The following is a 130545-nucleotide window of genomic DNA, read 5'->3' as shown; positions in this document are numbered from 1 at the left end:
CTTTTAACAGCCAAGACATTGTTTGGAGACACCTCTGCTTTATACGTCGAACCAAAGCCACCGTGACCGATACAGTTGGAGTTAGAGAAGTAACCAGTGGCTCTAACGATGCTCTCGTAAGTCAAAGGGAGACCAATGTCAACAAACACTTTGATCTCCTTTGTCTCTGCTACTTGAATCTGAGAGTTTCGTTTCCATTTCCTCGTGTAGAAGAACAAGACGACGAGGACAAGAAGCACGAAGACTATGACCGAAGCCGACACAATCGAAGCGATCTCAATCGGGTATAACCCGGTTTTACCTGGAGATTCGTCTGAGTTCGGAGTCACTCCGTCTTCTTCTTCGTTGAAACTCATGAGCTTCCTAAGCTCGATTCCACGAACAGCATTGCCTGAGAAACTTGAAAACCTAGAAACCTTCAACGACTTTCCGAAATTAGCAAGAAACCTCTGAATCCAAAGCTTAGGCTTTTCATCAACTGGATTCAAATCCTTCGAGATGCGATTAAGCCCTTGATTCAAAACCCTGTTTCCATGAGATTCACCAGTAAAGGTGTTACCTTGAAGATCAAGTACCTCTAATTTCTCCAATCCCCAAATCTCCTCTGGTATTTGACCTCCAAGATCGTTAAAAGCAAGAGACAAAACCCTAATTTCAGAGAGATTTCCCACCACCGGAGAGATTTCGCCACCGAGTCTACTTGAACAAGAAGATGAATCTGGGAGATGAAGACTACCTTGAGGTTCATCGCAGCCTCTGAGAATGAGAGAGACGACTCGAGAATCGAAGTTGCAGGAAACACCGAACCAAGAACAGTGGTTAGAGCTGTTCGGATCCCAGCTAGAGAGAACACCATTTGGATCAGAGAAACTACTCTTCAACTCCAGAAGAACGGTTTCATCGTGAAAAGCATTCTCGGAGAAAAGTTTCCGAGAAAACGAAAACGCAAATAAATTAAGCAGCAAGAACAAAGCCAAGAGATTTCTTTTCATTTTTCTCCTCCACAAGAGAGATTGAGAGAGAGAGAGAAGACGACGGCAAAACGCAGAAGGAAAATCAAAACCCTAATTTTTTTTTTATGTTTTTCCCCTTTCTCGCAAACCCAAATATCAAAAAAAAATTGAAGTCTTTTCTAAAATTTTGATCTCCCTCTCTTCTCTTTCTCTCGAAATTCAAGTCGCAAAAGAAGAAAGTTTCTTTACCCAAAGAGAAAACGACATTAAAGTAAAACAAAAATTTCTTGGTTCAATAACCAATTCAAAAAAAAAAAGTTCTTAACGTATTGGAACCAGTCAAACAAGTATGAATTTCGAGGAAAAGAGGAGAAAAGAAAAGAGAAAAAAAAAACTAAAATCTCTCTTTCTCCGTCATAAACTATTTTAAATTCGTTTTGAGGAAAATATTTCAAAACACACTACTTACTTTATTACTCTTTTAAGAAGTTAAGATCTAAAGTTTGTCTGTATTCATCAGTGATAGTAAATAAATGAAGAAAAATGTAAAACTTTAATCATCTTTTTTTGTGAGATTAGATAGATAGATAGTGTTTCACTCTCAGCCGCGTCTCTCTCGGTTCTGTCGTTAAACTTTTTTTTGTCGTTGTCTTTACAGACTTTTGAGAGGATGGGACCCACGCCAAGTCAATGTCTGAAAAGTAATTTATTTATATTTTATAAGTATATAGAGAGAGAGGTCTCCACATGGCTGCTTCTTGTTTGACCAGCCCGGCTAAGTGTGGGACCTACTTTTATTAATTGGTCCATGATTAGATTCCGAAATCGTTTCATCAATTTTTTTTTTTCCTAAGTTAAATAACGATCATGTCACGGTTTTTATGTAGACGTGTATTCCTCTGTCGATCTACGTCATCATGACGTTAAATTTTGCGTCAGCCGTCAGAGATATGATTGGCCCAAACTGTTTTAGTTTGCGCTTCTTCTAGTCCAATGTATTTGAGCTTCAAAGTTCACAATAAACATGGCATGTCGTATATGAATTATAACAAAAAATAGTTGATATATCCTTTTGACAAATTAAGCTGATTAATAGCTAAAATGTCGACGTTCAATGTAAGATACATCAACATCAAAGGATAATCTATGTTGATTTTGTTAGATAATTACACAAGATATGTGAGTATGTGACCTCATACCTAATCTTCTTAAATCTTATGTTGCGTAATAATATGATATTCCTACTTCATCTGACTTGATTATAACAGAAAACCAAATTGTTGTTCATCCTCTCTTTTTTTTTTCGGGTAACTGTCCCCAAAAAGCAAGAAACATTTACATTCGTAAAATCTAATAGTTTTTATCTCTTTATCTAAAGAAAAAAAAAACAGAGTTTGGTAAGAATCTAATGTAAAGATTATGAACAGAAGGAAGAACAAGAAGGAAAACAACAAAACCATTTATGAGGTGTTTTGGACTCGGGTTTTTGCAGTTTTTGCTCTTCACTTCCTCTAGTCATCTCATCATCTATTACTTTCTTCAAAGAACTGTAGCAAACACAGAAAACTTTGTTGTAAACCTTTTCGATTGAGACAAAATAACAGATTAAATAATGTGGGAATATGGAAGTAGCAATGCACCTGGAACAGCAGCTCCAACAGCTCCAATGGCAGCAGAGGAGCCAACCACAAGAAGAGCAGCCGCATTTGGGCCATCTGCAGCAGCACGAGCAACACTTTATACGTTTGCAGCAAGAGAAGTCGTAATCACAACTTGGCCATCTGCAGCACGAGAAACATGATCCAGTGTTCTTACAACACAACCAAGAACATCTCTTCTTCTGCTTCTGCTGTTGTTGATGCTGCATCGCCTTCTTCTTTTTTGCCTTCTTTTTCTTCTTGTTCTTTTTCGTTCTGCATTGAAAACAGCAAATCATCAACAACAAAAAACAAAGTTCTCGTTTCACACAATCAAAAGACTACTTATAACGAGATGATGTATAAAGTTAAAAAAACACTCACATTGGATATGAAACTGACTGCGTGCTGGATGGTGCTTCGTCCGAGTTATTGCATTCTCCAATGTTCCTCCATGACACATTTGAGTTTGATGACTTATCCTCACTGTCGGTTTGCAATGTGCCACTCACTTTTTCCTCCATATCGAAGCTCTTTCCCATATCATAAGAATCCACCGGAACATGAACAGAAGGGGAGAATGATAACAGCTCACCTGATTTCAAAACTTCTCCAGCCTTGAAATCACGGTAACTAAACAGCTCATCTCTCGCTATGGCGTTTTCGCCTATGCTGAGACTAAACAGAGACTCATTCGAAACTGTGCTCAAGTTTTTCTCCAAGGTCGGTAACGAGTTTGTCTGAGACTCGTCAGATCCTTCTCTATCCATCGTTTGAACAGAAGGCGACAAAAGGGCAGGCTCCACTGAAGCATGAGTCACACCAGAGACTTGTGACCTTGGTGTGTCTGATGAGCCTTGTAACTCGCATAATTTCAAAGAAAGGCTTAAGAGCTCCTTATTATGTGCGCTACTATCAAACGATAAGCTAAATTTCCTTCCTTTCGCATTGACCTCGACTATTTTCCCTGAAGAGGTTGGAGATGATGAAGACATGGAAGGAGATGGAGATCTGCTGGTGGTGATCTCTGGATCTGCCTTGAGAGGAACATCACTGACCACCCCGTAACTAGCAATGCTCCCCAATTGGAATAAAACCGGCTTCTCATCAGTCTCTTCTCTGTTCGTTGGTCTTGGATCAAAACTCCTACTATCATCCGCTTTTCTATGCTTCTTTAGATGAAAAGCTTTTCTATTGTGCCCCTTCTTCTGATTCGTTTCCATGGCTGAAAAAGCAAAAACAAAAACTTAGTCATCTACTTCACAATATCCTTATCCTTGAAACAATCTATATCCGTCAAGATTTCTAAGAAATCCAATACTTTGTGATACAAATATTCTGATGGACAACAAGACCTATCATTAAGTCGTTAAAGTTCGATGTAAAGCAGCATAAAGACGAGTTATAGAAAAGTAAAAACAGAGGAATTACTTATACCTACGAATATCCATGTAAATTTCCAATGAACCCTTGCTTTCTCAACCTTCTACTTTACCCGCAATGGCTCTCTTCGTTAGTAATCCTCTCCTCGTGATTCTTCTCTGTCTATATAATTCAAATGGAAAATGGGCAAAAGAATAGAAGAACAAACAACAATATAGGATGATGAACTCGAGAAAGTTTGACCTCAAATAAATGCACGAACCTCTGATACATAAAACTGTAAACTTTATTCTTGAGGCTGGAATCGGTTAATCTTTTAAAAACAGAACGAACACACAGAAAAGGATAATCCTTTGAAAATTTTGAGAGTAAAAGGGGAAAAACGTTGAACAAATTGAAAGAATTAATCCATTTGGCCTTTCTTTTTTTTTTCTTCTGTAGATTTTTTTAAACCAAAGGTATTCCTACAATTTAGGGATTAGCTAGTCTTAATCAAACCTTGACTTCTTTTGGCGCCATCTTTTTTTAACTAAAATCTCTAATCCAATGCTCCCCATATTAGCAATGCCACGTGTCACAACACCATCTAGAGACAATATCTTAGGCTTCTGTCCTTTCATGTGCTAAGACCAGCCCAGTTCTTGAAGGCAACAAGGGATTCCATTTTCTTGTAGTTCCTCTTCCTCAATTTTGGCAATCTGAGCTTCTTGTGAGTCTCCATGAATGCTTGCTTATACCTCCACTTATCCACAAATATCATCATCTCCCGAGATTTCTCCACCACTTGCATCGCCGCGTCAAAGAACCCTCCTTTGACCAACGCATACAAGAACGCATCGACTAGAGCATGGTCTAGCTTTGACCTCGTCTCTGCATCTATCGACGACATCTTACCTTTAACCTCATTCCACAAGAGCAGAACATTGAAGTACTTTTCGCCGCTCACATATCCATTGATCAATGATAAGTACGTCTGGTTATTCGGCTCATACCTGAGGAAAACCATCCTTCTGAAAGTCCTCCTCGCATCTTCTAGGCGTCCAGATTTACAAAAAGCATGAATAATCGAATTCCAATCATGTGAATTCACTTCAACACGAGGGTCTTCGACAACTTCATCAAGAAACGCTGCCATTAACTCAGGTCTCTGATTCTCAAGGAGACCTGTCATTATCGTTAAGTAGCTCCCTTTCAAATCCGCCACTCTTGTGTCTCTCATGTCCCTAAACAATGTAAACGCAGATATGAAATCTTGGTTCGTCATGGACGCTTCAATCAACGCGTTATATATCTCGACGTCTAGTTGAAGACCAGAATTGCTGATCTCTGTAACCAGCTGTGTAGCTTCAGCTGTTTTGTATTCTTTGCTATAAGCTTTCAAGATTGGTAAATACACTCCAAGCCCCACCGATACTTCCCCGTGAGCAATCATTTCCTCGAGAATGCTATGTGCTTTATCTGAGAATCCAAGATTGACACAAGCGTTAATGATTCCAAACCCAACTGATCTGTCGATGTCAATGTCAATGGACCTAGACTCCAATTTCTGAGCTTCGATTATCAGTTTTGCTAAACTCTTTATCCCTTTGCTCTCGATAAAACCTTTCACCAATTCACAGTACGTTTCCTCAACGAGACTAGAGTCTTCTTCTCCATCTCTTTTAAGACTATGCAGTATCACATCAGAAACACTATCTAGATCACCCATCTTAACATACCCACTGATCATATTGGAATAAAGGACTCTTCTACTTTCAAACCCAAAACCATCCATCAAATTCTCAAGCTCACTTATCTTCTCTTTAAGCCCTTTTCTAGCATACAAATAAGCAAGAAACCCAAAGCTAGACTCGTCAGGCTTCACACCCAAAATAGCCATAGATTCAATCACATTCTCAGCATCAGCTAGAGATTCCATCTGCCGGCAACACGCTTCAAGAGCAGCATTACTCGCAACCAAATCCGGTTTCATGAAATCGAGCTTCTCATCGACTGCAATTCTACAACTTTCTCTAAACACCTTAAGAAACGCAGCCAAGGTGCCATTTTCTCGGCAGCTATCGATGATCAAATGCCCCCAGAGATCAAAAGGAACGAAATACCTGTTCTGGAACATACACTTCACCAAGGCCAACGCAGGCGCGGCTGCTTTGGCCACTTTCATGGACTCCATAAGCGTACGGACAGTCTCGAACTCAAGCAAAATCGGATCTTTCTCGATGACGTAAGCAGCGGAAGCAAAGGCACGCTTGAGTCTGTGCGAGCTGTTTTCACCATCTCCGCAAGAACCGGACAGATGGGTGATAAGGGAATTGACGAGACGCTTCTCCGGGAGAGAAGAAGCGGCGGTGAGAGATCGAAAGGCCTTCCATGCTTCATCTGTGTTGTGGGAAGCTAGGGAATCATGGAGGGCAGATTCGATGGAGGATCTTTGGTCTTGGGATAGGGTTTTGGGGGTTTGAGGCGGCGAGAGAGAGGGCGTGAGGGTGTTTGGCTTGTGGGAGAAGAGAGAAGGTTTGAGGAAAGAGTAAAGTGATGGACTTTCAGGAGAAGACGAAGAGAAGTGTCTTCGTTGGATTGAAGTTAGAATTTTTCTGAACATTCTATGAAGCATGGATCAATCCATTTCTGTCTGAGAGAAAGACCATATTCAATTTGCTTCCCATTTATAAAAATATAAGTATAAATATTAATATAACTAATGTATGCAAGAAAGCTGGAATAGCTCAGTTGGTTAGAGCGTGTGGCTGTTAACCACAAGGTCGGAGGTTCGACCCCTCCTTCTAGCGCATTTTTTTTTTTTGTTAGTTTGAGGGAATTACTCTCACAAAGCCCAAACAAGTTGAGATAAAGACCACACATGAACTAATCCTACCAAGCCCACACAGCCATATTCTCTCAATTCAAATAAATGGAAGATTTTTGGCAAATTCATTCTATGATGTTAAGCGTGTCATAATCTTCCTAACAAGAGTCTTATTAAGTAAAACATGAACAGCCTCGTTCTTACTAGATTACGGTTTTTCTGTTTCAGCTTGAATCCAATCATATTAGATCAACATTAAACTCAGATAATGTGAAATCATTATTCTATATTTGTTATATAATGTTTTACTTGAACTATATGCAAAAGAAGTTTCTATCTGCAATCTGTGAATATCTCTTTACGAAATGCTGAATCTGACTAGATGGCACTATGGCAGTATTGAACCCAAATTAGAGAATCTTGGATTTGTTACAACAAATAAGAAATGTTATGTACTTGTGTGTTTTGAGAGCCACCTAAATTACTAAAAGTAAATAAATCATTAGCTTAGTTGGTATTTGGTAAGAAGCTTGTCTATATGATTAGAAATAGAAAAGAAGGAGATGCAAAAATGTTCTGTAGCTAAATAATCAAAGGAACTTTAAGAATCAGCTTGAAAACGGAGGGGTGAGAGAAAGCAGCTTTGCGTAGAGATGGGGTATCAGATTCTTGACCACTACTAGCCGCACCCGATTCCAAACTAGTCCCCAAAAACAAATTCTCAAACAAAAGAATCAAAAATTGTAAAAAGTGCTCAGTTTTCTCCAAGTCTTCACATTTTATATAGTATTAGGAGCAATCTTTGTGAGACCAAAATTTTATTAACTCAACCACCGTTTTCTGTATGAAACTAAATCCAACGTTGTACGATCATGCATCTAGAAATCCAACGTTGTTACTTGTTTAGCATAGTGGAAAAAACAGAACCCACAACGAAAGAGACGGTCTTTTTGGTCTTTAGCTGATAAAGTGCTTCCTCGATTGTTTAGTTTGATGAGTTTGTCAGTGAAAACGACCAACGAATTTCTCCACTCCTTGATTAGATTTAAGTCACAAACCTATGAACTCCTCGCAAAATTCACTTTGTGTTTAAAGTAGCATTAGTTTTATTCGTCATTGTAAGTTGTATCCCGAGTATATATGCTATGTAATAATACGGAGACATTATCGTAAGAATTCAAAGATAGAAATATCCTCCAGTCCAAGGAGGTAAAAAGATGAAGAAAAAAAACAATCGAAACAAGAGAGCATATAATCATCATCCGGATTTACAAAACAAAGAAAAGAGCTCTTGATTAAGTTGTACATCCCAAAATAACTAGCTACTAAAGCAGAGCATGTCTCTCTCTCTTGGCCAACCTAATAAGGAATCCTACAAAGACAAAGGAGAACAAAAAAAAGAAAAGGATATGGCTTTATCGGATTTGCACAACCCATAAGCTAGTTGGCAAAATCTCAGCCCATCCATTGCAAACAACCGTGTGTGAGATGTCTCTTCTAAAACCCTTCATATGAAAAGCATAGCTACACCGGTTAGTAAGAAAACCACCGTGTTAGTTCGGACCAACAGCTTCTCTCCAGCGTTTGGATCGCCTAGTCCACCGCTCCCAGTCGGTCCAAGAGTCGTGCCGGGGAAAACCGAAGACGAGGACGAAGTTGGCATTCCGTTTGTGGGTGTGCCGGAATTTGGCATACCATTTGAAGTGGAAGGGTTCCCGGAGCTTGGCATTCCCGTAGAAGGTGTCCCGGTGGTCGGAGTTCCGGTGGATGGGAAGCCACTGGTTGGATTTCCGGTGGTTGGGGTCCCGGTGCTCGGGGTTCCGGTGGATGGGGTTCCGGTGGATGGGGTTCCGGTGGATGGGGTCCCACTAGAGCTGCAAAGTAGTCAAAAAAAAATTATCAGTGAGCAAAGATTGTTAAAGGACTAATCTTGAGATAATGCTCATCTGGATCATGTGTGAAATGATGAACTGTTTTTTTTGTTATGTCTTTTTAGTAAAGGTGAAATGATACATCTTCATCAAGATTCCTTGTCTTTTCGTTTGGTCTTAAATCACTATCATTGTGTCTCCCCAAAAATTAAAATTTAAACACGGGATTAAAGATAAAATCAAATGGTTCTTTTAGTCGGTGGTAAAGAAACAGTAGCATATCTAATTATCTACCCAGAAAGCACAAACAAAATTAGGCTATTTTTTTTTTTTACTAAACTCTTCCAAAGACAACACTAAACAACGAACAAGAATGAATAAAAAAGACAAATTTATTTTTTTTTAAATAAAAATTTGGATAAAAGACAAACAAAAAATACCTGGAACCAGATAAACAGCTTGAAGACGCTGCAAGATTCAGAGAAAAAAGAAGAAAAGAGGTAAATAAATCAGTAACAAACAATGGAGATTTGATCCCAAAAATAAAAGTGGAGGAATTGAAGAAGAAGAAGATGAGTACTTGACGGAGGGGAGTTAGTGATGGTGGCGGCGCCACCGAAGTCACAGGTGGCGCCGGAGGAAGCTTTCTTCTGGTAGTAGCTGTTAACGGCGACGTCACAGTGGTTCTTGACGGTGTTAGGTTGGTAACAAGCTCCGTTAGTCTGGATCTGAGAACAGTCAGCTCCTGCTCCACAAGCGTAGTCTATTGCTTTCTGCAGCGCTTGCTCGTTCCCGTCTTTGCACACACAATACGCCGCATCTTTTCAAAAGTTTGAAAAAAAAAACTCAGATCATTAGAACTTTACTTAACCCAGAAAAAAAAAATCAGAATTTTAAAAAGGGTTTGGTTTTACTATTCCAAGACAAAAATATGAGAGATCTAATACAAAATTTTCTGAAATTTCGTATCAGCAAATAGATGTATTTGATCTCACTTCTCAGAACTGACACAAGGAGAATATAGGGAAACAGTATGGTGAAGAAATAAAAATGCGAAATTTCAATGAAAATCTAAACATTTTTGCAGATAAAAGACAGAGGAAATAAGGCTTACTTGAATAGGTAATCATGGAGAGAATCAGACACAGAGGAAGTATAACCGACATGACTGTGTGTGATTCAAAGATCTCTTGCGGGAGAGAAAGAGAATCTAAAAAGCTCAGATCAAAGTTGAGAGATTTGAGACGGTGGTTCTTTGGAGAACAAGAGAGAGAGAGTTCTAGACAATAACGGCAAATGTGACAATGTTTACATATAAGTATAGACGACCAATGTCCAGCACTTTCTCTTTTTGCGGCTTTTTTTAAGATTTACTTTCTTAAACCCGATTAGGCGATTACTAACTAAACAACCATCATTACTAACCAAAACTTTAATTTATAAAAAGAAGCAAGTGCAAGGTAAAATTTGAGTGAATAGTTGGTAAAAAGTAAAAAAAATAAAAACTACAAGAACCCAATGTGGTTTTTTGCAGAGAATTAAATTTAAAAGCAATTTTGTTTTTGTAGTGTTGTGCTGTGAAAAGTGAAAACTATTCGGCGCACCGAAAGATTATAAGTAAAAAGGGGACCAGATTTCTTCTTTATTTACCAATTTTGCCACCTCGATTTACGTATCTCAGATGAGTTCTTTTAAAACACCTGTCCTTGTAATAAACTCATTTATTTTAGCAACGGTCAAAAATTACGCCCTTAAAGATGTGATTAGCGAGAATGCAGAACGACAATATCACAATTAGAACCGACTCTCTATTTTTTAAGCATATATAATATAGTTTCTATACTAACTTGATTTATACTATTTCCTCTACGAAACTACACGTACATATTCAATTCATCCACTCCTCCCAGAATTCAGACTGGATTGTCTTGAAGAATACATTTTGATGAAGAAAAAAAATAATTTTATTCAAGAATCAAGACGAGACCTAACGGTAACAATAAAGAAAAGAGAATGAAAGAAGGAAAAAAACTGAGAGAATGGGGGATTTTATTGAGGACTGAGCCATGTGCTCAAGACAACCTTTGCCGTCATGCTACGACACGTGTGATGTGCCACACACAACACACATTTACACACCAAAGTAGTACAGTTTTTTTAATTTTTTTTCCTGGATTTTAAGTAGTTTTCTATATATTTGTGTGGACATTCTTGAAAGCAGAGCTGTTGTAAGTCGGTGCCTAGCTTTTCTATGAAACAATATTTATCAAAACAAAATTCACTTTCAAACATTTTCGAACGTTGCTTGTTTTTGGGTTGTCTTGTACTCCCAACTCCCAAGCCCATAGAAACTTTGTTGGGCCCTAACTTTTATAATGATTTTACTGTGTAATGGAGAGACATTGTTCTATTTAAGCATTGGAAGCATTTTGGATATGTGTAAGCTCTATTGCGTGGTTGATAACAATTTAATGCATTCATATCATATTTGAAGTTTGATAATCAACATATGCATATTTTTGTTTGCAGTGATGAATGCAAACTTATATATTCTTTTTATAAAAGAGAACTATATATATGGTCTAAAATGGATTCAAGGTGATGCCTGGCTTCAACGTTTTGTTAAAGCTATGGATTGTCCAATATGTATGCCAATGAATTTGGTTTTTTCTTTTTTCCCCTTTGGTTATATATAGGTTCTGTTCAAAAACTCGGCCGCCTAACCGCCTAGTCGGCTGCCTAGGCGCTAGGCGATGGGTGACCGCCCCGACTTGGTGCTAGGCGGCAGCTCTAGGTAGTTCTCCGATTTTTCACCGTCTAAGACCGCTTAGGACCACCTAAAACCTTCTAAACTCGCTTAAAACCGCCTAAGTCCGATTAAAAAACAAAATTGTCGCCTAATTTTTGAAAATCAACCCAAAAAAACTCAAAAAAATGAAATTAGCCCAGTTTTATTAATAAAATTTCCATATTTTTTTTGAAATCGGCATAAAATCAGCCCAATTATAGTTCTTTCCCAATTAAAAACGACATCACATTCAATACTTAACCAATTAACGATTTTGACGACCTATTCCCTAATTAACAATTTTAATTCAATTAAATTACAATGAAATCATATCAAAATCAAATATAAGCGAGTTTAAGTTCCAAAATCATCTAAAAAAGATTAATATAAATAACTAAAAATTAAATATAATATAAATTAATCAAAAAATTAATCACTGATTAATCACCGATTTTTGACCTAGGCGCTAGTCGGAGCCCGTCCGCCCGCCTATCGCTTAGCGATTTTTTGAGCACTGTATATAGGTGCTTTGGTTGTTTATGTGTTAGTTTTTGGATCTTTCACAGCCCATTTAGATAGTAACTAGTAAGCCAACTGAAGACATGTTTGTAGAACTTTCCGTATATGAACTAATTATTCAAGGCATTGTGTTTGTCTACAGGCAATTATATATTATTGTTGATTCTGTTTCTTTTCTTTTCTATGTAACAAAATTATTGCACTGTCTGAATTAAAATCTTTGTTGCATTCTTTTAACACCAAACGTCATATAATAATAAAGCTTTTCTAAGGCATTTAGACAGAGTTTTATAAAGAGTCTTAGCAATTAAAATAAAGAATAAAATTAAAAAAAATAAGAGAGAATGTTCTAAAAATTCTTATTTCAGAACCCCATTATGTAGAATATCTACATGTGTCTCTTTCACATTGGTTAATTTTTAAATTTAAAATTAAAATTTAATTATATAATTATATTATATTAAAATATTAATATTTATTTGTTTACATACCCAAAATGAATATTCTATATACCCAAAATGAATATTCTATCGTTGGAGGTGCTCTTAGGCGGCTTTACATATCGCCACAAGTTTCGACTTTTACAAACGAACAAAACATATCGCATCCAGTTCGTACGTCGTTCAATTGGGTGCAGTTGCCCACTTGCCCTTATAGAGTTTTACATGTTGATGTTACTTTGTACAGGACACTAATGATGTTCCCATTCACTTCCCCTTTTCTGCTCACTATTTTTCATTTTACATGTTTGAAACAGAACATTAACATTAAAGCTCACAAGTTATACTTTACAAGGCTATTGTTTGCTATAAGTTTACATACTTTACTTTTCTACATAGGTAGTTTCTATAATTTTTAGTTTCTTTCCAATTTAATTTTAATGCAACTATACTCTTTCAATATTTTGTTGGCGTCATTTTTTGTCATTTACTAAAATCTCATATTTATTTTGGTAGCAGTTTATTTGTTTTTTCAAAATCTTCTTCAACATTTAGAAAATGAATTTTGTTTCATTTCTAACAAGTAATTATATTGAATAATATCCAATAAAATTAATATAATAATTGTATTTCATCTTTAATAATATTTATATTTTAATATATAATCTTATACATATAGGTATTTATAAGTTTTTGTCTCCTATAAAAAATTGTTGTAGATCCGTCCCAATGGTATCATATTGTCACTATATTCGAAATGACTTCGAAGTAGCATTAGAAGATATTACTGATCAATATAGCTCGAAATATCACTAGAAGATATTTTACCAAAGCATTAAGATGTCAAACAAGAATTCATTATCTTCTTTCTATATACATTTGCGAATTCTGTTCACCGATTTAAATTGTGATATGCAAGATATAAGCTGCAATCTGTAAAGTTCATAAAGGTAAAGTAAAATACAGTAAATATCACCCTGCTTAAAATCTTTCAAAGATAAAAGTTTAAAATAATCGTAAAAATGATATTTAAAAAAATATATATATATCTCCGGAAATCCTCCACGTTTTTTCTTTCTTTCTAAAGTGCACATACATATGGATCTAAATGCGGGATGGATGATGAATCCACTTATCCACATAAGTCAGTAGATGAACATCAAAATTATACTACAGACATAAATACAGACATATATACGTCTATAAACCTTAAGAAATTGCAACCACCGGTACTGAGACGCCTTTGACGATTGATCAGCGACGAAATTAATATATATAGATCTCTGCTTACAACCCGTTGCCGCCATATCGCTTTCCGGTCTGCAATATCTTCTATAATGAGTTAGCACCTCCTTAGCTATTGTTACCAAGGTTATGATGATGACTTTCAGATGGTACCTGGGAGATTATATCAAACAAGTCAGACACTTTTATATGTCACTTTTCATCTTTTAAAAAACATGCAAGCACACTGTATTTGTCCTTGATTGATATTATTATCATGTCATAGATATATACATATCATGTTAATGTGAATGTATTTTATATAGCCCTTTTCATCTATCTTCTTATAACAAATGTTTCCAAGACTCTCTCTCTAATCTCTATATATATATATATACATATATATACATGTAATATACAAATGTACGTAATAAAGGGTTTTACTCGTGGAGCTAAGATGCTCATATATCTCTTCTTATTCATTTTCTCCCCCTTTTTCTTTCTTGGCTGTCTTTAGCTAAAACAGAAAGCATTTATTCCTGTGACCTAACATATTACCCTCAGAACTTAAACCGCATGCCTCATGCTGTCATGCATGTATCTCATGTATTAGTGTATACATGCACATATAACACAGGTTAACCAGGATACATAGTCATTACTCATGCACACATGAAATTTTGTTAATGTGAATACACACAAAAAGGGTTATATATATATATATATATATATATATATGGAAAAGGAGAGATTTAGCATCATAGTGACATTGAGTGGGAGTAGTTGAGCTTTGTTATTAATATTTGTTGACAATTCTTTTATCTTTCCGACCCATTTCGGGCTCATCTCTACCTTACATAAGTAAGCCTATATATATGCCTTGTAGCAATACGAGTAAGACAAAAGGCATTATACACCAGTGCTTATTCCTCATTCAGTCACTAGCATAGAAATATATATATATATATATATATATGTATATATAAATAGAGAGAAAGAGAGAGAGAGATCTAGTAGCAATCATCCACTTATTATAATATATGCATCATCCAACTTTTATATGTTTCATGCAAAAATGAATGCTAAAAATGGCACTGGCCGACATATCTATCAAGTGATCTAAATTGTTCCACAAGAGAGATGGTGGGTTGCATCAATGATTAGACTAACACGATATATATTGATCCTCATATATATTCATAAGGACATGCATCTACATCAGATAGACTCGTTTCTATCAGAGCATGAGAATTTTCTCCCACTTAAGATATCTCTTGATTTGGGTTTTGAGTTTCGGACTTAAAAAGTAACTCTTTATGCATCTGTGGTACTTTTAAAGTTAAAACCCTTGCAAACCGAAAATAAATAAATAAAGCTCAGAATTCACTACTATGACTATATAGACAAATATTAACAAATAGACATATATATAGGAGCTCAAGATTTTTAATATATATCAATATATGTAAGAAGTTACCTCAAGGATTGCGCATGGTTTGTACAATATCACCAAGTAAGCCTTCTTCTGATGGATTAGACACTGCAGGTGCATCTCCAGTGGTAGGTTGGGGTAATCGCGTAGAAGAAGTATTGTCTCTGTGAAGTTGATGAAGGAGTTCTTGGTAGTAATAAGGATTTGGCAATGGAGGAGGAAGATGGTGGTGAGATGTGAAATTACGAGGGTCATGAGCTGTGAGGATTCCACCTCGAGGGAATCCAATATTTTGATGGCAATGTTGTCCTTCGTATGTTGTGATCACTACCGATGGATCTTCCGATGATCGTTCGACTCTCTTCTTCACCGTGCATCTACTGTTCGTGCATCTATAGTAGCTCCTAAAAACAACATTAACAAATGAACAATGTGTAATATATTATAGCTAATACATGTTGTGAACACTATCGATGGATCTTCTGATATAATTCCATAGTTTAATCAAGAAAACGAATGAGAAGAAACTAATGATTGTAGGAGACCTTGGGAAGGGGCTATTCTTGACAGCTTTCTGTCCATATTTACGCCATCGATATCCATCTTCAAGATTATCCACATCACTCTTGGTCATGAATGCGAATCTCGGTTGCCTAATTCGCTTTTGAGCCTTCTTCTTCTCCTTCTTTCTACACAAAAGTTCAAAAGATGAGTACATCACACACTAAGCATCAGAAATCACATGCAGAGTAACCATTTTGAGCAGCTAAATTTGAAGATCTTACAAAACATAGATTCTCATGCTAATATTGTCTTTTTTGGGGAGTTAAATCTTAACAAAGTTAAGCCAAATAAAAATATATAAAATGTAACACGAATGGCATCGATCTAGCTAATGATACTAATAAATCACAGTCAAACAACAACGAAGAAGAGCTTCAATAATACATCATTAACTTGAACATGTAACAAAAAAACGCTTCTTGAGTTAAAAACGGAGACTCGTAAAAAAATCCTCCATTAATTCTACATTGCTATAAGGATGCAAATCATACTCAGGAGGACTCATTTTCATGGATCGTGGACTCAGAAACCCTACATATATATATATATAAAAAGATGAGCAAGCGTGTATGATATATTTTACGATTTACGAGACAGAATTTAATGATTTAAGGATATTTATAACTATTGACATAACACTAATTATGCTATACTAAAGCTAAACATCATTAAAACGTGAAACACTTTTGACCTAAGAATAGTTTATAATAAAAGCAAGAAAAAAGAGACGAGGAGAGGAAGAAAAAAAAGGGAGAGAGATGTTGTAGAGTGCACGCTAATATCACAGCCGCAATAGCGGCGCTCTGTGTGTGTGTGAGTGTGTGTTCATCATTATTTTCTCCTCTCTAAAACTGCCACCGACGAAATTCATCACTATAAAATTACTAAATTCTCCCTCCCACGACACTGACTCTGCTAAATAAACCATTTTGTACGGACGGATCGATTCTCCATTTCTTGAGAAGAAAAACTCAAGAAAAAAATGGATTTATATTCGCTTATGGCTTTGGCCCCAAGTTTAAAACCCTCCCCACCACCACCACCACCACCACCACAAAGATGATGAGTAAATGACGATCGGACCCCTGTCAACAAAAAAAAAAGAAAAAAGAAAAAAAGACACGTGTTTCTCGTCTCATCTCTTTTTGTCGGAATAAAAACTCACGGTGTGTCCGGTGTTTTCGCGGCGGTTGAGTTCTCGGCTGGATCCTCGCTTGAACTGGAAGTAGCTGAGGGATTATTAGAGGTTGAAACCTCTATAACGGCTAAAGATGAGGAACAGGAAGAAGTTGATGAGTGTAGATTCGTCGTGACCGGAGATCGGACTCCGGCGGTTGGGGTTACACCGGAATCGAGCCGATGATGATCGGAAGAAGAGTGGTGGAGGTTCCAGGAGAAGTCAGAAAGGATATTGGAAGTGTCTCTGTCAAAGAAGTCGTCGGAATCTGGAGCTGTGAGTTGTCTCCAAGCTGACTCGTTGCTCAGATCGGGATTTTCAGGATCGTTCATGATTAAGAAGGTAGAGAAAGAGAGAGATAATAGGTAGAGAGAGAAAACTAGGGTTTCTTTGTGATTGGAAGAGAAGAAGAAATTAAAAGAGCAGAAAATTAAAAAAAAAAAACTTTGAAGAAGCAACGTTAAAGTGTTGTGTCTCGTCAAGGACCGATCAGACTCTGTCTCTCTCTCTCTCCACTCCCGAAAGATTTTTTTATTTTTTTTTGTAAAGAACGATTGTGAAATTTCGGAAATTAATAATAATAATTCATGAGAAGAAAAAAGATAATTAAAAAAGAAGAAACAACGTCAACGTCAACGTCAAGGTCAAGTAAAAAAGAACGGAACGGGAGGATGTTATTTAAACGGGGAGGTGGGGCCTACATCTACTTTTACCTCCTAGATCGACTCCTATTTTAGGAGTCGGATTTGCATTTACTCTTTTTACTTTACCTACCCCTTTTCCAAAGGATTTTTTCCCTTCTTCTTCTTTTTCTCCTCGTTATTTCAATTCCAAAAAGATGAATCTTTATTTATTTATTTATCCTACTTTGTATATACTACATGCATGGGAGTTGTTTGCAGTTATTTTCAAAGTTATATACGATTTACAGGTTCCTTTTTATATCGATGAGACGAGCAGATAAATAAAGAAATTAAAGGCTTCGTTTTGATTTTTCTTAAGCAAAAAGAAGCATGTTTAAGAAACAGGAATAAAAGTATATTATATTTAATTTTTGATTGAAAATAATCTAGTTAGAAAGTAATCAATTCTTGGTTCGTGTTGTCCGTGTTGGATATGACAAGAATCTAGCGGATGTAATCCACAAACAATTACCAGCCACGTGGAACTTGTTGATCCTCATGATTATCTTATAACTACATTCACTGTTATTGCAATCCTTCAAATAAACGTTCATGGTCGCACTCAAGAAAAAACATATAACTTCGCGAATCATGTAAACTTTCCCCAGTGGAAAAATTGAATTAACATCCAAATTATTAATAGGAAGTCTAGAAAATCAGCAGATGAATCGATTTTTGAAAATTAAATGGATTAAAATCAGACACATGTCGAAGTGATGTCTAACCATTGTTAAAATATTGTTGAAAACATGCAACATATGTACCACACGCTAGTACGCTAACAACATATATAAATACAGCTGTAACAAACGGTCTACGTGTGTTTGGATTGATGATTAAATATACAAATTTAACCTTGTCCATATATATAATCAAAGAATCAAGTGTTAATATACACATATAGATAGCAATATTTTTCTTTGCCATTTATGGGGCTGGGTCTATCGCTCTCCGTGGGGCTAGAACGCTAGCATCTACGTCGAGAATCATTTGTGCGTACACGCAAGAGTGACACCTACTAGTATTCCCACAATTTATCTTTAGTCTCGTAGGCCCTCTTTTATTTAGTTATTCGATATACAATATCCTCGCCTAATTCATCAACTGTGAATAGAAAGTATCAATAATGCGTATGCGGATTTCGAATCATGGTATAATATTGTAAATAAAATCAACAGTAGAGTTTGTAATCATTTGTATTGATTTAAACGCAAACGCTAGCTGTTATATGCAGTATTTGCACTTTTCCTCGTACCAATATTCACAAATTTCAAACGCAAATGAAAACTCAAATGTAAGCGCTTTATTCTTCGTCGGTTAGTAAGTATTTCACATTTTCTTGTTTTAGAATTAAAACACTAAAGACTATGTTTTCTCTAGCATAATTTTAATCCTTTTTCATAATGAGATGGAAAATAATCCACTTTTTCTTGAAAATTATTTGTATAATAACAATTTGTGAAATTAGTGATCATGTATCATGAACTGTGCACGAGAGCGTGTTTTCAGATTAGCATACTAGCTAGCTATCAGAACAAAACTTACATGCTATTCGTAAGACATCACGCGCGATACACTTGCTAACTTTAGGATCAGAGGGTACTAACCAAAATATTGTTTACTTATGAAAAAATGGTAAAAGTCATTTACTTAATTTATGAGAGATGTAGGTTAATAAAATCAATGTCAATTAGAATGCCCAAAAGTAAGGGTGACTGTGTGATAATTATATTATGATTTTAATTTAAGAATATAGTATCTTATTTGAATACCTGAAATGGTTACATGAGTAAAAATGACATGCACAAATTCGAAGTTATAATTTGATAATCCTGATAATTAACATTATGATACATGTTCATATAAGTTTAAATTCAGAAGAAATATCCTTAATATTGATCATGAAGTAGAAAAATATTAAAATATTAAACAATTATCACATTTAAACCTCTTCAAAAATAAATGTAGATGGATCGATCAAGCAGACAACACTAAATTTTTTTAATGCAATAAGTAAATTATAAATGTCTCCAACTAGATTTTAACTTTAAGAAAACAAATAACATTGTAGTCACATTTTAATACATTCTCTTAGCTATGTGTATATTTATAATTTTACCGGAGCCATATAATTAAGCAGAATTTTCTAAAAGCTATCTTATTATACTGTTCTGTTAGTTTTTAGACTGATACAAAGTTGGTACCATCAAATATTTTTACTTTATATTTCATTTATTTATCTAGTATTAAATTTTTAGAGGTTTCACGTTAATTTTGAAGTGTTTAAATTTGTAATTAACAAATTCCTTTGATACGAAATGTTTAAGATGATAAGTCTATAGAATAGGTAAAATACAAACACAGACAAATAATACCACCTTAACCACTTATAGAGTTATAGAATCAAACTACTATATAGATGACTATACGCTAATATATAATTAATAAGATCAGTCAGCGTCGACAAAAGTGGGGGCCATGGTGCGAGATCGAGTCATAAAGTGACATAAGTCATGTGGCATCTGCATTCAGATGCGATGCACCTTGAACTTGGAATTTGATCATACGATTTTCACGGAATATAACGTAACATTTTTCTTAATTTAACATATGATCATCATTACTTTAACATTATAAAGATCAAAATCATCGTCTATACAAACAAAAAAAAATCATAATTGTAATAACAAATAATGAAAGAGATCTAGAGAGAGAGAATTTGCGAATCCATCATTTTAATATGACCACGTTTGCTCCCTTCTCGAAAATGACTCTCACGTTCACGATTCAATTAACTAATTAATCAATAAACCAATCTTTTAGAACAGGAAAACAATTAACATGTTTCAGAAATGCAGTATGTTAGTTTTTTTTTTTTTTTTTTGATCATTTATTCGTAAAACATGAATGTTGATGCTTAGCCGTGTCTATCTATAGACTATAGTCGCAGAAGGCCCATGTCGAGTTAAAGAAATTACGGAGAAATATTTACGAAGGTAAAGCCATATCTATATTGGTTCGGTTAATACTTGTATAGGTATTTTAAATTTATATCCGAACGGTTATTTAGCATAACCAAAATCGAACTATCTCATTCTATTTCGGTTCGGTTTACCCTTGCCTAACTCGTTATATTTGGGCTGAATCTATAATATAACAATGGCCCGTACTAACAATTATGGGTCCAATAAATGCACGTTCTTTGACTTAGAACTTCTGAGTTCTGGCAATTATTCTCAGAGACTGAAAGAAAATGTCAGAGTAAGCCATTTTCCCTTAAATAATTTAGCTTTCTGCTTGTTTCTTGTACTTCTCTAACGTTCCAATCTCGTTTTTCTCTTCCCTATTCGTTTGGTAACTTAATGATTTCAGGGCCCATAGTTGAAATTTAGTTTGTTGGTTTAATTTGATCATTATATTGGTGTCATCAATATATAGGGGATACATAATAAAAAAGTAGAAGACCCTGGAATTAGGGTTTATCTTAGCTTTAAATCTTGATATTGGATTCCTTGTGAGTTTGGCTGTGCACAAACAGCGTTAGAGTCAAGTTGGATTGATTTTGAACACTTTGCTTTATGATTCTTGCATCTTGCTAGTCAAGAAAGCTTCCAAGCAGTCTTTTTGAAATGTTCTCTAAGGAGTCTAAGGCTCTAAGCTGTGAAAGCCAAAAAGGACATAAGATATTTCGCAGGATCTAAGATCACTCGTGACTCATTTTCCTCCTCCTTCTCGATCCTGCACTATGATTTTTTTGAGATATTTGATCTGTGATCCATAAGTTCCTCTTTGGCACATAAGTAATCCGAAAAAAGAAACCGCAAAGAACAGAGAGAGAGTATATATTTTGGGTCTGGCAAAACTCCTCCAGAGAGACACATTGCATAAATTAGAGTTTAGTGACACACACTGTTTAAGGGTTTAATTTTGTTCTTCTTGTTCTTGGTTGGACAACATCTGATATTGTTTAAAGATTTGGACACCGAGTAGAGATGTCTAATCAAAACAAGGGTCATGGCTGTGCAACATTCTTCCTTGCTGACTTCTCAAGTTTGAATTGTAGATCATGACTAGTGTTATATAATCAGTGTTGTAAGTAAATTTAACAAACAATGTGGAGGCAAAACAGAGCTCTTAACTGAAGGAAGAAAAGAAGAGATTCTGCACAACACTGAGGATAAGCTTGAGGTCCACGAAACCACCCAATATAAGCTACCATTCAACTTCTTGTCTATTTCTTGGCTTTAAATTTTTGAAATTTTACATATCTAGTACTGTAAAAAAGTAATCATACAAACATTTTTTTTGGGGCCTTTTGGCTAAGACAATCTATGTTTATTTATTACATTTTACTATATGCATATAAAATATTTGTCCCTCATTTATACTTTTTACTTTCCTGTGTGAGATTGAGAAAAAGAGAACCTTCGCTTGTATAAGAAACTCAAATCTTTTTCATTAATTGCAATAACTCAGACTATAATTTTTTTTTTTTTTTTTTTGCAATAAACTTAGTGATACTAATACACAGATTTTGTTATTCAAGACGACATATATTGAACATTGTTATTCTAACCAATTAAGCTTATTTTAATATATTGAACAAATCAAAATACAGAAAAGTAAAATTTATGGTTCGTAATGTACAAGGTCACGGATTGACATTTATGGATTGGAAAACGTAAATATAAAAGTATATAAAGACCCATCTTTTAACATTTTTACCTCAAAATTTTATCATAATCATACACATCCTCTGATGCAGCATTAAACTCTCAGTTTCGCAATTCACCAATATCTCCCCCTCTCTCTCTCTCTCTCTCTCTCTCAACTTTCTTTCTCCAAGAATCTCTCTTTCTCTCTTCCTCTATTGGACAACGCAAGCCAATCTCAGAGTTCTCTCTCTCTCTCTTGATCGGCAACAATGCCGATTAACCGCAACCGTCCGATCAATATCATCCTTTTCCTCATCGTCTTCTTCCTTTTAACGACCGAAACAACAGCAGGAAAGTGGAGTAATCAAACCCGCCGAGCCAACAAGAGGGTTCAACACGCGTACTACTCTTATCCTCACCGTTCATGCGAATCTTTCTCACGTCCTTACGCACGCTCTATGTGCATTGAGCTCGAAAGAATCCATAGAAGCAGTCGACAACCGCTTTTCTCTCCTCCGCCTCCTCCTCCAGAGATCGACCAAAGGTACGGCGTCGACAAAAGACTCGTCCCCTCCGGCCCAAACCCACTTCACAACTGAAAATTAAAAACCCTTTCTTGTGAGTCACGGCCAATTTTATACTGTATAGAGAAGAAAAACGACATTGCTTTGGGTGAAGAAACAGAGCAAGCTAGGGTTCCGTCGAGATTTTCTTCTCAGTTTTCTTGTAAATCTTTCTCTTTCTTTTTTAGTTATTTTCTTGATGTTTCTTTTTGTACTGCGCACTACTATATATTATGAAGCAAAACTATATTTGCTATTTCCATGCTTGTTTTTGGGCTTATCGATTTATGATGGAAATAAGGCAGAAACAAGCTTGGAAATACATATTATTTTCCAAGGATCTTGCTCTTTTTACTTCCTTGTTTTTACTGCATCCATATCCATCGGTGTGATTGAGACAAGAGGTTTATGATCAAGAGAAACACATGAGTTCCATTAATTTGAGAGCTGTATCTCTCTCTAAAGTCTCCGATTGCTTTGTATATAAACAAGGATGGGCTTTTATGATGTTTATGGGCCTTCTCAATTAGTAGTATTGTGCCGTAACTGACTCTGATGGTCTATAAAATAAACCTTCCTCCTCGGCCGAATCTTTTATACACAGAGGTAAAGTCACGTTTGGTCTAAATGCTCTGTTCGGTAGGAAGAAATGGAAAACAGAGGAAGGACTCTGGATTGGAGAATAGAACGCGATGAACTCATACGATCTGATGAAACGAGCTTTGCTCATGTGGAGTATCGGGCGAGAGTGGAAGTGAAACAATACGCACAAGACATGAAGAAGCTGAAGAGAGTGGTGCAGAAGCTGTATCCGAATGAGACCACTCAGCCTAAGGTTTTAGGACCAGCTGGTTTCTACGATGAGAAATGGTTCAATGAGTTTCTTCTTCACTCTGGTCGTGACGTCGTTGATGGACTCACGCACCATATCTATAACTTAGGCGCATGTGTTGACAAGACGCTGATCGACAAGATTCAAGATCCGTTTTTCTTGAGCCAAGTAGCCTAAGTTGGTAGACTCATCGACGCCGATACATATTAAGCAAGATTCCACAGTGTTTAATTTGTCTCTCTTAAAGACTTCAACGCTCCGGCTTGTGCTTGAAGAAGGCTTTGCTAGTGTTGGCTCTGTGTTAGGTTTGGTTATGGTGTTCTTATAATAAAGAAAATTAATTTGAAATGTTACGTAGGAAAATCCCATAAACTAACATGAATTGCTAAACAAATCTCACTTAAAGCAGAGAAAGAAGAAAAGGGTTACATAAGAGGGAACTTCTCTTCTGGAACAAGGAATCTATTAAAGTGGATAATCTCTTTTGAATTGGACTTGCTAATTAAAAGAGAATTGTTTTTTAGAAACCCTTTGCGAGACCTCAATTTATGGCTTCATTCAAAGGAAAGGTATCGCTTAAGCAGCCTTTCACAAACTACACCTTCCTTGCCTCCTAATGCGAGATATATCTATATATATATATATATGTCTGTTTTTTCGTAGAGTTTAATAACCGTGCTCTGATTTAGACAATTTCTGAAGGTAACGTTATACTCTATATATATTAGTTTATGGCACTATCCAAACGTTAAGATTCGATTCTGACAAACTATTGTGTTATGAATTTAACCAGGAGCAGCGAACCTGCACCTATGGGACCTGCGTTGGATCTATGGAAGGAAACAGAGATAGGCAAAACGAGAAAGAAGTGTGTGTTAATGTTTTCTTTCTCGGTTGTTCTGTTTAGATACAATTTGCTTCCAAGGCACCTAAAATGGGTTTGTGATTTGCAGGTACGAGAAGCTAAGTGAGAAGATTGTGTTATGGGAAGACAAGAGGAAGAAAAAGGCAAAGAGAAAGCTTCATCGAACAGAGGTGCCTCTTCCTTTTTTCTCTTTTCCACGGTTCCAAAAACTGATTCTTTCCGTAATAACTAAGAGTAATTCGATGTGATGAGTATGCAGAGAGGTGTAGAGAAGACAAAGATGAAGGCGATGCAGAGGTTCAGGGACGAAAATGAAAGCATAGAGATGATTGTCGCGAGTGCAAGAGCACATGCATATGAGAGTCGAGTAAAGGAAGAGTTGAAGGTTAAGGAGAAAGCAAACCTCATGAGAACAACTGGACGGAGTCCCTCTACTACATGCCTCTGAAATTCTGCAAGTTGCAGGAAATGTAACGCTGAACATACTTAACTGCTGATAATTATTGTCCAACATGTTAAATCCAGACACAATTAAGGTTTATTTCTAGAGTATTAGATAGATAACACACATGATCAATTACGTAACAAATCTGCAAACCAAAACTTCAGAAAGTTGCACAACAGTACTAGAACTCAAAATCACAAATACAATGCCCAATCTTGCAATAAACAATATTTTAAAAAGGTGCAAAACTACCACATATCATGAAAGCTTCAAACTTTATGCGCTCAGTATCATTCTCACGATGTTATTTCATTAACCAACCTTTCCAGAATAGGGTACGCAAAATATAGTACCATACCAGATGGAATTGCTAGAAGAACTGTGAGGAGGAAGTAAAGGGCAAGAATGATGAGGCTACTCGGTATAGCAAAGAATACGATCAGTAGGAAAATTATCACAAACGGAAGCTTGGAGGTGAAGGAGATGAAGAAATCAAGAGACTTATGAAAAGAAAAGTGTTGTCTGCTTGGTTGGCTACTATGGTGGTCATCATCATCATGATGTGACAAAAGTTGTGGAGCCTGGTTACGCCTTACAATCAGATTGCTGTTGCAGCAGTGGTTTCCCAGTGACATACTACACCTGGGAGACAAAACCGATTGCTGGTTATCACTGACCAATGAACCATGGCTTGTCCTGTCACCATTCAGACTCTCAACCATCCAGAGAAGGAAGAAATTCTTCCGAGGGAACTTCAGATTACCGTTGTATACAATCCTGAACGAAAGCAACTGACACCATGGGCAAGAGATGAAGAATGGGATCCTGATATCTTGGCTTGAGAGTCTTAAAACAGCAGATTGGAGACCAAACACACAGTTCTGGCAAAGAGTATGACCGCACCATAAGACATAAGGAACATTCTCGACGATGTTGAAAGATTCCCAACATATAGGGCATTCTAGTCCTTCATCATCCCTGCTAACATTTGAAACCTCGTCGTCTGAGCAATGTGAAGAGGCTTGAGCTTGATCTTTAGGGAACTTCTTCCCGATACTTCCAATGACATTCGATGCAAAGCTCCACATTTGATCAAACTTAGCCTGAGAATGGTCACCACAGTTTATAAACCCTGAGCCACTGTACCAACATTAACCAGTAACCCTTCCAGTTCCAGATTTAAAAGAGCTTCTTTGACAACAAGCCATCAGTTTTACAAACCTGGAATCCATTGTTATGTTAGCAATCAATATATATGAGAAAGTTCACACAAAAAGACCACCTTTTCAGAATATAATTGAACAGATAAGCATAAACTTGTGACATTAGAAGAAATGAAGGTACCTGAATTCTAAAAACTATTGGGGACATGTTCATGATTCAGATCAGAAGAATGGCGAACAAAAAAGAACAACGTATTTGCCTTTGAAAGCTCAATGTACGATACAGGGTAAATGCCAATAAAAAACAAATTCTTTAATTATCCTAATTTCGACCTTCAATATACTCATAAATTCACATTTAGATGCAGAAGACGAAATTGATCAAAAGAGCAACCTAGGTGTAAAAAGGTTCCGTAGCAGAATGAAAAATCACGGCGATTGAGATTTACTTACCGTTAAAACCTTCAATAATGGGTACAATGATTCTTCGAAGCGGAGATCGAGACGGGGAAGAGAAGAAGAGGAAGAAGAAGAAGAAAACGAAAGCCTCTCTCTCTCTCTCTCCCTCGTTGATCCGCCGTGATGCTTTTTTTGTTTTTTTGTTGTTGTTTTTAATGGCCAAAAAAAAAACCCAAAACGACGTCGCTTAGTTGGTAGATGAATTAACTAGCCAAACGAGTATTGACCAATGTGCACGTGCCAATGACAACTCCGTGACGGTTAAATTATCAATTTTGCAGAACCGACGGTTTTAACGGCTCTGACTTGGGAAATTTTGTTTTTTTTTTCGCGCGGTTGACTGTCAACACCTTCTGAATGAGTCAGAGGGTTTGGGCTGAGGTATATTCGCTTAAACGACAAAGTACAAACCCAATTTTGTATTTTTGTAATTTTCTCTCTCTGATTTTATTGTCTGAGGAGCTGTTTGATGTTTTGGCTACCTCATCGATCCATCTATCATCACAGTTGTAGAAAAATGTTCTCTCTCTAAGCTTCCCTTCGTTGGCACATGAAGTAGAATTTCAGATTTGGGAATTGTTTTGTGATCGAATTTCAGGTAAAGGCTCGTGCTTTGAATCGACGACTTCTCGTGTCTTCTCTTTATTTCTTCTGTTCGATTTTCCTGAAAATCTCAACGATTTGGATTCTAATTTCCGTCATCTCGCTGTTTCTCAATATTTGAAGTTTTCGTCTTTTCTTCTGATGTTGTTGTTGTACACTTTCTGGCAGTTTCGTTTTCTCGGGATGTGATTGATTTCATATTTTTGACTATGATTGATTTGGAATTATTAGGTTTTTTGTAATGCAATAGTTGTCTAATTTTGATGATTCGTTAATGGTAGTTGGGAATTTCATAACTTGTTGACTGAATTTCTGTTTTTTTTTCTTCATGTAAATGACCGTTCTTGTTACTTTCTTTTGTCTCCCATTTCCAGTGAATAAGCTTTTGGCAGGAACATACAAAGACTTGGCACTATCTTCTGCTACAATACTTGAATTTCCCAAGAAAAAATCCCTCTTTTCGAGGAGGAGGGGGAGAAGGTGGTTCTGGTTTGATCTGCAATGATGTATCAGGCCGTTCCCACGGCCACAACCACTCGTGGTGGCACTCCAACAGAGAGTGGCGATTACGTAGTGACCTTGGATCAAGTTCCAAGATGGAGTGATGTTGAGCAGAGGTCATCTCTGGAGGGTGAAACAGGAGATCAAGCACATTCTAATCCACGCTACGCAAACCCTTTGGCTTCTTCTTCTGAAGCAGGAAGCAGCGGCAATGGGATGGTGTCTAAGTTTCCTGTTGATCACGAGATTAACTCCAAGATATACCTCTGGAGAGGGGAACCGTGGAACCTTGAGGTTGATGCTGTTGTGAATTCGACAAATGAGGTAAGCTGGTGTCAGGGAGTTATATCTGCTTGCGAGTAAGTAAGTTGCTCTTCGTGTGCTGTCTTTTGATTTGGTTGATTTTTCTTGGTATTGGAGGACAGAACTTGGATGAGGCGCATAGCAGTCCTGGTTTACATGTTGCTGCTGGACCTGGCCTTGCAGAACAATGTGCTACACTGGTATAAACACTTACCTTCACTATTGCTTATAGTTTTTAGAGACTTTTTTTTATTGAAAAAGGGATTATATTAGATGGTTGGGTGAATAGGATTCTCTCGCTTATTCCTTCTTTCTTGGCAGGGTGGATGCCGGACAGGGATGGCGAAAGTAACAAATGCTTATGATCTACCAGCGAGGTAATTGGTGATGTAAAAGACAGTCTAAGATTCATTGTTTACTTAAGAGGGCTCAAAAAGAATGAAATTGTACTCCTTGAGTTCACTCTCTGCTATGTTTGTCAATTATCCTTGTCCCTATGCTAGAGCTGCTCCATTTTTGACTGTGTACAGTTTTTTCATGCTATGTGAGTGCTACGTCTTGTGATATCTGGGGACTTTTCAAAATTAAGGTGGATAGGCATGTTATCTCTTAAATAGCAAACATTCCGTTTTGACTGTGGAATAGGTTTGTCAATCTCTTAATCCGCAACTCCAAGAAATGATTTTTGGTTTCTTGTTCAGGAGGGTTATCCATACAGTAGGACCCAAGTATGCAGTAAAGTATCATACCGCAGCTGAGAATGCTCTAAGTCACTGCTATAGATCTTGTCTGGAGCTTCTTATAGACAATGGGCTTCAAAGGTGTGTGTAAAGAAATTCTTCAGTTTCTTTTTCTTTGCAACAATCAGATTCTTGAGTTCTGTTGTTGGTGTGAATTTCAAGAACTTACTTTTGGTTTACATACAATATTGCAGTATCGCTATGGGCTGTATATACACAGAGGCCAAAAATTATCCGCGAGAACCAGCTGCTCATGTTGCCATAAGTAGGATTTCTTGAACGGTCTCTTTGCTTTCGACAAATGACTTTCTTGTTTCCAACTCATGTTGTTGTGTGGTTTTCAGGAACTGTACGCCGCTTTCTGGAGAAGCAAAAAGATAAAATTAATGCTGTCGTTTTTTGTACCACCACATCCTCTGATACGGAGATTTACAAAAGGTATCTTGTATTCGATGCAGCTGGTTTGTGAGAACCTGTACCTATTTTGTGTTATCCCAATAGTCTATTTGCCCACTTATTGTTAACCGTAGCTTTCAGAATTATTCACATAAAGACTAAAGCATGTAACCGTTTCTAACTGAATATAAGTCGCACATACCTTAATTGCTTATAGTTATGTGATGCAGAAGCAATGTCGATCATTGCTAAAAGTTTGACTCTCTTAATATAGATTACTTCCACTTTACTTTCCTCGAGACGAGCACGAGGAAGAGGTTGCCATCTCAAAGCTCCCTGCTGATGTGGGGGATGAAAATGGTGAGACGGTTATAGACGAACGTAAAATCAGAATACAGGCATTGCCAAATAAACCTCCAGCGAGATCTTTTCCAGCCATGGTCGAGCGACCTGCCACTGATCTTGCTTTGGTACGAAGGTTGGTGAACTCTGACTGCTTCAGTTTTTTCAGTTTATTGTCCCCCTCTCTTTGCACTTTGTTGATACCTATATGATTTCAGGAACTCGAATCATCTTGATTCATATTTGGATCCCGCCTTCATGTCTTTGATTAAAGATCCAGATGAAAGGCGCAAAGAACAATGGGAGAAGACTGCACAAGCACAGAGTGGATTCAATTTTGTTAAATTGTTAGGATTTGGTGATCTGGGGGGACCCCCTCTCTCTGCTGCAGAGGAATACTCGCTTCATTCGCGATACCTAGCAAAAGCCAATTCTCTCAACCTTGCGGAAATTGCAGAGATGAAAATTGTGTATGACTTCTATGTCCTTGATTTCTTTCTCTCTCAGCCTTTGCCTCTTGAGAGCCACATGACTAATGACTACACGGACATTAATAAAGCCCGTTCTGTTTTCTTTCTTCAGGTACCGTGGTGGTGTTGACACCGAGGGTCATCCTGTAATGGTTGTTGTAGGAGCTCACTTTTTGCTGCGATGTCTTGATCTGGAGCGTTTTGTGCTTTATGTTATAAAGGTTAGTACACAATCATACGTCCTGATGATTCTCCAACTCACTGTAATACACCAGTTCTGTCTTTTAAATACTACCTTGTATTGATGCTCTTTGACTTGATCTGGTACAAATTTACAGGAATTTGAACCTTTGATACAAAAGCCTTACTCGATTGTCTATTTCCATTCTGCAGCATCTTTACAAGTGTAAGTGGATTCTTACTCTTGTTTAGTGGAAAATAAAAGACACTTTTTTTCTTTATAAACTGCAATAACATTTTTTGCTTTTACTGGTTCGATTTCGCCTTGTGCATAAACAGCCAACCAGATTTGGGATGGATGAAAAGATTACAACAGATACTTGGTCGCAAACACCAGCGTAACCTTCAGGTATGAAATCACACCTACTCAGTCTTCTTGGAGAGGAAAGTTCCTCCTTGTCCTAATCTTGATTATCTCTGCTTCGTCCAGGCCATCTATGTTCTTCATCCAACTTTCCACTTGAAGGCTACAGTCTTAGCTATGCAATTGTTTGTGGATAATGTGGTAAAGTCCTTAAAGTCCCAACCTTTTCCCCCAAGACTTAAACCATTCTAAAGAAGTCTAATTTGCGTCGTCTTTTCTTTCCTTGTTGCACCCAATAAAGGTTTGGAAGAAAGTTGTATATGCTGACCGACTTCTGCAGCTGTTCAAATATGTTCCTCGTGAGCAACTGACAATCCCAGACTTTGTTTTCCAGTTGAGTTTACTACTTCTCTTTTCACTCTCTGAAGTGTTCTTCAGTTGCTGGATTTGTTTGTAAATTACTGAGTGTTGTGTGAAAATTGACAGGCATGATCTTGAAGTTAATGGAGGAAAAGGTCTAATCGTTGACCCAAGAACAAAATACGTCTATCAACGGCCATGAACAAATCAAAGACAGTTACTTTATCCAGTCAATTTGTATGTGTTGCTGTTTTTTTTGTGCAAAAATTGTTTAATTCTTTCATGTTTGTCTCAGATTTTAGCTACCCTTTCGTGTTGATCCTGGGAGCAAAATAAAAACCTTCTCTTAGCTTTTAATGTAATCTATGTTTGAATCTTGTTAATAGTTTATAGCCAAAAATTTCTTCTTTTTCTCTCTCTCTCTCTACTGTTAATGTTCTTGATCAGCTGAAGATGACGCAGTACATGCCATTGTTTAGATCATGCTCGAACTTACGATCAGTAACCCAGCTCCATGCTCACCTCCTCGTCACCGGCCGTCTCCGTAGTGACCCTCTTCCTGTGACGAAGCTCATCGAATCCTACGCTTTCATGGGTTCTCCTGACTCGTCGAGGCTCGTCTTCGAAGCCTTTCCTTACCCTGATTCCTTCATGTACGGCGTTCTCATCAAATGCAACGTCTGGTCCCACTTACTCGACACGGCCATTGATCTCTACCACAGGTTGGTTTCAGAGAAGACCCAGATCAGCAAGTTCGTGTTTCCATCTGTTTTGAGGGCTTGTGCTGGCTCGAGGGATCATCTGGGTGTTGGTAAGAAAGTCCACGGGAGGATTATCAAGAGCGGTGTAGACGATGACGCTGTGATAGAGACGTCTCTGTTGTGTATGTATGGCCAAACGGGGAATTTAAGTGATGCGGAGAAGGTGTTCGACGGAATGCCTGTGAGAGACCTTGTGGCTTGGAGTACTCTTGTTTCTAGCTGTTTAGAGAATGGTGAGGTGGTGGAAGCATTGAGGATATTTAAGTGCATGGTGGATGATGGTGTCGAGCCTGATGCTGTGACGATGATCAGCGTGGTCGAAGGATGTGCTGAGCTTGGATGCTTGAGGATCGCCAAGTCAGTCCATGGCCATATAACGAGGAGAATGTTTGATTTCGATGAAACACTCTGCAATTCTCTGCTTACAATGTATAGTAAGTGCGGTGACTTGTTTAGCTCGGAGAGAATCTTTGAAAAGATGGTTAAGAAGAATGCTGTTTCGTGGACTGCTATGATCTCTAGTTACAATCGTGGCGGGTTCTTTGAAAAGGCACTGAGAAGTTTCAGTGTGATGTTGAAGTCTGGAATGGAGCCGAATTTGGTTACCCTTTATAGCGTTTTAAGCTCTTGTGGATTGGTAGGGTTAATTAGAGAAGGCAAGTCAGTCCATGGTTTTGCAGTTAGACGAGAGATGGATCCGAAGTACGAGTCCCTTTCTCCGGCCTTAGTCGAGCTGTACGCTGAATCCGGAAGACTAAGCGACTCTGAGACGGTTCTACGTGTAGTTGCTGATGGAAACATTGTGTCATGGAACTCTCTTATATCTCTATATGTACATAAAGGTATGAAAATTGAGGCATTGTGCTTGTTTAGACAGATGGTGACACGGCGAATAATACCTGACACATTCACTTTGGCGAGCTCAATCTCAGCATGCGAGAATGCAGTCCGGCTAGGGAAACAGATTCACGGACATGTTATAAGGACAGATGTTTCAGACGAGTTTGTGCAAAACTCGATGATCGACATGTACTCTAAGAGCGGGCTTGTGGATTTAGCGTGTGTGGTGTTTGATCAAATCAAGCATAGGAGCGTCGTGACATGGAACTCAATGCTCTGTGGGTTTGCTCAGAATGGTAACTCCTTAGAGGCGATTAACCTCTTTGACTATATGTATTGTAACTCTCTCGAGATGAACGAAGTTACATTTTTGGCGGTTATCCAAGCGTGCTCAAGCATAGGTTCACTGGAGAAAGGGAAATGGGTTCACCACAAGCTCATTCTTTGCGGTTTAAACGATCTTTACACTGATACAGCTCTAATCGACATGTATGCAAAATGTGGAGATCTCAACTCAGCTGAAACTGTCTTCAAGGCCATTTCGAGTAAGAGCATTGTGTCGTGGAGTAGTATGATCAACGCCTATGGAATGCACGGAAGGATAGGATCCGCCATATCTACATTCAATCAAATGGTGGAATCAGGAATGAAACCTAATGAAGTTGTCTTCATGAACATTCTCTCTGCTTGTGGTCACTCTGGTTCTGTCGAAGAAGGTAAATTCTACTTTAACTTGATGAAAAGTTTTGGCGTCTTACCAAACTCAGAGCATTTCGCCTGTTTCATCGACCTTTTGAGCCGTTCTGGTGATCTCAAAGAAGCATATAGAACCATCAAAGAGATGCCTTTTCTAGCTGATGCTAGCGTTTGGGGTTCTCTGGTCAATGGTTGCAGAATCCATCAAAGAATGGATATGGTCAAAGCCATAAAAGAAGATCTTTCGGATATTGTTACTGACGATACAGGATATTATACTCTCTTGTCCAATATATATGCTGAAGAAGGCGAATGGGAAGAATTTAGGAGAATGAGATCGGCTATGAAGAGTTCGAGTCTCAAGAAAGTTCCTGGGTACAGCGTGATCGAGATCGATCAAAAAGTTTTCAGATTCGGAGCTGGGGAAGAATCCTGTTTCGAAACAGAGGAAATCTACAGGTTTCTTGGGAATCTCCAGAATCTAACGCTTGAAGTAGATTATTTACAGATTAATGTGTGAAGAACATATCATAGATTCTTAACAGCATTGGTTAGTTAGAGCTCTACATGTAGGAATATATATTCTTGTGAGGCAATTGAAAACAGGGACGCAGATTTTGTAATAACCAACCAGGCTAATATAAAAACAATCATGTTTTTCTCTTTTCTTTGGCCCTTCTTTAGAGAGGACAAGATATACAAAAGGGCAACCAACACCCACAAACATGGAGTGATTGAGAATAATAAAACATCGATCTGTTTTGTCCACATTACTTTCTCTAGTTTTTTGTTTCCCTCTATAATGTTCCTCAAATCGTGAAAAACGGATTTCTTTACGAAAAACTTTATGTTAAGATCACTGTTGGGGGAGTACCTGCAGGGCATCTTTGTCGCCTTGGTCTTCTTGTTGCGTTCCCCCATCCCGTAAGGCTCCTATCTTCCAGTCCCACCATTTGTACACTGTTTCCATTTATTGGCTGCTCGAAAGACGAGCAAACCGGAGCTCTGTCAATGTTGCTGACCAGTCGTTTCCTTCCTCGACTAGACCCACCCCGGTTCGAGCTTCTTCGGGCCACTCCTGAGTTCCAATTGTAGCCTGTGGCTTTCACAAGTCCCCCAAACATTTGAAGATCTTCAGTTACTTCAAGCCTAGACAGAGAAGCAAGCCCAGGGAGAATATCCCTTTGGAAATCTCGCCTTGGTCTTCCTCTTCTTGCTTGTCCTCTTCTTGGTCGGTTAGCTGTGATGCCCATAGATTCCGTCCCATCGAAATTCAGATACTCCGGGACTAAAGGCGTTGGCATGTAGTCTTCTTCTTTGGTCTGGGGTAAGTTCAGAGTCATTGCCTCGAAGTAATCAAACTCCCCTGAGGAACATTCTTCACGGCAGACGCCTTCACAGTCTTTGGCTTCTAAACAAGTATCAAGCTTCTTCTCTAAATCATTGCCCCAAGAGGCTAATGTGTTCACAAACCAAGAGAGCGGGTCCTTAGCAACTGCATCGGTCGAAGACGAAGCAGCTTCATCAATATTACTGCAGTGGTGAGATAGTGAGATTGTGACTATAGCTTCTGCTGCTGACTTGATGAGTTCATCCACAGAGTCTCCAGCTTCAACTTTCTCTGCCAATTCCTGACCTTCTTCTTCACTCTCAATAGTCGGGGGAGCTTCCAGATCTATCAACGTAGTTGCTTTTGTTTCCACTCTTGGATTAGAACACACGCCGGAATCTTCACCCTCGCTAGCACATAAATTCAAATCAATGTAGTGCCTGTCCGTGGCAGCTTTTCTATCTTCTTTCTTATCCAGAACGACGGCTTCATAAACCGAGGCTTCACATGGCAAGTTGATATCGAGGTTTCTCTTCACGAATGTGCTTACTTCCTTGCGTTGATCAGTGATACACACAGAAGAAGGGATAAGGGAAGGGTGCTCCTCGTAATTAGAATGCTTCTGAGAGATTGAGAATCCAAGCATCTTTCTATTACTTTGTGAACCGGCCATTTCAACCTGTCCCAAGTTGGCATCATTAGAACATGAAAAAGACCTCAAACCGTTGTGAGGAGATAGATTATTCGAGCCGTCACCCGCTTCACTTCCATCCATGAATTGATTTGCAGAAGCATTCAAATCAAAACCACCATTGATTAGTCCATTTTTGTTAGGGGGCTTAGGTTTTATCCAGGGCAACCCAGCAGAGCAGTCCTGCATTTTTGGTCTTTGAAGGTTCCCATGCTTCAAAGCCTCACTCAAAGAACCATTTGTAACAGCTCCTTTTGTGCCGTTGTTAAGATGGTTAAATTTTCCGGATGGAAAATTAAAGGCAGATTCCTTCGACCCTGAAGAGAGTCCTTGGTAAAGCCCGCTTCTCATCTCAGAACTGGAATCTGCTCTTGCTTGTGTATTAAATTTCAAGAATGGATTCGTTTGAAGTGGCAAGGATTTCTGAACTGAGCTGCTGCTTTGGTTCTCCCATGATGAAATCCAATGGCTCCAGGGTCTGGCAGTTTCAGGGCGGTAGCCATGATACAAGCTTGGAGCATTAGATGCCACGCTTGATTCCACATAGCTATCATATGAAACTTCAGGATTCCTTTGACGAGCTTCCCATTCGCCCGATAACTTCCTCTGATCAGTTGAAGGATAGCCCAGAGGTTGAAATGCATTGTTAGAAAGAACTTGTACCGAATGGGAAGGCAGACATAACTTGTCCCTTGAAGTGCTTTTTCCGTGCCCTGTAAGCACGCAGCCACAGAAAAACATCAGAAGATAAGCAAAAATTGCTACACATTAGAAGCTACTGTATCACGGAGATGAAACTAAATGGAGCAGAAGGACGCAAAAACAAAAGTTAGAGAAACCAAATGAAAGTGAAGAACATGTGACTCGCCACATGATGAAAATTCTCACCTGCTTCTAGAACCATCCATCCATTTTGACTTGTACACTGGCCTTGCACATGTGCAACGTTTCTTCCATGAAGAGAATACATATCCCTGAAAGAAGGGACAGGTACTGATTGTTGGCATTGGACTGGCTCGTTCAAGTCAGTTAAACCATTTGAGTTCTTCATAACCAAAGAAGATCCAGAAGAAGCTTTGCCTCTTTCAAGGAACAGCTTTTCACCAACATCATTTCCTGCTTTTGACTGCTCGTAGGGTGGACAACTCGTGTTTTCACAATCCGTATCGAGATACTCGTCTGCTGGGAGCTGAAGATCAATCATTTTTCTCCTGACCTTCACAGGTCTAACCTCTACCACCTCCTCGCCCTTTGAACTAATCCCATTTTGCATAGGAACATTGCAAGCTTGAGAGCTGCTTCCTTCACCATTTCCCAAGAGAAATCCAGGCAGGTCACGTTTAATTGCACTTTCCGGTGTACGTTCAGACTGGTTCATATGGTCAACAAAGTTCTTTCCCTTTACTTCATCCATCAAGCTCTTCTGTGTTCTATACAAACGATGAAGCTCATAAACCTACACATAAACTCAAACAAGAAAAAGGTCAATGGTAAAACACATAAAGCAAACCCATTTGTGAGCAAAAGATGAAACCCATTAGATACCTGGTTCTTAAATACGGCCTCGTGCTCAAGCATTGTTTGTTTCAGGAGATCTCTCTCGTATCCAGAGTAAGATTCCGCTGCAGCTCTCACCGAGAAACCATTCTGATATTGCCCATATGGCAAATTCTTATCTCCACAGTACATTGACCAGCTACAACTGTTTGAATCTTCACTGTGATCCCTCATCGAGGGCAAGAAGCTTTCACAGTGAACCATTTCTCCCATTCCTCACAAAAAAAAAAACAATCTACGAAGTTTTAGCGAGAGATTTACAATGCCAGAAAGTCACCGACGATTATCATATCTGACTTATCAAGCTCAATAAATGAATGATCCGAGTAAGATTCTGCACAAAACGAAGCTAAAATTTAGCTCTAAAGAAAAAATTAGATAAACAAGTAGAAAAGGCAAATGTAGAAATTTTTTCCCGAGAAAATGGGAGTCTACGAAATCTACAATAAAATAAACAGAGAAGTCGCCATTACTGGTGAAGCTGAATCAAAGCGATGATCCATTGAGAAATCGATTTCTCGCAAACCGAAAAACTATAAAATAAAAAAAATAAAAAACTTGTTAAAAGAGAGAAAAAAAGAATCTGACAAAATTCACCGTACGATGAACAGTATGCAGAGGACAGAAGCTGAGATCGATTCAGTCAAAAATGCCTAACCTAATTCATCAATCAAAAAACAACATCACACAAAAATCCTTAGAAATATATTTGATCAGAGACAGATATGGAAAATCAGCTAGATTAAAATTTTTTTTTTTAAGTAGCAGAAATAATATAAACCACTTTGGAAAAAATGAAAATAAAGAAAAAAAATCGGAGGTAGAGACTTTTACCTCAGACCCACATCCTCTCTAATCGCTTCTTTGAACAGAGAAAAATCTTTAGCAGCGTAGATTATTGAAAACACTCACTCCCAAATCGGCGACAAAAATTATACAAATGAACAATATAGAAATAAAAGCCAAATTTATATTAAAAAAAAGTTTTGCGGAGATAATACTAAAAATAAGAAAGCGAATTTTTCCCAGAGAGAGAGAGAGAAAATCTAAGGAATAGTTAAAAACGAAGAGGAGACAAAGTGCGAAATAATGGAAACTCCATGGGAGAAGGAAAGGCAGCTCAGATCGTCATCGTCGTCGATCTCCCTGGGCTAACTCTAATCTCTCTCTCTCTAGAGCTATCTCTCTATCTGTCTCTCTCTCTCTTTCTCTCTGATTCTTAAAACGAAGAAAGCAAATAATAAAAAAGAATAAGAGCTTTTTATATTCTTTTTATTAATTTTCTCGGATTTGGTGTTTTCTCTTTCCATATAGAGTGAAGAGAGAGAAGTTCGGTGAAGTGAGAGAAAGAGAGAGATCCCGTAAAAAATTAAAATAAATAAATAAAATAGGGAGAAAATTATATGAAACGAACGACCCTTCTAACAACAGAGACGCGATATATTTGTCAACATCTAGTCTCTTTTTTTTTTCTTTTTGCTCTTTTGCTTCTCATCATTTTACATTTTTCCAGTATTTTTTTTTTTTCCACGACCCAATTATTACATCACATTTGGCCCGTTAAGAAATTGGTCCAAAAATCATCCTCAGTTGGCTCGTTATAAATGATTTGGGAGAAAATTTCGTCTCTTGCTCGAGCTCCTTTTGCAAAACTATCTGCTCGGACATTTGAACTTCTGGGGATATGTGATAGGTTGAAATCCAAAAAGTTTTCCAGAAGAATACGAAGGGCTTCCAGCTCTGATGAAAAAGATGGCCAATCCGATGGAGATTCATACATGCTTACCAAATCCGAACAATCGGTCTGAAAGTGAACGGATAAGATTTGTCTCTCTATCACACAAGACATAGCCCATAACAGACTCTCCAATTCGGCATGAAGGGCCGATAGGCTTCTGCGGCAGCCCTGTAGGCCAAAGATCTCACCACCCCTCTCATCCTTTAGACTCCATCCGAGCCCACTTACCAGGCCGTTACTTATCCAGGAAGCATCGACCTGACACAGCGGTAACCTCTCGACATCGGGTAGAGGACTCCGGAGCAAAGTAGTGAGTGGCGCCTCATCTGGTTCGTCCTCTACTTCTTCTGGTTGGTTTGCAATCTTCTAACTTTCTGCTTCAACCTTGGCGTGGATCAAGGTATCTACTGGGGAAATTTCTTTTCCGTTATAGATTTTGTTGTTCCTCGCTTTCCAAATATACCACAAGATCCAAGGATAAAAATCCTTTTGAGGATCTGTCATGCCTAACTCTTTTGTTTTCCAAAAGAGAAAGCTCATATTTTAGTAAATAGAAGTACTTAGGAAGAGACCCGGAAAGGACGGAAAGTCCGATAACGTCCAGTATTTTTCTTACGCTGAGAATTTAAAGTGGCTTTTCTCATGTTTTTCAATTTGAATTGCAATTGATTTCTAAATTTAATGGTTCCCTAATTTTCATTAGATCGTATAGTAAGTGTACTTTATTAGTTATTGTTTGGGTTGAGTTATCACAAGTTAAAAAATTACTTAAATTTTGAAATAAATGGAAAGTTTTGTATCTAAATTCTATTTTTTCCGTCGTCTGTTACATCTTCTTAAGAAATAATTGTTTGTTAAGTCGTGCTACTGTAAACATTAGATCAGCATTAAATTCTCTTTACAACAGTATTTTTCTTCTTTTTTAATAAAAATTATAGTATTTTCTTATTCCTATTTTCTATATAGCAACTAGCAAGGATGGTCGGATGTTTCACCTTTGACGTAATAAACGTCAAATAGTATCAGCTAATCAAATAGGAAGCTGGAGTATAATAAGTCTGTGTAAATGCGTGGTTTTGTTTAGTTTACTATTTTATTGGACTGTTCTTATTTTATTAAAAATAGTATGTCGTGGATTTTTCTCATAGTTGATGTTAAAATTTCTATTATTTATTATCTCATAGTTAATATTTTGAATAATAAATGAGTTGCAATTGACCATTTAAAACCAACTAAATTTAAGATAAGTTATAAACTAATATATTTAGAAAATTGATGATGAGGTGGCATTTTAGATGGTATGACTCACATACATATATATATATATATATTTCAGAAAAATTACTTTCTTTATTTCATATTAAAAAATACCTAAAATAATTAGTTTAAAAGCTTCGATTATTGTATAGACACTCAAACATAGAGAAATAACATTTGTCCTTAAGACATTTAATGGTTTTTGTGTTGGTATACTATTGTGTCAAACACCTATATTCTAAATTTAGATATTCGAATTTGTTGACAGAATTTTTTTTTAATCAGAAAAAATATTCCCTTTGTTCAGAATTATATGATGTTTTAATTAGAAGGTTTTTTTTATTCAGAATTATTTGATGTTCTTACTTTTCAATGTAAAATTTAATGAATTTTTATAGTTTTTGACCTTTTATATTCTGCAAATTGTTTTGTTATTGGCTGAATGATATTTAAATGGATTATAAATAATATTTTTAGTATAAAAAAATAAAAATTAAATGAATCTTTAAACTGTGTGCAAAAACCTTAAATATCAAATAATTTTGAACAGACGAAGTATTGTGTAATTCGTTATATCCTGGAACGTTAATTTCAAAATGGAAAAAAGGTACACAATCAAATGATAATTTTTTAGTCATTTTTACCTTTAGTCTTTAGACAAACATTTACGTTTTTTTGCTTACTTTAAGACTGTGATTGGTTGATTATAATACAGTAACATTTTTCTCTAAATCTGAAGTTACTCTAGGTTCAGCTAAAAAGCTACCAATTAGGTAGAATATTTTAATTCTCATTTTCGGTATTTGGGCAAATTTGTACTAGTTAATAATGAAATGGAGATAATACACACTAACTTTTACCCTAAAATTTATAAGAGTAAACTGAAATTACGCTTAGTCTAATGATAACCATTCAGACCAAAAAAAAAAAGTTTTTGGCAGCATGATATTGCCCATGATTTGGTCAATAAAAAGAGTGATACTTCCTCGCTTAAATACATTTTACAAGTAAAGAAGACAAATATATTTCCTGCAAGAACCCCTTTTTGTTTCATGAAATGCCAAAAACGCACAGTTTATAGTTAATTAATTTCCCTTTAATCCTGTAAATTTTGCTTTATTATTAAATTTAAGCGAGTTCAAATCTCCATTTGTTTGCTAAACACGCGTAGATTCATTAACTGAGGAAATATTATCTTTCTCTATATGTGCTTTGACTGCAAAAATAAATAATTATAATTATAATGTCATTAATGTTCAAATTTTATCCAGAAATTTGAAAACATGTTCGATCTTAACAAGTTCTTGGGAAACTACAACGAATTGTGTTAAACTAGTGATGAAACGGCCGTGAAAAAAAAATAGTGATGAATCTGATGATACTATCAAACAAGAAATAGGGTCCACTTTATATTCTTTGTTTTTATTGCGTGCTTTACAATATTGATCATAAGTCATAACATAGTAAATATTGCAGAAGAGTAAGTAACCATTTGGCCTTATGGTCTTTCTTTCTTTCTTCTTCTTTTTTTGACCAATGGTCTTAACATCTTTTTTTTTTTTTTCAAAAAGGGTCTCATGATCTTGACAAAATGATTTCCATTCATCGACTATATACAACTATATAAAAATTAAAAACTTTCTAACTACTAGATCATCTATAAGATTTTTTTTTTTTTCCTAAGAATGTTAATATCATTATAAATGAAGAGAAATGAATACAAACATGCAGACCTAAACAAAGCTTCCTTGGCAAAAAAGAATAAAAAACAAGGAGAGCACTACTTAAAATTATGAAACATGTACAATAGAATCCAGATCATCGGATCCAGAGCACCATTAAGTCCGAGAAAGCACGCCTGTGTCTTCTCGCCGTGATTATGTTTTTAACCATTCGATCAATTATCTTGAAGATGGCCATCGGTGATATTGTTTGCTGATTGTGCAGGACATTATTTCTTTGCCTCCAAATGTGGTATATCGTTGCATGAGTTGTTAGCTTTCTGAGAGTAGATGGAGCTTGGGGAGATCTCGTACTCATCCATGAGAGAAGCTCGGCCCACGAGAAGAACATCGGTTGATTGCGATCCAGTCTTGCGAGCACCATCTTCCAAATCTCAGCACTGAACCGACAAGTGAGGAGGAGGTGATCTCTGTTTTCTACATCCCTTGCACAGAGGCAACAGTCCAGAGAGATGTTGACTCCCCAAGAAGCAATTCTGGCTTTGGTCGGGATTCTATTCAGATTTGCAATCCACATGTTAAAAGCATGCCTTGGAATACAGCCTTTGAACCAAATAATCTTGGCCCAGTGTTTTTTTCCTTCGCGAGGTCTAAGATCTTCCCAAGTCATCGAAGAAGAGAAAGACCTGCAAAGCTTTCCATTGGCTAACCAGAAACACTCATCCTCATCAGTAGAACTCATCGGTAAGCTGATCGTTGTGAGGTGAATATGGACATTTAGCTGAGGCTCCGATCTCGGGGATGGCACTCTCCACCCTGCAGAGGTGCAGGCATCAGCAACCGACGCTAAGATGGGTATTCTTAAATCACGCGGTCCGTCGTCTCCCAGGTAGTTAATAAGCGGACCAAGCGGCGTCCAATGATCTAGCCAGAAGCTCGTGGTCTGACCATTCCTCACAGTTTTCCTCAAGAAGTTTCTTGCGAGATGACGCAAATCCAGAATGGATTTCCACGTCCAAGGGTCTGCAGGTGAAACTTGAACCTGCCAGAAACTTTGGTTTCTCAAGTGATGATAACGTTGCCACACCGCCCATAGAGAATCACTTCCCGAGCAAAGGAGCCAGATGAAACGCAGGCATAGTGTTTTATTCCACTCCGAGAACCGTCTGAGGCCCAAACCTCCTTCTGATTTAGGCAAACACACTTTAGGCCAAGCAACTTTAGCACCCCTTTCGCTGTCAATATTACCTGACCACAAAAACCTTGCACAAAGAGATTCAATTTTCCTGATACATCCTTTGGGTAGCATGAAGGTAGAGATCCAGAAGTTGACTGTTCCTGAAATCACAGAAGCAATAAGCTGAGCTCTACCCGCAAAAGAAAGGGATTTGACTACCCATGCTCTGAACCTGTCCGCTATTTTCTCAAGGAGAGGCTCGTACTCAGATATCCTTAGTTTACGGTGCATTAGAGGGAGGCCTAAATACCGGATTGGCAGTGTACCGATCATGAATCCAAAGCTTGACATAGCTACTGATTCAGTATGGTTCACGCCAGCTTGAAACAGCTGAGTTTTTTCCCTGTTCATTCGCAAGCCTGACCAAGAAGCAAAATCATCTAATGCTTCCCTTATTCCATGAAGAGACGAACTCCCACCGTCGAAGAAGATCATGACGTCGTCCGCAAACATTAAGTGAGAGATGTTTAGGTCCTCTGTTTTTGGGTGGTAGTGAATATAACCAGACTGAAAGCGAGAGTGGAGAAGTTTGGAGAATACTTCCATGGCAAGGACAAAAAGATATGGAGAAAGCGGGTCGCCTTGTCTCAGACCTTTCGAGCTGGAGAAGTAGCCGCCAGTGCACCCGTTAACAGAAACCGTAAAAGAAGGAGTGGAGATGCACTGGTTGATCCAGTTTACAAAGGTTTCTGGTATCCCAATAGCTTTCAGAGCCGAGAGAATAAAATCCCATCTCAGGGAGTCGAAGGCTTTCTTTAAATCAACTTTGAGCATTGCCCTTGAGTCAATGTTGCTCCTGTTGTAACCATGGACAATTTTGGTGGCCAACAATACATTCTCAGCTAGAATTCTGCTAGGCATAAAAGCCGATTGAGAAGAAGAGATGACCTGAGTGAGAATGCTCTGAAGTCTGGATGCCAAAAGCTTGGATATGACCTTATAAACTGTGTTGAGACACGATATGGGTCTGAAATCAGAGGTGGACGTGGCGTTTGTGATCTATAAGATGGGATATGATCATAAGAAATATCAGCAAGAGAAATATAACTGACCAACATGATCTTCTCTTTTTCTCAAATGAACTACACGTTATTGGATAAATTCCAGCAAACAAAAAAAAAAATTTGAACACCTATGAGAAAAAAATGGAATATAACTTAGACAGTATGAGACTCGTAATAAGATTTCTCCAATCATAAGTTAAATCATTTTTAATTTTAAAATTTATCTATTAAAAATAGAATTTTAAAACGTCTTAATACATATTGAACAGTGCAATTTTCAAAAACATATTTTTTCAAAATTTAAAATTTCTCAATTATTTCTTAAAATTTCGATTTTTCCTTATCTGAAAAACAGTCTCTATATTAAAAATCCAGCAGTGCTGTGCATTGAGCAAACTACAAGAAATGGTGAGATGTCTGAATCTTTTTTCACCAACTTTTACAGAGTTTTCAACATTGCAAATGAACAGCCGTTAGCGACTGATGGTGTGAAAGTTGTACCATGGATCATGTGGAGATTATGGAAAAATCGAAATGATCTTCTCTTTAATGGGAAGGAACTTGGAGCTCAGGATCTAGTGAAAAAGGCTTTGGATGATGCTGAAGAATGGCATTCAAGATTAGAGGTTGAAGATGAGAGACCAAAGACAACTGCCCGAACCATACTTCATCCAAAATGGACTCCACCACCGCCAAACTGGGTTAAGTGTAATGTTGATGGAGGTTGAATGGTGATCGGTGTGGTATTGGTTGGGCCTTAAGAGATTGTCATGGAAATGCGGTTTGGATAGGGGGAAAAACTCTACACCAGATGGGATCGGTTCTTGAAACTGAGGCTGAAGCACTTAGATGGGTGATACTTATGGTTTGCAATCTTAATTACTCAAAGGTTATCTTTGAAACTGATTCCAAAAGCCTAGTGGATGCTTTACAGGATGGAAATTTATGGCCTTGTCTAAGTATGTTTCAGCAGGACATTAAAGCTCTTCTCTCAAAGTTTCAAGATCATCATCTTGTCTTTTCCCCTAGAGATAGTAATAGAGTGGCTCATAGAATAGCTCATGAGACTTCTTCTTTTATGATTAATGTCCTTAAGCTGTATTTTATTATGCCTTGTTGGATAAATTCTTTTATTGAGAATGATAAGAAAGCTTTGTAAAAACACTTGAGGTTTGAAGTTTAATGAATGAGATTTTGAGAAAAAAAAAAGCAAACTACAAGTATACCCTCCATTGATTTTCTCATATTTTAATAAAAGTCCTCCGGTTTGCATATGAAACATTATATTCAAACTTTTTTTTTTTTTTTGCGCTAAAAGACTATATTCAAACTGTTGCAAGCCCATTCATAATTTACGATATATGATTTTGTCAGAAGATGGAGTTTGAAAAAATCTTTTGCTTTATTTGGAACAAAGTTACATATATATCTAAATAATAAATAATAATTAGCGTAAATGATCAGAAAGTATATGTGATACATGTGGTCTCTATTCTCGTCTCATGCACACTAAAACAAGACTGGAAATCTTGGTCACTCTCTCTCTTAATTGGAATGAGAAAAGATGATTAAAGGAAAAATTAACTTAATAATTAATATCAACATAAAAACTTGTTACCAAAAAAAAAAATCCAACATAAAAACGAATTTCAAGGACATGTTAAAAGCTAAGACACTTGATGAGTCCAAAAAGTTACCCTAATTTACAAGTTTGATGATAACACTACTTAATTTCTAAATGAAGCATCAATAGATTATAGGTTAAAAAAGCCTAAGGGTCCCACTGTCGAGGCGATTTTGAGGTTTTCAGTTTGAAGGTGGAGTCAGATTTAAACGGCCCTAACTTTGAAGATAATTACGGTTTTGGGATTGGTTTTGGATGCTTTTGTAGTTTTGTTTTTTCTGTTCGTCCCTGATTGGTTGATCTTCTACTTAAACAAAACATCTCCTTTAAAAAAGGCTTAATTGTGGAGATTATTACATAAATACCATTCTTCCGAGGAAGCATATTTCTTTCGAATTAGCTACGTGTCATATTTTTGATGGACATGAAGATATTATTCAATTTAGTTGTTATATTTGTTACTATGTAAATTTTTTAAATTCATCGACCGATATAAGTCAACGTGGAATGTTTATAATTATTTAAACCGGTGGTGGGTGCCAAACAAAAGTATAAAACATATAATAATTTATTACTATATTACTATATGTTTTCTTTTGTTGATAGTTGATACTTGATACATACACTCACATTAACGGTAACGTGTTTATGCATTATTAACACGTTAGAAACCGTATTGATTTTAATATTTGATCTCTTCTGTAAAATAATCACAAGGACATACTCTTTCTCAGTGGAAAATTATATTATGATAAACAAAAAAGAAGATTAGCTACATCTAAAAGTGGAGAAAAGGTAAAGTAAAGAGGTAAAAATTTCGAGTACGTCTTATATATTATTGTAAACCACAAGTACATAATCAGGTCTTGGTCGAGAGGGTTCACCGAATCTATTGAAACTGCTGACGCAGTATCTGATTATTTTCCAGTGGCTTTGATAGTTAACAAAAATGATGGTGTCAGAATTCGTTTCGAGCAGATTTACTTTCTCTATCGTCAAATTAAGCACTCGTAATCCAATACGATCCTTTTCACATCCTCCAGTCGTTTTTATCAATATATACATTTTATAAAAAAAATATCATATGGTAAAATATCATATGGTCTCCTCGCAATGTTTTATTTATCATGTTCTACAATGAACTTATAGCACATAAATATATTTTATTATTTATTATGTATCTTGGTTTAGTGTCAAAATAAACAAGTAGATTAATATCTGAAATTTTGAGATGAACATTTTAGTTGAATGGATTAAAAAAAAATCTCTTCTAAATTTTTTGAAGATAATTCTTAACTATTTTTGGCTGGCTGAAGATAACATAAAGTGGAATTTTTCTCCTATCATTCGTTTTTTCATATATTATACATTCATCAACATGTGTCAATCGACCTCATATAATGATACAATAAACAAAAAAATTTATCCCTTGTTACAAAAAAAGAAGCAAATTTTGCAAATGAATTACCAACTGTGAGAGTATCATAATCCTATTCAATAGTGTGAAAATGTCATAGTTTTTGCAAACAAAAAATTACATGTTTTAGTTCAACTGATTAAAAAGGTTCGAAATCATCCTATAAAAGTATAAAACACATATCCTTTTTTTTTCCTAGCAAAAAATGATAGAAAGAGTTTTTGTGACAAAAGAAAAATAAAATCGAAGAAACATTAAACACGTGATTCCATCCTTGTCCGGATAAAATTTGTAACGAATTGGAGAAGTATTCTGATTTTCGTCTCTTTACTGCTTTTACTAACCAGACACCGAAAATCTCTCCTCTGTCCTTTTCTCCCTTTCCTCTCCTGAAAATATATTGTCTTTGCTTCTCTTTTTCCTTGTGATTCTCCGGTCACCACACCTGCAGATTTAACACCGACAAGGTTTATCGCCGATGGAGGCTAAGCTACTCAGACCCACGTTTTACGATTCGCAAACCTTCAATCTCGCGAATTCTTCTAGACCCGTCTCGTATCATTTAGCCTGTAAATCGAGATTTGGAATAGCTGGGTCTCTCTCCCTTCGACTCTCCGCAGCTTCACCGATCCGGTAAATGAATTTGTTTCTTATTTGGTTCAACGGGAAAGAGCATTTGTGCACGCCATGTGTTCGGTTTATTTACAGTTGTCTGTCTTTTTCCGCCATTGATTTACAGAATTATAACTCTTGTTTCTACCGGAGATAAAAATAAATTAATAAAATTGCTTTGTCTTGCTATGCTCGTTTTGTGTCTATCGTTTATTGATGGGTTAAAGCTGATTTGCTGTTTTGTTGCAGACATGGTACTTGCCTGAGCTGTACGGTAAAATAAAGTTGTGTACTTGTAACGTGTTGGCAGATTGATGTGTACATTGTGGGTTTGATGAAGCTTTTAATCATCAATTTCTTTTCGACCTTCAGAGAATTAACACATTTTCTTAGCAGAGCCTAGAAGTTTTTGAGATTATCTTGTTGTGACAAATCTTTGCCTGTCTTTTTCTTATGTAGTAAAATGATATATACAATCTGTCAACTCCTTGATGCATAGTGTTTTTAGCTGAAGTTGATCAAGTTTTTGGGTACTCTTAAGATAAGGCATTGATGTGATTTGGCTATTTCTTTAACAGATACTCAAGGGGGCTACGAGTCGATGAGAGTGAGAGCTTGACGCTTGACAGCATACGACACTCTTTGATTCGTCAAGAGGACAGCATTATCTTCAATCTTCTTGAGCGAGCTCAGTATCGCTACAACGCTGATACATATGACGAAGATGCTTTTGCTATGGAAGGGTTTCAAGGATCTTTGGTCGAGTTTATGGTCAGAGAAACTGAACAGCTCCATGCTAAGGTCGAAAAAATCAATCAAGCTTAGCTTTCAAAGTTGGTTTATGGTTTCGGAAATCTTCTCTTTCTTGCTGATTTTATTGCTTGAAATTAGGTGGACAGGTACAAGAGTCCCGATGAGCATCCCTTTTTCCCACAATGCTTGCCGGAGCCAATTCTTCCCCCGATTCAATACCCACAGGTGAAGTTTAGCCTTGAAAGGTTTTGCATTTTATCAGATAAATATACAAATACATATAAAAGTACAAAGTTAATGAGTAAGATAATACTCAAGATTCTGATGGCGTGATGCTAATTATTATATACGACCCAAGTAGAAGGATGATGAACCTCTTGTCTTAAGTTTTCTCTTCTCTGTTGGGAATAATTTAGGTTCTGCATCATTGCGCTGATTCGATAAACATCAACAAGAAGGTGTGGAACATGTATTTCAGACACCTTCTTCCCAGATTGGTCAAGCCAGGGGACGATGGTAATTGTGGTTCAGCTGCTCTCTGTGACACAATGTGTTTGCAGGCAAGAAAACTTGGCATGGATTATTACAATTGAGCTCAATGAGAGACTTGAAACTGAGAAACTTTCATTTGGCTCTGTTTGCAGATACTTTCAAAGAGAATTCACTATGGTAAATTCGTTGCTGAGGCCAAGTTTCGTGAAAACCCCTCTGTCTATGAAACAGCCATCCGAGAACAAGTACTCCCATTTTTGTTCATGCTAAATGCCCTCTCTTTATTCATTTATATGCATCTTCTTGTGTTGTTAAAACTGGGTGAGCTCTCCAGGACCGGACACAGCTGTTGCGGCTTTTGACGTATGAAGCGGTTGAAGAAGTAATCAAGAAAAGAGTTGAGATTAAAGCCAGAATTTTTGGCCAAGACATAACGATCAACGATCCAGAGACTGGAGCTGATCCTTCCTACAAAATTAACCCTAGCTTAGTGGCAAAACTCTATGGAGAAAGGATCATGCCCCTCACAAAGGAAGTCCAAATTGAGTACTTGCTTAGAAGGCTGGATTGATGTTGTCAAAGTAGGAACCATAACATTTGTATTTGATCTTAGTTTCCGAAACCGTAATTTGACATAAGCAGCGTTAACTAGCTAGTTCAAGTTGATTTTATTACAGATGTAAACTGAGAATCAAAACAAATGAACTACACTTGAGAGTAATAAAGAATTCCTTTTTGAGTACTCTACAATGATTTGTAGCATCAGAGTGAAGCTCCTGTGGATTCTCGAACAATCTCGTAAATAGATAAAGAGTTTTCAAGGGTCAGTAAGAAGATAATGCACCATTCTAAAAGATCTGATCGTCGGTTCTGCATCACCTCTTGGAGGAAATGAATGTTGTGCTGCACATGAAAACAGAGAATCACATAAGAAAAAACCAAAAACATGAATACCGATTATCGATAACAAAAGTCGACCGAGTAGTATAATGATAATACCTCTACAAACTTCAGCTTAAAGTCTAGATTCCCGAATCTCTGAGTGACCTCGTACTCTTCTCTAAGGTACTCATATATCTGAGCATATCTAGCCTCTCTCCAAGCAATCTCGGATCTATGAGAACAAAACGGAACATATGAGTCTCATTTATGTACACACATTGTTTCCACGAGACTGTTCAAGATTGAGCATATTTCCAAGATCAAGATCTTGAAGTTTTGTATATGAGTAAAAGCATATATAGAGATCAAACAAAACAATATTAGAATATGAAAATGTTGTCAACACAAATAGAATACCTATCAAACAAACCAACTCTGAGAATCACGTCAGCTAAATTAGAATTAGCCTTCCCTACAAGTTGGAAGAGCTTTTTCCTGTGCATGGTGAAAGTTCCGGTTTTCTCCATTGCGCGGTTTATACCAGCAAACTCTTCTACCAACTTATCAACCTGAGAGAATAATAAATCTCAAACTTCCATCATTTAACAGTTTCCTACAGTGCTCAACACCATCTCTCACTCAGTGTGAAACAGATATATAATTGTATTGGTTAAGGACATTGAGAAGGAAAAAGTTACCTGAGAAACAAAGTAATCCAATGCAATACTTTGCCCGAGAACGCTCCCAATAATACGGATGCTATCAGTATCCAAAGTTTTGAGAACAATGTAGTCAGGGCCACCTCGCATTTCCTCAGTCAACAAAGGCTTCTCCTTCACAGCATAATCTAACATAACAAAATCCACAAAATGCAGTTCATTTGCAAAACTAGACAATTATTGAAGTAAAGCTTTGATTTTCTAAGTAGTAAGAAGCAGCGGAATGGTTACAGGACACTGACCATCTTTCCTCATTTCTGTAAGCAACCCAGAAGCATGTCTACGAACAATGTCGAGATAAGACTCAACGTCATCGTCATCAACATTGAAAAGAACAGCAGAACCGTATTGAAAGACAACCATGAACCGGCAGCTGCTTACACTCTCCCTCTCGTCTAGCGCCTGTGAAGAAGAGAACACAACATAAATCTTGACTTCCTTTTGGGTTTCGTAACCACAATTAAAGCCATAACGCAAATCAAAGCCATGGTATAATGGCATACAACTGAGTATCAGTAAAATGAACAAGAGATAAGGCAAGTCTTCAAGTATCAGTAAACTTATAACAGTGATTTCACTTTTCAGGGTTCACCACATTCAAACATCATTGCATAAATAGAATACCAAACTTGAATATAACTGTCGAAACAGCAGAGTAATCTTACAGGGATTCGAGAAGAAGAATCAGAAAATTTGAGGGCAATAGAATTAGTAGACCGTGAGGTAGGAGGAACAACATTGCATAAGTTGTCAGCTTGCATTCCCTTCAAATCAATACTGCCAAAACCATAAATCTGAGAAACCAAATCATAAAAAGAAAAAAAAACACACAACTAATCACTATATCTGGCGGTAAAGCATTCCAAGCATAAGGATTCCAAGGTTGAAACTTTAACACTGAGAAGTCAGAACCCATCATTTAGTGTGAAGAAAGACGTGATATTACACCACAGAGTCTCCAGAGATTCTATGCAATTCGATAAGCAAAAACATACCTAGTACTGAGAAAATAGGCTTTGATAGGTATCTTCCCTCTGTCTTCCTCTTCCTTGGTTCCAAATTCGTAGTTTTGGTATACATCACCCGACCCAGAATCAGAGTCATTGTTGTAAATCGAAATCGGAGAAGGGAAAGCTGAAAAGTGTCGGAAATCAAGCAAACGAGAAGCTTGGCTTCGATGGGAACCAAGCGCCGGGTGTCTCCAAACACATGGAAAAGGCTTTGAAGAATTGACTATTTGATTACGAAGAAGAAGAGCAGCAACTGCTCTCCATCTACCCATTCACAACAATCAAAATTGAATTTTTATTTTTGCTCGTTCGTTTAGCTCTCTTCCAAAATCCCTCGACTTGATTCGATTTGTAGTGGAGATTGTCTTGATTCCACCAAAGATATGGGTTGCGAAGAAGAAGCCTCGCTTCTCGCCGGCGACACTTTTATTACTTCCATAACGATAGTTAACCTCGCGTTTTTAGCTTCTCTACGACAACAATACGACCACGTTTATAACTTGCAATCAAAACGACACCGTTTTGCTGCTTCCGCACTTCAATAATACGACGACGCTTTGATTTGTATTCAAACGACAGCGTTTCTTGAGTTGGCTGGGTAGCCTTTTACTCGTATCAGTCGTGTGAGTCGTAATCCCTTTTCTCTTTAACTGAAACGAAGAAAGATTCGCTTCTCAGGCGAAGAATTCAACTTCTCGGAAATGGCAGTGTCTGGGAATCTGAGGATCTCTGCGAGCTTAGTATCTCCTTATCATAACCATCCTAAACGCCTCTCGTTACCTTCTTCCAAGGTCCGATTTCCTGTCTTCTTTACTCTACGATTCGAAATTTCTCCTCAGCGCGAATTTTGGGATCTGGGTATTGTGAAATTGGTGTCCCGATTTCGTTTATTTTCAGAAGAAGTATTATTACCAACGTTGATCTTTCGCTTCTAGGGTCTATGTTTGTTAGTAAGAATCTGAATTCGTCTTTTCGCGGAAAACAAGGGATACAGGTCTTTAGCTCTAGAATTGCTTGCTCATCGCTTGAATTTTTCGAGCAGTGTAAAGTTTATTATCTCTGTTTCTGTTTGTTTCATAAGCACCTGGAAGTAAATACCAGTAAAGGCCATTGAGATGTGTTTGGTGGTTTTTGGGAAAAGCAACTGACTCCATCTTCATTGTTCAGCCTCGTGTTTGTACCTTGATATGTTTTTTGAGCTACAAGATTATCATTGGTTTCTCATCTTTCTCCTACATAGATGGACCATGTAGCTCATACTTAGTCTCGTGCAATTTTGTTACAAACCATGCCATTAGGTTTAGATAAGCTTGATGTTACAGTTTCTTTACCTATAGATGTACTACAATAATTGAGCTTTCAGATGCATCTAGTTTGATCTTTTGTTCTCTTTTGGATGTTACTCTTTATGTAAATTTGCAGGTTGATTTCACGGGCTTCATAAGCAATGGCGGAAACAGTTTGGAAACCCAGAAATGTCCTGGAGTGTCGATCAGCCGCGAGAACACACGTGGTCAGACAAAGGTATTTGCAAGGAACACAGGAGACTACGAACTATCACCAAGCCCAGCCGAGCAAGAGATAGAGAGCTTTCTCTTGAATGCAATCAACATGAGTTTCTTTGACCGGTTAAACATAGCGTGGAAGATAATTTTCCCATCTCACGCGTCGAGAAGAAGCTCCAACGCAAGAATCGCAAAGCAGAGGCTCAAGATGATCCTCTTCTCAGACAGGTGTGCGGTCAGCGACGACGCTAAAAGGAAAATAGTCAACAACATTATCCACGCACTGTCGGATTTTGTGGAGATAGAATCAGAGGAAAAAGTTGAGCTGAATGTCTCCACGGACGGTGACCTCGGGACCATTTACTCGGTGACGGTGCCTGTTAGGAGGGTGAAACCAGAGTACCAAGACGTGGACGAGGCTGGATCAATAACCAACGTGGAATACAAAGATACGCTTGATGGCTCTGTGGATGTCAGGTTCGATTTTTATGTTCCAGAGTGATTAAGAAGGCATGGTCTTTAGAGTTGTTTCTTGGAACAGTGACTTTGTCTGTTTGTTTTTTTTCGTGTTGCTGTTCTTGGAGTTTAGTATGGAGGGAACAAAGACTGTTTCTTGACACTGCCCATTGTATATATATATGCAACTTCTCTCTTCAAAGTTTGTTAACTATGTTTTTGGCCTAGACTTCTTCTTCTTCTTCTTCCTCAATCCTCACGGCATGTTTTTAAACATGTCATCGAACTCTGAATCAGCCTCGCTGGAGCATTTTTTTTTTTTTTTTTGCACTGGTACGAAACAACATAACTCTCTTGGTTGCGCCTTATACACACATGTTATTAAGAAATTGTGTTGTGCATATAATTCGAATTTTATACTATAGTTTCTTACAAATTCGACTTTTTATAATATATTTAAACTAAAACATATTTAATAAATCAGAAACCAATCGTTATATATCGAGTGAACAAAAAAGACACTATTTTGACGGTTGCTATTCCTACCTACTTGCTCTTTTCTATGTCACTGTCATCGTTCTCTGCACGGCCGTTCCTCGTAAGTTTCTAGATTTTCGTCTCTATTCTTATTTTTGACCCTCGTATGATCTTCCCTGGCGTCTTTTTTTTGGCTAGAGAGAAGTTGATTTCTTCAGTATTTCATCGCCATTTCTTACTTTCTTCGAACAAAACTGCTTTCTTAAGGTAATCTCTTTCTCTCTCTATTCCACCTGAACTGCATTCTAGGGTTTGATTCTCTCAAAACTTAGTAGTGATTTGTCTCTAAGCGTTCGTTCCTGAAACTAATGGGCCTGGTGTTTTTTTGTTTGTTTGTTTGTTGTTCTCCGTTATCACTCGAGGCTTCAGAAACCCACAGGATGAATAACAGTTCTGATGAAGAGTCAGAGATCAGTGAGTCTGAGATTGATGTCTATTGTGATGAATATCCTTACAAGCTACTCAAGAAAGGGGACTACAAGGTTAAGCTGAAGGAAGACACATTCAGGTGCCCTTTTTGCTCAGGGAAGAAGAAGCAACACTACAAGTACAAGGATCTGCTTGCTCATGCCACTGGTCTCGCCATAGGATCCGCGAGTAGAAGTGCTAAGCAGAAAGCAAACCACCTCGCTCTCAGAAAGTACATGGAGAATGAGCTTGCTGGTGGTGATGCTCATCAAGTCCCACGCCTACAAATAATTACCTCGTCCTCGTCGAAGCAGTCTAGTGACATTTATGTCTGGCCTTGGATGGGGATTGTCATCAACCCACTCAGAAGAAATGATGACAAGAACTTGCTCCTTGATTCAGCTTACTGGTTGAAAAAGCTCGCTAGATTCAACCCTCTTGAGGTGAAAACCCTTTGGGTTGAGCAGGATTCCGTAGTTGCCGTCATCTCCAAGTTTAACAGTGGTATGAGTGGGTTCAAGAGTGCCACAGAGCTTGAGAGAGAATATGAGATTAACCGCTGCGGGAAAAAGGACTGGAGTGTTAAAACAGGAGACTGGAGGTTCAAGGAATATGGTTGGTGTGCACGTGCAGATGACTACAACTCTCAAGGGTCGATAGCCGAGTACCTATCAACAGTAGGGAAACTGAGAAGTTTCTCTGATATTTCTAAGGAGGAAATGCTGAATACGAATATTGTGGTTGATGATCTAGCAGATAAAATTGCTATGACGAATGAGGATCTGAACAAGGTCCAGTACAAGTGCAACGAGAAGGCGGTTTCTCTGCGCAAAGTTCTCAGAGAGAAAGAGGAGCTGGACCAAGCTTATAAAGAAGGTTTTGTACCGAATACTGATTGCTTATGTATCTACTCGGCTGCATCTAGGTTTAGTTTTCTGACTCTTGTTTCGGTAATATTTTTTGTCAAGAAACGAAAAGAATGCAGGAATTTTCGCGGCTCAACGTCGTCAGGATCTTAGAAGACAAAGAAAAGCTGAGAAATAAACTGAAGAATCTGAGTGATTGGTCCAAAGAATTGGACAAGAAGGAAGCACTAACGGAACTGGAGAGACAAAGGCTTGATGAAGACAAGAAGAAGGTAACATTTGTTCAGTTTTAGTAAACTTTTATGCGTTTATACATGTATTCCAGGGTCCTGATGGTCTTTTTGTTTTCTCTTGTTATGGCAGAGCGATGCCCTCCAGAAAGAGACTGATGATCGCTTGGTGAGACTTGTGGAAGAACACAAGGTGTGTTTTCAGTAAATGATTCAAACTAGATATATGTGTGTACATGCCGAGTTTCAAAGTGTTTAATGATTGGAACTCTATTCTTTCTGAACTCAGAGGCAAAAAGAAGAGACTTTGAAAGAGATTCTTCAGCTTGAGAAGGAATTAGCTAGCAAGCAGAAACTTCAAATGGAAATTCAAGAGCTGAAAGGAAAGCTGCAAGTCATGAGGCATGTGGAAGATGAAGATGACGAGGACGTTAAGGAGAAAATGAAGAAAATGAATGAAGAACTGGAGGAGAAGTCTTCTACGTTAGAATATCTACAGGATACTAACACTGCCCTCACGATAAAAGATCGCCAAGGCATTGATGAGATACAAGAAGCCCGTGATGAATTGATTACGGTTATATATTTTATATATGCTTCCATGTTCTTTTAGTGCTGGTATAATGTAGGCGAGTGAAATGTTAGTGACTAATTGTTCTACATTCATTGTTTTTTTTTTCAGGGATTGAGAGAAATGTTGAGTGATCGAACCAACATCAGAATTAAGAGGATGGGAGAAATCGATGGAAAGCCTTTGATGAAAGCTTGCAAAGAGAGATTCACTGGGGAAGAAGCTGGTGTGCAACACGCCATGCTTTGCTCGAAATGGCAGGAAAACCTCAAGAATGTTCCATCATGGCATCCATTCAAATTCGTAGGGACAGGAGACAAAATGCAGGTTTGTTTATGTCTCTTTGTTCCATCGAGATTCTTTCCCATTTTATGATTCTGCATTCTGGTAAACTAGTAGTAATGGTGCAGGAAGTGGATGAGCAACTTAGGAGTCTGAGAGAAGAGTGGGGAGAAGATGTGAAGAACGCGGTTAAGACAGCACTGGAGGAGCGCAACGAGTGTAATTCAAGTGGTGGGGCTTCAGTCCAGGCACTGTGGAATTTCAAAGAAAAAAAGAAAAGCCACACTGAAAGAAGTGATTGAGTACATGACGTTGCAGATCAAAAGTCTCAAACGCAAACGAACGTGCTAGGTACACTCACAAAGAATCTTAAGCTTGACATATGTTTGCTTATGCCATAACGTGGCAAATGAATCATTCTCGGTTAATGACATAAAGTAGGGTCTCTACTTGGCCTCGATAACTGGATTTTCAGCTTGGTGTTCTTGTGTTGCGCAGGAAGCAGCTGCTAATTGCTAGAGGAAGAAGAAAAATATGGTCGTTGGTTTTTAAGTTGTAACCGTTCTATAAGGGTATATATTGACATATATGTTTTGTAAGCTTTTCGACATGTCTGCAATCTGCTAAAGTTTTTATAGTTTAACCACGGTTTATTAAATATCATATCGGTTAATTTTATTAATCTACTATTAATATTTCTAGGACTCGATTGACTTTCCTTTCAACACATCATCTTCCACAGCATTCTACTGAGACTGAGAGGCTCAACGAATATAGAGTACAGAGTGGTTAAAAGCAAAAACAATATCGGAGTAGGCCCATTAAGAGTATGGACTGATATATGTAGGCCTATAAGAAGCCCATTAACCCGTTTGGGAGCGGGATCCGAATTTTGAATTTCCTCAGTGTTTTTTTTTGTCTCATTTTCCTTTGGTGTTTAATCAATCAATCGCTCTATAATTTTGAAATCTCCAATTTTGGAATTCGAATTCGGGGTCTTCTTCTTCGTTTATAGTGACGTTTGAGATTCTATCTGCTCCCAATTCCTTGGAGAGTTTCTTGAGGATTGAAGAAACATGAGCGGTAATCAACTGGAATTTGAAAACCCAATAGAGGATTCGATTTCGAGGCTCAGGTTCTCCCCCGAGTCAAACAATCTCCTTGTTTCCTCTTGGGATTCTGTGAGTTTTCTTCTCTTCTCTTCTCGGATCTCAAATGGATACCGTATTTGGTCTTAGACGTAATGAGGAATTGTTTGTTTATTGATCTGATTTCCCTTTTTGCTATTGGTTTGTGAAGTATCTGAGACTGTACAATGTGGAGAAATCTTCGCTGATTCTAGAATTGTACTCTGGAGCTGCTCTTCTCGATTGCTGTTTCGAGAATGAATCAACTTCATATAGCTCTGGTTCCGATGGACTCATACGAAGGTTTGCAATTTTTTTCTTAACGAAGGTTTTTCAGAATTTCATAAATGGCTTTTGAATTGTATATAAAGATATTATCTTGATTATCACTTATTCTTAACATGAAGAACACACATAAGCTCATACCTGATAACCCAATGTAGAGGCCCTAAACCTCATGCTTGTAAGGAACTCATTTGTTTCGATTACATATTCGAAATGGAGATTCAATGGTTCAAGATATTGTTTGTCAGGTACGGTTTCAATGCTGGAACAGTTGATACAATTGGAAGACATGATGACGTTGCAACATCCGTCGTGTACTCTTATGAAAAAGGTCAGCTTGTTAACTCATCCCCTGAAATATGTTGAAAAGCGTGGCTTGGCATCAGTCTTTTATCAGAATTCGCTTAGTTTTTGTCAGTTTAATCACAGGATTATAAGATATTGAGATAGAAATGAATTTCCCAATGCATTTCCACACCTTATAGACTGAATATAACTAAACTGGATAACTTGCTTTGTTGGAATTTGAAATGATATAAATTACAAGTATGTTGGCGCTGCTACTAAGTTAATAATAGGATCTTTCGTTCATTAGTATATGAAATTCCACATTTTGTTAGTTTCTGAGGGTTTTTTTCAGGTTTTGAGTTTTGAATCAAAGACTTTGTCTTATACTGTCCCGTTGGCAAACTGATTTAAAATCCATGTTGAAATACGAGAACCACAGTGTTGATTCTATCAAAAGTAACCTTTGGTGCTAAATATGCAACCTTTTAATTTCAAGTGGTGTGATGCGGCTCAGGTGAAGTTATCTCTACTGGTTTGGATGAGAAGATCAAATTCTGGGATACACGGCAAGGAGAACGTCTTCTATTTTCGACTGAAGTTGGTGATGCAGTGAGATGCATCACTGTATCTGGAAACAACTTAGTAGTTTGCGTTGAAGCGTCAATGCATATATATGATTTGCGTAACTTAGACCAACCTTTTCAATCTTATGAATCACAAGTAGAGGTGCCAATCCGATGTGTCACCTCTGTACCTTATTCGAGAGGTAAACATATATATAATAACAAGAATCCGTGATTTTCAGGTAATGTGGCCATGGTTTACATAGACCATGGGCCAGGGTTGAGGTTTGGTTTGATTTCTAAAATGTTTGAAATTGCGACTTTGCAGGATATGCAGTTGGCTCAGTAGATGGACAAGTAGCCTTGGAATTTCCCAATATGTCATGCTCCGGGGAGATGAAGTAAGTCAACATGATGGATCACTATATGAAAGTTCAAATGGGGAAAATGATTCATTTTGGTGACTTTCAAGTTTCAATCTTTCTCACTCTAGTCTCTAGGGAATCCATTATTTTTTTTTAAAATATATCAAGCTGGCTAGTTAGCTCACTTAATGTTTGTATTTCTCTCATTGATTCATGCTAGGTACACTTTCAGATGCCATCCCAAGTCTATGAAAGGAAGACTCAATGGTGCATGCATAAACGCCATTGAATTCAGTCCAGGGTATGTTTGCCTCAGTCACCATCTTATTGTTTACATGATCTGGTCCTCTGGCTCACAATTTCATCTTGCCACAGTGGGTCAGGGACATTTGTGACTGGTGACAATGAAGGCTACGTTATCTCATGGAATGCTAAAAGCAGAAGAAGGCTCTTTGAGGTATCAAACACTAAAACATGAATTGTGTTCTCTAGATTACTGTTCTTGGCTTTATTATCCTAAATAATCTTGTGTGTTTCTTTACAATAGTTGCCAAGGTACTCAAATAGCGTCGCGTCTTTGGCATTTAACCACGATGGAGAACTCTTAGCCGTTGCATCAAGCCACACTTACCAAGAAGCTAAAGAGAAGTGAGCCCTCACTCTTCTCTCTGCTCTGCTCTTTTTCTTTACTTTTTGCTGTTTAATCATCACGCGAAACGTCAAATGTATCGATATCTCCTCGTCTTTTGCAGGGAAGAACCTCCTGAAGTGTTCATACACAGGTTTTGAAGGAATGGTAGCTTCTTGAATCTCAGGTTTAATCAAAGCATGAATCATTTATTTTCTAGCTATTTTTGTTTGATTGTGTGTGTCAGTGTGTGTGTGTGTTTCTTGGTAGCACGTTAAGCATGGCAAGTTAGATTCAATGGTACATTTAGAAGTTGTGTCATGGTCATGGAAGCTTCAACATGTAATGATTGTATCTCTTAGTTTGTCTTTATGTCTTTATATACGTTCCTGTTCTCTTATTCTTAAAGCTATAACAAATTATTCTTTAGACCTCATTTTTCCTCTTCGTAATCTTCAACAATATGACATGCTAATCAAGAATAGAAAAAAAACAAAAAACCACAAAAGTTTGAAATTATTTATAAATAGAGAGAATCTCACGGCATCGCGTAACATCTACGACCATCTGCCTTTTTCATGATTTGAAAAGAGAGAAGAAGAAAAAAAAGAAGCAGCAAATAGACGCCGCACGTGTAGGGCCGCGTCATTTGCACGCGAAATCCGGACGGTAGATTTGAGAAAGAAGTTCCAATCCAACGGCTGAAAAAGGAATAGATGGTTCTTCTCCCTTTCTTCAGTGTTCTATAAAAACTGAAAACCAGTCGGTGACTTTGACACAAGTTTCTCTGAAACCAATTGTTTCACCAATTTCTCTGTGCGTGGCTCTCACTGATCTTCTCCTCTTCCAAAACTAGCTGAACCATGTCGGACGAGGAGCACCACTTCGAGTCAAGCGACGCGGGAGCTTCAAAGACTTATCCTCAGCAGGCTGGTAACATCCGTAAGGGTGGTTACATCGTCATCAAGGGCCGTCCCTGCAAGGTCCTTTTCTCTTCGCTTTGAATATATATTATTGATTTTGTATAAGGCAGTTCTTGATCGCTGTGGTTTTTGAGGTTTTAGTCTCCGTCACCTGATGGTGTTGTGTTGTGATGTTTAGTGCTGAGACAAGTCTCTGTTTTTAAAGTTGTGGTTTTTTAGGTTTATGTCGATGAGCTAGTTCTTGTTTCGTTTTTTTCAGGTTGCTTAATTCCATTGGTTTTAAAGAACTTGTGAAACACTCTTTTGTTGATTTTTTCATAGGTGGTTGAGGTTTCGACTTCAAAGACAGGCAAGCACGGTCATGCCAAATGTCACTTTGTTGCCATTGATATCTTCACTTCCAAGAAGCTCGAAGACATTGTTCCTTCTTCCCACAATTGTGATGTGCGTCCTGTGAATGTCCCGAGTGGATTATATATTAACATTTATCAACTCTGTTAATCTGACTCACTCACAAATTGTTCCATTTTGTTTTCTCTCTTGCAGGTTCCACATGTGAACCGTACTGACTATCAGTTAATTGATATCTCTGAAGATGGCTTTGTATGATCTCACTCTCTCTTTCCTTTTTTTTTTTTTTTTCATTTAGTTCAGCTTTGTTTTGCTTTTGACCACACACTTTAATGTTTGATGATTACATTACAGGTCAGCCTTCTTACTGACAATGGTAGCACCAAGGATGATCTCAAGCTCCCAACAGATGAAGCTCTTCTCACACAGGTTACTTTTCTCTCGCCTTTTTAATGCCTACTCCAAAATCAACTGGCTATCTGGTTGGATTAGTTCTGATTGTTTGGTATTTGGTGTGAATGTAGCTCAAAGCTGGATTTGAAGAGGGCAAGGATATTGTCGTCTCTGTCATGTCTGCAATGGGAGAGGAGCAGATGTGTGCCCTGAAGGAAGTTGCTCCTAAGTGATAAAGTAAGCATTTTGCTCTGCTTCTCTTTTACAGAGGATGTATCAATATCATCAGTTTGACAGAGTCAAAATATATAAGAAAAAGTTTGGTCTTTTCTTTTCTTTTTCTTCCTAGTAAATTACGCCCATATGTGTTTGATCAAAGACACACCATACCCATCTTAGTATTGGTTTTGGTTGTGGATAAGTCACTGTTAACAGTTCCAAAGCTATACTATAGTATTATAACCATATGTCTCTGTGATGTCAATCTATCTCTCTTTTTGAGTAAGTAGTAGCTGACTTCAGAATGACCTGCAAGGTCTCCTTAGATTGTTCTAGCATGGCACAATTCATATGCAGAACAAGTTTCTTAATCTTAATTGTGAGCTACTAATTAGTTCTCTACAAAGTAGCTTTACCACTTCCATTTCAGCAGGAACTCAACCGAGCAATAATACCCAAATTTGATAGGAATGGCTTTTTTTTTGCTATCTCATCTGCAGTTGCATTAGCATTCCTACTTAATGTGGATGAAAGAAAAGTTAACAAAGTAGTGGAAATTTTGATGATGTCCATTAAGTAGGTAACAATAGGGAGATGTCTCCAGTTCAAATCTCGGGCTCTTCGTCTTCTAGAAGAAAGTAAAAGCTCAAAAATACGAAAAAAAAATAATTACTCTTTCGACCTAATCCCATTATTTCTTATCACAGTATCTTCAACAATATGACACGCTCAACAATAATAATAATAATGCACAAAAGAAACATTAACAAAAACTTCAAAATTAATTAATCGCATCTTTCTATAGAGAATCTCAAGGCAGCGTACGTGTAGGTGCCTCCTCATGCATTATCTTCAACAATAATATAACATGCCATTTTAAAATTCAAAAGAGAGAAGCAAGAAAAATGTGGTAAGGCCACATCATTTGCACGCAATATGTGGATAAATATGAACGGTAGGTTTGGGAATGAAGTTCCAATCCAACGGCTGAAAAGGAATAACTGCTCTCTCTCTCTCTCTCAGTCAGGCTTGTGGTCTTCTTTCCCCTTTTGTTCTTCAGGGTTCTATAAATATCGAAAACCACTCTTTGACTTTTGCCACAAGTTACTCTCAATATCAATAAGCTAATTTACTCTTCTAAACTCGCTGAAAAATGTCGGACTAGGAGCGAATGATTACATCGTCATCAAGGGCCGTCCATGCAAGGTCTTTTTTTTTCTAAATGCTTTTCTCTTTGTTTTGTCTCTCTTCGAAAAGTATCAATGTTTTGAAGTTGTGGCTTATAGGTTTCGTAATCTAAGTTTGTGTCGATATATATATATATATATGAGCTAGTCTTTATTCGTTTTTTAAAAACTTGAAACACTCTTTGTTGATTTCCACAGGTGGTTGAGGCCTCGACTTCCTCGACTGGCAAGCGCGGTCATGCCATATGTAAATTTGTTGGCATTGATATCTTCACTTCTAGGAAGCTCGAAGACATTGTTCCTTCTTCCCACAACTGTGATGTGCGTGTCCTGAGATGTTACGGCGAGTGGATTATACAAAACTTTATGATTCACAAATTGTTCCTTTTCTTTTTTGGTGCAGGTTCCACATGTGAACCATACTGACTACGAGTTAATTGATATCTCTGAAGATGGCTTTGTATGATCTCATTCTCACTACTTTCCTTTCTTTCATTTAGTTCAAGCTTTGTTTTGCTTTTGCCCACATACTTCAAGTTTGAAGTTTTCTTGATGATTACATTACGTTACAGGTCAGCCTTCTCACTGACAATGGTAGCACCAAGGATGATGTCAAGCTCCCAACAAATGAAGCTCTGCTCACACAGGTTACTTTTCTCTCGCCTTTTCATGCTTATATACTCTAATCAACTGGTTAATTAATTAATGTGATGTATTGGTTGGATCACATATGATTGATTGTTTTGGTATGTTGCGTGAATGCAGCTCAAGGATGGATTTGCAGAGGGGAAGGATATTGTCGTCTCTTTCATGTCTGCAATGGGAGAGGAGCAGTTGTATTCCATGAAGGAAGTTTGAAGAAATCGGTGACATAGCTCCCTTTCTTCCCTTCTTTAAATTATGTTTGTTTTCTCAATTTTCTAAGTTAAAATCTTTGATCTCTAATTTAACCCTACTGAACTATATATGACTTGAAAAAGTCAATTCTTGTTATATTTTCTAGCTTTTTAAGTTGAATACCCTTAAGCAAATAGAAAATAAAAATATAAAGTAAAAGCATTTCTGCTCTGTTTCTCCTTAACGGAAGAAGGGTATATCATCAGTTTATAAGAAAAAGTTTGGTCTTTTCTTTTCTTTTTCTTCTGTAAATTAAGCCCATATGTGTTTTTTTTCAAAGACATCTTATCTAGTTATCTTATCTTAAATGCATAACAAATTTCGTGTTATACTAAAGGTACTGCACAACAACAAAAGAGGAGAAGAGTCATGTTTCATGAAAAGAACATAATATACATATGAAATTTACAGAGTAGTAAATCCAGCAAGTGACACAAGACTGATCATATTCTCATCTCTCCGAAATACTTAAAAATTTGAGGTTATGCAAACATGAATAAGGTTATTTCACATCGATCAAAAATTATGTGAGGAAATCTCTATTAAATGTACAATAATTTATTCTTTGGGCCTCATTAGTAAGTTGTAGATTTGAGCAAGTTGTAGCTGAGTTCAAAATGACAAGCAAGGAAATGGTTGATAATGGATGTTTTTCTTACTTGTTTAAAATGATCGTAGAGGCAAATCAGGAAGAGTGAACATACCAGTAATCTAGGACTTGAGTACTTGAACTGACATATTTAATGCTTGACAGCCAAGTTTTGTGGTGGCATCATGGCATGTGGCAACCTGACCTTAAAACTCAAATACTCTCATGAAAAAGGAAAATGAGAATGAGATCATGGGATTAAATGGGCCATTAGGCCCACAGAAAGAAAATAATAATAACCTTATGCGTATTTGCGTATCATAAGATTATTAAAGGGGTCATAATGGTCGGATACTTGGTTTATCATCGGACGGAAAGAGCTTTCCACTAATAATCTTTTCATATTTACACTAAACTAGTCAGAGTCCAAAAAAGTATCAAAATATCAAACTTTCTTCTTTCTTTCATTACCCATCAAGTAATATTTGCCCCCACCTCTTATTATTGCTTCCATTGCCACACCAGTTCACAATTCACAGCCTAACGATTTATAATTCTTAAAGAACTATGCAAATTGAATTGCCATAAACTTTAGAATTTAGTATCTGTTTTATGAAAATATGAAACCTTGACTTTTTTTTTCTCTCTCAACAATCAACATACCTAAAAGCCTGTAGATAATAATTAGTTAAATAGAAACAAGAAGGAGCATTGAGTCAAAAATACGGAGTCACGGGCATGGGTAGAGAGGCACAGTGCACGTGGCTAAAAGAAAAGACCCAAGCAAATGAGAACAAGTCCCTCTCTATATGTCCCCATCTACCCATTTTGTAAATATTCGTTGCTTAGCTCAATTATATCCTTTATTCTTCAACATTCAAACAAATTACACTTCATTATCAACTTAATATTTAGTTTGTCCTGCCAAACAAAAAAAAGCTGTTTATATCGTCCTATATTTTTGTCTATAGTTGGCCTTATTACTACCACAGAATTGACTTTCTTTCATTTTTTAACGAGAGATAGACTTTTTTATTTAACAAGTTTTGAAAATTCTGCATTAAGTGTTGTCGTTTATTTCTTTAAAACATGTCTTTAATTTGAGTAATTAACATGTCAAGTATTCATCTACCATATTATTAACAATCTATAGGGAGTATTTATTTAATTAACATTCTGCATTGAGTACTGTCGTTTATTTCTTAAGACATGTTTTTTTTATTGATAATTAACATGTTTAGTAATTTGTCTACATCTACAAACAAAAGTCTATAGTTTGTAACATTTTAGTAGTTTTTGAGTTTTCGTATATTTTTATATAGTAGTACATGTTATTGACGAAAAAATAACGGTTTTCAATATTGGTTGCGACCGGATATCTCGATAAACGATTATCCCGTATTCGGCGGGGCGTAGGTAGTTTTATTTTCGTACAGCTCGAAACAAGGGAGACAAACTATTTTAATGATTCTTATTATACTAATTAAATTACATTTTTTAGGATTTTTATAAGAATGCTTGTCTAAACCTCATCTGTTTTCTTCTTTTTTCGATAAACTTATTAAATTGCGATCTCTTCTACCAAGAGAAAAAAGAATATGAAGAAGGAAAACGACATACATAAAGAGGTCCTTAGAATTTAATGCTTCACATTTACTCCTTCACCCACACACCTTTTGTCCCTTTTTAATGATCTTTCGAGTTTTAAAAATATTTTCTTAAAAACAGAATATTCATTTAAAACTTCAGCTTATACATTCATTACATCTTAATTTATAGTTTACACCTTACATAAATTTAAAAAGCAAGTGAAAATTTTAAATAATTTAAATTTAAATTGTAGTATATATTTATTTATTAAAAACAAATTTATCAAAATGTTGCAATGTCTTCGGCGGTTAGAATCTTGGGATGTGTCAGAAACTCGTTCGAAACATGTGTTAATACGAATTCCTGAACAAAATAAAACAATTCCATTTTCCTAAGCAAAACTCTTTTTTTTTTCTTTACATTCTTAAGAAAAACCATTAATCTTCGTATCTGCATGCAAAGTCGACGTATATATGAATGTCTACAAATACGTAATAGTCATGTAATAAGACATTGGCTTTCGATCCAAATGACCCTTTTTAAGAGAAGTAGCAAGAAAAAGGTAACTAAAACGCAAACCAATTATAAAAGTGAATTTCTCTTTTTTACAGAAAAGTCTATTTTTTTTCTGACAAGAGAAAGGCCATAAGAAGAGACATAACAGCTGCCAAAGCTTTCAAAATTTAAACAAAAACCACTAATTTTAAGATTAAATAACAATCTTAACCTTGAAAGGAAATTTGATTTCCAAATTCATCCGGACGGTCGTTTTCTTGGTGCTATTGTTCTGTCACTCTCCATTTTCTCAGGCCTCAAATATTGAAAATGAAATGATATATGGAGCTACTTCAATAATATTCCTCCATTTAAATGTTTTTATATAATCTTCCTTGCAATGTTACTTCTTTGGAGTTGAAAATTCCCTTTAACCAAATCGGCTTTGATTCTTGTAACATTTCGACTGTAAAGTGTTTGCAGAGTAGTTACCAGTTTGGAAGACAAAACATTTAAGACAATATAAAGTCTTTTGGTACAAACATTTAATGTGACCTTCGATGATTAAATACATAAGGACACATTGTAATTAGATTAAAGAGGTACATATTTATGTCAAACATTAGGCTACCTAATCACAATTATATCTGGAAAATCTAATTATGCTCATTTGATCACAAGAAAAGGGGAAAGAAACTGTGGGGGTGAAAACATAAAGATAAGAAAATCAGTGGGTAAAAAAGTAAAAGATAAAAAATACTGAGGAAATGAGAGAGAGAGAGAGAGAGAGAGTGATGGCAATTTAACAAAGGAGAAAGAAAACAAGTGTTACTGGATTTGCCAGCAACTGGACTGTGACACATGATTTGGCCTTGTAGAAAAGGTAACTGCTTTTCATCTCTTAATTATCACTCTTTTTCCCTCTCTCTCTCTTCCATGGTGGGTTCTTTAGATCTCTGCAACAAAGCTCAAAGCTTTGCACAGAAGGTACAGAGAGAATCAGAGAAACCACAAACAAAGAGTCTACTTTTCTTTTTGTTTCTATTTGAATATTTTGCTTATTTACTTTTCACCCAGTGGTCAAATGTCTTCTTCCCTACTCTTCTTCCCTTTGCTCTGAGACTTTTGTTACTATAGAGTCCGTGAAAGAAGAAAAAATGTTGGATTTTTCCGAGAAAATTAGTGAAAAAAGGGAAAGTTTTTCTGTTTATTTGACTTGAGTCTCTTCGATCTACATCTGGATTTTGCAGCATTCTAGAGGAAAATGAGGAAACATGGATGGCAACTTCCTTACCACCCTCTTCAGGTACTCCAAAATCCTCCGATTCTTCTATTTTCTTCTTAAAGCATCTGAAATTTCTTTGGAGGGTTTCGTTTTTGAGGTGAAATGTTGAAACTTTCTTGTACTTTCTGGGTAGGTGGTGGCTGTTGCTGTGTTCTTGGCTCTAGGTTTTGCTTTCTACGTCTTCTTTGCTCCCTTTGTTGGGAATAAGATTCATCAGTACATTGCGATGGGCATTTACACTCCTCTGGTAAGCTAAATTTGTTTACTTTACTTTTCTGAAATCAAATCTGCTTTAGTTTTTTTTGTTGGTCATGGATCAATAATTTTCGAATGCTTTAGAGATTAAAATTGCGTACTCGTTGGCCGTTTATGTGTTGTCTCTATTCTGTTGTCTTTCCATTTCCGTAAAATGCTTATCGTTTTCTGAAGTACATAGACCTTTGGTTCCACAATCTAACATATCTTTGTGAAAATTGTTACTTATAGCTAATAATGGAAATTAAACTTTGCCTTCCTTATAGTTGGATCCTGATCTGGTCCCAGATAGAGATCAGTTTATCATGAAAAAGTACAAGTTAGCTCTAGATACTTCTTGATTCCGAGCCAATTTTAGGTCTATGGTTGAAACTTCGATCTTACATCCATGGATGTGCTATTTCTTTCTTTAACTCCATTCATCAATTTAGAGATAACAAGTAGTGCTAGCAACTGACGCAAGCATTTCCCTTCTTGACTCTGTCACTAAAGCTATAACCTTCTACTTTAGGGCTAAATTTTTTGCATACAATGTGGTATAGTGACTACTTTTTCCTTTTTTGAATGGGTTGGTATTCTCTTGGAGATTTACTTGAGCCAGTGACATTTTCTTTCCAGATTACATGTGTGGTTGGACTGTATATATGGTGCGCGGCTTCAGATCCTGCAGACCGTGGAGTTTTCCGGTCGAAGAAGTACCTTAAAATTCCTGAAAACGGGAAATTCCCTCAGTCAAAGGATACAAAAGATGGCTGTGGATCAACTACAGGTGGTGCTAAGTCTCATGACGGCACATGTGTACAGGATGCAGAAAATGGAACTAACAAGAAATTGGAGTCATCGGAAAGATCTCCTCTCCGGCGTTTGCTTTGCTCTCCTTGTGCATTGCTATGTGGTTGTTGCAGCGGAAGAGATGAATCTTCTGATCAGCAGATGAGCGAGGATGGGATGTTTTATTGCAGTCTCTGTGAAGTCGAGGTGCGAGAACCATTTGAAATCACAAACTTGTCGTTCTGCCTGTGCTGAGGACTAATAATTGTATCTCGTGTTACAGGTCTTTAAGTACAGCAAGCATTGCAGAGTTTGTGACAAATGCGTGGACCGTTTTGATCATCACTGCAGGGTATTAAAACAATTTGCCTGAAAAGTTCCTGTTTTTTCTTAAACTCTTCAATCTGTTTTAAGTTTCTTATCGTCTATTGCTTATGGACTTGTGTAGTGGCTAAACAACTGCATTGGCAAGCGGAATTACCGTAAATTCTTCAGCCTTATGGTATCAGCTATTTTTTTGGTAAGGTTGCGTTGATCTTCCACGACTTTCTGAAAATGTTCTGTATAATTCTTTCTTTTGGTTGATGAAACAAAAGAGTTGGATTTTATATTTGTCAACTTTAAGATACTTGTATTATTAACTGGCAACAATGGGGCTTGATCTTGCAGCTCATTATGCAATGGTCAACTGGGATTTTTGTGCTGGTATTATGTTTACTCCGAAGAAACCAGTTCAATGCAGACATTTCCTTGAAATTGGGAAGCAGCTTCTCACTAATTCCATTTGTTATAGTCGTTGTAAGTTATCTTCTCTTACAATTGATCTTTCTCTATTGTGTCCGCAAGATATGAAGGTTTCTTTCTCTTGCAGGCAGTTTGCACTCTATTAGCAATGTTGGCAACGCTACCACTTGCTCAGCTTTTCTTCTTCCACATACTTCTCATTAAGAAGGTTGTTTCCAATGCTCAAGTACATGCTGACTCTTGCTCTAATAACTCTATGTGATTTAACTAAATGAACTTCTCTAACAGGGAATCAGTACATACGACTACATAGTTGCGCTTAGGGAACAAGAGCAAGAGCAAGAAGCTGGTGGAGGTCAACAAAGCCCTCAAATGTCGATGATCAGCTCATTCACTGGACTAAGCAGTGCTAGCTCCTTCAATACATTTCATCGTGGGGCATGGTGCACACCACCACGCTTGTTTCTTGAGGATCAGGTACCATTATTACCCAAATTTTGTCTGCCTTGTTGACTATTATTTGCTCTAATCTGTGTGTGTTTCTTTGTGCAGTTTGATGTAGTTCCTCCAGAGAATGCGTCTGTAAGTTCATATGGAAAGAAGTCAGTGGTTGAGGAACGCGTCAAGAAGAAGAGCCAACCTGTGAAGATCAGTCCATGGACTCTAGCACGTCTCAATGCAGAAGAAGTTTCAAAAGCAGCAGCAGAAGCAAGAAAGAAATCCAAAATAATTCAGCCAGTGGCGAGGCGAGAAAATCCGTTTGTTGGGTTAGAAGCAAGCAGCAGCTTTGGAAGCAGCGGCCGTAGAATGTTCCCAGCAAAATTTGAAGCTGCTAATGGTAACGGGAAGCAGAGAAGGCAATCTAAGCGAATACGGTTACCAGCAGAATTGCCTCTAGAACCGTTGATGAATGTTCAGAAAAAAGCAGCTATGGAGACATCAACTAGCTCAGGGCTAGCTCCTCTTCAGCTAGAAGCAAGAAGCGCGTTTCAGACAAGCCGAGCAATGTCGGGATCCGGTGGTGTTATGGTGACATCTTCACCAGAGAGCAGCTTAGACTCGCACGATATTCACCCTTTTAGAGTTTCGTCTGAAGCAGAAGATTCAGCGCAGCTCACTGGATTTTCTTCAGCTGTTGGTCTGATGGGACAACAGAGAGGACAACAACAACAACAATCCATGATGATGATGATGCCATTGTCAAGGTCTACAAGTGATGGCTACGATGCTTCTGGTGGAGAAGACAGTGATCAGGTCCCTTCTAGAAACATCCACAAATCAAGATGAGAGAAGCATTGTAAACATTCTTAGTTTTGGCTTTTAAGGGTTGAGAATCCTTGGAGGCATTCTTTGATTCAAATATGGATTCATCAAGAAAAAGTCAACATTCTCAGACTAATGAGGCTCTTGCAGTGCATGCCAAGAGCTCTTAGGAGAAGTACCAGTGGATAAAACAAAACCAAAAAAAGGCAAGGCTTTTGTGGATTCTTAAGATTTTATTTATAAGGTACTGAGCAATTTGAATATGAACTTTAGTGATTGACCTGAACTTTTTTTCGCTTGTTTATTAGGAAAAAGCTTTGTTTCTTCTTGTTTAAAAAAGTTATCAAACTGTGATCCAAAGAAAGTGTTATATTCACCGGCATGCATGGTCGAGATTGAGCTTTAATTTGTTTCGTTTTATTTTAATTTGTGTGCATCAGACAAGGACCCACCGACTAATTTTAAATATTTCTTCCTTAGAAATACTTGGGATTGCGTCACTTAAAAGAATTCACCAAATAGAGATTAAGTTTCTAATTTCTTTAATACTTACTTTCTTGGATAGTAAAATCTTGGAAAATGGCATTACCAACACAAAAAAAAAAAATAATAGAGGAAATATGCTTTATTAGTTGTGTATATTTTTGACACATTTTTTTCTTTTCAAAATGATAATGTAGCAAAATCATAAATGCTTAGATATTTGATGATTTTACACATGTTTTTTAGTAATCAATATGATATCATACTACAAGCTAATGTATCATCAGATAAAAATAATTATGTTATCTGCATAAAACAGAGCAAAATCAATATATTTACTAATTAACGATTTTTTAATTGCATCATATTCGCTAAAAGTCTTCAAAATTAAAACTATATGATAATATATTAACTAATTTATAGGGAAATTAGATAACTTTACTTCTATTATATTAAAATAGAAGCACATTTAGTACTTGCTTCCAAACACTCCCAAAATTTTTTAAAATTTTTTTTGAGAAACAGTTTTAAAATTATCCTAAATTATTGTAATATTATTTAAAAACATATTTTCTTTTTTATATAAAAAAATCCGAAAATTAGATATGAATTTAGATAACTAAAGATTTCCTTAAATATAGGTCATATTTAATTTAAAATTCAAACTATTTTTGTAATTAAATTTAATTCTAAAAATGATATTAATTTCAATTATTTTATAGTTCTTTAATCATAGGTCAGATTTAGTTTAATATTTGAAAATTTAAATAATATTTTTAGAAAAACAAATATGATTAAGAGAATATCTTATTGTATTTTTTAATCATATTCAATCAGAATAAAATTTCACATATTGAAAACTAATAAATATTAATATTATATGGTAATTTGATGGGGTGGATTAGGTTTTTTTTATAATTGCAGTCTTATATTCAAAACATGCAAGATATTAGGATAAATATTATTTCAAAATTAGTAAATAATTATATTAGATGGATGGGTTAAAATTATGGTTTAGTAACTACAGTTTTTCGGATTAATAGAATGAATGAGTTAAAAATATATTTTTATGATAACGATCTTTTTCGATTAATAGAATGATCGGATTAGAATTATGTTTTTATGATCTTGTTCATAATATAGTAGAAAAAATTAAAAAATAAATTATATCTAAATACAAAATAAATCTTTGTTATTTATTAAAAAATTATATTTATAAAGAAAACATAAATAATATTATAAATTTTGATTAAAAAAATTTCTTGGAGGTAAAATCTAGTTATACCTTAAATGTGAAACAAAAACGCCAGAAAAGAAACTTATCTCTATCCCCACGCGTCCTCCTTCGTCTTTCTGTTAAAACCCGGTCTCAAACCCCGACCCGGACCCGGATCCGAACAACTTATAAACACCGAATCTGACGCTTCGTCATCGTCACTTTCCCCAATAGACCCGGTTCACTTTTCGAATCCCCTTATGCGTGAACTCTGTTTCTTGTGCTCTCTCTCTCGATGATCCCAATTTTCTCATATTGCTTTCGTGACGCTTTTCCTTATGCTTTAAACATTTAACCTAACCTCGTTCTTGATTTCCATAATTTCGGTTGAAGCTAAAAAAAGAACAACGAAAAAAATCTTCACTTTGCATCCGATTTTTACACCCAACAAAAAAAAATCATCACTTTGCATCGGATGTTTATGGTATGCGTCTCGTGCTCGTGCGTAGCTGAAACCCATTTCGTAGGAAATCGAAAAATCATGGGTAAGGGATTTTCCGGAACGAATCAAGGATCCGATTCCCGGAAATTCGAGATAGAATCATCATCATCATCATCATCCCCTGACCATCATCAATTCCACTCCATGAACGCTCTTGAGATCTTGAGAGAAACCGTTCGGATTCTCCGGTACAATCTAGCTGCTTTCATGTTAATCGCTGCTCTTTTGATCTGTCCTGTCTCCGCGATTCTCTTACCAAACCTCTTGGTTGATCAATCAGTCGTTAACTCACTCACTGTCAGGCTTCTCTTAGTCGCCAAATCAAGTGGCCTTCCTCTGTTGCCTTTCGTGAGGAACTCGTGTCAGAAATTCTCCGAGACAGCTGTTTCTTCTGCGATGTGTTTCCCTTTGTTCATCACTCTCTCGCTTTTATCCAGAGCAGCCGTTGTTTACTCTGTGGATTGCACTTACTCGAGGAGGAAAGTTGTGATGAGCAAGTTCTTGGTGATAATGCAGAGACTGTGGAAACGTCTCGTGTTCACTTACTTGTGGGTTTGTCTTGTGATTGTTGTTTGCCTCACTTCCTTCTGCGTCTTCCTCGTCGCCGTTTGTAGCTCCTTCTTCGTTCTTGGTTTCTCTCCTGATTTCAACGCCTATGGAGCAATCTTGGTTGGTTTGGTGTTCTCAGTAGTGTTTGCAAACGTCATCATAATCTGCAACACAACGGTTGTGATATCGATTCTTGAAGATGTCTCGGGGCCACTAGCGTTGGTTAGAGCGAATGATCTGATCAAAGGGCAGACTCAGGTGGGTTTGCTGATATTTCTTGGATCGACGATAGGTTTGACGTTTGTGGAAGGATTGTTTGAGCATAGGGTGAAGATTTTGAGCTATGGTGATGGGTCTTCGAGGATATGGGAAGGTCCACTTCTTGTGGTGATGTATTCGTTTGTGGTGCTTGTTGATACAATGATGAGTGCTGTGTTCTATTTTAGTTGCCGGTCTTATAGTATGGAAGCTGTGGAGGCTTTGGAAGCTTCGGGAGGCGAAACTAGGCCGATTCTTGAAACCACCGTGGCACATGATCTTTAAGAATGTCTTTTTAGTTTTTTTAGAACATGAGGATCCAAGGACAGTGCAATGAAAAACAAGAACTTGGTTGGTTGCATTTTGTGCATCAGACGTAAATTTGAGAGGCCATGTATATGAAAGAAGGATTTTTAGTGGAGCATTTTTTTGTTTCCTAGGCTTTCTGCGTTATTTCATTTACATTTTGTGATCGTTAAATATTGTAACGGCACATAATCATTCTTAGTTTGGTCTAATTTTGGCAATAATCAAATATAAAATGTTTCATCTCTCCACAAGAAAAGTCTTTTTTTTTTGTGTGTGGTGAATCATCTTTACGAACGGTCTGGTTAAAGTTGGGTATACTATTGATTAATGAATTAGACTGAGCTTTGAAATACAGCTTTGATGTGTTCGGTTTTTTAAATTACTTTGTACTTTTGTAGTGTTTGTTTTTCTTCTTTTTAACCATTGTTTATTGGCGATTTTAGGCGTGTTTAGTCGTTTAACGAATCTTTGATATGTTTCTTGGCATTCTTGCGATATAAGGGGCCACAACGACCTCTTCAAAAGTTTCCTTCAATTACCAAAGAGTCCAAGATGGGATTTGGGGTTAATGCTTTTAGCCCAGTTGTTTGGGCTATTTCTTGTTCAGGTTTGGTTCTCTCAAGTGTGAGAAATGCTCCTTAACCATTGGGCTTGGTCTTGTAAAACTTTTTATTAATCCAATGCATTTAAATGGTAAAACCTTTCTGGAAAAAGTAATTATAATTTAGGCTTTGGCCAATGTGTAAAGTTGTATTGATTGACCTTTTCTCTAAAGTATAGAATTCGGCTAGGAAAGAAATAAAAAACTTAAATTTTGGCTTGGACCCAATATGTAGTGTTGTATATCTAATAATCCCTAGAAACAAAAGTGGGATTGCGTAAAAGGTTTTATAAAGGAGATGGTTTTGATTTCTTTATGTTGAAAGATATTTTCTCTAGATGGTCTTTTTATTTGTTTACGAAGTAGAGTAAACAAATACATAGTTTACGTTAGTTAGAATAGTTATGGTTTTGGTTCTCACTTTTTTGTGTGTGGTTGAATGTACATTTCTTTTGACGACATTCTTAGCCAAATCTATAAATTGTAGAACGTCGTTAATTAAGGTTGGTTTGTGAAGCGAAGCAGAGTTTGCGTCTCAACGGTCAAGTTAACATGTTGCATGAGACTTGAGAGGAGAATCAATGGTGACGATAATGCCACTTCGGAGGTTTTGTATTTTCGACATCTAGTAGCAGATCAACTTTTTTTTCTTCATAAAAGACTGGAACTTGCAAAAACATTACCTAGTCTGTTGTTGGGACACAAGTCTGGTCTGGAGTAATAGGTGTGAAACCTAGCTAGCTACATTAAAATGTCAAATATGAACTATTGGTTCATAAAGTGATTCCGACTATGATGGGATTCGATCATATAAAAAAACTACTTCCAGTTTTAAAAATATTAGAATAATGATACATTCTATCCGATTCAAAAGATATTTACATTTTTTTTTTTTTACGAGGTGGGTATAAGTCGTATACTACTGGATTGGTGAATGGTTTAACTTGTAATGGTATACATCCCTAGCTAAAAGCTACCGTATATTCTTCTCCAGCTATATAATAGCCTTTTTGGTTTTTCACAGTTCAAATGCATGAATACATCCAGAGTGGTTAACATAAACACTTTTTTTTGTCAACAAAGATTTGACAACACATACACTGTTCGTTCATTCGAATGTGTTACAGTTTGCCATAATATGATTTTGCTAACTTAAACTTTTTTTTTTTTGGTAAAAAAGCTAACTTAAACTTTACCCAAAATAACTGAAAATATTCAGAGTAACTTATTAATTAGTTTAAATGCATAGTTTTATCATGGGAGACGAAGGACCATACTTACACGTACACTTAGAAATATAAATTTCGATATAAAACATTGAGTTTAAAAAAATATATAATACTTTGACAAAAAAATTATCAGTATACAAAAATTTTCAATTTACTATTTAAAGGCACTAATACATAAATATCAATGTACTAAATATTTTAAATTACCATTCAGATGCACTAAATAATAAATATCAATATCTACATAAATCATGTACAAAAAACCATATTTTAAAATAAGAGAGGGGGGAGAGAATTGAGACAGTTTGGTACTAGTTCTCTCACTTGTCTGAAGAATTTAAGTTCCCGATAACTAGAAAAGATGAAAAGAAAATCAAAAAGATGCACATTTTCATATTCTTTCTTTCTTTCTTTCCCCTTTTCATATTTTGTGACAACTCACAAAACACAGACTCCTAATTCCTCTTTTTGTTCTCTCCTCTTTTATTTCATTGTTATAAATATAAATCATTTATTCTCTCTTTAGTCCTCTGTGTCGTCGTTATTGTTTGTAAAAATTAGTAATAATAATAAATATTTTGATATTTTTGCTGCAACACTCTGCCCATTCATTAACTGCACTTTCTTCCAACTTGCAAACTATTCATTTTTTTCCCCTTTACTCTCTTTTGTCCTTTCTCCTGTTTTGGGACTTTCACCTTTCCAAACTCCCAAAGCTTTATTTGTTTCAGAGCATTTAATTTTGCTATTTTTCAATTTAATTCCCAAAAATAGTCATCTCTCTTTTAAATCATGACAATTTGAACTTAAATGAAAAAGGCAAAAAACTTTGGAGTCCCTACAAATTACTACTCTTTAGTTTTCGAGTGTTTGGTTGAAATTTTGACTTTGATGTGATATAGTATGTGATAGAAGTTACTAGAGTTGGAGTTTTGGTGTTGATGATATGTGTTCCCATAAGAGTATTATTGAAATGTTCCAAAAGAAAACAAAAACTGACATTCATATGGTCTTGTGGTTGTAATCGTAGAAACTTATTAAATGATCCAACTTCAAGCATCCAAACAAAACAACAGAAAGAACTTTAATAATTTGTTTTTCACTTTTAAAAGAGTTGCATAAAAATTGTAGAACTTCACTGTTTGGGCTTTTTAAAGTTCAATAATTGGCGGTGGCTTGGAAAAATATAACATGTGTGATAAATAAATGGAACAGTATATTATACAGAACTAAACCTAATTCTTTCAGTAGAGTATAAATATAGTTAAAAATAATAATAACAAGATAGTATTGCATATGTTTTTTATTTTCTTAAATAACATCGTTTTTTAACGGATATTATGGATGTTCTTAACAAATATCATGTTGTTTAAAATCTTCCGAACTCAAAATGGGGGAAGAACATTGGCTTCTATCTCAAGCAACTCAAATCAAGAACTTAGAAAGAACAGGATCAAGAACTCAACAGTAAAACATGAGATTCTTGACATTATCACTTAATCTAGGGAGAGGAATCGTCTTGGGAGGACCCACTCGAGACACAGAAGAAGGATTCATGGGTCCTCCATTAGTTTCAGATGATCTCTCGATGTATAGCCTTCCTCTATAAGCTGCAAGATGAGCGTAATAAGCAGGCGGCACAATAGAAACAGGTTTCGTGCACCTCACGAAAGTGTAACACAAGTTATACACAAGTCTCTGCAGTTCATCTGAAGTAAACTCGTTTTCGTCCCACAAGATGTGATAATGCGTTGGCCTGCTCGTGCCCTTCACTCCCAAATGGCTACATAGATAGAAATCAAACTCTTTAGGATGAGTTATCACGGTATCGACCACTGTTCCAGGAGGGATGTTCTCATGGTGATCAGGATCGCACCGGAACAGCCTCGTGTGGTGTCTTTTCTGGACCACAGCGAATGTGATGCTCGGGTTGTAACCGTGGAACTTAGTGCAAGCTGTTTTAATGGATTGAAGCTCTTCTTGGAGGATTTTCTTGAACTGTGTCTCACTCACACCGTCTCTGAAGAATATGATCCGACTCGGAAGCTTGTTTACGGCTTTGTAGAAATCATCAAGAAGTTCCTTGACCATCAAGTCAAGATCTTGAATGATCTCTTGCCTATGAGTCTGAGACCGCATTCTAGAGACGTAGCGGTTAGCTTCTGGCCAGTTTATGCTCCCGACCACAGCAGCTACTGAAGGACTAGAGTCATCAAACGGATGAGGATGCGTTACATCAGCTCCCATGAAGATCACTGGCTCATCGAGTCTAAACAATCTCGGAATGTGAGAAGGTATCGAGTTGTAGAGCTCGGCCATGGATCCACCAATCTTGGCGTTGATCTTGAGAGCTAAGTTTGCAACGAACTGAGAGTTGAGCTTAGTGATGTTAGGGTATAAGCAGCATTGCGTCACAACGCCGATTCTTGTCTCTGCTATACGTTTTAGATCACCGTATCCTTTGTGTTTTTTCTCCATTACACAGATAATCAGCTGGAGGTTGTTCAACGCCGCTCTTTGAATCTCCTTCAGCTTAGATTCGAGAAGCGAAATGTTGTTTAGTATGTGTGATGTTTCAAAGAAGGTGCTGCTTATTGTATTCTTGCTTAGGAAGACTCCTAAATGCTCACACTTTTGAGTGAGCTCGTTTATGAACTTGGGAATGGTAGATTTCTGATCCGAGCTGCCTCCAATACTCATCAAAGCCCATCTCTCGATTCGAGTTCCTTTAAAAGCTCTGCTTTCTACAAGGTTCCTTGGCCTGTCAAGTTTAAGCTTTGGAGGCTGAAGTATTCTTCCTTTTAGCAATGTCATTTCACTCGAGACCTTGAGGTTGAATTCTCTTGTTTGGTTTCCACTGTTAAACCAAAGAAACAAAAAGATTAGAATCTTTATAACGTTTTAGTACTCAAAAGATAGAAACTTGAGTAAAATAATTACCTAGATGGACCAACCGGTCCTGACATAACCTTGTCAATAATAGCTTTCCTTTCATTTGGTCTTTGGCAGCCCATTTTCATGATCTTTGCAGCTTGATCATCTGAAAGCTTCCCAAGAAACTTTTGACCTTCACAGATCATACATAGTTCCATAGGAAGGTAACAAGGTCTCGTCCTACTAATCTGAAGACACGGCAAGTTCTTGAACTGAATCTCATAACCATAATGATCTTTGAAGTAGCTCATAAGCCTTAGATGCTTCCCATCTCTATCAGGAAACCAAATATTCTCTGTAACCTCCTTTGTTAACCCGTAAACCCTATACCTTTGAACAGTTTCTCTGTGGCAAACAAAGACTCTTATGTTCGTGAGTGCTTTCTCTACTTCTCTTCTTTCCTCCAAGCTCAGTTCTCTACCTTTGTTCCTAGATATATCCTTGAGAAACTCGAGCCGCTTCTGCAAGTAAGCTATTACCCCAATGCTTTCATGGAATGCTGTGATTGAGAGATCCATGTTTAGGGCTAAACCTTGCTGAGTTTGTCTAAGACTCTGGAAAAACCCTCTGAGTCCAACAGCTCCTCCTCCAATCTCTTTAGATCCACCCATAGAGCTCGAGTAAAACGATCTTCCAATCGATGTACATTTCTCTGTTGGATTCTCCCTCAAGATCACATCAAGAGCATGAATGTATTCTTGAGGCAGAGGTTTCCAATTTTCACCTTCTTTCTTCTGTTCCTTCCCATCAAACTTAGAAACAAGCCTCATGTTGACCCTAAACAGTTTATCAATCTTCTTCTGAGGTTGCTTCTCTCGCAAGTCACCGTACACCATCACCGTCTTGCAAGATGGGATAGGGAGATTAACAAAGAACTCAAGCTTATCTTCCTGAAACTCCACAGGACTATAAATGTTTTTCCTACCATCAAACGCAGGGACAGCACCAGAGAAGCTACTCGGCTCAGTCTCCACGAGCTTCTGTTTGATCATCCGAGCAATTTCTTTTGAAGGGTATGGAGAGATGTCAACATTGTAATGGTAAATCTTCTGTGAAGGATCAAACTTGACAAGAAAATGGTTGGCGAGAAGATAAATGAAAGAGCCTTCTTGACCACCAGAGTCAGGTCTTTTAGCAACCACTAATGTCGATTCTGCATCTGTTTCTGTGGACCCAATCACTTTGATGTTTCTACTGTTGGATTTATGTTCAGAAACTTGCTTCTTCTTGTTCTGTTGCTGTTGCTGCTTACTCTCCACAACTGTTCATACAGATATGGTGGAAGAACCAAACAGGTGAATCAAAGTACAAAAAGAAAAAAAAAGACTTTTAAATTTTATTTTTCCTTGTTTTTTGATTGGAAACACAAAAGATGCAAGTAAATCAGTACCTATAGAGAGTATTTAAGCAGACAGAGAGTTTCTTTCTGGGTAAAAGTTTCAGACATTATGACATATAAAAGAACATTAAAGAAAAAGTGATACTTATTGTGTAGTACAGAGAAGGGAGGACCATAAAGACATTTACACAGTAGAGTGTGGGAAATATCACAACAAATAACAAGAAAGATAAAGAGATAGCCTTGAAAACCTCGTCCAGCCAAAACAAAATTAAAAGAATTAAGAATCCGGACATAGTTCTGAGCAAACGTTTAGACAAAAGAACCAAAAACATGCAAGAAAGAGACCCAGAACAGAGAACGATGGTTTGCTTACCTGGAGAAAGAGGGAGAGGTTTTGTCGATGATTGGAAGAATCTTTGGTGAGGAGGAGGAGGAGGAATAGGAAGAGGAAGTAAAGGAGGAGTAGGAGGAAGAGGGAGAAGAGGAGGAAGAGTGTTGTGAAATTGAGAGTAGAAGCAGTAGTAGTAATAATAGTAGTAGCTAGAATGGAGATTGGAGGAGACAAGATTGAGATTTTGGTGGTTAGAAGAAGGCTGCAAGACAAAAGGAGGAGGATTGGTGTGAACATGGGGAAAAGGAGGAGGCTTGTGGAGAAGAGGTGTTCTTGATTTGGAACTAGGGATGTGTTTGGTAGTGTGATGACTCTGAGTTTTTTCTTCCATGGCTGAGGAAAAAGTAGAAAGAGAGAGAGAAAGAGGAGACCTTTGAGGAAAAGCAGGAGAGAGAGAGAGAAAGAAAGAAGAGAGTGTGTGTGTGGTTTATTATCAGAGAGGCAGAAAGGGATTGTCTGGGTTTTTGCTCAGGGAAAGGTCAAAGTCTCTTCCTTTGTTATTTTTTCTGCTCTGCCCAAAAAAAAAGAAAGAAATGTTGCTATTTATGCCGTCATAAATACGCTCAAATTGTTATAAAAAATTAAAACAAAACCAAAAATTTATGAAAACAGCCACTTAAAAAACGTAATTTTAAAAATAGTAATTTAAAGTTGCCATTCCAATAATATCAATCTTTAAAACTATAACTAGGAGAGAACCCGCGCATATGCGCGGATTTTGTTTTAATTTATATTTTAAATAATACATTTTTAAAATTTGTATTAAATTTTATTTTTACCATCAATATTTTTTTCGTTTAAAATATTTATATTTTCTGATTTCTTCTAGATGATAAATTATTTGTAATCTCTTCCACACCGATTGTACCAAATAATCCAATTTTTCTCCTACGGTGATGAGGGACTAAAAATCTACTATTTTAATTTATATATAAAAACGTAATAGCTCATAGAAAAATTTACCATTTGAGTTTTTTGGTTATATATATTTTATTGATTACATCTTTTTAAAAATTACTAAAAAACTTTGTATGACATTTTTATATATCCACTTTTTTTACTATTATTTTTTAATAATTTTTTATCTCTTTAATCATTTATTGAATATTTTTTGTGTGTTATAATTTTATTAGTTAGAGTTTTATATACGATTATTTAAAACTTCTTAACTTATTCAGTCTGATAATTTTTTTCACTTTCATAAAAATTTAGTTATACTTTTAGTTTGAAAATGTAGTTTAAATCACTTAGAAAGAAGAAATAGAATGATGTATTTCAAAAAATCTTATATTATATAATATTTATAAGTTTTGATATATTTAAAATAAATTTGAATTTATTTATTTAAATATATTTGTTATACATATTAATAGTTATTAATGTTCTTTAATGCTTTTTCTTTAAATGTGATTAATTGTTTATTTCATTAAGATTTTAAATGGACAGGTGGCGCTTTCTCCAGTGCTGATGTGGCAAGCAGCTGGAGAAAGTTGGCCAAGTTTTATATATAAGATTTATAAACAAAAATGAAATCTTTAATTATTATTAAATTTCAATTAGGTATTTGAACTTCATGTTTTGTCAATTATCTTAGAAAAAGAGCAATCCAATAAATTAGTTTTGGTAATAGTAAAAGTGTTTTATAACGGTTTTATATAATAGTACAGTATATAGATAAAGTGTAGTATATATCACTCTCACTCAAAAACATAATCTATTATATAAAGATTCAGTTGAGTCTCACAAACTTGACATATCAGCACTTATTTTTATGACACATCAACTCATTTATTTGTTATTAAAAAAACTAAATTAAAACTAATTATTTTCATAATCATTTTTCCTATAACTTGATTATTTATTATGATGGCTTTTTAATTTCAGCTTTTGATGTCTCCTATTCTTAATGATGACGCTTCAAAAATTGTTAATATGAAGATTTTTTTTCTACATGTTTCAACGCATATATGAAAGAGAAAAAAAAAAGAAAAAAGTTAAGATAACTCAAAATTTTCTGATAAATCTCCAATCTACAGTTTTAAATTGTATCTTATGCAGGTTTCTATGTAAGAGCCTACAACAATAAACGTTGTCCATAGATCCACAGTTTTAGATTTATTTCTTGGTTACGGTCAGAGACATTAACGATAACACTCAATTGTGTTCGTTTAAAGGAGAAGAAGAATTTTGTTCAAGAATTCTATAAATAGTAAATAGCAAGACGACTTCCAAGCTTGTTGTGATAAAGAACTCTCCTATTTTTTTTTACTTTACTGTTTGAATGTTAATTTGCTACATACATTTCTCAATTATGGTGACTATGAACTTATGAAAGATGATTAATTACTCTGAGAATTACTGATAAACTTTTTTTATCTTGCTTATTTGGGTTCTCAAAAGAGAAATTTGCTACTAATTTAAGTTTTGTTACTAAACATCTTTTGACTTTATGATCATAAAAAAAGAAAAAAAAATTATTATGACTTTTCATATTTTGGTTATTAGGGAATTTATAGGGGTTCGCTTAATGGAGGGAAGAGGATCAATTATATTGGCAAATGGTTAGCGACTTAGCGTTATATTTCCATGTTGATGATGCAATGATCTTCTTAACATGGTTTAAATAAAACACTATAACAAATCATTGAATGCGATACATGCATGGAAATCAAAGTAAAGAGCTTGGAAACAAGCAAGGAAAAAAATGAAACATTTGTTTAGGTAAGTTAAAGATAATTAACACGCACTGAATTTAGTAAACTTGAGTAAGCTTTACAAAAAAGTAAAAATTCGCTAATGGTTTGTTCTAGGTTGAATTTTATTCACATAACAGAAAAAGAAGTCTCTACCATAAGATGGGTGGTATAATGATCATGTAAGCTACTCTGATTTAAAGAACTATTTGATGCCGCAATTTTTTTTGTGTTTGAATAATCATGAAAATAATCTTACTACTTTTGATACCAGTAAAAGAAAATATAGATTACATATCTAGATTTGATGGATTCTCATATCAAATTTGTTTATGATATTCCAAAAAAAAGATGATATAGTCTTAAAAGAAGAAATTAATGGTTTTTAGTAAAGGAAAGTTAATTAAGCTTTTTGAAAAAAAAAACCAATATAAAAGCCAACAAAAATAAGAACACCTTAAGAAAATATGTAAAAAACTAACAAAAAAAAAATTTATCCAAAAAAAAGCCAATAAAAAAGCTAACCAAAACAAGAACACCTTAAGAAATAAATAAAAAACTAATTTTCCTACATGAATATCCAAAAATAATCAAAAATCTAAATTTAATTTAGGTTTTATGCATTAAATAAATAATAATTAAAAAAAACCATGCATTTGCGTGGGTAGTCATCTAGTTATGTATAATATTTGAGAAAAACAAAAAAAAAACAAAGTTGTTTGGTGTGAGTCTTACAGATGGTATTAGACATTCATATGTTTTTTCAACGGCATAAATGATTAGATAGGCCTATAGTTTCGTAAACCCCAAGTTGTACACATGTTTTTTCTTTTACTTTCACAAATTGACCATACACTTATTAAATCGAGTTATGGGGACCATTTCTACTTAATTATTATTCTTGATACTATTTCTTCGTACTTCATTAATAATATATACTTTGGACTCTTTCACCAATACATGTGTTGTTTTGAAAGAAAAAAAAGTTACATGTTTTTCGAGGTCCATGCAAAATTACAGCTAAATAACACAAAACAAAAGATTTAGCAACAAAAATGAATCGACCAATTTTAAGCAAGCAAACAAAATTGGAACAATATAAAAGTTAGATTAATGATTCTTGCTATTCATAGGTTATTTTGGCAACTATGCAATAGTATTACATGAAAGCAAATAATTGGTTTATTTTGGCAACTATGCAATAGTATTACATGAAAGCAAATAATTGGTTTATTTTGGCAACTATGCAATAGTATTACATGAAAGCAAATAATTGGTTTATTTTGGCAACTATGCAATAGTATTACATGAAAGCAAATAACCAAAGAGCCTTGGGCTCCTTTCATTTTGATGGTGACCAAAACCAAAACCGATGGTTCCCAAAGTTATAGGTCCCACTAGATTTATCTCTTTGAATAATTCTATATTTTGAAAGATCTAACGATTAATAATGGTCTTAAAACATCATATCGACATCGATATTATTATTAGGTATCAATCCAAAATTTTATAATATTTGAATGATATATATATATATCCAAATTATTCAAAGTAATGCTCAAAGAGAAATAGAGAATCATTAGATTTTGGACGGATTGCATGGAACTTTTTCTAGTGTATATACGATATTCAGATTCAAAGAGTTTCCTTTATGTAATGGGAACAAGAGCACTAAAGTAGGGACCATTCTCTAAATTTCTCGAGAGTCCTCTCTAAAACCTCTTTCTAAATTTCTTCTTCCGCCGTTGGCCGACCTCACGCCGGCGGACGAGAAATTGTCCGATGACAAGACCTAAGAAGAAAAAGAAAGCCCGTCTTTTAGCGCCGCCGGCTACCTCCAAATTTGCTCGGGTTGCTGCGGCTTGCTCGGGTTCCTCCTCCGCTAGTCAGATCTGTCCTCCCGGCTCTCCTCCCGGTGGTAGTGACACCTCAGTTCAGCCTCTCTCGGTGGCGACTGGTGGGATTGAAGTTGCCTCCTCTTTCAGGCCATCTTCTCCTGTAAATATAACATCAGATCTCGTTCACTCGAATGTCTCGGGAAACGAGCTTGCTCAATCTTCTGATCCCTCTCTCTCGGGTGCTCCCCTCGACTCTCATCCGGTAGCTGGTGGGTCCGAGCCAATTGTTTCCTCTGTTGAAGGTCCATCCTCCGGAGGTACTTCCGACCCCGCCGAATCCGGTCCGGATCTTGCTGCGCAGAATGAACAACATCGTAATTGGTCCTCTGTGGTTAAGAACTCTAGTCTGCTTGAGGCTATAGGTGCCCCCACTCAGCACGATTCCGGGGTTCCCTTTGTTCTCATTCCAGACGAGAATATCGAAACTGCCAAGGAGGAATTCAAAGAGTTTATCTTTGCTCGGTTTCATGGAGATGCGCCGGAAATGGGACGCATTATTGGGGTGGTGAATGCCATTTGGGCCCGAAATGGTCCTCGAATATTTGTCCATAAACTTGAAGATTCGGGCTTCCTTCTCAAAGTCTCCAACCTTCGGACTCGTGAGATTTTGCTTAGCAGGAACTTTTGGAACATTGCTGGATACCCGATATTTGTGGCACCATGGTCTCCTGATTTCGCCCCGGAGGAACCCCCGCTAACCTCCGCGGTCGTTCCTGTTGAGTTCCGCAACGTCCCTTACCTTCTCTTCAATAAGGAAAGCTTAAGTCGGATTGCTACGGCAGTTGGACACCCGGTCAAACTTGCCCCGGAGACAGAGAGGAAGGAAAACTTTGAAGTTGCTAAGGTGTATGTTCGGATCAATCTTCAAGCAGCCCTGCCCTCCGAGGTTATGTCTGGTTTTTCAAATGGAAGGGAGGTCCTAATCAAAGTTTCTTATCCGTGGATGCCGGTTAAGTGCTCTAAATGCGACCGATATGGGCATGCTGGAATTAATTGTCTCCTGATATCTCAGCAGCCATCTGCATCAGGAAGGACTCTGAGTCACTCCCCAACTCGCGGCTCACGTCGTCGGATCAGGAAATCTAGATCAGGTCGATCCCATGCCAAAAAGCTAGGGGAAAACAGTGCCGTTGGTGAAGTTCTGGGAGTTTCAAAGATACTTGGAAATAAATCAGCGCCTGGTCAGAGGCTAGGCAATACTGAGAAAGTCTGGAAAAAAGTGGACACCAAGCCAGATTGTCCTGAATCGGGAACTTCAGATAAGGCTCCGTCAAATCCTTCTTCTGAGCTCACTGGCTTGACAGGTATTACTTTAGCTTCTGAGTCGGCTGTTGTTGTTGGTACTGTGAATGAAGGCGATAATCAGCTCAGTGTCACGGAAGCTTCCATAGATCCTATAGCTCCCGCGTCTTTTGTTAATGGGGCTAGTTCTTCTCCAAACATGGATGCCCACAAGGCTTCTAATGAAGAGGAGGCTCCATTCTTCTTGGTCTCGTACAAGAAAGGCGGCCGCAAGGCCAAATAACTCCTACATATTAATTATGTTTTTTGTGTGGAACGTTAGAGGACTTAATAGCAACAGACGCCACAATATGGTCAAGGACTGGATTAATATCCACAGACCTCTTTTTAGAGCGTTTTTAGAAACGCATATAAATCAAATAAATACTGGTCGTGTATCTAGAGCGATTCCAGTCGGATGGAAGTTTTTTGGAAATTTTGATTATCATCAAACGGCTAGGATCATCATCGTTTGGGATCCATCTATCTCCTTAATTATCTACAAAGTTTCGGCTCATGCTATCACCTGTGGAATCTTTCTGCAAGCCGAGAATGTCAGCTTCACCGTTACCTTCTGTTATGGGTTCAATGATGAGAAAACCGTTTTCCTCTTTTGGAAGAATTGAGAACCATAAACTCTACCACCCCTGCTGCTAGATTCCCATGGATGGCTGCTGGTGATTTCAACCAGATGCTCCGTGTTTCCCACCATTCAAATCATGCAGTGGACGATGTTGATACTACAGGGATGGATGATCTAAACTTATGCCTCCAGGACTCCGATCTGTTTGAGGTTCAATCTAAGGGTCTCTCTTATACCTGGTGGAATAACCAGGATGAAAATCCTATCTCAACCAAGATTGATCATGCTTTCATCAATCTTCCCTGGTCAGCGATTTTCCCGGATTCTTATGCCGAGTTCTTGGAACCGTTGCAGTCGGATCATGCCGTGTGTCTGATCAAGATTCCCTCTTTTCAGCGTCAAACTAGGAAGCCCTTCAAATTTTTTCATCACTTAATCGATCATCCTTCGTATAATGAGGTTGTGAGAAATGCTTGGAATTGCGAATCGATTACAGGCTCTGCTCAGTTCAAAGTGGCTCGGGTGCTTAAAGGTCTAAAACGTGCACTGCGTACTCTCAACAAAAGTCACTACAGTGGTATATCGCAAAGAGTGAAGGATCAGGAAGCAGTTCTCTCGGATCTTCAGAGATCTTTATTGACGTCTCCGACTCCTAACTTGGCTCGTGAAGAGCATCAGGCGCGGGCTAAATGGAAGACCCTTATTACAGCTGAGGAGAAATTCTATCGCCAGAAGTCAAGAGTAAAATGGTTAAATCTTGGAGATAGAAATACATCATTCTTTCACAGAATGGTCGCTCAGAGGAACACCCGCAACCATATCCATTTCCTTTGGGACAGTGATGATCGGATTCTTAGTGCCATGCCTGACTTAAAATCTTATGCTGCTGAGTACTTCAAAGGTATAATTGGTAACACTGACCTTCGGGTATCTCCTTGTTCAGTCACCCAACTCCAAGCTCTTCTTCCTTTTAGATGCTCAGTTGACCAAAAGCAAAGTCTAGAGAAAGAAGTCTCGGCTGAGGAGATACGATCTGTAATCTCAGCCATGCCGACCAACAAAAGTCCAGGTCCGGATGGGTATTCGATTGAATTCATCAGGGCATCTTGGGATATCGTTGGCAATGACATTGTGGCTGCAGTACAAGAGTTTTTCCGCAATGGTAGGCTCCTGAAAGACCTAAATAATACAGCAATTGCTCTTATTCCGAAAATGCCTGAAGCATCAAAGCTTGGGGACTTCAGGCCAATCAGCTGTTGTAACATTGTTTACAAGATTATTGCCAAAGTGATAGCGGGTAGGCTCAAACCAATCTTACAACAATGCATTAGCTGGAATCAAGCTGCATTTCTTAAGGGGCGCAGTCTTGGAGAAAATGTTCTCCTCTCCTCAGAACTAATCCGTGATTATAACAAATCATCATGTGGCAAGAGTTCAATGCTCAAGGTCGATATTCGTAAAGCTTTTGACACGGTCTGTTGGGATTTTATCCTCAAGCTGCTTGAAGCTCAGGACTTCCTGTTGTTGTTCATGACCTGGATTCGTGAGTGCATCTCATCCCCACGCTTCTCCATCTGCATTAATGGTGAACTTGCGGGTTTCTTTCCAGGTCAAAAGGATTTGCGCCAAGGTGACTCTATATCTCCATACCTTTTTATTATGGTTATGGAAGTATTGTCTAAGATGTTTGAAAATGCTGTGGACAATGATAAGATCAAACTTCACCCCAAGTGCTCTGATCCTAGGATTACTCACTTGCTCTTCGCTGATGATTTGCTTGTTTTCTCCAATGGATCGATCCACTCTCTTATGGGCATTAAAGAGGTCTTGAATGAATTTAAAGGATTGAGTGGATTGGATATGAATGTCACGAAGACTGAGATATTCTTTGGTGGTTATAATGATGAAGTGATGGATGTTCTCAGTGGTATTTCTGGTTTCAAGCTTGGCAAATTCCCCACTCGCTACCTTGGGCTTCCTCTCAATCCGCAGAGAATTACATTGGCTACACTGCAACCGTTTGTTGAACGTGTTACATCCAAAATCCACTCTTGGACAGTGAAGCTATTATCTTTTGCTGGAAAGGTTCGACTCGTCTCTTCGGTGATCTATGGTATGGTCAATTTCTGGAGCTCCGTTTTTGTCTTGCCTAAGTCATTTTACAAGAGGATTGATTCTTTATGCTCGGCTTTCCTTTGGAAAAACAAAAGCGCATCTGCGGTTGGAGCTAGAGTTGCTTGGGTGAATGTATGTAAGCCTAAATCCGAGGGAGGTCTAGGCATTCGCCTACTTGAAGAATTCAGCATGGTTTTCCGCCTAAAGCAGATCTGGAACTTCTTCACAAACTCGGGCAGTCTTTGGGTTGCCTGGTTGAAATCGCATATCTTTAGGAGGAAGTCTTTCTGGCAGCTTGAGGATGCGACCAGATTCTCCACCACAATCCGCAGCATGCTTCAGCTAAAAGAAATCATTAATGATTACTTGCGATGCGTGGTGGGAAATGGGTTAACTGCTTCTTTCTGGTTTGATTATTGGAATGATTTGGGCCCTTTTATCTCAATGTTTGGTGTCTCGGGTCCCCGCCAGCTTCGTATTCCATTATCAAGTCATGTCGTTCAGGGCACAAGGCATGGTGCTTGGCATCTACCCCCAGCGAGATCTGAACTTTCTGAGACCCTTCAAACGGTTCTCTGTACTATCTCCCCTCCGTCTTCTGATAAATGCAGTGATTATTACCTTTGGCGGAATGCGGCAGGAGGTTTTGGTCCATCTTTTTCTTCAAAGGTTACCTGGGATCACATTCGTGTTTCATCTCCGTCGGTGCCTTGGCATAAAATTATCTGGTCCAAGGAGGAAATTCCTAGGTGCTCCTTCATTGCTTGGCTCGCTATGCTTGTTCGTCTTCCTACGAGAGATCGTCTCTTACGTTGGGGAATGAGTGTGCCTGGGCAATGTCTTCTCTGTAATTCCGATCAGGAGTCTCATGAGCATATTTTCTTCAGATGCACATACTCTTCCGAGCTTTGGTCTCGTTTTGCAGGTTCGCTCTGGCCTAATCCTCCAACGTCGTATCAGCTGGTCCCCGCTTGGATTGGTCAAAGGACTACCGGTAACTCTCGCCGGCTTCAGGTCTTAGGCAAGCTCATTTTTCAATGCATCATCTACTCCCTGTGGAAGGAGCGGAATGCGCGTGTTTTCTCCTCTGTTTCTTCTCCGGTGCTTGTGTTGCGAAGAACTGTCGACCGAATGATAAGGGACCGGCTCCTCTCGTTTCTGGCCAGGAGCCTCTCTTATCCCTCGCTGCTCGAGCTTTATTTTCAACATTTAGGATCTCTTAGCTAATATGTCTTGTGTTCTGTTCTCTTCTCCCTCTTGTTCTTCTTCAATTAAGTGGTTTGCCACAACTCTATATAAATTTTGAAAATGGTATGAAATCTTAACATTTTAGATAAAAAAAAAAAAAAACAAGAGCACTAAAGATTACTGGGACCGAAGAGATTTGGTCAAAGCTAAAAGTTCCCTATAACCCATAGTTTTGGCTAAATTTGCTCCACTTTTAATCCAAATATCTGGCTTTAACTAATAATTTTATATGTATGTATAGTTTTTGCCTTTTTTTCTATAACACTATATGGTGGTTGGCAAAGAAATAAAATAAACTATTTGGTGATCAAAGCCGTTACTCCGATGATTTCCTGTTATAAATTTTTAATTCTCTTTGTTTGTTATAGCTCATAGCTTTATTTTTGTTGGGCATTTTTTCTCTTGAAACTTTGTTGATAACATATGATTATGGGAATGTGGTGATGTCGACAGGGATAAATGACTAACATGGACCCTGAACTATATAATTAATCCTTTTTTACTACTTAACCTATTATATATCTCTATTACAAAATACAATTGTTTTTCTCTACTAATTTCTTTCGTTTTTTTTTTTGGTAATCATAAATCCACTGTTAGACGCCTCCTCTGGCACGGTTCAGTACAAGAAAAAATCTAATTACGAAAATTTAAATTACTATTAAATTCAAAGTTCAAGGTCCAGTCACTCTAACCAATATAATAATCACAAATGACCCGTCAGTCCATTTACCAACATTTTTGACTTAGACAAGAGCCGCTAAAGATAGTCTAACATAAACATCATCAGATAATCTTTTGATACCCATTTCTATGAAAATACATTCTCTTTGCGACTATTTTTTTTTTCTTTCAGATATGATAAAATTACTAAACATTTGAGTAAATAACCCCCTTCCAAATTATGTTTGCCAAAGAAAACAAATGAGTACTCTTTGTTTAAATTTTAGTATTAACCTGCTCTTGTAACCAAATGATGTCGTGAAGATAGAGACATGGTTAGGATACAAGTAATCATTGTTGGGTCCAAAGTGAAAATATAATTATTACTGATTTTACATCGTGACTACTAGGTTTAGATAACAAAGTGTAACGTTACTACTGTTTTTAGTCCACATTAAACATGTTGATAACCCCTTTTAATCAAAGCAGAACACAAGAATAAACAACTCGTTTATAATATAAACGACGAAATCTTATGACTGGTTCTGTACAGTTTTACAAATGAATTTATAAAATAAATTGATATCGAGTTTCGAAATAAATCTCTAATGTTTTGAGGTGATAATAAGTGAAGTATGTATGCACATGTGTGTACAAAGGGAAGTTGTATAGAAGAGAATCAAACCGGACTTGAAGTCGAAGAGAGAAGAGGACTAGTGAGGCTATCATGTCTGCTTCCTGAGAATCGAAGTGGAAGCAGAGCAGGATCTTGGTACGCATTGACCAGGTTATTGTAAAACTCGGGCATTCTTGGATCGTTTTGATCTTCCTTGTCTCTCTTTGTCAACACCTAAGCAGCCACAAAAGAATGAGAGAGTTAAATCCATATACATCTTGTAACTAATTCTCCAGAGACATTTCGCTTTTGTACCTCAGCGGGATAGGCGGTGAATATAGGCATGAAGCGTTTACGACAAAACTCGTTGAAGAGAAGAGTGAAAATGGGAAGAGGGACAAGCAAGTATGTGGCTAGTTCCATCTTCTTGAGAGCAAATAGACCGATCGCGATTGCGTGCATGAGCACAAGAGAGAATATCATCGTATAATGTATCATTGGCCAAAACATCCCTCCTGTTTCATACTTTGGTTCGTACACGTTTATGAACTGCATCCGGAAACGCAATCGAGTGCTTAGTCCTCTCAATGGAAGGAGAAATCTAAAAGGAGTTAAAGAGTTGTGCCATACATACATACCTGGTTCCGGTAGATGATGTATGCGAGTACAAAATAGAGAAGGATGAAAGGAAGAATCAATGGAGCTAAGAAGAAGTATGTAATCCCAAGAAGCCCGAAGAAGACAACTCTTGGAGTGTCTCTGTGGTATCGCATTGGCGGGATAACAAGTTCATCGTCATCTGTCGGTTCAAGTGATCTTTTCACGTAACTAACCATGAAGGGAACTACACGGAAGAGTTCTGTTAGAGTATCTGTCCATCCTGTTGTCACAACATAGGCGATGAAAAATGATGCCTACAAAAATGATGTAAACCAGCAGGTTACAACGATTAAATTTTCCAACCAAGAGTTGTAACTATTGGCATGTGCTAATAAATATAAGAGTATGTGGTAGAAGAAGTTGTTTCTTTACCTGAGCCGGAACAGCCACAGCCAACTTGACCAGAATCTCCTTTGGATCGAAAATTACAGAAAGCTTGTACAAGGCTGAACCGGAGAAAACAGTAGCGAAAAACACATTCCATATTGTGAACCAGATCACTTTGTTGCAAGCACTCTTTTGTATGTCGCTGTGGCAAATGTGCCCTTCAATAGAAGAGAGAAACTCCATGATGGGAGGAACGATCTTCAGAGACGTCTGAAGTATAAGACTTGGGAGGTATCCAGTTATTACTTGACTTACAATTTTCCTGCAACAGAGAGATAAACTAACGTTTAGCAGAATTGAGCTTCTAATATTGTTGAAATGTAATGGGAGCGAGAAATCTTTAACCTACATCGATAGAATCAATGTCAAGAACGGGAAGAAGTATTCTAGTGCAGACAGGTTGGTGAGACCTTGGACAAGTACGACGGGAACAAGGAACAAGGTCGTAAGGAGGAGACAAGCGAACACAATCATAATCTTAGCAAGCCATTTCTGCATAAATGATGCAGAGAAGAAAGGCCAGTGGACGTCATGAGGTTCTGGTGCTGGTTCTGTGAGCCAGTAAGTGGGGTTGATTGATTGTGGCATGTGGAGTGCCATCGCAGCACCATATCGAGTCTTGAATGATACAAAAGCAGCTCGAACTTCCTACACAACGAGAGGAATATGCAAATTAATGAGAAGGAAGAATCCACTACGCAAGTCCTATATAATCATTTTATGCAAGCACTATTATCTTGCTTGCATATCCAAAGGAAACATCTGAGGCATACTTTTCCAGGCGATGAAACCTCAGCTTGTCCCAATCGTATGTTGTGTTCCAATTCTTGTAACATTTTCTCATAGTGACCCTCGGGAGTGTCCTTGCGACTGAAGAATCTTACTATTGGCGTTTTTCTAACTAGAGGAGCATCTGGCTTCTTATGATTCACTTTTTTGTACAACTTTTTGGCATTATCCTGAAAGAGCCAGAGTTGAAAAGAATCATAACCAAGAGATAAAGTTGTAATAGGCCGCGAATAGCATGCACATACAAAGATATACTGCCCAATGGAAGGTAGATTAGCTGTTTCAGGACTTACAACGATACTTCGAAGTTTACTTGTTCGATGGATAACAACATGAGACAGGTAGGTAGAGAAATGATTTTCTCCAAAGAACCTATCAACAGTGTCGCTCACAGTGCTTCCATCTGTAGAGGGGATATTTCGAACTAATATGGTGAACTGATGTGGCTGAGGTTTGGATGAATGGAAATGCTCAATCCTTTTCAAGCCAATATATCTGAATTCCTGTCAAATAAAGACGCTACTAATGACAATCTTGTAAAGAGTCATCACTAATCACCTTGGTATTCAATTCGATAAAATGATATCAGTAACCAGAAGACATGCCTTAAGTCCTTACCAAGTAAAGAAGACAGCAGACAAATGCAGTCACAAGATATATAGCTCCAAAGTGAACCCATAGCCTGCAAGAAACCAAAAAAAGAGCTGGTATCTATATGATCTTTAGCTTTTCATTGAGTAGAGTAGTAATTGCAGTAAACCTAATTAGTTTTTTGGAAGTATTTTCGTTCTTGTCAACTGAGACATGGGTTGATACTAAGCTGCATTATCTACTTCATCTGAGCCATAATAATAATATAAAAGTTTGAGGTTACCATGGTGAGCGAGTTTTGAGGTTTGCAACAGAAAACAGATCCAAAGAATTGGCTGACCAATCAGCGTAGTTAATCTGTATAAGTTGATCTCCGAAGCAGTTGACAGGCAAGAGAACGAAAACCCCAATGATCCCAGCAAACAAGAACACTTTTAAACTGCAGAAAATGAGAGAACAATCACAAACTATGGGAGTATCACAATCCTAAGATAGTCACAAACACCAGAGATACAAATGAAAGTTACCTGAAAGTGATCATTCTCATAAACACAACACCGTCCAGGCCTGAGGATTCCATCAGTTCCTTCTCTGATGGCTTCCATGACTTCCAAATCCAACGCACAGAAGGGATGTACCTTGCCACTTTGTTACGTCTTCTTTTAGACGTCCCTGCAGCGAGCCGGCGTGGTAAAAACACCTCATAGTTGTGTGGCTGTTTCCTCAGTACAGAGTAAAGTATGAAGAACAGTACACATAGGCAAGAGTTTATCCCAACGGACATAAGAAGGGCGGAGACAAGCATCTTGTCGGGACAACTTCAATACCTCGAAAGCTTGTCCAAACTCAGCTCTAGAGCTGCATAATAAATCGAACTTTGCATCAAAGGAAAATTCTAAAGGTAAAGTTTCACATTTTAACCATTAATGATGCGAAATAGAGATTCAGGGTTAGAAGGAAGAAGAAGCTCGTTCCAAATAAGGAAAAAAAAGGATCAACTCAAATTCAAACCAGAAAAGGGATGTGATTTTAGCTTCAGATTAAGTGAGTAATTATATGTATAATAGCTATGAAAATCAAACTAGACCACTCTCTTATCCTCTAACTCACAGAAAACCAGCTTAAATGTTTCCAAGCGTGTGATTGCTAAATACTTTTCTCTAATAATTCTTGATATTCGAAGTTCCAATCACTAAACAACAGAGCAAAGCTATGAAACTAAGAATACAAACGACCAAGTTCGAACAACGGAGCTCAGTTTGTGTATACTGTAATGTGAAGGCTTTGATCAATAAATCAATAAAGACATACGAAACTAAGGTTATAGATACCTCAAATTAAAACACAAAACCCAGATTCTACATTTATCTCCGTTTCTAATAACACACCAACAGGGATAAAATTCGTCATAAATTGTAACTCGAGACGCAAGATGAAAATCGAGAATCGATACAATCTGATTTAAATGCAGAGACAAATCAGTGGCCTTACCAGACCGGAGGATCAAACCTGAGCGTGCGTCTTGGGGACCGCGAAATCGAAGTCCAGACACGCGTTTGAAAGCTTCAAACTCAGTGATCGAAGCAAAACGCAGCACGAATCAGAGAAAACAAAAATCCAGATATTGTATTGCCCATAGATGTGAAAGCAAGCAGAGAGCACAAGTAAAATAGCGAGAAGATTTTTTTAAGTAATGAATATGATGAAATCGACGGTCAAGAACACGATTACCACGCGTTATAGAACACTATAATCTGTATATTATTATCACGGCCAATCATTCAGATTTAAAGCCCTTCCCTCGCTTCCCATTTTGTTTATTGACATTACCTAAATTGCCCTCACTGTGCTCACGAGTTGGGATGAGATCTCGATGCTTGTAGGACTCCGGTAAGGGTATTTCCGTATTTGTATACTTTGGAAAGTCAACGGTTTAGCAACACCGGTCGATGAAGCAATCGCTATTATACATTATACAAAGGTAGTCTTATACAAATCAAATAAACAATAATTGGACTCAAATAAACAATAATTGGACATGTTCTTCAAACCATATATATCTTTTATAGATCTATTATGTGCTGATGATCTAATAACAATACAGCCATCTAAACACAAAAATTATAACTCTTAACATCTAAACTTTAATCAAATAACACCCTAGTCAAACCTATATGCTATTTTGAAAACTATATCTCTGTAATTTACTTTGAAACTTGGATTTTTTTTGTTGTTTTTTTTTTTTCATTTTTGGGATCTTTAAATTGACATAGTAAAGAACTAAAGACATAAAAAAATGGATTTAAGAACGAAACGCAGCGTTTTGAGTCCGGTCTATCTGGGAAGAAGAAGCACTTCTTTGATTCTTTCTGCGATTCAATCGATTTTGTGATCCGAACAACTTCGAATCCAGTATTGCCAATCGAGGACTAGTTTTGGGACTAACTGAAGAAGAAGAAGAAGAAGATGAGCGACGTATTTGAAGGATACGAGCGCCAGTACTGCGAGCTATCAACAAATCTCACCAGAAAATGCAATTCGGCTTCCCTTCTACCCCATGGAGGTTAACAATTCACACTCTTTCTCCTCTCATCTTAGCAAAACGATCTTTATTTTGGTTTCTGTTTATGCATATACCTTCCCTAAACTGCAAAAACCCCATCTGTTCATCTTCCAAAATCAAAATTTGGATTTTTGAGCTTTAACTTGCATGTGATCTAATCAGTTCTGAAACCTATGGAAATTTGAAATCTATCTCCAATTGGATCAAACACCACTATTGCTTGTGTTGGCATCTTCCTGGTGAGATAGAACCAGAGTGGTGATGAATCCGTTACCTGAATTTTGCAGATGAGAAAAAAGGAAAGCTTGGTGAGATCAAATCTGGAATAGATGAAGCGGATGTATTGGTAAACTAGTTTATGCTCTTTACTGTCGAAAAGTCTCTCTCTTTCTCTTGCACAAGATTTGTGATTTACAAAAGGTTTCTCCTTTTTGAAGATCCGTAAAATGGACCTTGAGGCGAGGAGTTTGCAGCCGAGTGCCAAGGCTGCGTGTCTTGCTAAACTAAGAGAGTATAAATCTGACCTGAACCAACTCAAGAAGGAATTCAAAAGAGTTTCGTCACCAGATTCCAATCAAGCTTCCCGTGAAGAGTTGATGGAATCTGGAGCGGCGGATTTTCATTCGGTAAACCTTAATGGTTTCTCTTCTTAATCCTTTCTTTATACTTGATTGACTTGCATGAGCTGCGCTTTTCCCATGACTTTTTGTTGTTTTTCTCTGTGCAAAGAGCAAACTTGAGCTAAATATTTGCTGTTACTTGCCCTTTCAGGTGTCTGCTGATCAAAGAGAGAGGTTGACCATGTCAGTGGAGAGGCTTGATCAGTCTAGCGACAGAATCAGAGAAAGTCGAAGAACCATGTTGGAGACGGAAGAGCTTGGCGTCTCAATTCTTCAAGATCTGAGTCAGCAGCGGCAAACTCTTCTTCACTCGCACAGCAAGGTACACTCCCGAACATTACAGCAAACCACGCATTTTCCATGTGTGAAGTTTGTCTGAATCAGATGGATGAATCAGAAATTACTCTAATTCCATCTATAGCATCAAACTATTAAGGTCTTTGAGGTCAAGACCATTTATGAACCTCTTCACATTTCCAATTTGATCGCAGCTTCATGGTGTGGATGAGGCCATTGACAAGAGCAAGAAAGTTTTGACGGCCATGTCAAGAAGAATGACAAGGAACAAATGGATCGTTACTTCAGTTATCGTTGCTCTCATTCTCGCTATCATCCTGATCATTTCATTCAAACTTACTCACTAATTTTACTCAAGACATGTGTGTATAAGATTATAACAACTTTTCTTGTAATGATCTGGAACTCCTCTCTCCCCAAGTTTCACGTGTATCCCGAACTATGTTATGGCATGTTTACATATAATCATTAGAATGGGTACATTATCTCTCTCTTCTGTCTGAAACTGGAGATGCACAGTTTACATGATTTTAAATCATCAAATTATTCAGTATAATCTAAGCAAAAGCAAAACCCATCTGCAGAAAGGGCAATACTGCTGCCACATAAATCAAATATCCAAGTCTCAGAGAACATGCTTGAAGCCATTGATCTAATGTACAAGTACAACACCCAAAGAAAAGGAAATTGTTTGTTTGGGTTTTGAAAAGAGAGAGTGTGTGTGTGTGTGTGTGTGCGCGTGTGACTGCCTAGGATCTTAGATGACCTTCTTCTTCTCGAAAAACGTCTTCAGGTGCAAAAACTGCATGCCCGCAACTCCTATGCAGACGAATAAAGAGAGGAAACTCAACCATGCCATTTTAGTGTTTGTTGACCGGTTCAGGTCTTGCATCTCTTCTTCCCTGAGGAAGACACCAAATCATGTTACATAAACAGTCTCTTTCTGATACCATCCATAGTGATCAATAGCATCAAAACATCACCAAACAACTGAGAATGTTAAAGTACAAGACTTTACCTTTCTCTAAGATAAAACATCTCTTCATGAATCAAATTGACGGTATCAAGAAGGCTCTTTACCTCGAACTCCATAACCTGCCATAAAATGACCAACACACAAATACATAAGAAGGCGCAAGGTTTTGACACGAAGATCAACAACATTGTTAAATACACAATATAACTAGCCTAACACCACCATATCCATAGTCTCTTTACAAGTCTCAAAACTGGGAGATTCCGTTATCTAAATCGTTCAGCTACAATCTATGAAAGAAATTAGACCATTTTCTAAGAAGTCTAGATTATGAGTTGTTAGGAAAATGAAGGAGTGAGTCAAATGGCAGAAACACACTCATCCACCACACAAAGAAGAAGAGAAAGAAGAAAACGAAAATGGAGCTTACTTCGATTTGGCTTTTCTTGGCAACAGTAGCCCAGCTTTTGGATTGAACACCCGTCCTCCACTCAAATTCAATGCTCAGCGAAACCTCAGGCTTATGATCGACGGCAGAGAAGCAAGCCATGTAATCCCCTGCTTCCACTGCCGAAAACGCGAATTGCCCTGAATCCACTTGATCCGCGTGATGGTATGTGTTCCCGGAGCTTGACGTTACCTTTTATAAAATCGCACGCGTAAGAAATCAGATCTTTCCCCAAGAAAAAAATCGGAAATTTTAGATCGAAATCAGACGAATCCGCGTACCTTGACGGAGATCTTGTGAGATGGAGGCAAATTCTGGCCTTCGTGAGGGTTATCGATGCTGTACTTTCCAACAGTCATGGAATTGCTCTTGATGTCTTCGGCGATACACTTTGTGCGACCTGAATGCAGATCGAAGTGCAGCGAGTGTGAAACTCGAGACCAAATCCCTAGAATCAAAAGCACCGTCCATAGTTTTTGGGAACGGAGCAACATTTTCGAAAATTCGGAGAATTCAGAATCTTCCTTTCTCCTTTGCTTCCTCCTCGATCGTTTCGTTCATAGAGACGAAACACGCGTATACGTTGATTCTGAAAACCTTCTGTCTAGTTTAGAGGTTTTACCCCAACATACAAACCGGTCCAAAAATATTAAATTCTTCTCACAAGACCCGGTTTGGTATAGCATTATGTGATCCTTGCGTCTCAAGGTATCGAGAGTGGTTGGGTAAATTTGTGTTATAAATTTCCTTTTTCTTCTTGCCTTTTTGTTTATAACAAAAAAGGAAAATTTGGAGTGAGTTTCGAAGAAGAACATCATCTATAAATAGAGAGTTACCTGAGCCTTCAATGATTATTCTTCATCTTTACTACCAAAAAAAAAAAAAAAAAGCTGAGAGAATGTCAAAAAAGATTCAGGAAGCACTTCGTTACTGTGAAGAGAACTTTGAGAAAGGAAACCTAGAACTTGCATTAAAGTGCGCAGTCTCAGTCGCTCTGGCGAATCCAAAAGAGCCTGAACCTTACGCACACGTCACGGCTTACAGAATCCTTCTCACGGCAGCAAACCATCGAACGGTCACAGGAGAGCCTGACTGGTACGCCGTGTTTGGAATCAAACGCGGAAATAAGTCCTCCAAGTCGGTGGCGAAATCCGTTGAGAGGCGGTGCTTGGAGATCATCGAATTGTTGAACGGCGAGACTGTGACTTTCAAGGCGGCTTCTGGAGTCTATGGTCTGGTCAGCCGAGGCTTTGAAGAGTTGAAGAACGAAGATAGAAGAAGAGCATATGATCAACGTTCTGGATTTCTCTTGTAAACTACCATTCTTTTAGGTCAATTTATTTCGAGTACAGTTCAAGAGTTAAATGTAAACTCTCTACTCTACGTCTTGTATTAGGTCAAATTTAAACATAGAAAAGACTCTTGATCAATTTAAACAATGTAAAAAATCTTCGTCCATGTTATAATGTATATGTTTTGTTCTCTATACTTTTTCCTTTGGATTCATGTTATGGTTTTAACAATAATATGGTTTTTACACATTGAGTAGGTTCACTGGAAAAAAATACAAACTTCTCCTATTAAGGCTATATTTATAGCTTATATATCGGTATTATTTTGGCAGTGAATCAAATAATATTATTATGATAGAGCTCAGTCGTCTTTGTCATCAGAGTCGTCATCGTTATAATAATGGAAAGGATGTGGAACCGACTTGAAGGCTCTGTATTTGCCCACATTGTTCAAGTGCTCATTCTCCAACCTGACAAAATTTAACTCCACATTACTAATCATTATAATTCTATTATCAAAAGTTGGAACTATGTATACAGAAGGGTGTGTTACCTGAAGAAGCTCCATATTCCCCGACGAACAATCTCTAAACATGAAATAATGGTTGATACTGCGATTCTGTGAAGGGACTTCAAATTAAACTCCAGAACCAGCTGCATCCATGCCACTCTTAGTATCACATTGACTACCTGTCAAAACACAACAATATCATATTCAACCAGTTTCTATATCCGAATCCTCTGATATTTGTATAGTGTTAATTACCATGGCTGCAAAATAGACGCTTTTGTGGGGGACAAGGAGTTTGTCTCTCAGGTATGGGTTCTTGGAATTCTTACGGAGGAGTCCCCAGTCTATAACAATATCCCAGAATGTGTTCATACCCGCTGCAACACCTGAGCTTATAAGAGCCAAAATCATCCAATTTCGTCCCTTCTTCAGTTCAAAAGCTGTTCTTATGATGACCGCAATGATTGTCAACATGTATTTCAGAGCATTGTATCCGTGTATGGTATCCTTTTCTTCGCATGCTCTGCGTATGCACTGAAAAAAAAAATTACATGTGAGTTATAGATTCGGATGTGATAGACAGTACCAGTGAAGGCAGAAGAGACTAAAATTGTGTTGATACCTGGACGAAACGGAGCCAGTAAGGTATAAGAGCAACAACAAAGTAGAAGGCATTGTAAACACCATGACTATGACACTTGTTTTGCCTCTGCAAGTATTCTCCTAAGCCATAGTAGCAAATAAATAGCTCAAAACTCCGTATGGCTTGTACCTGAACTTACCAAAACAAATTACAACAGCCCATATTATTCCGAGTCATTTTCTTGTCAAACAAGAAAGATTAATGCTAGTAGAAAACGAGAACCTGACTGGTTAGTTGGTCTGCCAAGAAGAAATCTGGAAGTGTAACCTGTGATAATTTAAAAGAACAAAAACATGAAGGTGGGATCTTTTGCTGTAATGATTCTAACGATTCGTACATTATACAATTACCTCGTAGAGAGGGGCACAAATGCAGTGAACCAGTGTTCGAATGAAGAACAACCGACTTGAGCGGTATATGATGTTGAAAGGACAAAAAAGTATGCAAAGAACAATCTGCAAACAAAAAAGGCTTGTTTAATTCTAAAACGACTGCACAAAATGTAAACACTAAAAAAAAAAATCGTACAGTGACTAAACCCAAAGGAATAACTTCAGGGAGTGTCTTTTGATCTTTTATCCTCCAGTCCATATCAAGCTGCAAATTTATCAGGAAGCAGATAAAAGCAAGCACCGCAAGACCGGTGCTTAGCAGGAAAACTTCTCTGTAACCTAACTCCGTTCCCTGCTTGAAACCAAAGATGAAGGTATAGTTGACTCTATAACGTCTCCAGAAGTATATATTTGCTGAGTACATGAGCATATGAAGAATGATGTATCCAAATAAGCTGCAAGAGATGAAATGTTTGTGGGTGTGAGACAAAAAAGACCTGTTTTTCTATTTTACAAACACATGTTTTTGAGTGATAGATTATAATCAATAATTGATTGCCTGTAAAGGGGGATAATATTCGCCATGTATTCAGTACCGAAGTCCTTCTCCATGATATTTCTATTTTCTATCTTGAAAACAACAGCAACAATTAGTGCAAGTGAGCAACCAGAGAAGAAACCTGTGAGAAGTTGAAGAACAATTATCAGAGAACGGAATGTAACATCTTTGAAACCCGGACTCTCTTTTTCTCGCACATTCCCTTACCAGAGAAGAATGTAATCCTGTGCCATTCTCTTTTAACTTTTGGTCTTAGAAACTGCATGCCTTCTCTTCGGTTTCCGTTCGCAAAGTGCTTAACGAAAGTTATCTCTACTCTCTCCAGGAGTCTGTTAATCTAAATCAGGAAACAGTGAACAAAAAAAGTTGATGTACAAACATTACGGAAAACTGATTTTGAAGTCTAAATTACTCCACAAACCTCATCAGAAATCCCAATAAATGAATTATCCACAGTTTTCATGTAGTTCCTGAAAGCATTCCTTGAAGCAATCTACACATCATTAGGAAAATGAGAACATTGCTCATGCATTTATTTTGCTCTGCAGTCTTCAGTAACGAATCTGATCATTAGAAGAAACTCTTATATTACCTTCTCGTACTTCTTCATGATCTTTGAAAATGCCAGAAGATTCATGAAACTGATTGAAATTACACAAACATACACAAATCAGTAACACGGAAATGTAAAAGAAAGATTGCCTGAGAAACTGAGCTTTTGGCTGGACGACCTCCTCACCTGTATTCCTTGAGACGGCGGAGTTTCTGATAAAACTCACTAAAAACAAGCCTCAACTGTTCCTCTGCTTTTTTTAATCCTTTCTTGGAGATTGGTTCATCATTTTTCGAATCCCCAAAAACACCTTTCAATGTAGACATGGGAGATTCAAGCGCATCATTCATCTTCACACGCGCTAGTATTTCACGGAGATCCTGCTTAACATCAGAACTATCTTCCTCGTCGCTCTCATCATCAATATGAGTAATCGGGACAATGTCAGGCAGGATATGGAAAGCCTCTTCTGGAATGCTATCTCTGTCAATACCATGTACCATATCTGAGTTCGAGCTGCCTGCAAATATTTCAAGTTTTTCAGTACATCTGAGCATAAGATGCTTCTGATAAAAAAAACAGTCTTGTCATATAAGCTTACCCAGTGTTCTCATTGTGCTATCAGATGGATCTACTACGACCTTATCGGAGGGATGCTTCTCCAAATTCATGATATATGAATCAGGTGTCTGCACCTTGACCCGCAAAGCAATCAATGCATCCATTTGTTTATCCAGCAAAGCCGCTTCCTCAAGCACTTCATCAACTTTGTCCCGGTAAAATCTGTTGACTTTGTTCAGATTCTCATCGAGCTTTCTGAAGAAGGTTTCTTCGAATTCCCCTCCTTCTTCAGATTTCTTTAGGAACTTAGTCTTGTACAACTTACGAGAATCATCTTGCTGCACAGTGTCGACTTTAATGACTTGCTCCTCAATGTCCCCTGCATGTTCGCTGTTGCTGGGATGGTAAGAAAGGCCACTAAACGAACGGTGCAAGGCTTCTGCCTGCTGCGACACTCTCGAGGCTGCTCTACTCAGCCTACTGTATTTGTAGCTACGTATCTCTTTCAGATTCCTCTTCAATCCATTGTAGTCCATGTAAGCTTCTACCCACTCGGGCACCATTTGCTTCTTAAATATTTTCCCAAACTTCATCTTCTTTTGCAGCACAATCCAAACCAAATCGATGCTTATCACAAACTTCAACAAGAAAAAAACTATAGTGAGACATTTGAGAAACACACAGGTAACTCAAAATTTCCATAATAGTTAGAAGAGTACTAAGGATCAAATCACAGATGCAGCTAGAAATTAGCAGAATCTAGGGTTCTTATCGTAGTTACATTCCACCCAATTTAGAAATATAACCATACTTTTCGACATGCGACTATCAAATAATCGATCAACAATCTATAAGAATCTAGGATACTAGAGAAGTAGAATACAGATTGTGGAATCCATAAGAAAAGCAAATAAGCATAAAATTCGAAATCGATTTCTAAATGTGTAGAGTCAATAGTGACTGATCGTACTCGTACAGAGCACGAAACTCCATGATTACCTTGGTACCGAAGAAACGAAAGAGGAAATTAGAAACCGCTTAATTAAGAGCTTCTCTGCAATTTTACGCCATTGACGAAGAGGAAGGAGACGTCGCTACTTGAAACGCCTCTTACTTACTCTCTCTGACTCTCTCTCTCTCTCGCTCGCTTTACTGTCGCCGAGTGACACTAATATGGTGTGTACGGCAGGAGATCGTCTGCGGCTGAGATCATGATTTAAGAAATTTTTCTTTCTTCCACAGCCGTTGGATCACTCTGCGAGTAACCTGCCACGTGACCACCGTTAGATGGATTGCGTGTTGTTCATCTTTTGCGGCCGAAACCGGTGGACGGAAGCAAATCAATTCTATACTGACTGGTTTGACCAGTTAGTGGGCCCACCCAGAGCGTGACACGTGTGGCTCCGTAAGCTCCACCGTGGAGTAAAACCGCGAAATTTGTCACTATGATACCATTTTAGTCTTTAAACCAATCAAACTAGAAAGTCAAACAGACAAAATATTGGGGCCATCTATGCCAAGTTTTTCAAAAAAGAAACTTGAATGGTCTTAAAGAAGTTCATGTTCAAACAAAGCAAATATAACATATTGATTCATCCAAGATGATATGCCCATAAACATAATCGAGTAAGTATACGTCGTATCCCTTGAGTCATCCACTAAGACACAACATATGATTTTTTCACTCTCTTCGAATCCAAATTTAGCAAAGCTTAATCTCATAATCAATTGTACTCTCTGCCCATATATTATCTCTATATTAGTAAAACTTATGGTTACCATGGACTTTTAACTTTCGGCCTATATGTATCAAATATTAAGTTTTATAGATTAGAGAATTAATTGGCAATTATGTCATGTGCTTATATAATATTGTAGTTTCAATCACATTTTTAATGTGGGATTTCTAACACAGCTCTTCAAAATAATGATAATTCTTCTGATTCTATTCCGAACATAATCCCACTAAAATAACAATACATTTTACTTGGACCATTACTTTACTTGGATCAAACTTTGTTACACTAATGAAATGCCTCTTTTTTTTTGTCATGTAAAGAATTCCTTCTCTTATTCTATCACGACAAAATCCATTCTTTTAAGTCATGCAAATAGAAAAATAATTTAGTAAAGCTTAGCAAAGAAGCTAGAGATTATGGTGACGACTTGATTAATCATAGTCACCTCATTAATAATTTGGTTTACTAAATTTAGAGCTTTAGGTTGCGTCATCTCATCCTAATCTTTTTCAATCCTATATTTTGTTTTTTCTCTGCGTCATGTCCTATATAATAGTAAGTAACTGGCTTGGTGATATACAATATGAAAATGATTCATGTGCCATTTCTATTATAGTATAATTTAGGTATACTTGACAAAGCCTTTTGAGGTTCTCTAATTGGTTAAAATAGCATTTTCAGATTATTCATTAACAAAATAGTTTCTCACAATTTTCCAATTTAGTTAAAAAAAATCGTCGGAGAATTCTCTTCTATGTGTTTTTATTGTTGTGTAGAAACCGAGGAGATAAATGGCCACGTCTTATGCATCTCCTATATATCATCAAAGGTTAGATCGAATATGAAGACACAAATTTTGTAACTTGTTCATATAAATATGTGGTAATTGTTATCAATACGGTTTTCTACTTTATGAATCTCAATTTAACTCAAAAAGTACAAAAAAAAATGTGAAACTACTGTCTATTAATTTAAATATGAAAAATCGACATGGGTTTATAGTTTTTTTGGTAATTAAAAGTGTTTATAGTTGCAAAGTTAAAACGATAAAATAAACCAGAAGAAACCAAGTTTTATACAAAGGTAATCATAATTCATAATACTAAAAACAAAATACAACCGATGGAAAAATAGTTGCCACTTTAAGCTGGAACGTTTCTTGGCATTCTAATAATTATACAAAAACCTTTTTCCGGAAACTTGTGTCCGATCTGAACTCAGCGTGTGCAGTTGTTCTTGACAAATGGTAGTAAACAAAGATTTAGTTATCCAATTAAGGAGTGGTAATGACACTATTAGATAAGAGCAGGCGTAATTAGTGACATCTAATTATTTTTAACTCATAAATCCGCCGTGGCGCGTTGCCCTCCACAATCCTTATCCCTAATGACTATTTACGTGAAAATAACACGTCATCAAGAACAAAAAAAATGGACCCTGGCCTTATAGTGTGCCACGTTTCTTTTCCAAAATTGACAAAGAACGGTCTTCACATTTCTTCTGCACATTTTATTTTGTTGTTGTTGTTTTATACAAGTTCTTTAGTACTTCTCCATTTGGATTCCTAATTTCCTATGGCTATAATTATTCTGGAAGTGCATATTATTATTAGATTAAAAATTTGTCAGCAGTCAAAATATAAGATTTAACAAGATAAATCAGATTATAATGAACAATACGACATATTTTACGATCTTGATTTTTTTAAAACATAATTAATTATATAACAGCAGGAAATTTAATAAGAATTGCAAGTTAAAAAGTTATAACTAAAATATCTACGTATGTATTAGAGATGCAATATAGAGGCATATGAATATGATCCCCATAAAATGGATGTTGATATATATATTTTTGTCTTGTAATAAAAGCTATATAGTGCAGATAATAATGGTTACATGACTTTTTGATAGTTGGGGTGATGTATCATGTATGGAAAGGATGGACAAAGATAGGAGGAAAGCAAATAAAGAAGAATGAAGAACGAATATTTGGGGAAATAGGACAAAAGAATATACTTCGGTTTGAAATGGAGATTCACCTAAATACTAATACTAAAGCCATGCAATGCAACCGAACAAATCAGTGGTCAAGCGCACTCAATTATATGTTCCTCTCTTTAACCAAAAAAAAATATTATATGTTCCTCTCTTTTTTTGAGCAATATGGCCTCTCTCTCTCTTTTTTTTTTTTGAGCAATATGTCCTCTCTCTCTTTTTTTTTTTTGAGCAATATGTCCTCTCTCTCTCTTTTTTTTTTTTTTTTGAGCAATATGTCCACTCTTCTCTTTTACGAAGAAGCCCCTTTAGAATATCCACAAGTAAAAAGCTATTTTCTACACTATCCGATCATTCTCACTTATTTGGTTGGTACATCTGTGATTTTTACATAAAAGTAAATACTGAGTTCACGTTCATATGAAATAAATAAATATCGTCGAATAATACTTTTTTCCTTTTTAGATCACATGATTTTCATGAAAAAAGAAAACATTATCTAACTCAAATTCCTTTTTAAGCTCTTTTAACCGTGACTGCTCTCTGTTAGACAAATAGAATATATATAATTCCAATCTCCCAATATTATATGGAAGAAAAACAATAATAGGTGACTAGAGAGTAGAGATAATGGATAGGACTACGAGAAGGACATTCAGAGTACAAAATTAATTATTATTTCAATCGCAATGTACCAACCAATAAGAAAGAAGTGACGCACACTAACCGACAAGAATACTCAAGCATATAAACCCTCACCTTCTCAGCTTTTTATCATTTCATAAACACCAGCCAAAAAAAAAAAAAACACAGTTTCTGTCCAATAATCATGGAAGCAAATTCAAGTTCTAATCTCCCTCCAGGATTCAGATTTCATCCTACCGACGAAGAGCTCATCGTTCACTATCTCCGAAACCAAACCATGTCCAAACCATGCCCTGTCTCCATCATACCAGAAGTCGATATCTACAAATTTGACCCTTGGCAATTACCCGGTTCGACCCGGTTCTTTATTTCTCATTACAGTTGTTTAATCTCAATTAGTCACGGTGATGATTTTTAACACTCTGTATTTTTGCTTTTTCGTTATGAATTTGAAACAGAGAAAACAGAGTTTGGGGAAAATGAGTGGTACTTCTTCAGCCCGAGAGACCGGAAATATCCAAACGGAGTCAGACCAAACCGGGCTGCTGTTTCCGGTTATTGGAAAGCAACCGGTACAGACAAAGCCATTCACAGTGGCTCGAGTAACGTGGGTGTGAAGAAAGCTCTCGTCTTCTACAAAGGTCGACCTCCCAAGGGAATCAAAACTGACTGGATCATGCATGAGTATCGTCTCCACGATCCACGTAAACCATCGACAAAACGTAACGGCTCGATGAGAGTAAGCACACGAAACGAAAACTATATATAGCTCAAATTTGTTAACAATGTTAAATTAAGTTTTTGATATATTTTGCAGTTAGATGAATGGGTATTGTGTAGGATATACAAGAAGAAAGGAGCAGGGAAGCTTCTGGATGAAAAAGAAGGTTTCATGGATGAAGTACAAATCGAAGAGACGTTAACAGTTGTTACGAACGAAGCAGAGAGAAGAAATGAGGAAGAGATAATGATGACGTCGACGAAAATTCCGAGGACGTGTTCGCTTGCTCATTTGTTGGAAATGGATTACATGGGACCCATCTCTCACATTTTAACACCGTTCGATCTTCATCATCCTGATTATTCGGACAGTATGAATATGAACCAGTCTGGTTGGTTCGGAGGAGATCAACAGATTAACCAAGAAGAGGTCTTAAACCATCATTGTCAAGCTATGTTTCAGTTTTAGTGATGGGTTTAGTAAAAAAGAAGAGAAAAACATGAAAGCCCCCAAAAAAGATTTGCTTGGAAAGTTTGGTAGATATTTTTCCTTAGTTTGGGTATAGGAAAATTGTTAAATATTAACTAAAAAGACCCAAATGGGGATTTTATAGTTTCTCCAATGTGAAACCAAAAACATGTTTAATTAATATTAAGCTGCTTCAGCGTGTTTAGACGAAGTCATGGAGTTTATTTAACATTATGCTAACTAATAAACAAAAGACTCTTGTAATATTCGATGTTTTCTGAGAGATACAAAAGAGATTACGTTAACTTGGAATGAAAAAGTCGATGGCGTGTGGAGGAACCTACGCCAGATGCAATGCATTTGGGTTACTTATCTTTGTCGTTTTCGTTATATAACGAATGTTAACATGTCATCATCGTACTTTAAACCTCATTTTTTTGATTCGGTCTGCGCAGACTCAAACTTAATGGGAAGAAAGGGACTTATCATAAAATAAGACGTTTCAAAAAAAAATGTAGGCCCTTTTCTTGACCGGTTTTTGTGTACCAATACGGTTTATAAAAACCAAGAGACCATACACACTAAAGAAGTGAACCATTTCTACAAAGAAGGGCAATAAAAAAAAAAAGATTGTTAGCTAAGTAGTAGATTTATCACATGCTTTGGCTGATTTATAAACAAACCATATAGAGATATAAAAACTCCATGAACCTTCTGTAGTCCTTATTTTTCATATACAAAGAAACAATCCAAAAAAAATGTCAATATGGATCGTTCTGGCTTGCATGGTGACATCATGGATCTTCTTGCACCGTTGGGGACAGAGGAAGCAGAGAGGTCCAAAGACTTGGCCTTTGGTCGGAGCAGCGATCGAGCAGTTGACTAATTTTGACCGAATGCACGATTGGCTCGTTGAGTATCTCTATGACTCAAGAACTGTAGTTGTCCCAATGCCATTCACTACCTACACATACATAGCAGATCCCATAAATGTTGAACACGTCCTCAAAACCAATTTCTCAAATTACCCAAAGGTGCAAAAAACTAAACTCCTTCACCAAATGTATAATACAATAGTGTTGTTTTGTCAATTTCACTTATGTTTTTGTGTTACAAGGGAGAGACGTACCATTCGTATATGGAAGTTCTTTTGGGAGATGGGATTTTCAACTCAGATGGTGAGCTCTGGAGGAAACAGAGGAAAACTGCAAGTTTCGAATTTGCTTCCAAGAATCTCAGAGATTTCAGTACTGTAGTGTTTAAAGAGTATAGCCTCAAGCTCTTCACCATACTTTGCCAAGCATCTTTCAATGACCAACAAGTAGATATGCAGGTAATAAAAAGAGTCCATAAAACCAAATCTTGATATTTTCTCTTTTCTTATATCCCTTTTCTTGATATTTCTGGCTCTAGGAATTGTTGATGAGAATGACTCAAGACTCCATATGTAAAGTGGGATTTGGTGTGGAGATAGGGACATTGGCTCCAGATTTACCAGAGAATCGCTTTGCTAAGGCTTTTGACACTGCGAATATAATCGTAACACTACGTTTCATAGATCCTCTTTGGAAGCTGAAGAAGTTCCTTAACATAGGCTCTGAGGCATTACTTGGCAAGAGCATAAAAGTAGTAGATGATTTCACGTATTCAGTCATTAGAAGAAGGAAAGCAGAGATATTAGAAACACAGAAATCCCCTGCCAACAACAATAAGGTAAGAAAAAGAAAAAACTGAAATGTATGCACTTGTCACAAAGTATCAATTTTTTTTCTCTAAAATCCTAATGCAACAGGTGAAACATGATATACTCTCGAGGTTCATTGAGATCAGCGACGACCCTGAAAGCAAAGAAACAGAGAAAAGCTTAAGAGACATTGTCCTCAACTTTGTAATCGCTGGAAGAGATACAACAGCAACAACTCTCACTTGGGCTATATACATGATAATGATGCATGAACAAGTCGCAGAGAAGCTTTGCTCAGAGCTAAAAGAACTCGAAAGAGAAAAAGCAGAAGAGACTAAAACACCGTTGCACCATTACGATACAGAGGATTTCAAGTCTTTCAACGAGAGGGTAACACAATTCGCAGGACTGTTGAACTACGATTCCTTAGGAAAGCTACACTACTTACACGCCGTGGTAACAGAAACACTTCGTCTCTACCCTGCGGTTCCTCAGGTAGTTACACCATTAAAATCCATCAAAATTTGAATTTAAGGCAACAAAAGAAACATATTTTAAACATGTTTTGGATCATATATATTGTAGGATCCAAAAGGAGTATTAGAAGATGATATATTACCTAATGGAACAAAAGTAAAAGCAGGAGGGATGGTTACATATGTTCCTTACTCAATGGGTCGTATGGAATACAATTGGGGATCAGATGCGGCGTCGTTTAAACCCGAGAGATGGCTTAAAGATGGAACCTTTCAAAACGCATCTCCTTTCAAGTTCACAGCTTTTCAGGTACACAATCAAACGTTGTATATAAAACACATGCACATACAAGAATTTTGATGGATATAACAACACGAGTTTTGTGTGAAATTATGCAGGCTGGACCTAGGATATGTTTGGGAAAAGATTCAGCTTATCTTCAAATGAAGATGGCAATGGCGATTCTTTGCAGATTCTATAAGTTCCATTTGGTGCCAAATCATCCTGTCAAGTATCGAATGATGACGATCCTTTCCATGGCGCATGGTTTGAAAGTTACTGTATCTAGACGTTCATAGACAAATAAAAAGAAAAGAGTAGAACAATAAAGGGGAAAGTAAAATCCTTGTGAAATGATCCAAGATGATAAATATGAGTCTTTTGTGACTATTTTGTTCTCAAACCACCAAATAAGATCAACTTTATAGAGTAATGGAAAAAAAATTGACCTTTTAGTAACGAAATCTCAATCAAATTTTTAAAAAACTTTGAATCTCTAATGATAACCGAATCAAAGAAAAATACTAATGATTTGGTAAACTCAAGAAAAATTCCCTTTTCAAGCAGTGATTAAGGGAATCTTGATAAGTTGGAAAATTCGGCCCAATAAGGCCCAAATCTCTGACTTATGAGAAGGAGAGAATATTTGCTGCGTTAAGTTGAAGCATCGTCATCGTGGAACGTGCAGCTCCGGGAAAGATAAACAACACTATAAATCCACTAGATCGGATCTGTCCCGGTTCTCGTCGGAATCTCTTCACGGTAACCGGCGTTCTTCATCCACCTCTACTTCAGGTAAATGGTTTCACTGAACTCTGTTCCCTATTGGTTTACTTCTTCATCTTCTTCTTCTTGTTGATTTTTCCTGATTCATGTTCCGAGTATGCTTGAACAATCGTAAATTTAAATTTCTAGTGTGATTTAGAGTCATATTTTAGATCTTGATTGAATTTCGGTTTCTCCATCACTGTATCACTAGGAAGTTTTTGAAAACGAGAGTGGACTTTTTCCATGGTTTTGATTTTGTAGTGAGAAGAACAAGATTAGATGTGTAGTACTATGCTCTTACTGTATTAACATAGAATTTTGAAACATACAGTTATGGAAGACGTCAAGGGCAAGGAGCTTATTGATGATACTCTGACTGAAAAGAAGGTTTCTAATGAACAACAACCATCATCTGAGCCTGAGGTAAATTTTGAATCTTTTGCTATTGGAGTTAGCATTTTAGAGTTTTAGTGTTCAGGGACATTGTAATGATCATTTTCTATATTCACAAGTCTGTCCCTTTTTTTTAGTTTTGACTCATTCTTCTCATTTGGTCATTTGTTGGTATAACTATAGGAAAATGCGATCAAGCAAAAGTATGGAATGTTGCCAAAGAAGATCCCTTTGATATCCAAGGTAGCTTTTGTTTCACCATTGATACATATAAAAACTATTGATTTCATAACCCTTCTCTTCCATAATCTCTCCATTAGAAAAGCTAATTTCAGCTTGTATTCATGTTGTTTTCATTCAAGGATCATGAGCGTGCGTTTTTTGACTCGGCTGATTGGGCTTTAGGCAAGGTGATTCTTTGCAAATACCAACTATCCTTGAATCTTATTTCTATGACTGTCTCTTTTCTATGTGGTGTGCTGTTTTACAAAAGAGTTAAAACCACAAGCAAATGACTTGAAATTTGCCATTTTTAATCAGCAAAAAGGACAAAAGCCGAAAGGACCTCTGGAAGCCCTCCGCCCAAAACTGCAGGTAAAGTGAAAAATCTTCTTTCTTTTGCTTCTACATTTGTTTCTTCTTTGTCTCTTTGAAACTAATATATCTCTGTTCATGCAACAGCCAACACCGCACCAGCAACCAAGAGCGAGACGAATGGCTTTAGCTTCAGGCCCTGAAGGTGACATTTTTAGATATATACGAATCCACAAACCTTGTTTTCTTTGATTCCATTTGTCATTCAACGAATCTCTTTTGAAATCTTGTGAAATCAGACTGTGAGACTGACAACAACGAACCTCTCGATGACCAAGCTTGCGCATCACCTGTTAACGATGCTAACTCAAAGGATGATGGCAGCAGCGGCGATGGTGACGTGAAAGACAGTATCAAATCGTGAACAAACATTATAGATCTCTCTTGAGGAGCAACAACAAACAACACCACAAGTCAATTTTACAGAAGAATAAGCGACCAGGATTGTTTTGCAATCGGTTGTAATATCGAGTCTATTACATTTATCATACTTGCAAATCTGTATCACATACGAACCTCGTGGTTTTGAATGTCTATTGATTGCAAAATGGTTTGCTTTAGTGATCCATCAAAGCCCTCTTCTTAATCAAAATGGTTTGGTTTATATATTCATCTGAAAATCAATCTTGCAATCTCTCAAATTGCTGCTGATTGCTGATAAAGTAGAGACTAAGTCAAGGAAATCGAAAGTCGCAGTAGTCAGTAGACTCATTCACAATATACTCATTTTCTCACTTATCAAAACAAAATTAATTAGTTTTTTTAATTATATTTGACTTTTTAAATTCTGCATATTCTTTTGTATTGGTTGCATTATATTGGAAATGATAAAAATTGAAGTTTAGTATAGGAAATGGTATCAATTAAATGTTTAGTGTACAATGTTAAAACATCATTTATTTCATAACGGGGGAGGAAGTACATTTTACCTTCTAAAATATCGGGATTCGAAGTAAGATTACAAAATTGATATTGGAATAATCAACTAATTCAAATAGTCAGACACAGTATTAAGTACCCATATGTTTACTAATTAGGCCGTGCTACACACGCGCGTAAAACAATTGACCATTTGACACGTGTGATGCCAGTCTCCGTCTGAGTCTCACTCTCAGTCAAAATCCTTCTCCGGCAAGCAAAAACCCTTCAACGTCGAGAAGCTCAGAAGCATAACTCAAGTTCAGATTTTTCCGACGAACCCGTAATTGACACCGCTTGAAAAACCCGACTTGGTCTTTCGATTTTATCTTTTGATATTTGCGAAGATGATCTCTGAAGCTAGCTCTTCGAGAGCAAAGGTCATAGATCAGGTTATTGGGATGGATTTTCCGGAGGAATCCGTGATAAAAGCTGTACAAGATCATGGTATCGATTAAAAAAATTTGCTCTTTTCTTCCAAAGAATTTGGAGAATCTTTAATGTAGCTTTGTGAACCATCCTTGATAATATGCAGGAGAAGAAAATGTAGACGAGATATTTGCGAAGATGAGCTCTGAAGCTAGTTCTTCGAGAGCTAAGGTCATTGATCAGTTTATTGGGATGGGTTTTCCGGAGGAATCGGTGATAAAAGCTGTACAAGATCATGGTATCGATTAATCTTTTGGCCCTTTTCTTCCAAAGAATTTGGAGAATCTTTAATGTAGCTTTGTGAACTATCCTTGATAATATGCAGGAGAAGAAAATGTAGACGAGATAACGAACGCACTTCTGAAAAATGCAGTAAGTAGATATTTGTTGCTTCCGAGTTGTTTTCTAACTTACTTCTTTTGTGCTTATAGTTTCCTTGTTTGTAATCTCATGGCATCTGTTTGATATTTGCTAATCATGTGATTTGATACATTCAATTTTTCATTGTGTAGACAAGCTCTGAAGCTAGTTCTTCGAAATCTAAGGTCATTGATCAGTTTATTAGGATGGGTTTTCCTGAGGAATCGGTGATAAAAGCTATACAAGATTATGGTAATGATGAATCTTTTGCTCTCTTTTTTTTTCCAAGAAACTGGGAGAGTTTTGATGCAGCTTTCTGAACTGTCCTTGATGATATGCAGGAGAAGAGAATATAGAAGAGATAACAAACGCACTTCTGAATAATGCAGTGAGTAGATACTCGATAACTTCCAATTGTGTACCTACTTTTCCATGACGTTTTTCCATCTGTTGCTTCTGAATTGTTTTCTAACTTGTTCTTTTGTGTTCATAGTTTGCATGTTTGTAAACTCATGTCTGTTGATATTTGCTAGACTTGTAATTTTGACTCCATTCTATGTTTATTTGTGTAGACAAGCTCTGAAGCTAGTTCTTCAAATTCTAAGGTCATTGATCAGCTTATTAGAATGGGGTTTCCTGAGGAATCGGTGATAAAAGCTGTACAAGATTATGGTAATGATGAATCTTTTGCTCTTCTTCCAAGGATTGGGAGCATTTAATTGCAGCTTTCTGAACTGTCCTTGATAATTTGCAGGAGAAGAGAATATAGACGAGATAACGAACACCCTTCTGAATTATGCAGTGAGTAGATACTCGTTAACTTCCAATCTTCTACCTACTTTTCAATGACGTCTTTTCATCTGTTGCTTCTGATTTGTTTTCTAACTTCTTCTTTTGTGGTCATAGTTTCCTTGTTTGTAAACTCATGGCATCTGTTGATGTTTGCTAGACATGTAATTTTAACTCCAATCTATGTTTCATTGTGTAGACAAGCTCTGAAGCTAGTTCTCCAAAATCTAAGGTCATTGATCAGCTTATTAGGATGGGTTTTCCACATGATTCGGTGATAAAAGCTATACAAGATTATGGTAATGACATATCTTTCGCTCTCTTTTATTTTCCAAGAAAGTGGGAGAAATTTGATGCAGATTTCTGAACTGTCATTGATGATATGCAGGAGAAGGGAAAATAGAAGAGGTAACAAACGCACTTCTGAATAATGAAGTAAGTAGTAACTCCGACTATTCCGTATTATAAAAATTAGAATTTTCATGTATTAATCGCTAGTTACTGTTTTGCAGGAGGCAGAGAGCACCAACAACAACAGCAACTTATCAGATAATAATGGTGACTCAAATCATTACTCAGGTCTATCATCTTCAGATGAAGAGGTATATATACTATTTTTTCCTAGTTTAAGACTTTTCCTTACTTGCTCGGCTGTCTAATTTTCTCTACATTCTTTTCGTTTCAATGCATTTTACATTTTGTAGAGGAAGGTTGTACAACATTGACTTCTTATCTGCTTTGGAAAATTGCAGAATGAAATAAACTACCCCCACGAAGAAGGTAGATTGCAAGCATTGATAAAAATGGGCTATCCAAGGGAAGAGGCTTCTATAGCTATAGAGAGATGTGGTAACCTCTCGGTAAACTATTATATCATGATACATAACAGTATTTCTTGTTTTTCTATCCATATCTGTTATATGCTATAGAGAGATCTGATCCTGCTATATGTTTATATTTATTTCTCTCGTCGATGCAATTAGTGTCCTTGCATTCGTGTTTCTTCTCAAACCTTTCAGGAGAAAATGCAGGTGTTGCAGAGGTCGTTGACTTCATCTTTGCTGCTCAGATGGCACGTGAGTTCGATGAGTTTTATGCAGAACCTTATGAGGTAACGAGTTTAAGTGTCTTGAAGGGCGTTACAGTTTTCCTTAAATTATGCAGTTTTAATCCTTGTTCATGAGAAATCAGTAGTTTGAAAGCCTGATCTTTTGGTTGTGGTTGCAGCCAATAATCAACAGCAACAAGAGGCGAGCATGCAGTGAGCCACCGACAAGAAGGAGAATCCCGAACACTGCCATGGCCAGTGATGAAGAGTTAATCCGTCTACCAAATCCAATGATCGGGTTTGGTGTACCTAACGAACCTGGACTTATGACGCAGAGACCAGTCCCACTTCCAGATGTTGCTCGAGGTCCACCTTACTTCTATTATGAAAACGTTGCTATAGCGCCTAAAGGAGTTTGGGCCAAGATCTCCAGCAAATTGTATGGTATCAAGCCCGAGTTTGTGGATTCTCAGTATTTCTGTGCAGCTGCAAGAAAAAGAGGCTACATCCATAAAGCTCTGCCTTGGGCTGAGAGATGGTGGCCTAGTTGGGATGATAGAACTAACTGAACTGTCTGCAGACTTGCGTTGCTAGTGCTCAAATGACAAATAAAATACGGAAAGTTCTAGAGAAAGATGATAAGAATCTGTTTGTGCAGAAAGAGATCATTGAACAATGCAAGAGATGGAATCTGGTTTGGGTTGGAAAGAACAAGGTTGCCCCACTTGAACCAGATGAGATAGAAAAGCTTCTAGGATTCCCAAAAGATCATACTAGAGGAGGTGGTATTACTAAAACTGATAGGTACAAGTCTCTGGGAAACTCATTCCAGGTATAGTTGTATAAATAATGCTCTTTGTCAATTAAGTTTTGATTAAAAGGTATTTGGTTCTAACCTTGTTTTGTTTTGTATAGGTGGATACTGTTGCCTATCACTTGTCTGTGCTTAAACACTTGTTCCCAAAAGGAATAAAGGTTCTGTCACTCTTCTCGGGCATAGGTGGTGGAGAAGTGGCACTTCGACGTCTGCAGATTCCAATGAAAGTGATTGTCTCTGTTGAGATTTCAGAGGTCAACAGAAACATCTTGCGGAGTTTTTGGGAGGAGACGAAACAAATGGGCGATGTTCTGATAGAGTTTAAAGATGTTCAAGCATTAGACGACCATAAGATTGAGGAACTTATGGATCATTATGGAGGATTTGATCTGGTTATAGGAGGTAGTCCTTGTAACAATCTCGCAGGAGCCAATCGTGTTAGTCGGACCGGACTTGAAGGAGATCAATCTTCACTGTTCTTTGAATTTTGCCGGATTCTCGATGTTGTTCGCCGCAAAGCAGCAAGAATGAGAAGATAGAGTATCTCTTTTGTAGATCACTTCGTACATGAGTTTCAAAATGATTCAGACTTGTATTTTGCAGATTCTTTTTGTGCTTCTCTGGACATTATTGCAGAGATTTTATTGCAGGGATATTTTTGCAGGGATCATATTGCAGGAATATTTTGATCTTAGTTTAGCAAGTCTCTAAGTACATGCGCTAAACCAAATTGAACCATACTTAACCCGAAATGTTAGAGAATCAATCCCATATGTTTATCCAATTTTGATGGGAATGGAAAGTCAAAAACTTGCATTTATTTTTTTGTTTCCTCTGTTTCGTCTTTTCTTTGTTGTTTCCTTATTAACTTGACCTTTCCAAAGTAAGTAACTTTGGGATGTCCCACCATTAAATTGGAGCTTAAAGAGACCATGTTCGTTCTAAGACAAGAAGGCTCATCTTATTCAAGGTTGCTTCTCCTCCTCCTTCTAGTACTGTTACTACACCGTTTTCTCAGCTCTGTTCCTCACAATGCTTCGTGCTCAAAGGTACGGACTCACTCTTTTTTTTTTCCTCAGATGCATTTAGTGTAATCATTGGCCATATGTTAATCACAGAATTAACAAAACATATTAGATACAGTCAAAGATTTCATGTAGCTTTGATACAATGAAATAACTTATGGAAATCTCTCTAGATCCCAAATAGATTAGGAGGCGAGATAGAAATAAATTTAAGTGTATCTAATCATAATATACTTGACATCCTTATCTCAATACTTTCCATGACATGTAATTAGATTGGTTGCATCTGGAAGTTGACTTCTTGATCTGAGTGAGTTCTGTACAGAAGAGATATATTGATAGTGTCATAGTTTTAAGAGTTTTGGTGTGTGCATCAGGGTTTTCAGGGAGCACATCATCCGAAGAGTCCGGAGGTATATTAGAAGGCTTAACTCCTGGCTATTGAACTCATGGATGCAGTCTTATTTGGAAGAGGTCTTTTGTGTTCATGAGCTGGTTTTTGCATCATTATTTTGACTGATTCCTCAGAGTCTTAAAAGTTTTGATTTTTTTTTTTCCCTCTGTTTCTTCTTTGGTAAAGATTGAGGATTGCAAGATTAAGGTGTTTGATAAACTGACTGCAAAAGCAGAGAAGGTGTTGGAGATTGGTATTGGGACTGGTCCTAATATGAGATACTACGCTGCTCGTAATATGAACGTAACTGTTCTTGGGTTGGATCCAAATCCCAAAATGAAGAAGCACGCACGCAAATCCGCTGCGAAAGCAGGATTGAAACCTAAAAGCTTTAAATTCAAGCAAGGAGTAAGTTTTTGGTTATCAGTTTGCATCCTACAAATATTGTCTTTTTCTTATAATCCACTGATGTTAGTTCTATACTTCTCTGTTGATCTTGTCTGTTGCTAGGTAGGAGAAGCTATACCACTAGATGATGATTCTATGGATGCAGTCGTTGCAACACTTGTTCTATGTTCTGTATCTGATGTCACTAAAACACTCAACGGTAATACGTTCTTCCAACTAATTAAAACATCATTGCTCAATTCTATACAAATAGAAAGTAACCCTTTTCAGGATTTCTATCAGAAATCAAAAGGGTATTGAGACCAGGAGGGATTTTCATCTTCTTAGAACATGTTGCAGCAAAAGGTACAAAAGTGTACACACAGATAGAGAGAGAGAGAGAGAGAGAGAGAGAGAGAACTCTTACCATAACCTGAAATGCTATTTGGTTATAGATGGATCGTTCTTCAGGCGTTTGCAGAAGCTGTTGGATCCATTGCAGCAGAAATTTTCAGATGGATGCCATTTGACAAGAAACACAAGAGAGTGCATCTTGGAAGCTGGTTTCAGTGGCGGTGCCGAAATAGAGACGGTGTCTATCTATAGCTTCCCGTGGATAACAAGACCTCATATCTATGGAGTTGCTTACAAGTAAAACTAATCAACTCTTTAACACTACAATGTCTAAGATTTTTTATGACTGCAATTGTAACTGAATTTTCATTACTGAAAAAGGAAATGAGAAAGTTTATAAGACAAGTCGCTAGTGACGAACACAACACTGATGAATGGTTTTGCAATTTAGTACAAACAGAGAACATAATTAGATCCGTCTAGCCAATGATCTTCAATCCCTAGCCCATATCCAAGAGTTCCCAAAAGAACTATCACATGAATAGATATCGCATGTGACAGAATTTTGTGTTAGGTACACCAATATCTTGTTACTTTAAAAAGATGTCTCTGGTCCATTAGAAGATGCACCTAGAACAGAATCTATACCATTGCATCAGTTGATGCAGTTGTGGGAAGTCTCGTGATGTGTTGTGTCACAGATATCTCTCAAAACGCTCAACGGTAACATCTTACTTCAGATGTGAGATTAGTAGCAATCTTAACAAAAGAAAGCAATAGTCATAAACATTTGGATACATTACAGAGATAAAGCGGATTCTAAAGACCGGGAGGGCTTTACCTTTTCATGGAACATGTTGCAGCTGAAGGTATCTCTTTTAAGTCAAGAGGAATCCATCAGAATCCATTGATGCAGGAAAGATGAAAACTAACGAGGTTGGTGCAGAATGTGTTGGATACAGTGCAACAAGTTGTAGCCGATGGATGTCATCTAACGAGGCACACAAGTGATTACATTTTAGAAGCTGGATTCAATGGCGGTGTGGATATCAATCAACAAGGCTTCTCTTTCTAGCTTTTATCACTTAGGCCCTCATGTCTATGGCGTTGCATACAAACTAAAACAAGAAAATTTGTCTTAAACTCATTCCAAAGTTTGTAACTTTATTGTAATTAAATTTTGAAATTTTGGAAAGAGACGTTTGTATAAAAGAGATTTCACATGTGGATGAAATCTGGCGGTACAAAGTATATCTTCATCTTCTTCACTCTTCTGCTTTCTTTTCCGATTATGATGCGTAATTGAGCTTTTGGGTCAGCAATGGCGATCCTGCACTTGTCAACTTCTTCACTGATCTCGACGATAACCAACTCACGACGAAGAACGATTAGGGCTTCGCGAGATTCCGTCAGAACCCAGAAGAATCTCATTAAGACAGATTCTGTCTCCTCTTTCAGCTTATGTACCTGTGGAAGAAGGCATTTTCTTGGAGCTATGACTTCGATGCCGTTTCTTCCCATCTCTCCCTCCTTCGCCTCTGCTTCTTGCTCAACGGTTTCTTCCTTTGACTCCAGTTTGTGTTGAAAGTTTTTACCTTTTTTCTCGCTTGATCTGAAATTGGGTACATCGGATTGTCGAATGAAAAATCCCCAAAATGATTGAGCTTTAGGGTTTATCTTTAATTGATGAGTAATGCATCCTCTTATCATCTAAAAATCTATTCTTTTGTTTATCAGGACGATTTGAAAAGATTGCGTCCTCCAAAGCCAGATTGGTATGAGGAGCTCTTCGCTTGGTCAATGAACACAGAGATGGAATCTTACGAGAAAGAGGTCAATAACTTCATGAGTTTGATGATCTTACATTCCTTTTTGTTTGTCATATTCTTATATATCTTCTTCTTTTGTTCAGATTTCTGGTTACAAGATGAAACTCTTTGATAATTTGGTTGGAAAAGCAGAAAAGATTTTGGAGATTGGCATTGGAACAGGTCCCAATTTCAAGTACTACACAACAGTTATTCCAAACGTTTCTGTTCTTGGTGTGGATCCAAACGCTAAAATGGAAAGCTACGCACGCAGATCCGCTGCAGAAGCGGGTTTAAAACCCGAAGATTTTAGATTCATTCACGCTGTAACTTTGTGATAATGGATTCAAAATTCATCATCATTGCATTGATCCTTGTTGGTGCATCCCTTGATGCTACATTTCTCTCCTGTTGATTTTTGCTTAGCTTGGAGAATCTATTCCGTTAGAAGATGCATCGGTTGATGCAGTTGTGGGGACTCTCGTGCTTTGTTCCGTCACTGATGTCACTCGAACACTCAAAGGTAATCGTGTACTTTCTTTAAATCCAACGTAGTAACAGATGAGAACAATAATGCTCATCAAACAGTTTGGTTGCTATGGTTTTGTTACAGAGATAAAACGGATTCTAAGACCGGGAGGGATTTACATTTTCATAGAACATGTTGCAGCAGAAGGTATCTCTTTTGACTCGGAATTCATCTGAGTCCATAGTAGACACTATGATGCTAAAGTCAGAAGTTTTTTTTTGGTTTTTGGCTGAGCAGATGGTTCATTTCTGAGGTTGGTGCAGAATGTGTTGGATCCATTGCAACAAGTTGTTGCCGACGGATGTCACCTGACGAGGCACACCGGAAAGTATATTTTAGAAGCCGGGTTTAATGGCGGTGCAGATATTAAAAAGGCCTCTCTTTCTAGGTTTGCTTACATAAGCTCTCATGTCTATGGGGTTGCTTACAATTAGAAAAACAGGAGTGTGTCTCTTAAACTCATCCAAGGTATGATAATGATTGTACATATTCAATGATATTAATAAATCTAATGATGGTGGTTGTCTATTTTATATAGTATTAGGTAAGTCTGATATCGATATGGGTGTGACAGGGTGTACTTGTTGATATAAAATAACTATTGTGTATTTTTAAAAGCTTCAATCTTGAAAGTATTATTCTGTAATGTTCGAGTCCCTAGATTAGATTAGATTAGATTATTCCCTAGAGATCTGGAGACAGTTCTAAAGACTATAAGGTCTGCGATTGTATGATTATTGTGGCCATTGATGATGATGATGATGATGATGATGATGACTCAAGTGCAATCAACGCCTTCCTCACTGGTGTCGTCGCTCACATACACACCTCGCCTAGCAATTAGAGCTTCACGAGATCATGTTTGTGCTGACACTCTAAAGAGTCACATTCCTTCAGGCTCTTCTTCTTCCAGAAGCTTATGTTCTTGTGGAAGAAAACATTTTCTTGAAGCAGCTAGCCCGAAAATGCCCTTTGTTCCCATCTATTATCCTAATGCTTCGCGTTCCAAGGTGAGTTTTGTTTCTTTTTATCTTTCTCCTAGATGGATTTTGTTTATAGGCACCAATATGAGTTTACAAGTAAATAACTTTTTTTCTTTTGGCACAAAGATTCTAAATGCCAAGTTTGGTACTCTTGACTGAATATGATATAATTTCTGAGAACCATTGCACTTGACATGTGGAGGAAATGTAATTGACCAAGATTTATCTTCACTAGGATGTTTCAGAGACATTTCATCCTCAGAGGCCAGATTGGTATAAGGAGCTTTTTGCTTGGTTCTTGAGCACAGGAATGCGATCTTATGAGGCAGAGGTCAGTCTTTATGACTTGGATGGATCACTTTATTTTGATCCATTTCTTGAGATTTCAGTTCTGTTTTGTGATTATTACACCTTCTAAAAACCCGAGTTTCCGGTTTTTATGTTTGTGTTATTTGATAAGATCGCGGATTACAAGAAGAAACTTTTCGATAATCTGACTGGTAAAGCAGAAAAAGTGCTGGAGATTGGTGTTGGTACAGGTCCTAATCTCAAGTACTACGTGAGTAATGAGAACGTTTGTGTTTTCGGTATGGACCCGAATCACAAAATGGAAAAGTACGCCTGTGAATCTGCTAAGGAAGCCGGGCTGAAACCAGAAAACTTCAGATTCATCCAAGGAGTGAGTTTATACAAATCTGATTTAAGTCTTTTTTGAGAGCTCTCTTTTTCATTATCTTCTTTGTTGATCTTGTCTCTCATCGTATCTAGGTAGGAGAAGCTATACCGTTAGATGATGACTCTGTGGATGCAGTCGTTGCAACACTTGTTCTATGTTCTGTCTCTGATGTCACTCAAACACTCAATGGTGATTTCTCAACTTTGTATTCATTAGAAAGTCTTGCAATTTTCATAGATCCTTAACCGAGTATTGTTTTCAGAGATCAAGCGTGTGCTGAAACCGGGAGGGATTTTCATATTCATCGAGCACGTAGCGGCTGAAGGTATGCACATCACTACCACTTGAAATCAAACTGTTAAAGACAAATCTGAAATCCAAAAGTGTTGTGTTTTGGGGGTTGGTTGGTTGCAGATGGATCTTTTTTCAGGAATATCCAAAATGTATTGGATCCATTGCAGCAAGTAGTTGCAGACGGATGCCATTTGACAAGAAACACCGGTTTATACATTTCGGCTGCCGGTTTCGGTGGTGGCACAGAGATCAATACGGCGGCAATCTATAGCTTCCCTTGGATCATAAGACCTCATGTCTATGGAGTTGCGTACAAGTAACTATGCAAGTATAAGGCAAGGTTTCAAAGATCCATGAGGTAACTTATGTTTTCAAATCTATCATTCAGTTTCGTAACTATGCAAATTGATTCTCAATTTTCGAAACTCTCGCTGTATTATTCCACTCTTTGTTACAAGTTTATAACTTGTAGCAGAAGTCTCCTATGAAATCCTAGAATTGTCTCCCTTTGTTAATTTGAGGCCATTGTATTGGACCTCTGTTTTAATTTTTATTGGCTACTACATATGAATTATACGGGTTGGATTTTCTCTAAAATCAACTTCTGTCTCAGGAGAAGTTTATCAAATTAAAAAGATTGCAAAAGCACTGAAAACTTTAAAGAAAAAAATGCAAGACCTTCGTTCTAGTAGATTTACCGAATGTTTCAAAACAATTTTTTTTTTTCTGATTATCTCTTCTTACTAACATTAGACATGTCTAATTAGAGACCACATGCAAGAAAAAAAAAAAAAAGCTACAAAACCAATATTCCCCCCCAATTAAAAAAGCAAAGAAATAAAAAGGATATGATGTGCGGCTGCAGCTTGCAGCAATGGAAGTGAGAACAAAAGGGAAGAAACATGTTACATGTTCCGAAAGTTGCACATGAGAGAGAGCTTCACGTCATTGTCCTTTCGACTATCCCACGAGCACCGTTTATTTTCACGTTGCTCCCACTTTTTTCTTTTCTTTTTTTTGCATATTGTTTTTTAAGCAGTTTATCACGTCATCTTACTTATTTTATAAAAATATGTAAGGTCTATCTATGTCATCGTTACTTCGTTAGTAATAGACAAATACAGACCGATCAATTCATACGTACGAACAAGTCTTTTTCAAAAAGAAACTTAAATACACTAAGTCTTTTCTCTTTATGTTCGTTAGAATCACTATACCCGAATAACTAATTTATAGTCGTCGAAACTCTTAACAACATATTGAAATTTGAAATCTATATTCTTATCATTTCAGTATTACAGTATATATATGATGTCAATTAAAGGAACTGCTTGATTATTATTTTACGGTTAAAGGATTATTTTTCTCATTTGATATTTCAGATGGATTATATGGTCTTATTTTTTTATTTTTTTGGTAAAAGTATATGCACTACAAGAAAACAATCGTTTTCCAACGGTCCCATGGTTTTTAAATCGTCGCAAATTTACAACAATTTTAACGTCTAATTTAAAAACCGTCGTATATAAAAATCGTCGTAAACTCGACGTACAATTTACGACGAATTACGACGATTATACATCGATAACGAGAAATTTGCTAGTAAATGTAAAATCGTCGTAAATTCGTCGCAAAATTACGACGAATATACGACGACTACATTTCGATGTACATATTACGACGATTGTACGTCGAAAAAAGAGTTAGGTGAAAAACATTTAAAACATGTTTACCTAACAATTGTATATGAAAAATTTTATCGCAAAATCGTCGTAAACTCGTCGTAATATCATTGTTGAATGTAAAACCGTCGTTAAAAGTCGTCGTAAAAGCGTTGTAAAGCCCGAAATTTTCCTATAAATAGATCTTCATTCCTTCATTCAATCACAACACATCATCATTCAAACATAAGAGCATCTTCATCTTGGAGACCCATTGTAGGTCTCTTAAATTTTAGTATAGTGTTGTAAATCCTTATATATTGGGTTGTCCATTGCTGAAAACCCGAATTAAGAGTTATATTACTTTGAATCAAAGAAGTAATAATATTATAAGGTTAATTTACTTCATTCACGTGGCTAGACGTGACACAAGAGACCACCTCCTTTATTGTCTAATCAGTAAAAAGAGATAGTATTTTGAGTTTATTTTCAAGATGTCTATATACGAGCTAAGAAGTTGGATGTATATGCGTAAAGATTCAGATGGGGCGTTGACAGAAGAGTTCAAGAACGGGTTAGAAATATTTATGTATTAGGCTACATGGAGAGAACGAAAGATAGTGGGAAGATGTTTTGTCCTTGTTTGAAATGCAAGAATACGAGGTATACACTAACCAAAACCGTGTGGACGCATTTATTAAATAGAGGGTTTATGCCGCAATATTTTGTTTGGTATCTACATGGAGAAGGATATGGCAGTAATACTCATGGGAATGCTGGTAGTAGTAGTAATTATCAAAGTCATGTTGATATTGATGAATCGAATTATGGTCATCAGCCTAATCAGTATCAATATGACCAAAGTGTAGATCATGATAGGATGCACGAAATGGTGACTGATGCATTTCATGAAACGCATACGGGTAATGCTGTTGAGGAACCTAATGTAGATGCCAAACGATTTTATGATTTGTTAGACAATGCTAATCAGCCAATCTACGAAGGATGTAGAGAAGGCTTGTCTAAAGTATCGTTGGCAGCTAGGATGATGTCAATTAAAACAGATCATAACCTGGCTGAGGTTTGCATGGATGATTGGGCTGATCTTCTGAAGGAGTATCTACCGGAGGATAACTTGGCAGCGGGAACATACTACGAAATTCAGAAGTTGATTTTTAGTTTTGGTCTACCTTCTGAGATGATAGATGTATGTGTTGAAAATTGTATGATTTTTTGGAAAGACGATGATCAGCTGGAGGAATGTCGATTTTGCCATAAACCAAGATACATGCATCAAACTGGTGGGCGTAAAAGGATACCGTACCAACGTATGTGGTATCTCCCTATAACTGATAGGTTAAAACGGCTTTATCAATCTGAAAGGACAGTTGCATCAATGAGATGGCATGCGGAACATACACAAGTAGATGGAGAAGTTGTTCATCCATCAGATGCAAAGGCATGGAAACACTTCAATATGGTATACCCAGATTTTGCTAAGTTCAAACGGAATGTCTATCTTGGTCTGTGCACTGATGGTTTTAGTCCATTTCGTATGTCTGGTAGACAATATTCATTATGGCCAGTAATCCTAACTCCTTATAACCTTCCTCCAGATTTGTGCATGCAAAGGAAATTTCTTTTCCTAAGTATTTTGGTTCCAGGTCCAAATCATCCGAAGCGAGCTCTCGATGTATTTCTTCAGCCACTCATACATGAGTTGAATCAGTTATGGTATACTGGCGTTCGTACATATGACTGTTCTACGAGGAAAAATTTTACTATGCGGGATGTGCTTATGTGGACAATAAGAGATTTCCCCGCTTACGGTATGCTATCAGGATGGACTACACATGGGAGGCTATCTTGTCCTTATTGTCTTCATCGAACTGATGCGTTTCAGCTAAAACATGGTAGAAAAACTTGTTGGTTTGATTGTCACCGGAGGTTTTTACCGGATAACCATCCATATCGGAGGAACAAGAGGTTATTTTTGAAGAACAAAAGTGTACGTGTCCCTCCACCCGTTAATTTAACAGGTGCTGATATACAGGCGCAAATAGATCATTGGAGGGCAGAAGAAACAGTAACTCGTGGGGGAAACTGGCACACTCCTGCAAATATGCCTTAAGGTTATGGAGTTCATCATAATTGGCCCAAGAAAATTATCTTCTGGCAACTAACTTATTGGAAAGATCATCTGCTCAGACACAATCTTGATGTCATGCACATTGAAAAAAACTTTTTTGATAACATCATGCATACAGTTATGAACGTAGCGGGAAGAACAAAAGACAATAGCAAATCAAGATTGGACTTGCCTGATTTATGCAACAGAAGTGAGTTGCATCTACTGAGAAACGGGAAAGCACCGGTTCCTATATTTCGGTTGAGTGCAGATCAAAAGTCAGCATTGTTCAGATGGGTTTCTTCTGACGTTAAATTTCCTGATGGGTATGTCTCTAATCTTTCCAAATCTGTTGAGAAGGGGGTAAAGTTTGCTGGGATGAAAAGCCATGACTGCCATGTCTTTATGCAACGATTATTTCCATTTGCATTTGCTGAACTCTTGTCCAAAAACGTCCATGAAGCTATTAGAGGCATTGGTGCTTTTTTTCGGGATCTTAGTACACGAACATTATCAGTTGATGTAATATCACAACTGACATTGAATATTCCAATCTTGTTGTGCAATTTGGAAAAGATCTTCCCACCATCATTTTTTGATGTTATGGAACATCTTCCTGTTCATCTCCCATACGAAGCAGAGCTCGGTGGACCCGTTCAGTACAGGTGGATGTATCCGTTCGAGCGTTTCATGAAGCATCTTAAAGGTAAAGCCAAAAACCTAGCTAAAGTGGAAGGCTCAATTGTGGCGGGAAGCTTAACGCAAGAGACTTCACACTTCACTTCATACTATTTTGCACCAAAAGTACGAACACGCAAAAGAGCTACTCGTCGATATGATGATGGAGGAGTTGGCCATACTTATGCCGTTGAAGGTGTACCTGACATATTCTCGCCGATCGGACATCTTAGTGGAAAACTAAAAGATGTTTGGTGGTCCAATGAAAAAGATTATCATAGTGCACATACGTATATCCTGTTAAATTGTGAAGAGTTGTCATCGTATGAAAGGTACCTTTTTAATTAATAATATCTTTATATGAGTTGTCAGTATTAATAACTATTTGTTGTTTTTCTCAGCACATTTGTTGATGAGGTTAAAGAATACATATCTGGGGTTTCTGAAACTGAAATCAATGATCGTAAAGATCAACACTATGCCCAGTGGTTAAAAGGGCAAGTACGTATAAAATTTTAATTAAAAGAGTACTACTTTAATTTGCTATATATCGAAATCAAGAAATCAAAGCGGAATTTTTTTCTTATTAGGTGGACCCGAATGATCCGGATGAATTTCCAACATGGTTCCACGAGTTACTACTAGGTCCGATGACAAAAATAACTACAGCCTCAATGTATTTCACTCGGGGCTATGTTATTCACACATACCGTCACGGTGCAAAGCGGGCGACAACAAACTATGGAGTTTGTGTGAGGGGTGAAATCGATTTTTATGGAGTTGTGCAAGAAATAATTGAAGTAGAGTATCCTGGATTGTTAAGGCTGAAAACTGTTCTCTTCAAATGTGATTGGTTTGATCCAACTGTTGGACAAGGGGTACGTCTAAATTAAACAAGTTTGGAGTTGTTGACGTGAACAAATCACGACGGTACAACAGGTTTGAGCCATTTATATTAGTTTCTCAAGCAGAACAGGTAACGTTTCTGCCATACCCTCGAGTTCGATCAACAGGAATTTCATGGTTAGCTGTAGTTAAAGTGGCTCCGAAGGGCAAGATTGTAGGGGTTGAACCAGATGTTGATGAGGAGATTTTCTTAATAGACCCTCGGAACAGGCAACTTGAAGATCTTCCCGATGATACAGAAGAAGAAGGTGATGATGAGTTTGCTGAAACCGATGATGACGATTTGGCGGAAGAAGACGGTGATGGTGATGAAGTAATAGAGGAAGATGAATCTGATTGAGTTTCATGCATTGTATTTAGTGAATGTTTGTTATTATGTAATTTGTAACTTTGTTTGTTTGAATTTTTTAAAAACCATAAAATTCGATTTTACGACGGTTTTACGACGGTTTTTCTAAACCCTAAACCCTAAGTCTAGGTTTTTAGCCCTGAATGAATAGGGTTTCAACATTACGACGTCTTTACAACGAACCATCGTAAAATTGTCGTAGAGTTACGACGGTTTTACGATGAATACACTATTTTGTCGTAAAAGCGTTGTAATGTTGAAATCCAAGAATTTGAATCTTTTATATCTTATTGGTTGTAAGGTATTTCACAATTGTTTTTGATTAGTTATCTTATTTTATATGAAATGCTATCAATCTGATCAAAATCAAAATTTTGAAAAAAAACATACATATTTACAAGTTCATGCATGTTTTCGAAAATGTTAAGTGAAAGGTTATATATTAGATTACGGAATTTTATTTTTTACTATCTCATGTCATAAATCCATCATACATGCAAAGTTGTAAACCTTTTATTATATGTTAGGATACAATAACCTTTGCATTGTTATTTATGCAATACCCCATTTATAAGATTTAGGGTTTACTCACTTTTTTAAAAAACATTGTAAACCGTCGTAATATAATCGTAAATTTACGACGGTTTTACGACGATTATACCCAAAACAGTCGTAAAACCGTCTTATCGATTAGCTGAAGGTAGGATTTCTGAGTCGAGGTACGAGGTTATCTTTGCTAAGACGATACGACGACTTTACGACGGGTTTGGCGTTTTTCGTCATAAAACCGTCGTAAATTTACGACGATTTTACGACGATCACATCACGACACGTGTCGTGTCATGCAGTGGACCGACTGTTATACAACTAAATCGTCGTAAAACCGTCGTAAAGTTACGACGATTTTACGACGAAAATCTCTATAAGGGACGCGAGTTTTTCCCTTTCGTCGCTCATTCCTCTCTTCCCCCTCTCTCTCTATAAATCTCTCTCTCTCTAAAAAACTAAATCTCTCCCCCACTTAATTGTAAGTTTTTTTAAAAAAATAATTTCATTACATATTATTTTAGATTTAGGTTCGGAATTTAGATTTAGGTTCGGAATTTAAATTTAGGTTTCGGAATTTAGATAGGCCCGGATTTTGTAAATTTTAATAAATATTTGAAAAATTAGTAACAAATTTTTTAAAATTTTGTAGATTCTGTCTCGATGGCTCCTCGGGCTAAGAGATTTCACTACCGACAGCTCATCGATTCTGACGGTACGGCCCCGTCTACCTCGGTGAACGGATCAGCCATCCCGGAGTCCTCGGGAACACAACGGACGGTTTCCCAACCGGTCGCTGTTCCGCAGCCGGCACTGCCTCCACCACCACCAGCCGAACCAGCGGCTCCCGCACAGGCCGAGCCTGAGGCTGATCCGATCCCGCCTGTACCGTATGCCCAGTTTACGGTACAGGAT

At 37.2% G+C, this 130545-nt stretch overlaps 35 protein-coding genes, 1 non-coding gene and 1 pseudogene across 47 annotated transcripts in view; 24 read left to right on the top strand and 13 right to left on the bottom strand.

Annotated features, from left to right (window-relative positions):
• Nucleotides 1-1150, bottom strand: part of LOC18008232 (probable LRR receptor-like serine/threonine-protein kinase RPK1) — a 2088-nt gene extending 938 nt beyond the window's left edge. Inside the window, exon 1 of the mRNA XM_006390975.2 lies at nucleotides 1-1150. This exon is cut by the window's left edge and continues 938 nt beyond it. Within this exon, the coding sequence (XP_006391037.1) occupies nucleotides 1-992 (992 nt within the window). The 5' untranslated portion in view covers nucleotides 993-1150.
• Nucleotides 1151-2247: 1097 nt separating this feature from the next.
• Nucleotides 2248-4131, bottom strand: LOC18008233. The gene is made up of 4 exons (XM_024150422.1): nucleotides 4028-4131; nucleotides 2975-3815; nucleotides 2594-2866; nucleotides 2248-2500 (listed from the first exon to the last, which is right to left on the bottom strand). The coding sequence occupies exons 2-4, from the start codon at nucleotides 3811-3813 to the stop codon at nucleotides 2371-2373; spliced, it is 1242 nt and encodes a 413-aa protein (XP_024006190.1). The 5' UTR covers nucleotides 3814-3815; nucleotides 4028-4131; the 3' UTR covers nucleotides 2248-2370.
• On the bottom strand, nucleotides 4041-6575 carry LOC18008234 (pentatricopeptide repeat-containing protein At1g69290). Its single transcript, XM_006390973.2, has 2 exons — nucleotides 4472-6575; nucleotides 4041-4135 (listed from the first exon to the last, which is right to left on the bottom strand). Exon 1 carries the CDS (start codon nucleotides 6573-6575, stop codon nucleotides 4590-4592), a length of 1986 nt encoding a protein of 661 aa, XP_006391035.1. The 3' UTR covers nucleotides 4041-4135; nucleotides 4472-4589.
• A 113-nt stretch (nucleotides 6576-6688) lies between these two features.
• Nucleotides 6689-6762, top strand: TRNAN-GUU. Its single transcript has one exon. It is a non-coding gene; the product is annotated as a tRNA-Asn (tRNA).
• Nucleotides 6763-8005: 1243 nt separating this feature from the next.
• Nucleotides 8006-10021, bottom strand: LOC18009223 (PLASMODESMATA CALLOSE-BINDING PROTEIN 4). Its single transcript, XM_006390972.2, has 4 exons — nucleotides 9765-10021; nucleotides 9231-9470; nucleotides 9091-9118; nucleotides 8006-8653 (listed from the first exon to the last, which is right to left on the bottom strand). Exons 1-4 carry the CDS (start codon nucleotides 9814-9816, stop codon nucleotides 8287-8289), a joined length of 687 nt encoding a protein of 228 aa, XP_006391034.1. The 5' UTR covers nucleotides 9817-10021; the 3' UTR covers nucleotides 8006-8286.
• Nucleotides 10022-13422: 3401 nt separating this feature from the next.
• Nucleotides 13423-17321, bottom strand: LOC18008966 (probable WRKY transcription factor 57). Its single transcript, XM_006390971.2, has 4 exons — nucleotides 16783-17321; nucleotides 15599-15742; nucleotides 15099-15457; nucleotides 13423-13795 (listed from the first exon to the last, which is right to left on the bottom strand). Exons 1-3 carry the CDS (start codon nucleotides 17124-17126, stop codon nucleotides 15100-15102), a joined length of 846 nt encoding a protein of 281 aa, XP_006391033.1. The 5' UTR covers nucleotides 17127-17321; the 3' UTR covers nucleotides 13423-13795; nucleotide 15099.
• Nucleotides 17322-22368: 5047 nt separating this feature from the next.
• On the top strand, nucleotides 22369-22830 carry LOC18009473 (CLAVATA3/ESR (CLE)-related protein 10). Its single transcript, XM_006390970.2, has one exon. It carries the CDS (start codon nucleotides 22402-22404, stop codon nucleotides 22729-22731), a length of 330 nt encoding a protein of 109 aa, XP_006391032.1. The 5' UTR covers nucleotides 22369-22401; the 3' UTR covers nucleotides 22732-22830.
• Nucleotides 22831-24198: 1368 nt separating this feature from the next.
• LOC18009476 (uncharacterized protein At3g61260) lies at nucleotides 24199-24891 on the top strand. Its single transcript, XM_006390969.2, has 4 exons — nucleotides 24199-24229; nucleotides 24321-24395; nucleotides 24481-24562; nucleotides 24652-24891. Exons 2-4 carry the CDS (start codon nucleotides 24340-24342, stop codon nucleotides 24838-24840), a joined length of 327 nt encoding a protein of 108 aa, XP_006391031.1. The 5' UTR covers nucleotides 24199-24229; nucleotides 24321-24339; the 3' UTR covers nucleotides 24841-24891.
• Nucleotides 24892-24994: 103 nt separating this feature from the next.
• LOC18008209 lies at nucleotides 24995-26573 on the bottom strand. Its single transcript, XM_006390968.2, has 2 exons — nucleotides 26454-26573; nucleotides 24995-26058 (listed from the first exon to the last, which is right to left on the bottom strand). The coding sequence occupies exon 2, from the start codon at nucleotides 25923-25925 to the stop codon at nucleotides 25134-25136; it is 792 nt and encodes a 263-aa protein (XP_006391030.1). The 5' UTR covers nucleotides 25926-26058; nucleotides 26454-26573; the 3' UTR covers nucleotides 24995-25133.
• Nucleotides 26574-26885: 312 nt separating this feature from the next.
• Nucleotides 26886-31094, top strand: LOC18008212 (protein GDAP2 homolog). Its single transcript, XM_006390967.2, has 15 exons — nucleotides 26886-27057; nucleotides 27437-27887; nucleotides 27989-28066; nucleotides 28188-28243; nucleotides 28568-28687; nucleotides 28801-28871; nucleotides 28951-29044; nucleotides 29277-29480; nucleotides 29563-29814; nucleotides 29927-30035; nucleotides 30153-30220; nucleotides 30334-30403; nucleotides 30485-30559; nucleotides 30660-30751; nucleotides 30845-31094. Exons 2-15 carry the CDS (start codon nucleotides 27564-27566, stop codon nucleotides 30918-30920), a joined length of 1689 nt encoding a protein of 562 aa, XP_006391029.1. The 5' UTR covers nucleotides 26886-27057; nucleotides 27437-27563; the 3' UTR covers nucleotides 30921-31094.
• Nucleotides 31095-31171: 77 nt separating this feature from the next.
• LOC18008214 (putative pentatricopeptide repeat-containing protein At1g69350, mitochondrial) lies at nucleotides 31172-33636 on the top strand. The gene has a single exon (XM_006390966.2). The coding sequence runs from the start codon at nucleotides 31172-31174 to the stop codon at nucleotides 33533-33535; it is 2364 nt and encodes a 787-aa protein (XP_006391028.1). The 3' UTR covers nucleotides 33536-33636.
• LOC18008219 lies at nucleotides 33636-37821 on the bottom strand. Of its 7 annotated transcripts, none has more exons than XM_024151684.1 (5): nucleotides 37428-37821; nucleotides 37196-37251; nucleotides 36582-36828; nucleotides 35925-36492; nucleotides 33636-35749 (listed from the first exon to the last, which is right to left on the bottom strand). In XM_024151684.1, the coding sequence occupies exons 3-5, from the start codon at nucleotides 36804-36806 to the stop codon at nucleotides 33861-33863; spliced, it is 2682 nt and encodes an 893-aa protein (XP_024007452.1). In that variant the 5' UTR covers nucleotides 36807-36828; nucleotides 37196-37251; nucleotides 37428-37821; the 3' UTR covers nucleotides 33636-33860. The 7 variants fall into 7 exon arrangements, with proteins under 7 accessions (XP_024007452.1, XP_024007421.1, XP_024007516.1 ...); XM_024151653.1 differs by having other exon boundaries at nucleotides 36582-36808; XM_024151748.1 differs by having other exon boundaries at nucleotides 36582-36808; nucleotides 37196-37246.
• Nucleotides 37822-41406: 3585 nt separating this feature from the next.
• On the bottom strand, nucleotides 41407-41847 carry LOC112083554. Its single transcript, XM_024151821.1, has one exon. It carries the CDS (start codon nucleotides 41845-41847, stop codon nucleotides 41407-41409), a length of 441 nt encoding a protein of 146 aa, XP_024007589.1.
• A 2077-nt stretch (nucleotides 41848-43924) lies between these two features.
• On the top strand, nucleotides 43925-44670 carry LOC112082862. Its single transcript, XM_024150480.1, has 2 exons — nucleotides 43925-44234; nucleotides 44303-44670. Exons 1-2 carry the CDS (start codon nucleotides 43925-43927, stop codon nucleotides 44668-44670), a joined length of 678 nt encoding a protein of 225 aa, XP_024006248.1.
• A 2239-nt stretch (nucleotides 44671-46909) lies between these two features.
• On the top strand, nucleotides 46910-49151 carry LOC18008226 (chorismate mutase 3, chloroplastic). Its single transcript, XM_006390964.2, has 6 exons — nucleotides 46910-47185; nucleotides 47743-47965; nucleotides 48056-48142; nucleotides 48334-48477; nucleotides 48562-48654; nucleotides 48744-49151. The coding sequence occupies exons 1-6, from the start codon at nucleotides 47031-47033 to the stop codon at nucleotides 48978-48980; spliced, it is 939 nt and encodes a 312-aa protein (XP_006391026.1). The 5' UTR covers nucleotides 46910-47030; the 3' UTR covers nucleotides 48981-49151.
• On the bottom strand, nucleotides 48996-51471 carry LOC18009027. Its single transcript, XM_006390963.2, has 7 exons — nucleotides 51006-51471; nucleotides 50676-50787; nucleotides 50253-50412; nucleotides 49990-50138; nucleotides 49709-49860; nucleotides 49409-49523; nucleotides 48996-49312 (listed from the first exon to the last, which is right to left on the bottom strand). Exons 1-7 carry the CDS (start codon nucleotides 51290-51292, stop codon nucleotides 49172-49174), a joined length of 1116 nt encoding a protein of 371 aa, XP_006391025.1. The 5' UTR covers nucleotides 51293-51471; the 3' UTR covers nucleotides 48996-49171.
• A 77-nt stretch (nucleotides 51472-51548) lies between these two features.
• On the top strand, nucleotides 51549-53208 carry LOC18007807 (cell division topological specificity factor homolog, chloroplastic). Its single transcript, XM_006390962.2, has 2 exons — nucleotides 51549-51811; nucleotides 52443-53208. Exons 1-2 carry the CDS (start codon nucleotides 51722-51724, stop codon nucleotides 53025-53027), a joined length of 675 nt encoding a protein of 224 aa, XP_006391024.1. The 5' UTR covers nucleotides 51549-51721; the 3' UTR covers nucleotides 53028-53208.
• Nucleotides 53209-53641: 433 nt separating this feature from the next.
• Nucleotides 53642-56484, top strand: LOC18009477 (annotated as a pseudogene).
• A 397-nt stretch (nucleotides 56485-56881) lies between these two features.
• LOC18007811 (mitotic checkpoint protein BUB3.3) lies at nucleotides 56882-59515 on the top strand. The gene is made up of 9 exons (XM_006390960.2): nucleotides 56882-57056; nucleotides 57175-57305; nucleotides 57536-57618; nucleotides 58090-58341; nucleotides 58467-58539; nucleotides 58724-58804; nucleotides 58879-58960; nucleotides 59051-59151; nucleotides 59256-59515. Exons 1-9 carry the CDS (start codon nucleotides 56952-56954, stop codon nucleotides 59290-59292), a joined length of 945 nt encoding a protein of 314 aa, XP_006391022.1. The 5' UTR covers nucleotides 56882-56951; the 3' UTR covers nucleotides 59293-59515.
• A 237-nt stretch (nucleotides 59516-59752) lies between these two features.
• LOC18008211 (eukaryotic translation initiation factor 5A-3) lies at nucleotides 59753-62527 on the top strand. 2 transcript variants are annotated; one of them, XM_024150939.1, is made up of 6 exons: nucleotides 59753-60114; nucleotides 60376-60498; nucleotides 60601-60657; nucleotides 60760-60834; nucleotides 60930-61035; nucleotides 62403-62527. In XM_024150939.1, exons 1-5 carry the CDS (start codon nucleotides 59995-59997, stop codon nucleotides 61029-61031), a joined length of 477 nt encoding a protein of 158 aa, XP_024006707.1. In that variant the 5' UTR covers nucleotides 59753-59994; the 3' UTR covers nucleotides 61032-61035; nucleotides 62403-62527. The 2 variants fall into 2 exon arrangements, with proteins under 2 accessions (XP_024006707.1, XP_006391021.1); XM_006390959.2 differs by lacking the exon at nucleotides 62403-62527 and having other exon boundaries at nucleotides 59754-60114; nucleotides 60930-61263.
• LOC112082860 (eukaryotic translation initiation factor 5A-3-like) lies at nucleotides 62158-63285 on the top strand (the record flags this gene model as incomplete). Its single annotated transcript, XM_024150475.1, has 5 exons — nucleotides 62158-62223; nucleotides 62403-62525; nucleotides 62608-62664; nucleotides 62777-62851; nucleotides 62970-63285. Coding segments are annotated over 5 exons (414 nt in total), but the record flags the coding sequence as incomplete, so codon positions are not given.
• A 3311-nt stretch (nucleotides 63286-66596) lies between these two features.
• On the top strand, nucleotides 66597-70499 carry LOC18009308 (probable protein S-acyltransferase 22). 3 transcript variants are annotated; one of them, XM_006390956.2, is made up of 10 exons: nucleotides 66597-66658; nucleotides 67026-67081; nucleotides 67194-67307; nucleotides 67934-68293; nucleotides 68370-68438; nucleotides 68535-68606; nucleotides 68756-68884; nucleotides 68958-69038; nucleotides 69119-69307; nucleotides 69383-70499. In XM_006390956.2, exons 2-10 carry the CDS (start codon nucleotides 67040-67042, stop codon nucleotides 70115-70117), a joined length of 1791 nt encoding a protein of 596 aa, XP_006391018.1. In that variant the 5' UTR covers nucleotides 66597-66658; nucleotides 67026-67039; the 3' UTR covers nucleotides 70118-70499. The 3 variants fall into 3 exon arrangements, with proteins under 3 accessions (XP_006391018.1, XP_006391019.1, XP_006391020.1); XM_006390957.2 differs by lacking the exon at nucleotides 66597-66658 and adding an exon at nucleotides 66694-66762; XM_006390958.2 differs by lacking the exon at nucleotides 66597-66658 and having other exon boundaries at nucleotides 66705-67081.
• Nucleotides 70500-72033: 1534 nt separating this feature from the next.
• On the top strand, nucleotides 72034-73643 carry LOC18008215. Its single transcript, XM_006390955.2, has one exon. It carries the CDS (start codon nucleotides 72268-72270, stop codon nucleotides 73384-73386), a length of 1119 nt encoding a protein of 372 aa, XP_006391017.2. The 5' UTR covers nucleotides 72034-72267; the 3' UTR covers nucleotides 73387-73643.
• A 2962-nt stretch (nucleotides 73644-76605) lies between these two features.
• On the bottom strand, nucleotides 76606-80292 carry LOC18008222 (protein argonaute 7). Its single transcript, XM_006390954.2, has 3 exons — nucleotides 79890-80292; nucleotides 78181-79435; nucleotides 76606-78097 (listed from the first exon to the last, which is right to left on the bottom strand). Exons 1-3 carry the CDS (start codon nucleotides 80236-80238, stop codon nucleotides 76702-76704), a joined length of 3000 nt encoding a protein of 999 aa, XP_006391016.1. The 5' UTR covers nucleotides 80239-80292; the 3' UTR covers nucleotides 76606-76701.
• An 8518-nt stretch (nucleotides 80293-88810) lies between these two features.
• On the top strand, nucleotides 88811-89704 carry LOC112082856. Its single transcript, XM_024150457.1, has one exon. It carries the CDS (start codon nucleotides 88811-88813, stop codon nucleotides 89702-89704), a length of 894 nt encoding a protein of 297 aa, XP_024006225.1.
• Nucleotides 89705-90914: 1210 nt separating this feature from the next.
• LOC18008223 (CSC1-like protein At1g69450) lies at nucleotides 90915-95162 on the bottom strand. The gene is made up of 11 exons (XM_006390953.2): nucleotides 94923-95162; nucleotides 93959-94289; nucleotides 93715-93870; nucleotides 93459-93522; nucleotides 93134-93343; nucleotides 92825-93010; nucleotides 92401-92699; nucleotides 92037-92313; nucleotides 91643-91918; nucleotides 91320-91553; nucleotides 90915-91238 (listed from the first exon to the last, which is right to left on the bottom strand). Exons 2-11 carry the CDS (start codon nucleotides 94234-94236, stop codon nucleotides 91068-91070), a joined length of 2151 nt encoding a protein of 716 aa, XP_006391015.1. The 5' UTR covers nucleotides 94237-94289; nucleotides 94923-95162; the 3' UTR covers nucleotides 90915-91067.
• A 571-nt stretch (nucleotides 95163-95733) lies between these two features.
• Nucleotides 95734-97401, top strand: LOC18008228 (vesicle transport v-SNARE 12). Its single transcript, XM_006390952.2, has 5 exons — nucleotides 95734-95994; nucleotides 96282-96340; nucleotides 96432-96620; nucleotides 96766-96936; nucleotides 97106-97401. Exons 1-5 carry the CDS (start codon nucleotides 95898-95900, stop codon nucleotides 97256-97258), a joined length of 669 nt encoding a protein of 222 aa, XP_006391014.1. The 5' UTR covers nucleotides 95734-95897; the 3' UTR covers nucleotides 97259-97401.
• A 91-nt stretch (nucleotides 97402-97492) lies between these two features.
• On the bottom strand, nucleotides 97493-98923 carry LOC18009100 (transmembrane emp24 domain-containing protein p24delta10). Its single transcript, XM_006390951.2, has 4 exons — nucleotides 98617-98923; nucleotides 98318-98527; nucleotides 97930-98006; nucleotides 97493-97813 (listed from the first exon to the last, which is right to left on the bottom strand). Exons 1-4 carry the CDS (start codon nucleotides 98827-98829, stop codon nucleotides 97669-97671), a joined length of 645 nt encoding a protein of 214 aa, XP_006391013.1. The 5' UTR covers nucleotides 98830-98923; the 3' UTR covers nucleotides 97493-97668.
• A 310-nt stretch (nucleotides 98924-99233) lies between these two features.
• Nucleotides 99234-99650, top strand: LOC18009101. The gene has a single exon (XM_006390950.1). The coding sequence runs from the start codon at nucleotides 99234-99236 to the stop codon at nucleotides 99648-99650; it is 417 nt and encodes a 138-aa protein (XP_006391012.1).
• A 300-nt stretch (nucleotides 99651-99950) lies between these two features.
• On the bottom strand, nucleotides 99951-103922 carry LOC18009304 (phosphate transporter PHO1 homolog 10). The gene is made up of 14 exons (XM_006390949.2): nucleotides 103786-103922; nucleotides 102827-103424; nucleotides 102412-102745; nucleotides 102265-102313; nucleotides 102094-102165; nucleotides 101880-102009; nucleotides 101673-101793; nucleotides 101310-101568; nucleotides 101132-101236; nucleotides 101004-101048; nucleotides 100761-100910; nucleotides 100394-100672; nucleotides 100181-100317; nucleotides 99951-100097 (listed from the first exon to the last, which is right to left on the bottom strand). Exons 2-14 carry the CDS (start codon nucleotides 103377-103379, stop codon nucleotides 99989-99991), a joined length of 2343 nt encoding a protein of 780 aa, XP_006391011.1. The 5' UTR covers nucleotides 103380-103424; nucleotides 103786-103922; the 3' UTR covers nucleotides 99951-99988.
• Nucleotides 103923-107272: 3350 nt separating this feature from the next.
• Nucleotides 107273-108555, top strand: LOC18009021 (NAC transcription factor 29). Its single transcript, XM_006390948.2, has 3 exons — nucleotides 107273-107517; nucleotides 107626-107906; nucleotides 107985-108555. The coding sequence occupies exons 1-3, from the start codon at nucleotides 107352-107354 to the stop codon at nucleotides 108354-108356; spliced, it is 819 nt and encodes a 272-aa protein (XP_006391010.1). The 5' UTR covers nucleotides 107273-107351; the 3' UTR covers nucleotides 108357-108555.
• Nucleotides 108556-109114: 559 nt separating this feature from the next.
• On the top strand, nucleotides 109115-111095 carry LOC18008216 (cytochrome P450 704B1). The gene is made up of 6 exons (XM_006390947.2): nucleotides 109115-109390; nucleotides 109474-109689; nucleotides 109770-110069; nucleotides 110149-110535; nucleotides 110626-110826; nucleotides 110916-111095. The coding sequence occupies exons 1-6, from the start codon at nucleotides 109115-109117 to the stop codon at nucleotides 111093-111095; spliced, it is 1560 nt and encodes a 519-aa protein (XP_006391009.1).
• A 363-nt stretch (nucleotides 111096-111458) lies between these two features.
• Nucleotides 111459-113142, top strand: LOC18008217. The gene is made up of 7 exons (XM_006390946.2): nucleotides 111459-111591; nucleotides 111896-111987; nucleotides 112141-112200; nucleotides 112320-112367; nucleotides 112498-112551; nucleotides 112639-112696; nucleotides 112791-113142. The coding sequence occupies exons 2-7, from the start codon at nucleotides 111898-111900 to the stop codon at nucleotides 112913-112915; spliced, it is 435 nt and encodes a 144-aa protein (XP_006391008.1). The 5' UTR covers nucleotides 111459-111591; nucleotides 111896-111897; the 3' UTR covers nucleotides 112916-113142.
• Nucleotides 113143-113816: 674 nt separating this feature from the next.
• On the top strand, nucleotides 113817-117451 carry LOC18008768 (DNA (cytosine-5)-methyltransferase DRM1). The gene is given in 9 exon segments (XM_024150444.1): nucleotides 113817-113916; nucleotides 114005-114136; nucleotides 115013-115063; nucleotides 115546-115649; nucleotides 115800-115896; nucleotides 116067-116158; nucleotides 116275-116656; nucleotides 116659-116927; nucleotides 117011-117451. Coding segments are annotated over 9 exon segments (1668 nt in total).
• A 385-nt stretch (nucleotides 117452-117836) lies between these two features.
• On the top strand, nucleotides 117837-119470 carry LOC18008220 (methyltransferase-like protein 7A). The gene is made up of 6 exons (XM_006390944.2): nucleotides 117837-117961; nucleotides 118315-118411; nucleotides 118518-118739; nucleotides 118842-118938; nucleotides 119022-119084; nucleotides 119174-119470. The coding sequence occupies exons 1-6, from the start codon at nucleotides 117945-117947 to the stop codon at nucleotides 119371-119373; spliced, it is 696 nt and encodes a 231-aa protein (XP_006391006.1). The 5' UTR covers nucleotides 117837-117944; the 3' UTR covers nucleotides 119374-119470.
• Nucleotides 119471-119691: 221 nt separating this feature from the next.
• On the top strand, nucleotides 119692-122139 carry LOC18008068 (methyltransferase-like protein 7A). 3 transcript variants are annotated; one of them, XM_006390943.2, is made up of 7 exons: nucleotides 119696-119941; nucleotides 120019-120627; nucleotides 120810-120905; nucleotides 120985-121206; nucleotides 121307-121403; nucleotides 121494-121556; nucleotides 121647-122139. In XM_006390943.2, the coding sequence occupies exons 2-7, from the start codon at nucleotides 120394-120396 to the stop codon at nucleotides 121841-121843; spliced, it is 909 nt and encodes a 302-aa protein (XP_006391005.2). In that variant the 5' UTR covers nucleotides 119696-119941; nucleotides 120019-120393; the 3' UTR covers nucleotides 121844-122139. The 3 variants fall into 3 exon arrangements, with proteins under 3 accessions (XP_024006897.1, XP_006391005.2, XP_024006894.1); XM_024151126.1 differs by having other exon boundaries at nucleotides 119697-119795; nucleotides 119878-120627; XM_024151129.1 differs by having other exon boundaries at nucleotides 119692-120627; nucleotides 121673-121856.
• LOC18008069 (methyltransferase-like protein 7A) lies at nucleotides 122072-123909 on the top strand. Its single transcript, XM_006390942.2, has 6 exons — nucleotides 122072-122419; nucleotides 122628-122723; nucleotides 122853-123071; nucleotides 123161-123257; nucleotides 123331-123393; nucleotides 123483-123909. Exons 1-6 carry the CDS (start codon nucleotides 122159-122161, stop codon nucleotides 123680-123682), a joined length of 936 nt encoding a protein of 311 aa, XP_006391004.1. The 5' UTR covers nucleotides 122072-122158; the 3' UTR covers nucleotides 123683-123909.
• The last annotated feature ends 6636 nt before the right edge of the window (nucleotides 123910-130545 follow it).

The sequence above is a fragment of the Eutrema salsugineum genome, unplaced genomic scaffold (genome assembly GCF_000478725.1).
Source record: "Eutrema salsugineum unplaced genomic scaffold, Eutsalg1_0 scaffold_9, whole genome shotgun sequence".
Taxonomy (NCBI): domain Eukaryota; kingdom Viridiplantae; phylum Streptophyta; class Magnoliopsida; order Brassicales; family Brassicaceae; genus Eutrema; species Eutrema salsugineum.
Note: the sequence above shows the minus strand (reverse complement) of the source record. Positions and strands in the feature narration are given on the sequence as shown.

Coding starts and splice junctions, on each gene's coding strand:
- LOC18008233 (XM_024150422.1), bottom strand. CDS start 3,813: ATGGAAACGAATCAGAAGAAGGGGCACAATAGAAAAGCTTTTCATCTA. Junction 2,867..2,974: donor CAGTCAGTTTCATATCCAAT/GTGAGTGTTTTT, acceptor TTTTCAATGCAG/AACGAAAAAGAACAAGAAGA. Junction 2,501..2,593: donor TGTTGGAGCTGCTGTTCCAG/GTGCATTGCTAC, acceptor TGTTTGCTACAG/TTCTTTGAAGAAAGTAATAG.
- LOC18008234 (XM_006390973.2), bottom strand. CDS start 6,575: ATGTTCAGAAAAATTCTAACTTCAATCCAACGAAGACACTTCTCTTCG.
- LOC18009223 (XM_006390972.2), bottom strand. CDS start 9,816: ATGTCGGTTATACTTCCTCTGTGTCTGATTCTCTCCATGATTACCTAT. Junction 9,471..9,764: donor CTCCATGATTACCTATTCAA/GTAAGCCTTATT, acceptor ACTTTTGAAAAG/ATGCGGCGTATTGTGTGTGC. Junction 8,654..9,090: donor AGCTGTTTATCTGGTTCCAG/GTATTTTTTGTT, acceptor ACTACTTTGCAG/CTCTAGTGGGACCCCATCCA.
- LOC18008966 (XM_006390971.2), bottom strand. CDS start 17,126: ATGAACGATCCTGAAAATCCCGATCTGAGCAACGAGTCAGCTTGGAGA. Junction 15,743..16,782: donor GCGAAAACACCGGACACACC/GTGAGTTTTTAT, acceptor ACTTTTGTGTAG/AAAGAAGGAGAAGAAGAAGG. Junction 15,458..15,598: donor AAGAATAGCCCCTTCCCAAG/GTCTCCTACAAT, acceptor TGTTGTTTTTAG/GAGCTACTATAGATGCACGA.
- LOC18009473 (XM_006390970.2), top strand. CDS start 22,402: ATGCCGATTAACCGCAACCGTCCGATCAATATCATCCTTTTCCTCATC.
- LOC18009476 (XM_006390969.2), top strand. CDS start 24,340: ATGGGACCTGCGTTGGATCTATGGAAGGAAACAGAGATAGGCAAAACG. Junction 24,396..24,480: donor ATAGGCAAAACGAGAAAGAA/GTGTGTGTTAAT, acceptor TGTGATTTGCAG/GTACGAGAAGCTAAGTGAGA. Junction 24,563..24,651: donor GAAAGCTTCATCGAACAGAG/GTGCCTCTTCCT, acceptor ATGAGTATGCAG/AGAGGTGTAGAGAAGACAAA.
- LOC18008209 (XM_006390968.2), bottom strand. CDS start 25,925: ATGTGGAGCTTTGCATCGAATGTCATTGGAAGTATCGGGAAGAAGTTC.
- LOC18008212 (XM_006390967.2), top strand. CDS start 27,564: ATGATGTATCAGGCCGTTCCCACGGCCACAACCACTCGTGGTGGCACT. Junction 29,045..29,276: donor GATACGGAGATTTACAAAAG/GTATCTTGTATT, acceptor CTCTTAATATAG/ATTACTTCCACTTTACTTTC. Junction 30,560..30,659: donor AATTGTTTGTGGATAATGTG/GTAAAGTCCTTA, acceptor CACCCAATAAAG/GTTTGGAAGAAAGTTGTATA.
- LOC18008214 (XM_006390966.2), top strand. CDS start 31,172: ATGACGCAGTACATGCCATTGTTTAGATCATGCTCGAACTTACGATCA.
- LOC18008219 (XM_024151684.1), bottom strand. CDS start 36,806: ATGGGAGAAATGGTTCACTGTGAAAGCTTCTTGCCCTCGATGAGGGAT. Junction 36,493..36,581: donor AGGCCGTATTTAAGAACCAG/GTATCTAATGGG, acceptor GTTTATGTGTAG/GTTTATGAGCTTCATCGTTT. Junction 35,750..35,924: donor ATGGATGGTTCTAGAAGCAG/GTGAGAATTTTC, acceptor GCGTGCTTACAG/GGCACGGAAAAAGCACTTCA.
- LOC112083554 (XM_024151821.1), bottom strand. CDS start 41,847: ATGTGGATTGCAAATCTGAATAGAATCCCGACCAAAGCCAGAATTGCT.
- LOC112082862 (XM_024150480.1), top strand. CDS start 43,925: ATGTCTGAATCTTTTTTCACCAACTTTTACAGAGTTTTCAACATTGCA. Junction 44,235..44,302: donor TAAGTGTAATGTTGATGGAG/GTTGAATGGTGA, acceptor CGGTTTGGATAG/GGGGAAAAACTCTACACCAG.
- LOC18008226 (XM_006390964.2), top strand. CDS start 47,031: ATGGAGGCTAAGCTACTCAGACCCACGTTTTACGATTCGCAAACCTTC. Junction 48,478..48,561: donor GTGACACAATGTGTTTGCAG/GCAAGAAAACTT, acceptor CTCTGTTTGCAG/ATACTTTCAAAGAGAATTCA. Junction 48,655..48,743: donor AAACAGCCATCCGAGAACAA/GTACTCCCATTT, acceptor TGAGCTCTCCAG/GACCGGACACAGCTGTTGCG.
- LOC18009027 (XM_006390963.2), bottom strand. CDS start 51,292: ATGGGTAGATGGAGAGCAGTTGCTGCTCTTCTTCTTCGTAATCAAATA. Junction 50,413..50,675: donor ATTCTTCTTCTCGAATCCCT/GTAAGATTACTC, acceptor TCTTCTTCACAG/GCGCTAGACGAGAGGGAGAG. Junction 49,524..49,708: donor AGAGTTGGTTTGTTTGATAG/GTATTCTATTTG, acceptor TTGTTCTCATAG/ATCCGAGATTGCTTGGAGAG.
- LOC18007807 (XM_006390962.2), top strand. CDS start 51,722: ATGGCAGTGTCTGGGAATCTGAGGATCTCTGCGAGCTTAGTATCTCCT. Junction 51,812..52,442: donor TCTCGTTACCTTCTTCCAAG/GTCCGATTTCCT, acceptor GTAAATTTGCAG/GTTGATTTCACGGGCTTCAT.
- LOC18007811 (XM_006390960.2), top strand. CDS start 56,952: ATGAGCGGTAATCAACTGGAATTTGAAAACCCAATAGAGGATTCGATT. Junction 58,961..59,050: donor GCAGAAGAAGGCTCTTTGAG/GTATCAAACACT, acceptor TCTTTACAATAG/TTGCCAAGGTACTCAAATAG. Junction 59,152..59,255: donor TACCAAGAAGCTAAAGAGAA/GTGAGCCCTCAC, acceptor CGTCTTTTGCAG/GGAAGAACCTCCTGAAGTGT.
- LOC18008211 (XM_024150939.1), top strand. CDS start 59,995: ATGTCGGACGAGGAGCACCACTTCGAGTCAAGCGACGCGGGAGCTTCA. Junction 60,658..60,759: donor ATATCTCTGAAGATGGCTTT/GTATGATCTCAC, acceptor ATTACATTACAG/GTCAGCCTTCTTACTGACAA. Junction 60,835..60,929: donor ATGAAGCTCTTCTCACACAG/GTTACTTTTCTC, acceptor GTGTGAATGTAG/CTCAAAGCTGGATTTGAAGA.
- LOC18009308 (XM_006390956.2), top strand. CDS start 67,040: ATGAGGAAACATGGATGGCAACTTCCTTACCACCCTCTTCAG. Junction 68,885..68,957: donor TTCCATTTGTTATAGTCGTT/GTAAGTTATCTT, acceptor TTTCTCTTGCAG/GCAGTTTGCACTCTATTAGC. Junction 69,039..69,118: donor ACATACTTCTCATTAAGAAG/GTTGTTTCCAAT, acceptor CTTCTCTAACAG/GGAATCAGTACATACGACTA.
- LOC18008215 (XM_006390955.2), top strand. CDS start 72,268: ATGTTTATGGTATGCGTCTCGTGCTCGTGCGTAGCTGAAACCCATTTC.
- LOC18008222 (XM_006390954.2), bottom strand. CDS start 80,238: ATGGAAGAAAAAACTCAGAGTCATCACACTACCAAACACATCCCTAGT. Junction 79,436..79,889: donor ACCTCTCCCTCTTTCTCCAG/GTAAGCAAACCA, acceptor CTGTATGAACAG/TTGTGGAGAGTAAGCAGCAA. Junction 78,098..78,180: donor GGACCGGTTGGTCCATCTAG/GTAATTATTTTA, acceptor TTGGTTTAACAG/TGGAAACCAAACAAGAGAAT.
- LOC112082856 (XM_024150457.1), top strand. CDS start 88,811: ATGCTTCAGCTAAAAGAAATCATTAATGATTACTTGCGATGCGTGGTG.
- LOC18008223 (XM_006390953.2), bottom strand. CDS start 94,236: ATGCTTGTCTCCGCCCTTCTTATGTCCGTTGGGATAAACTCTTGCCTA. Junction 93,011..93,133: donor GTAAACTTCGAAGTATCGTT/GTAAGTCCTGAA, acceptor TGGCTCTTTCAG/GATAATGCCAAAAAGTTGTA. Junction 91,554..91,642: donor ACATCATCTACCGGAACCAG/GTATGTATGTAT, acceptor TTCCGGATGCAG/TTCATAAACGTGTACGAACC.
- LOC18008228 (XM_006390952.2), top strand. CDS start 95,898: ATGAGCGACGTATTTGAAGGATACGAGCGCCAGTACTGCGAGCTATCA. Junction 96,621..96,765: donor GAGCGGCGGATTTTCATTCG/GTAAACCTTAAT, acceptor TTGCCCTTTCAG/GTGTCTGCTGATCAAAGAGA. Junction 96,937..97,105: donor TTCTTCACTCGCACAGCAAG/GTACACTCCCGA, acceptor ATTTGATCGCAG/CTTCATGGTGTGGATGAGGC.
- LOC18009100 (XM_006390951.2), bottom strand. CDS start 98,829: ATGTTGCTCCGTTCCCAAAAACTATGGACGGTGCTTTTGATTCTAGGG. Junction 98,007..98,317: donor CCAAGAAAAGCCAAATCGAA/GTAAGCTCCATT, acceptor ATTTTATGGCAG/GTTATGGAGTTCGAGGTAAA. Junction 97,814..97,929: donor ATGTTTTATCTTAGAGAAAG/GTAAAGTCTTGT, acceptor TGTCTTCCTCAG/GGAAGAAGAGATGCAAGACC.
- LOC18009101 (XM_006390950.1), top strand. CDS start 99,234: ATGTCAAAAAAGATTCAGGAAGCACTTCGTTACTGTGAAGAGAACTTT.
- LOC18009304 (XM_006390949.2), bottom strand. CDS start 103,379: ATGAAGTTTGGGAAAATATTTAAGAAGCAAATGGTGCCCGAGTGGGTA. Junction 102,010..102,093: donor TTATTGGGATTTCTGATGAG/GTTTGTGGAGTA, acceptor TTCCTGATTTAG/ATTAACAGACTCCTGGAGAG. Junction 101,049..101,131: donor TTTGTGCCCCTCTCTACGAG/GTAATTGTATAA, acceptor AAATTATCACAG/GTTACACTTCCAGATTTCTT.
- LOC18009021 (XM_006390948.2), top strand. CDS start 107,352: ATGGAAGCAAATTCAAGTTCTAATCTCCCTCCAGGATTCAGATTTCAT. Junction 107,518..107,625: donor TGACCCTTGGCAATTACCCG/GTTCGACCCGGT, acceptor AATTTGAAACAG/AGAAAACAGAGTTTGGGGAA. Junction 107,907..107,984: donor AACGTAACGGCTCGATGAGA/GTAAGCACACGA, acceptor TATATTTTGCAG/TTAGATGAATGGGTATTGTG.
- LOC18008216 (XM_006390947.2), top strand. CDS start 109,115: ATGTCAATATGGATCGTTCTGGCTTGCATGGTGACATCATGGATCTTC. Junction 110,536..110,625: donor TCTACCCTGCGGTTCCTCAG/GTAGTTACACCA, acceptor TATATATTGTAG/GATCCAAAAGGAGTATTAGA. Junction 110,827..110,915: donor TCAAGTTCACAGCTTTTCAG/GTACACAATCAA, acceptor GAAATTATGCAG/GCTGGACCTAGGATATGTTT.
- LOC18008217 (XM_006390946.2), top strand. CDS start 111,898: ATGGAAGACGTCAAGGGCAAGGAGCTTATTGATGATACTCTGACTGAA. Junction 111,988..112,140: donor AACCATCATCTGAGCCTGAG/GTAAATTTTGAA, acceptor GTATAACTATAG/GAAAATGCGATCAAGCAAAA. Junction 112,201..112,319: donor AGATCCCTTTGATATCCAAG/GTAGCTTTTGTT, acceptor TTTTCATTCAAG/GATCATGAGCGTGCGTTTTT.
- LOC18008220 (XM_006390944.2), top strand. Junction 118,412..118,517: donor TGCAGTCTTATTTGGAAGAG/GTCTTTTGTGTT, acceptor TCTTTGGTAAAG/ATTGAGGATTGCAAGATTAA. Junction 118,939..119,021: donor TGTCACTAAAACACTCAACG/GTAATACGTTCT, acceptor GATTTCTATCAG/AAATCAAAAGGGTATTGAGA.
- LOC18008068 (XM_006390943.2), top strand. CDS start 120,394: ATGGCGATCCTGCACTTGTCAACTTCTTCACTGATCTCGACGATAACC. Junction 120,906..120,984: donor TGGAATCTTACGAGAAAGAG/GTCAATAACTTC, acceptor TCTTTTGTTCAG/ATTTCTGGTTACAAGATGAA. Junction 121,207..121,306: donor ATTTTAGATTCATTCACGCT/GTAACTTTGTGA, acceptor ATTTTTGCTTAG/CTTGGAGAATCTATTCCGTT.
- LOC18008069 (XM_006390942.2), top strand. CDS start 122,159: ATGATGATGATGATGATGATGATGATGACTCAAGTGCAATCAACGCCT. Junction 122,724..122,852: donor TGCGATCTTATGAGGCAGAG/GTCAGTCTTTAT, acceptor TTATTTGATAAG/ATCGCGGATTACAAGAAGAA. Junction 123,258..123,330: donor TGTCACTCAAACACTCAATG/GTGATTTCTCAA, acceptor TATTGTTTTCAG/AGATCAAGCGTGTGCTGAAA.